The 143,589-nt window shown below is 39.9% G+C and overlaps 4 protein-coding genes across 15 annotated transcripts; 2 read left to right on the plus strand and 2 right to left on the minus strand.

Annotated features, from left to right (window-relative positions):
- Window positions 1–1,038: 1,038 nt before the first annotated feature.
- Window positions 1,039–20,896, minus strand: SLC30A6 (solute carrier family 30 member 6). Of its 5 annotated transcripts, XM_038130992.1 has the most exons (15): window positions 20,514–20,896; window positions 17,787–18,070; window positions 15,334–15,420; window positions 14,640–14,724; window positions 13,541–13,583; window positions 11,459–11,524; window positions 10,978–11,058; window positions 9,693–9,728; window positions 8,821–8,915; window positions 8,021–8,069; window positions 6,105–6,224; window positions 5,702–5,804; window positions 5,355–5,402; window positions 4,717–4,785; window positions 2,493–3,702 (listed from the first exon to the last, which is right to left on the minus strand). In XM_038130992.1, exons 2-15 carry the CDS (start codon window positions 18,057–18,059, stop codon window positions 3,205–3,207), a joined length of 1,653 nt encoding a protein of 550 aa, XP_037986920.1. In that variant the 5' UTR covers window positions 18,060–18,070; window positions 20,514–20,896; the 3' UTR covers window positions 2,493–3,204. The 5 variants fall into 5 exon arrangements, with proteins under 5 accessions (XP_037986919.1, XP_037986920.1, XP_037986923.1 ...); XM_038130991.1 differs by lacking the exon at window positions 20,514–20,896 and having other exon boundaries at window positions 1,039–3,702; window positions 17,787–20,032; XM_038130995.1 differs by lacking the exons at window positions 17,787–18,070; window positions 20,514–20,896 and adding an exon at window positions 17,414–17,780 and having other exon boundaries at window positions 3,205–3,702.
- Window positions 20,897–21,438: 542 nt separating this feature from the next.
- SPAST (spastin) lies at window positions 21,439–60,519 on the minus strand. Of its 7 annotated transcripts, none has more exons than XM_038130985.1 (17): window positions 60,023–60,519; window positions 55,953–56,036; window positions 54,615–54,698; window positions 49,070–49,165; window positions 42,964–43,148; window positions 41,834–41,967; window positions 41,442–41,535; window positions 38,080–38,154; window positions 36,764–36,835; window positions 36,168–36,243; window positions 35,532–35,623; window positions 33,600–33,679; window positions 32,745–32,787; window positions 32,067–32,146; window positions 30,355–30,425; window positions 28,465–28,505; window positions 21,439–27,211 (listed from the first exon to the last, which is right to left on the minus strand). In XM_038130985.1, the coding sequence occupies exons 1-17, from the start codon at window positions 60,426–60,428 to the stop codon at window positions 27,089–27,091; spliced, it is 1,836 nt and encodes a 611-aa protein (XP_037986913.1). In that variant the 5' UTR covers window positions 60,429–60,519; the 3' UTR covers window positions 21,439–27,088. The 7 variants fall into 7 exon arrangements, with proteins under 7 accessions (XP_037986913.1, XP_037986914.1, XP_037986916.1 ...); XM_038130984.1 differs by having other exon boundaries at window positions 21,687–27,211; window positions 55,953–56,039; XM_038130986.1 differs by lacking the exon at window positions 55,953–56,036.
- Window positions 60,520–62,824: 2,305 nt separating this feature from the next.
- Window positions 62,825–68,475, plus strand: DPY30 (dpy-30 histone methyltransferase complex regulatory subunit). Its single transcript, XM_038132064.1, has 5 exons — window positions 62,825–62,950; window positions 63,406–63,479; window positions 63,564–63,611; window positions 64,804–64,946; window positions 68,183–68,475. Exons 2-5 carry the CDS (start codon window positions 63,444–63,446, stop codon window positions 68,253–68,255), a joined length of 300 nt encoding a protein of 99 aa, XP_037987992.1. The 5' UTR covers window positions 62,825–62,950; window positions 63,406–63,443; the 3' UTR covers window positions 68,256–68,475.
- A 6,217-nt stretch (window positions 68,476–74,692) lies between these two features.
- MEMO1 (mediator of cell motility 1) lies at window positions 74,693–102,073 on the plus strand. Of its 2 annotated transcripts, XM_038132062.1 has the most exons (9): window positions 74,693–75,047; window positions 87,026–87,107; window positions 89,172–89,240; window positions 91,103–91,215; window positions 92,537–92,648; window positions 93,568–93,710; window positions 94,843–94,919; window positions 100,341–100,445; window positions 101,371–102,067. In XM_038132062.1, exons 1-9 carry the CDS (start codon window positions 74,987–74,989, stop codon window positions 101,500–101,502), a joined length of 894 nt encoding a protein of 297 aa, XP_037987990.1. In that variant the 5' UTR covers window positions 74,693–74,986; the 3' UTR covers window positions 101,503–102,067. The 2 variants fall into 2 exon arrangements, with proteins under 2 accessions (XP_037987990.1, XP_037987991.1); XM_038132063.1 differs by lacking the exons at window positions 74,693–75,047; window positions 87,026–87,107; window positions 93,568–93,710 and having other exon boundaries at window positions 89,174–89,240; window positions 101,371–102,073.
- The last annotated feature ends 41,516 nt before the right edge of the window (window positions 102,074–143,589 follow it).

Consider the following 143,589-nt stretch of genomic DNA (forward strand, 5'->3'; position numbering starts at 1 on the left):
TAATCAGTGGAATTGCTGCACAGCCTTGAAAAGGATTTGTCCCATCTCAGTCAAGGAGAAGGGAATAAAAATCAGTTTACCAGCCACAAAAGGCTGTCACTGGCTTTGTGTGCCAAAGGTGTCTGTGGTTACCACCTGGGTTAAGGGAATGCAGAACAGAATGAACTCAAGAGCCATCACTCAACATGTAAAGCTGAAAAAAAACCCCATATTATGGTAGTTATTTGTCTTGTGATAGGAGCTCAGGCTCCTTCTGTATCAGGACAAGGCAGTTTCTCACAAGAATCTGAAGCCAAATAATGGCAGATGCCCCTCAAACTCTCTAAAGCTGGATGCATTTACCTACAAGTGATGTGATCCTGTGCGATCACAGCTGGAACAACTTCAGGGACTAACAATGCCAAATCCTCTGGCAGACAGAAATGACAGCAAGTACCAGTCTTCTTTTCTCGCTAGCTGAGACAGCATTCCTAGCATTAAGAATGAAGATGATATAAATTATCAATTCTTATTCACTATGTATCAAATAAACATTTAGATTGTGATCACCTAACAGCAAAACACACTTAGAAAAGGCAAAATGTACAAAAAACCACTTTCTGTAGAATTATTCCAAGGACCCATTCTACACTGGTAGTAGACGCAGCAAAACAGTTCTGAAGTTTGACATACCTGCTCATTGAGACTGAAGTATCACCCGAGAGCACCACTTAAACAATATGGAGAGAAAGATAACTATAAAATCTTGTACACAAATTACCACTTTTTCCTTGTCATTTACGAATTACACTGATTTTATTTTCCTCATATAAAAGGAGACATTTTACTCTGTGCTGATTTAACAAAGGTTCTAATATATTCATAACAATAAAGCAGCTAAAAAGCTGTTCTAATATCTAAAAGAATCTTTATCATCTGCACATATGATATATATTGTAAACAATCACTCAAAAAATATTTTTCTAAAAGTGATTATATTGCACTCAAATTCTGGGATTCTCACCCTCCCTTCTCATTTTAAATCAGAGATCAGCTTCATTTTTTATTAAAATGGAGATTTAATTTTCTACTGAAAACAAGTAAGCATGCATTCAATATAATACAATGTATTGAAAATATCAGAAAAAGGGCATGTGGTTATGAAACTGGAGTAAGGAACAATTCTTAACCAGGCCACACAAGAGTAGTGTACTGTAAACATTCTGCTGGCTCTAAGGTGTTGCAGATGCTGTAGAAACTGCAGTCTAGTTCAGCACCCAAGAGGTACAGAGAATCTGTTCAAGTGTTCTGTACTTCAGTGAATTTCCATGCAGCAATGGCACATGTAATAGACTCACAGAAAGACAGGATAATGGACCTCAGGTGATTACTGAGTTAATACTGACCTCACTGAAACAGAGCCAATTGTTGTAACTTCATTGCAATCTTTAAGTGGAAATTTGCCAGGTCATTACATTTTCTAACAGAGCAATGAAATTTTCACTCTCGCTGCAAATGAAGTACAGAACTCGATTCCCCACTTGTAGCTTACATGGACAGCGTCCCCGTGGCTGTCTGGGCACTACCCTCAGCCTGAAACATCCCCAAAAGATACATTTCTATCATGCAGAATGCCACCTTGCATGAATGACTCCCTCCTCCAAGCACTGGCTCAAGAAACACAGGTCATGGAGGGGGAGGCAAACAGAAAAAAGAGGAACGCAGTATTCTTATACAGAAAAAGAAAAATAAATCCTCAGCCAGTGAAGAGGCCACAGATCTTTAAAATCCAAATGAAGGCTGTTTTCTCCACTCAGATCTACATAAGGAAGATTTCTTCATCAAAGCAATTATCTTCAGGTAACATAGTATCTTTGGAATCCCTGAGATACTACAGCTCCATGTAACCATCTCACTGGAGTGACTGACTTAGCACACAGATGAACAAGGTGGAAGCCAATATAGAGCACCCTGAGTTGCAAGTGAAACTACAGGAATGGGCAACCCATTCCTAGGCGGCCAAGAGATGCAGAAGAATGTGCAGAGGAGCAATTGTAATGTAGAGACTGCACAGGGGAACAGAAGAAAATTGAAGCATTTCTAAAAGGCCTTTCCCTGTTGTCAGAGCAGAGCAGGAAAAGACAGCAATGAGAGAGAAGAGCTCTCTGTGAAAGGCCCTGGAGAAATGCAGACAGCTCTGCAAATACAGTAGGACAGTAATGCAAAAGCACAAGTGTTGTTCCAAGTGTGCCCCAAAGGTTAAGCAGTCCAGCAGTGACTACGAACTCTCAGCGATCACTGACCTGTACTCTGGATTTAAACAAGGAATACAAATAAATTACTTTTCCCCCTGGAACTATTAAAAAAATACAAAGAGGAAAATACAAAGTCACAATCAAATCATAGAATACTCCCCATAGTCAAAAATTAAATACTGGCTTCAGAAACAACAGTCATCTGTTCTGTATCCTTAATAGGGTTAATTGTAAAAAAGAGGTGCTTGTAAAATCTTAAGTTTTAAGTATTTTATTTCCCAATATATTGCTAAATAATTTTGCATTTAAACCAAAAAGTAAGAAATATCCGAGATGAGTATGGAATACTTACAACTAGAAAATGGTTGCTGAACCATTTGAATTTCTATAAAAGCATCAATAAAAATGTAAAAACACGGTCTTGCAAAATCAATTACAATCTGAAATGCCAGATTGCCTTCACAATGGCCACAACATGAATATCGATGGATTTTTGCAACCAAAAACTAATTGTGATTTGGCCCAAACATGGCTTAATACAGCAATCAAACATGTCTGAAAATTGGGACTTGTATTTCTGCCATCTCCTATTCTCTCAGCTATTCAGCATCCAGTAATTTTCATTAGGAAAAAAAAAAAAGCTACCTGGTCACAATGAATTCTCTTATGGAGTTGTGCTGCATCTCAATACATTCTTGGATAAATGAAGAAAAGTGGATAAAAAAGATGAGTAGAAATAGACACCCTATAAAAACTACTTGTAAAGTATTGTAACTCTGCAAAATATCTGTGGCATTACACAGGCTACTGCCGATGCGAAGGAAAAAACTGCTATTTAACCACTTCATGAATATGAACAAAGCACTTGTTCCCAGCCATTCAGAATGATGTGACATTCCAAATGTTTATAAAAATTGGGTAATAAAAGAATTAAGTCAATACCCTTAAGTATAATAAATAATGGTGTTTATTACGGTCGGGGCTGACCACGAGCATTTGTTCCATATCTGCCTGGGACATTTGCAAAACCAGTTCTGAATCCTTGAGCTGCTCCAATTCCTGGTATTCCAAGTCCTTGATTGAGTACACTGCTGTAGGGTGCAGATCCATGATTAAAGCCCAATCCATAGGGCTTTGTCTGAGTGTTTAGAAGGATGACTGGACTCACATTTTTGCCTGGCGTGTTAAAAGAAAATTCTGGTGGTGGGCTGCTGGGCTTAGCTGGAGTGGAGGTAACAGGATTCAAATTGTCAGCAGCTTTCAAAGATGGCATTGGAATAATGTGATGATCCGAAAGGTTCAGAATATTGTTTGTGATAGGCACAGATGATAAGGTAGGTCTGATCCAGTCATCTTTGAAAATCTGAACAGTCAAGGTAGAGACCAATGTGTATAATCTGTTAGTGACATGGGCAAGGACCATTTGCTCATTTGCATCTCTCCGAATTCGGACATGGACTGATCCAGCCTAGAAAGTGATAAAAACAAGTTGGCTGTTAATTATTACTCCAATAAAGATTCCCCACATGCATTTGAGAAGAGGCAAATTATCCTGCAGAGAATTACACAAAGGCCTTTTGCAGTGGAAACTACTGACTAAATTAAGAACCTTATTACAGGATACATTCTGATCTTTCCTAATGTGTTGCTCTCTTATGAACATACCAAGATCATCACTCAGGAAAAGTGAGTCTTAGAACCAAATTATACAGTACAACATGTGATGGCAGCAAAGGCAACAACTGGGGGAGAAAAATGGCTCAAAAGAACAAAGTGCAAATTTAGGCGTAAGTGGCAGAACAGTAAACTGAAAGCTATTTTTACATCAGAAAGAGAGAACAGATGCCTTTTTTGTTGTTTTAAGAATGGCAGCATACTGGAAGAAACCAGTGAAGAAATATTCTAAGAGTCTTAATTTTCCAGCTGTCACAAAATACCTGCATCAACTCAGGAATAACCAAGTTCTGTGTGATCATTCTGTATCACAAAAAATACACTTTCATTTCTTTAAGCTTACAGAATTATTGGTATACAACTGTAATTATTTTCTCTACCTTCTCCCCTAGAAATGCTGAAAACATATGATTCTACTGTCTATTGTAGACCTTTGGTGCTTGAAGGGTTACAGTTATTCCTTTCTTCCTACACAACTTACACTAACACACCATTTTGAAAAATGTTTTTTCCATTGTTTGTCATTTTCTTCACTCCAAAATACGAAAGAAATTCTACAGTTGCAGAAGTGCATACTCTAAGCGAGAACTGCAGTATACATTAATAACATCAACCAACAACAAAGCTTTAAAAAAATGTGAAGGACAGAGGAAGAGTAATTTTGCAATAAAGCACATGGACTGAGTACTGACTCCATCAATTTTTTTATAGTTAGTATTTCAGAAGAAATATCTTACTTTATGTAAATTAAAAAATAAAAGTAGTATCTGACAACAAAGGCTAGAAAGATAATAAAGGCTTAACTTACCAAAGTGCCAAACCCTAATGTCCAGAAATGCTCATTTCGGACTTCCAACACACCATCCAAAGTTGAAACCTAATTTTACACAAACATCCACAAATATGAAAATAAATTAGAAGTTTCAAATCCCTTTAGAAATGTATTTTTATACATAACTGAATAACAAATAATTTTCAGTAGTGAAATAAAAGCTCCATACGGAGAACAGATGATGTCTGTTAACGTCACTAATACTTATCTATTGCACTTTTGCTACCCTTAAACATCCAAATCCATCAAAAAAGTTTTAAGGAACATATTTCAAGTAGCTCTTGCTGCCAAACTGAAGTATGTTCTCAACTTGATATGCTGTAATTCAACAGCTGCCTGTACTCCTTTTCCTTCTTCAACTCACATTTGTAAACCACTTCGATAGTAGGTCAAATTTAAATAAAACCAGCCTGCACTACTTAAATTGATTTGTTCCAGATACCTAAAAGACACTATTCATCTTGGAAAGCAAGATTCGTATTTTCAACATGCAGCTAAAAAAAATATTTAAAAAGTAATTTTAGCAAACTTCTTGGACTGGTTAGAAAAATTCTTCACATTCCTGAATGCTTATTAGCTGTACACAGTGTGCTATGTATTATACACTGACTTACCTCCCTAAGAAGTTTATCTAACTGGCCAATCACATGAGGTGGGGTTGTCTTCAAAAAGAAAAAGTAAAGAAAATACAAGTTATAATAAAGATTAACTGGCCCTGTTGAAGTAAGAGAGCCTTTAAGTCTGTTCTATCCACACAAGAGACCAATGGCATTTTCATTAAATTCTTATGACTTCGTGATGCATATTTGCACAACTTTTAACATTCTTGTAGCACATCACAAATTCCCATAGGAACACTTCCTATTTGCAAGCTTAAAACAGATTTCAAGCGGTTTTTTTAAATGAGGCCATTTAACAAAACCAAAACCACAAAATCTGTTGATTTGTGAGGCTGCCTTACCTGAAGTAGTACTTTCCCACTGTAGACACTCATGGGATACATGGTACCAAAAGTCATCAAAGCAATTGCTATAGCAGAGGCTGTGTCCACAGCAAAGTAATTGCTAGGGAGAAAAAGCAATTTTAAAGAAACACTGGTATTTACGTTTTTGAAAGGCAGAACAATTTACTTATGATTCTTTTTTCATTCTTTTAAATTATATAAATTTACAGAATTTTACACATACTAATCTCATTTCAACTCTCATTCATCTTGGACAACAGACAGTTGCATGCCCAGAGTTGCAATGCCATTCATACAAAATGCAGCTCTATATCAGAGTATTCCTTTCATGCAAAAAATTTATTTTCCAAAAGACTGGATAAAAAAAGAGCTACTGTTTTAAAACAACAACTGCACATACTTGATTTCAATGAGCATATATGTAATGCAAAGAGCCAGAGCTCCAGCAATATCAATCAAGACAAAAGGGTTCATCCGTGGCAGAAAGATGCTACTCAATCCCGGGATGATTCCACAAATACTGCAACAAAACAGAAAAAGCAGCTGTCAGCCAGCTCTTCATCACTACTTAGAAATTCCAAAATTACCCCCATTATTTAGCATTTGATTTCTAACACACCTTGCTGCCATAGCATATGATGAGCACTGTAAAGGCCCCACTAATTCTGCTCAAAGGCTGCTCAGCAAAAATTACTCAAGTGTTTTTTTTCTGGGAACACAGCTCTATGATATTCCTGTAGCAGCTGTCTGCAACACAAGTGCTTCATGGGTTCAATACTGCTATTACAGAGATGCAATGTATGTACATAGTGAGAGATTTGTGTATCACCTGTCTTCAATACATCTGCCACCTTGGTGTGCAAAAGTGTCCTAAAGTCAAAGCTAACTAATTCATGGAGTCTGAAAAGAGGAAGAAGACCAGCTAGTTGCATAAGAGGAGACCAAAAAAAATGCATGAGGGAATGCTGGGAAAATTACTTATTTATAGCTATTTCCTGTCAATGGGAGTATGATGAGAGAAAGCAGTTTCTGTACTTCCCAGTGAATGGAAGTGCATGTCATGTCCTGGAAAATTTCAAGGCAAAGACAACACGAAATACCTTGTTGCTATGGTTAAAGAAAACTTATGTTTAGACATCATGTGCTGGCCTGCTTCTGTAAGAATTTTAATTAACATAATTATACACAGGTGCAGATATTTTTTAATCAGCACAGCTTCACATAACACATCTGAAATAGCTGTATACATACTAATTCAATGGGGTTTTACTCATATTGGCTTAACTTCATACAGGTTATCTCAAAACCCAGTAGAAATTATATTACTCATGATATGGGACTCCTTAAGTTATCCATCAGTGTCCTTCCCCTTAAAACTGTGTTTCTACACTGATAAGAGGGAAGTTGTGCTACTGTCTGTAAATGGTATCCACCTTTTTTTTTTTACAGTAAAACTTGGGAGACCTAATTATTAGTCTTCCAAAAATATTTCACAGATTTTGGTTCTGATGATGTAACATCTTATACCCATATAAAATAAATCCTTCTGTTATCAAGTTAGCATTCTCTGCTCTCCTTAACTGTAAAACAATCACAAGATGCAGAAACAGATGGGTTTTGAAGCACACTTAACATCTTTTACAACTTGGTCTAACATTTTTCTTTTGATACTGACAGATAGTTGGAAAAACATGTATGGATTAAAATAAACTTCCCTGATATCTGTCAAAACTATTTGCAAACAAGGTTATCTTGCATTCAGATATCCAGTACAAGCAAGACAGTTAACAGTCAAGATGAATGAGCAACACTTATATCCCTGGAAGACACAGACTTTGCCCAGTTTCCTCCTGGACAGGTGAGGAGTTTCTATAGCTATGGTTCAGTGAGTAACCGGTTTCATTTATCATATTTAAACTCAACCATCTGTCCAGCCCACAAAGTAAATAAACATAAATTATTACAAAATTTATCACCTGATAATTCGTGTTGTGAAATGCAGTTCAAATATGTACAGGAAAAATGCTAGTTTTCCTATTCTCACCCAAAGAGAATTACATACAATGTACTGAACATATATATTCAAAAGAAAAGATATCCAGAAATACGTATTTCTGTTAGATTGATGTATCTGGGAAATATGGGAGACAATGTTTGCTCCAGAGTTCATACATGAGACCTGCAGTAGGTAAAGATATTTTAAAAGCTCTAATACAAGTTTATGCCTCAATGGCCCTCCAAAATTTTATTATACACACAAAACCAACACTGCCAACACAGAAGTTAATGATTTTGAAAATCAATATGAAGCTTCACCTTCTACTAAGATCTGCAACATGTTCCTGAAGCCAACTTGTGCTGGCAGCTGCAAAAGAAAGAAAGCAATAAAGTTACCACAATTTTAAGTACCATTTTAAAGTTACTACATTTTAAAGTACACACAAGTTTTATTTTAAGGGAAGAATTCAATAAATACACTGTGAATGAGTAAATATATCCCAACAGACACCCTGGCACCTGAAAAAAGACCCAGGTCTGTCTTTTCCAGGCAGCAAGTACAACACCCATCTCTCATAATAATCTGAACTGATTAAATACAAATATAATTGCAGGTTATAACCATTATCTTTTATATAATAGAGTGTAAAATAGATATTTATAACTATGGAGAATTTACATGACAATTGCAGCAGGACAATTTACACTTGCAGGAATGACTGCAAACCTACTTCACGATGAAAAAGGTAAAAGAGCTTTTCATTTACTGATGAAAAGGAAAAAACAACTATTGCATTAATTTATTTTTTAATTCATTAATACATCCATAAAATGTGTTGAAAGTTCTGTTGCATTCAAAAAATTGAAAACAAAGGATACTGCAGCATTAAAATAATACTTGGTTTATCATATTAATGACCTCAGACTACTCAGAGCCTTATAAGCAAACTGGAGTTGAAAATCAGATGGCAATTCTATTGCACCAAGTTACATTAACAGAGGTAATAGTAATATACAACCACTGGTTAAGGAAGTTACCAGACAAGTTATACCTTGATAAAAATAGGAACATTAACATTTTTTTCTCAATTCTTGTTACAGTCTAATTTATCACATACCTTCAGAGACATAAGCAAAAGGCTTATTCTTAATGGAAAGCATTGTAAATAAGTTGAAAAAGAGAGCCACGAAAGTACCAACCAGCAGTCGTCCCCTAGGGAGGGGAAAAAAGGTGTCTTAATTTCCCATCATCACAGAACATATCATCAAGCTGTAACTACCAATAACAGTATCCAAATATTTTGCCTGATGTTCACTGAGGCTGAAAACCAGTGTAATACTTAATAACCAGCAGTGTATTATCACTGTAAGGGTTAAACGAGATCACTGAACTTCGTACATCATTGTTATCATACAACCCTCATAATGTTGAGTAACAGCTCTTAACCAATTGCATAAATGCACACATATATATATTTGCCCTTTGAAGATACGCATTGTCCCCTCAGCAGCATAGCTGAGAAGCTTAGCTTTCTATGGAATCATGTCATATACCCCCAGCCTTCTTCTAGAAGTACTTCAACATACATCCCAAGTCCCACTCCTTTGCCCTATAACACTTTCTTTTCTTCTCCCCATGGTCTTTATAGTCTGAACCCTCTTTGCAAAACCTTCAGTTCCCTGTTGACCACAGCATCCTTCCCCCCCACATACCAGGCCTTCCAAGAGACCACAAGAAAAAAAAAGGAACTGAACAAGGAAAAGCAGCAATGTGTAGTTAGATCACTATTTGAGATAACAGGTGCATTAAATTTCACTTGTACCTTGAACAGAACCATTTGCAGTATAGCTTGCACATGGTTTGAAACAAATGCCAAGGCACCAAAAGCAATTTGGTACTGAAAGTACTTGCATAAAAAATATATGCTAGATATGAATTAGAAACATAAAAGGACAATAACACATTTTACATGTCAAAATAATTTCTTACGTGTGTATCTCAGGCTGTTCCAGAAACCGCTCCGCACTACAAGAATAATTGAAAATTTGAGTTATATTCATGCAGTAAAGCCTTGATACCCGAAGCATGTTTTTACAGTTCCTTAGCATTAGCATTAGCATTACAGTTCCTTAGCCATTCATAAACAAAAACAAGTACTGCAAAGAAATGGATTGCTTAAACAAACACAGCAACTTTTATAAGCAATGAAAGCATTTAGCACTGAATCAAAGCAGATGTGATTTAGACTTCCCAAATATTTCCAAACAGTGCCAGCTACCATGAATGCTGCCTACATGATAAAAATATGCTTGTAAATGAACATGCAAAAAAATATTGCTACTAGCACCACCACCAGTGTTGGTGACCACAACAAACTAAGTCTGAAATTCCTGACTTACAGCCTCACACTAAGCAAGGTCAAATAAAGTAGACATTGGATACTGGGGTGGAGATACAGATCTTTTTTCACCCACCAATGAGTTAACAAATGAGCTCCAGCTGTAACAGAAAAACCTGCTAAGTTTGTGGAATTTCCCATTCCAAAATTGATGTTGGAAAACTTGGAGGTTTTGACAGAGGGTGATTCATTCCAGAGGACTGTCATTTCAATACATTGACCTTACAGTATAAAGTTGCTAAGTTGTTAATACAGCCCTTTACACAGAAAACAGAGCACTTGAATAAAATAAGGGAAGGTATACTGTAGCAGTTTTAAATTCCAGATGTTAACAAAAACCTCTTCATCTTTAAAAACTAAAATAATGTTTTAGGCTAACCTCCTGAAATAGAAATGCTCCCAAGCATACATGGTATGGCAAGTTTATACTTGAGCAAACTTTGAGGGAGTGAAGAAGTTCATGCTTCAAACATTCAGCTCCTTGATACATTATGAAGCTGCTTTGACTTCAAAAAGCAACAGAAGTAAAACCAAAAACCTTTTATTTGTTACAGAGCTTACAAAAGTCAAGATGCATAAGGAAATGCATTAAATTAATTACACAACCTTTTGGAAAAAGTATTCTTAAAACCATTAAATATTTCCCTAGAGAGATTTTTAAGAACATTCATCAATTGCCATTTTTACATCTAAAGCCTACATGTAGTGTAGTAAATGTAAGCAAGCAGTAAGGTTTAGCAATATTTTTTTCATATCTTTTACATTTTTCTAGAGTATTTCTTTACATACAGCACTTGTAGAATACACATGCTTTTGGTTGATCTGGACTATATCTTCATATGTTTAAAAATTAAAGAAAACAGTACATAACCCTACCTTTCTTTCAGTATAAAAAGAGCACCAAGCTGTGCCAGAACTGTAGATGCAAATACAGCTAGAACTTCAAACCTTTCAAACCTGAAATTTGAGAATTAAGTTTAGAAACACTGAACATTGAAAAATGCATCCAATAGAATCTTTTCTGTGCAAGAACCAGCAGGATACACCTACTTTTTTCAATTCATTCAACAGCAGACAGACGGGAAGAAACTGAAGGTTTTATGGAATAGTCATTATTTTCAGTTTCTTTTAACGCTCCACTCATCAGAGACACCTAAAGTTAGGCATTTCTTAATTCTTCTTCCTGTCCATTCCCTACTCTGTAATTGTTCTTTACAGTAAGTCTTGGCCCTCCTCATTTCTAGGCTCCTTCACACACAGAGTATTACTGATGGCTGTTCAGGGATCCAGGCAATGACAGTGTGCAATGTATGAAATGCTGTATTATCAAACACTACATCTTGTAATTAGTACTTACCCAAATGAATAGACTGGGCTGGGTTTCTTCATCATTACCCAGTAGCTTATTAGACATGTTATCAAACTGAAAAAAGGGGGAGAGTTAGACTGTGATAAGTAACAGCAGCCTTTACAAACTGCAAAGTCTACAAATACACACTTGAGCCACCAGAACTCAACAAACGAATACAGCCACATCTTGCCCTGAACTGAACCTCCATCACTGTCACAGTGATGTTCTAAACACACTTCATGTGCTTTCTGAACTTGCCTAGAAATGCTGTAACCTGAGAAATGCTACTTAAATGAGAAGGAAGCTGATAAGCAAGACAGAAGAGTGAAAGAAAAAGCAAAGAAATCCCTCCATTGAAGTCTTCTTTTAGAGACATACCATGAATTAGATTTGGTACTCTAGAGTAAGTCCCAGGCCACACCAAGTATTGCCTTTCTTCTTCACAGTGTAATTTCTCTATGGATATGGCCAAAACAGATTAACTTTCTTTGGCTGCATTCACCTACACAAGCTCTAATCTAACTGGCCATTCACTGACAGCCACAGGTCTCTCCTGCTATCTTCTGTCCAAATTTTTCTCTCATACTGAACATCTAGAATTCCAATTATTTTGGAATCTCCATGGTAGTAGTCAGAATGTTTCAAGGATGAATATAGTTTCCTCTGCCTATTTTTCCTCTATTGAACAGTTTTTTCTCTACTGAACAATTTTTTCAACTGGAATCCACATAGATTCAGTGCTATCTGTGCTTTCATGCAGTCCTTTTGTGACTAATAACAATGTTAAATCAGACTGGATCAAGAACTCATCCCTACAACTGATGAACTATCACATCCTCACAACTTGATTCTCCGCTGTGTAGAATAAAAGTAAAAGCACAGGAAGAAATACTGTTCATATACAAAGCCATAAACTCATATTCTCAGTGAGACTATTACATGCAACCAGGCAGAGACAAAAAGAAAAGAAGCAGAAATTGATTTTTGCAGCAGAATTACTGAGCATTGTTCTCCCGTACAGCAAATCAAAATTCTTGAAAGAGATTGCTGTGAGTTAGAATAATCTTCTAGTTCAGCCCCTAATTAACCTAAACCAGGAGTGCCTGGGGTTGTTCTACCTTCTAAAACTAAAAGGAAAAAAATTCCATACAAATGGGAAGTACATCAACACTTTCCCCAGTTTCCCCAAGGTGAAAAAGGTATTTTGAGTCAAGATAACAAAAATTCAGTAGATACAAAATTCTAAGAGAAACACAAAATTCATTATAGTTAAATCTTAATACTAAGGCAGTCACAGATCAATTTTTTTTGTGCCGATCCCAACAAGTCGTTTTTGTTTCTGCATGTTTGCTGATGTCATTTCTGAATGTTTTACTGTAAGTCAGATAAGTTATAGTAGGTAATGGATATATGAATGACTCACAAAGCTGATCTATACCTTTTACAAGATAGCGAGACAACAAGGAAGGTAATGTAGGCTAATATTTTTTAAATATCTACATTTTTATTTCCCAACCACTGCTACCTTTCTGTATCTCAGATAAGAACTGAATATATTTCATGTCTGTATTATCAGTATTAGCAAAAGTGTTCAGAATTGTAATACTGAAAGTTGTTTTAATATGCTTTTGTTAAAATACAAGACAAATACTGATACCTACTGACCTTATGTGCAGAATACTTGATATCTAGCTTGCAAAATATTTTTGAAATAGAACTACATGCTTCTTGTTTCCTGATGTTAAAACTGAGAGTTACTTCACAATCAGTGATTATGGCATTAGAAAAATGTTCTGAGAGAAAAACCAGACAACAGTTTTGTGTCGTATTGTTTTATGTTGTCACACATCTGCACAGAGAAATCCATGACTGAACTGATCAGTTACTAGTCATTCTCAATATAGCTATGGTGGGGTTTACAATCTATTTATTGTGTGCAATTTTATACTCATTTAATCTATATTTAAACCAGTTACTGTTTCTATACTGATGACTAAGTTGCACGTCTTTGAATCTGTAAGTAAATTTTAAATGTATAGAAATACACAGACAAAATGAACAGTAAGACAAAATGGGAAAAAAACTCACCTGAAAAGGTCAAAGATTGTCAAATATGTGTAAGCAGTTAAAGCTGTAAAGAAAAGTAAATATTGAAATTTAATACCTAATTTTTCAGTGCAAAAATCACTTGTATTTTATGTCCCTTTTGTGCAGCTTTTTCCAATCTTCTACCTACATAAACTGCCTCTGCTGATAGAACAAGTCTCTGTTATTCTAAAGACACCAATATATTTAATGTCATAAGCAGGCTGATCATGGCAATCCTAATTCAACTAAAGCACGTAATAAAGCCCAGATACAACAGTTATCACATTTGTGACTAAGTTGTGACTTGGAATTTAAGTACTGGAAAGTCATGAGATCTTCCAGAAACACATCACTTACCAAAGTAAGAGATCTCTTATGTGTGTTATTGCAGTGAAAAGTAGGTTGAGCTGAATATTTTACTTGTTTTGCATCTCTAACCTATCTTGAAACTGCAAGAAAACCCGCACCAAAAATTAAAAACTAAAACAGCATTCTATTCTCAGTGCAGGTGATGGGAAGCACATCAAAGCCCCTATCCAAAAGCGGAAGGCACACAAAACTGCACTGGGTCTGGTTGATCTGGAGCTCATTTCCCCACAGCAGCCCTCACAGTGCTGTGCTTTGCAGTGGCAGCCACACACATGTTGGAAACATTCCAGTGTTGTGGCTACTGCTGAGCATTCCTTGGAAGCAAAGAAGTCTTAAGCCTTTTCCATGCTACAAACATCCTCATTCAACAGCAAGCGAGGGTCTCTGCATGCCACTGGTGCTACTTATACAAGGAACAGGTCTGAGGACTAGTAACTCAAAAGTCTACTGGATCTCAGTCTTAAAGATGAAGAAGCTACAGCAGGAAGCAAATGACCGGCAGGACTGAAAACTGTGCAAACTTTGAAGGACTTCCACCCATCCAAACTTATCTGTGAAAAACGCTTCTAAGCTGACTGTGGCAAATCAAAAGGAAGCACTTTCTGAACCTGGCTGTGCAAATCCATAGTTCCATTAAGTACTGGATTTGGCTTTTTCAGTCAGCTGGAACTCCACAAGCTAAGAAACACATAATAGTTTGTTGTAGTTTCAGTACACGAGAGCCACCTACCTATGCTGTTTGTAGAGCTGCACCACATGAGCAGGAAGCCAATACATATTAAATTTATAGCACCGAACAGTAAAATCTTCCAGGACTGTTGATGAGAATAAATATGTATTTACACCTTCCAAAATTTACAAGACAGAAATATATCCATCTGGTCTTAAAAAACAATATTGCAGTACTTGGTCATGCAAACAGAACTGGCTTCTCCACCCTCACAAAAATTCACTACTCATTTCAGAACAGCAAGCCCTTACTCTATTTTAAACTTTACAGATTATTTTAAAACTCATTTATGAATGCCACCATACTTAAAATACCTTTTTGGTCTAAAAAAACCCCACCCATCTATAATATTTGCATTTCATTACAGCACACAGCACCTGACTTTTGAATACCAACTCATGCAACTTTATAGTACTGGGTTCCTATATTTGTGCTGAAACTTTGGTCCCAAAAACATCTGAACACATTCAGTTTACAGTTCCACTGAACCCATCAGATATAAATATAATTCTGGAGAACACTAATTCACAAGGACAATGCACAGAAGCAATACAACTTCAAAGATTATTTTTTTAAGCACAGCTGGAAAATTCAAAGAAAAATTTTCATAATATGTTAAGTTAATAGTGTATTTTAACTTACTTCAGCTAGCGTATTTTTAATTATAATTATGATTTTTTTAAGCAATACTTACCCTTCTGTCTGCTGCAACCAACCTAAATTCATGTGTTAACTTTCCAACCAATGATCTCTGTGATTTGCGGAACAGGTGTATTGTCCCCTTTAAAAAGAAATCGACAGTTTAATAAAAAACTTTACTTACACCATAATTTAAATTAGCAAAAAGGAAATCTTCATTTATGAACTACTTTCGCAATTATATCAAAGACTCAGGTGAACTTTTTGCTAACCAGATATATCACAAACTTTAAACTCAACAACATTTTGGTAACCATTTTGCATGGTTTATTATATTAGAAAATGACAAATTACTTAGAATCAAGCTTCATTTAGACATAATCCAGAACTCAGTTTTACTGGAAAAGACACTAAAGTATCACTTAAAGAGTAGGTTTCAACTTTTATTTAGATGAAACTACTACAAGACAGTTTGAAAACACAAATATTTTTCTTCATCAAAGCACACTTGTCACCCAAAGGCAGTGCATTTATTAAACAGGAAAATATTGTTTATAGATCTATAAAGGAGAACCCACCACAGAAGTAAAAACAATGCTGGTGATGTGGTGGACGCAAGGCCATTAACAAAACGAAACACACCAACAATCCTGGCTGTGACTTTACCTAAAGGGCTGCTACATGGCTCTCCTGCAAGTGTGACAGGGAGAAGACTACCAGAGAAATTCATCTGCCATGACATTTGTCTCCCTCTCCTCGCAGAGTCCAAGTTTCTGATTATCCTCTGTTCTGCTCTCTCCACAAAGAAGTAAGCTTTCCACGTGAAAAAGCCTTCTGATTTGCAATAGAAATTCGTGGACTTGTAATGGCAGACCATCAGCTGCCAGCAGAAGGCAAAAAGACATACTAATGGGCTCTTCACCAAAATAAATTCAATTAACTTTCAGACACTTTATCATCTCAGCTGCATTTCATATTATCTAAGAAATACAAGTGTGTCATGAATTAAACTTTAAGCATTACTACATATCCCAAGTTTAGCTCATCTGGGACAAAACACTCTTTTCTTTATTAGCAAATCATTACATGATAATTTGAATTCTTAATAGACACATACAGGATGTTAGAACACCTCGGAAAAAAGCTGCTGTGTTACAGAATCACAAAGAATCACAGAATATTCTGAGCTGGAAGGGACCCACAATGATCACAGAAGTTCAACTCCTGGCCCTGCGCAGGGCACCCCAAGAGTCACACCATGTACCCGAGAGCATTGTGCAAACACTTCTTGAGCTCTGTCAGGCTGGTGCTGTGACCACTTCGCTGAGGAGCCTGTTCCAGTGCCCAGCCACCCTCTGGGTGAAGAAACTTTTCTTAAGATCCAACCTAAACCCTCCCTGATACAACTCCTGGTCATTCTCTCAGGTCCTGTCACTGGGCACCACAGAGCAGAGATCACGGCCTGCCCCTCCTCTTCCCCAATGAGGAAGGTGTAAGTGCAGTGAGGTCTCCCCTCAGTCTCCTGAGGCTGAACAGACCAAGTGACCTCAGCCACTCCTCACATGGCTTTCCCTCCAGACCCTTCACATCTTCATAGCCCTCCTTGTTGCCTTTGCACCCGCTGCTTTCCCACACTGCTGGCAGGGCGTGCATTGCGCAGCCACACGGTGCCACACCTCCCCGTGTTTACAAAGGATGCCGCGCATCAGAGCTGTGTGCTCTGTGCCACAGGGGACCTGTGCAAGCTCAGGCAGCCCCAGCCCACCCTGAGCTGGACAAGCTCCAGCTCAGCACGTGCTGTACCTTGGCATTAAGGCATCCCTAGATCCTGCAGTTCTGCTCAGAGCCCAGTGCTGGGCAGGGCGGCTGCCCCGCACCTCAGCCAGCCCCTGAGGTGCTAAAAGAGCTCCAGAAGGCGTGTTTCTGCAGCCAGCGGCGCTGCCTGCTCCAACAGGTGACAGCACCTGTTATGGATACCGATGTCATTCCAGCGGTGCTCAGCACGACAAGGGAACATCTCGCCGCCCAGACGAACACGCACACACGGCGGTCGTGCCCCAGAGATCGGGTTTTCGTCTTTGAGAAGCGAGCCACAGAGTGACAGCCCCGATACCGCGGAGCAAGCGCACTATAACCTGTTTGTCCTGCGGCGAGTCCCAGCTCCCTGACCGATGTGCCGCTGGAGGAGAACTCCGAGGCTCAGACCGCAGCCCGGCGACCCCGTTCGAGAGGCAGCTCCGGCACAGGAGCCCCCCACGGCCCCGGCGCCCTGCCGGGCCCTGCCCGCGGTGGCGGCGCTCGAGGGGCGGGCGGAGAGCCCCGAGCAGGAAACACCGCCCGGGCAGCGCCGCCCCGCGCTGCCCCCGGGCCCGCCACGGGCCGCGCCAGCCCGGGTGCCCCGCGGCGCCGCCGCCCCGGCGAGGGCGCTTCCAGCAGCCTCCGCACCCCGTGTTCCACGCACGACTTCCCTTGCCCCTTCCCTCCGTGCCCCCAGCAGGGGCCACTCACCATATTACTCCCCGCAGCGGAAGAGACGGCGCCATGCGAGGCCGGAAGGGGCGGGAGAGGTTCCCGTCGCCGCGGCAACCAGCGGGCCCGGCGGGACACGTGGCGGAAGCGGCGCCCGCCGGGAGGAGGCTGCGGCTCCGGCCCGATCCCGCGGGATGTGCGACCCAAGCCGCCCTTCCCTCGCTCCTCGCCGGCTGGCGGCAGGCTGAGCTGGAGGCACGCCTTGGGATGTGAAGGTCTTGTCGGCCGCCTCCCCGCACCTCTGATGGTCATCTGCCCGCTGCCTGCGAGAGCCAAGGAAAGGGCTCCCACGGGTGGTACCATCACAGACCGGTGATCATCACAGTCCAGCCTGTGACCATACACTAGATGTCAACTAGACCATAGCACTGGCCTCCACGTCCAGTCTTTCCTTTAAACACCTCCAGGGATGGTGACTCCACCACTTCCCGGGCAGCCATTCCAATGTCTAACCACCCTTTCTGTGAAGAAATTCTTCCTAGTAGTCAACCTAAACCTCCCATGGCACAAAGCTTAAGAATGTCGTAGTCCTAGGCATGTCAAAGTCTGTCACGCTACTCCACTACAGCAATTCCACAAGGATGGGTTTGCTTCCAAGTACGAGCATTCCTCCGTCCCCACCGCCAGCCGCGGCACTCGGCGTTAAGGGCACCCAGGACACAGCCTGGAAAAGGCATTTATTTTCCCCAGCAAAACCCCCAAAGGACAGCAGCTCTCCATACTACAGGAATTATGTTTAAAATTTAGTCACTTTGTTGTGTGCTGAGATGCCCAGAAGTGCTCCCGTTGCTCTGGATACCATGAACATTAGAAGCACCGCAGTGCAAAGGAGGGATCCGCACGCAGTCCAGCCCCATCCCAGAGCCAGCTGCTATCCAAAGCGGACTTTGAGAGTTCTGCCACTGACTACCGCTACCCAGGCTCTGGAACGCCGGGACACAAGGTGACAGCAATCCCCCGGGCTGGGTGGCCAGCAGATGGCTTCCCTGTGCCCAGAAGTTCCTGTCGGAAGGAATGCGTACGGCAAGAGCGCTTTGCATGGAAAGTACAATGAAATCCAGAACAGAAGGCATCTCGGAAGCTCGGATAGCTCTTAAGAAAAATTGTGTTGCAGAGAACCTGCGTGGGATTGAATGTACTGAAAGATCTATTCACAAACCAGCTTATTAAGTATTTATTCTTATTTGCAAAGTAAGTGAGAAAGAGAGGAATAAAAACTGAAGTGAAATATTTTATTAAGGCATTATTGTGCCTAGGGAGAAACTTGAAACAACCTTCTGTAATACTGCATTAATCTTTGTTCTTTTAAAGAGTCTATTCAGTTCTCCAGTACCCATAGTTAAAAATGTTATTTGCATCTCACCTGTTCTGTAAAACATACCAAAATACTTACCTGACTGTGGGTGAGAGATAGGCCTGTACATCAAATTAAACCAGGAACAAGCCAGTCTTTAATCTGCTTCACAGTTAAATGTGCTTCACAATTAAGTTGTTTCTATTGTCTCCTGTTCCTGTGCATTTGCAGAGTGTGATTTTATTATTGATTAAAAAAATATAAAATAATTTTTACTTTCTAGATTTTGAGTGTATCTGGTCCTTAGAGGTATCATTAATTAAGAACAACTATCAGACTTATCAGGTAATTGTACTCCTTAAGGTATATTTAATGTCTCAGACCCCATTCTAAGCTCTTGGCTGTAATCACTAAGCTTTTTTCCGGTGTATGGAAGAAGTTTTAGAAACTATTTGCAGAAAATAGATTTGTGCTTTATAGAATCTGGATGATAAGCAAGAAATTCAAACTGCAGCTGCTGCCTCCATTCAAATTTAATAAGGAAATCAGAACTCTGATGAGCCGCTGTATAATTTGCTCCACAAAGTTGTTTGGTTACTTCATTATTGACATAGTATTGGGATTTTTGATTTATTTGATGTCACAGGGTATTTCTTCCCAGAAGAGGCCAATAGTTAGCTATTAGAAACTGCACTTGAGGAAGTGTCTTCACAAAAGGAAATTTCTACAATAGCACAGCTGATACTAGCATTCTGCATATAACAAAACTAAGAGTCTTCAAGGATGTCTTAATGAGGCAAGTTTGAGGCCTTTTAGAAATTACTAAAATGAGATTTGAAAATACCAGAAGTAACAGACTTAGAAAGAACATATTGTTCTTACAGTACACACTTGCCAAAAAAGTGGACTTTTCAAAACTATGAGGTAAAAACATCACAATTTGCTCAATAGGTTGTTTGTAGGCTGATATGCTGAAAAAAAATTGTGGGTTTTTAAAATATAGCTGCAACACGACACCTGGAATAATCCCACCAGTGTTGAGAGATGGATTTCAGTTAAATTCTATTTTTCTGCCTTCACCAGTACATGTATTTTCTGTTTTATCATGATACATAGAATTAAAAATAACTTAGGGAAAGTTGCATAACTGTCTTCTCCAGAGCCATATGAACCCTTGTAGGAAACAAGCTGGATTTCACAAGTTCACAACATATTTGGAAATTTGCAGAAAGATGGCATGATTGGGAAAACAACAACAACAACAACAACAACAACAACAAACCCCAAAACAAAACAAACCCCACCCACCCAAACAACAAAAAAGAAAACATCAACAAAAACAAACAACCCAAACCCAAAACAAAGAAAAAAAAAACTACCAAAAACTCCCCACCCAACAAGTTTTAACTTACTTTTTTCTCACTTTCCTCTAGCAAACTTAGAGCACTGAAATACAGATGTCCATCTGAGATACACCAGCATCTAACACTAGGCATGCAGCCTTGTCTCCCCACCTTTGCTGGAATGGAACAATTTAATGAGTCCAAGATAAACTTCAGTCCATGGTATGCTGCCAAAAACAAAATCTCTGTAGATTTCGAAATAGCAAATGGAGGAATATGTTTTTTTCATGCTCTTCTTTCATCACTGATTTTAGTTTATCTGATTATCTCCTCTAAAAGAATAAAATATTTGAATGTCTCTAACCTATACACAAAATTACCAATAGAAATCATTTTAGTGGTTCAAAATCTACCCCCAAGCAGTAGTGTTTCAGCCAAAGAGAGATGCATTAGATAGACACCAGGGATGTCTTTCTGTACTAAGGAATTATTCCTTGACAGAATCAGGAATAGCTCACATGCTTCAGTCCAAAACATTGGGGTTTTTTTCCTCCTTGCTGTATTGATTTTTATTTGGTCGGTTTGTTTTAGCAGTGATTGACATGATGATGTGTGGAAGGCAGTGGTCATGGATGTTTTTTGGGAGACCCCTAATGCTGCCAGCTATGTAATATTGAGTCTTTAAAAATAAACTTAGATTAATTTTATCTTCAAGATGTAACTGCAATAACAGAACACCCCCATAGCTGTAAACAGTCCAGATGCAGCCTCAAGACAGAGAATTACAAATGGTAAGGCAACGGGGATAAGTAAAGAAATTATATTGTTAGCTCAGAATTAACAGCAGCACTCTCCCCCAAGCAAAAGAAAAGCCATTTTGAGGCCAAGCAAATTTGCTCCAAATTTCTCAGGACCTCCCCATGACCACCAGAATTAGTTATGTGAAAAGTCCTGGTTTTCACCATGATCTAGCAAGACCAGGATAAGCACACACTTTCAGTTTAAGCACATTTATTTAGGATGTAGCACTTCTGTTTACATTAGTTTTAAGAACTTGAGTTATGTTCTTTAGAAACTGACTTATTTACATATTTATTGTTCCATCATCTGGTATACAACACCTGATGTTTTTAAATGTTTTTTTTTTTTTTTAAACCAGCAGCAATTTAATAGGCTTCAAGTTTAATGAAAAGGCTTTTAGTTTTGGACATTTTATCTGATAAACAGACAAGAAAACAGTAATAACAGGACAAACAAAACATTTTATTGTAAGCTAAAGCTATGTGACTGCATGTCATGCTTTTTTACATTGCTTATTAGTAAAATGGTGCTTAACATTTCAGAAAACATTCTTAAAAGAACAATGAAACAAAAGTGCTTCTAAACAACAAAATACAAAAGTTAATCCCATCCCAGACTGGAGCTGTCCAATATATTTTATGGGGGTGGGGTATGGTGTTTTGTCTCCACCTTTGGTTTTCATCGCTTTAACACAGATTTCTGAAAAATACTATACTGACTAGCCCTTCACACGACTAAAAATGGGAATCATGTGGCAAAAACAGCTTCTGTATTTGCAGTCCCTTTGACAGCTGTGCGACTTTTAGACAAAATACTTTCTTCCCCACTTCTAATGGGAGAGAAGCCTGCATAACTGAGAGGCCACACCCCGGCATCTGTGACCACTACACCTGTATTAACCAGCCACAAAGAAAGCCGGCCTTTAATCCTCAAAGCCGCTTCTCTGAAGAAAGGATTTTTTTAAGAACTGTGTCTCATGAAGGCAAGGCAAGTGTTACAGCAAAACAAGGTTCATCACCATAGTTTCCAGAAGTAATGTCAAGCATTTTCAAATTAAAACATCAGACTCTGAAGAATCTGCAGTGTTGAGCCAGTACGTGGAATCCACTGGAGGAGTGTGTACCTTGCCAATTATTGCTGAACTCAGGAGGTAGTTATTGACAAGGTAAGAAGTTTCCACTCTAAGACAGTTAATGATTTACACAAAAAGCAGGAAAAACAGAAAAAACACATTTCCCCATATTTTACAAGATGATTTTGTATTTGCAGGAAGTGACAGCTTAACTTCCTCATCCTGTGGAATTATATTACCACAATTAAAGGAAAAGATATTGAAAACTATAATGAAATAAGAAATTCTAAAAGAAAACAGCTGATCAATTGGTCATCTCTTAGGATGTCTGGAGATCATCCTAAGCATGAAAATTCACATAGGTCAGTAAAACAACATTCTTCAACACTAAACAGCAGCTCAAGAGAAAACTAATAATAAAACTGCCTCTAATTAGCACAATGACTGAGATAACTAGTTGCATTGACTACCTGCTTGCTACTCTTCATTCAGTTTTTGATATCTGGTAGAAACCCCAACAACTTAAAGCATTACAAAAGCTTGAGGGCACAACAGAAAATGAAAACCTGGTCAGGTACAGTAGCACTGGCCCCCTCCCAAAGCTGCCACATGCAGAAGCATCACTAAAGCACTGGAGAAGCTAGAGAAGCACGTCCTAGGCACAACTATGCACCATCCATGTCTTGGGTAGGAAAGCACTATAGAAATCTAGGGCACCAAGTCTCACCATAGGTGATGAAGGAAACCCTAAGGAGAACGCTGCATTCCAGTTCAGAACAGATGTCTCAGTTCCATTTGCCAGCATATCTGACTTCAGTATTCCCAGTACAAAGTACTTAGATTTCACAAGAGGGACCTGACAGCAGTGCAAAGCCCCACTTGTCTAGAATAGAAAAAATACTATTTATTCTACACCAGAAGGTAAGGTTAATTGAGTTATATGTATAAAAACTGTCACTTAAAAAAAACTTGAGAGAATGGAACAGAAAAACCAGCAATAGTCTCTAATTAGTGCAGTGACAACATACCTTCTCAGTTCAGAGATCCCATTCTTACTCATTTTAAAGTGTTATTATCACATTTGTTGCCTATATAAAGTTGCAGGGCCATATTCAAAAGAACTGTACTAGCAACTGGCTTTGAGTTAGCAAGACATCTCAGGGGCACAATGCCTCTTTCTGATATTCTAAAAGCTGTAAAGTCTAAGAAACTAACAGGACAGAGAAACTTATTTGTGCATAAATATCCTAGTTTAAGGCTTATCTTTAGTATTGTGTGTTGATTTTGTCTTTGCATACGCAGAGAACCTGTACAGGTTTGCTGTAGTCCACAGAAAAGTCAACATTAGTAAAGGGAGCATCATAACACAGAAGAAATTCTCATTTTAAATTCTCATTTCTCTTAAGAAAGAGCAATCTACATAATATTCTTCCAGTATGTTGAAAGACAAGAAATGTGGCTTGTGTTTAATAAAAGCAGAAAGATACATGAAGAAGGTTGGTAGAAAAACACAAGGGGTTTGGGTTGGTTTTATTTTCTCCCTCCAGTAACTGGTACACTTGAAAGTCAGTAAAACACACTGGCAGAGAGCCAGACAAGCTGCTTACTAATCATGTCAAAAAAGTGGGTCAAGTTGCTCATTCACTAGCAGTGGGCAGATTCACAGAAAATAAAAGGGATGGGGGGGGTGAAGAAAAGAAAAATAAAGGAAAAAAATCAGTTCAGAGAGCTAATGGAATAGTAGTCTTCACAAAAGTTGAAAGCACCCAAGCTGCTGACTCTTTATCCTGATTTGAGACATTGTATTGCAATGTAACCTGATTTTATGGAGAATACAGCTGGTAAAGTTCTATGTAAGTAGTACAGCCCTGGGAAATACAGGTAATTTGAGGTTATTTGGGGTGGGTTGGTTTTTTTTTTTTTGGGGGGGGGGGGGAGGGGTGGGGAGGAAGGTTTGGTGGTTTTTTTTTCCCATTGTTGTGGTTGTTTTTCCCCAGATCTGCTCTTATACACAGTTAATCCAACATAGAGATGGAATCACTGAGCTGGGACTTAACACATGTAAAATGAGGAGTAAGATGCAAGATAATGCCTTAAGCAGAACAGAATTACTCTTAAAAGACACTATTCAGAACACAGCATAAGACAAGGCATTTAAAGGAGATTTATGAACCAAACAGCACCTGGCCATGGACCAAGAATCCAGCAGCTGTGGGGCAAACTGATGTTACAGAACAAAATTTTCTTTTTTTTTTTTTTTTACTGTGTTCCAGCATTAATTTATAGGGCTGTAGTTCATCCACTAAGCAGAAAACAATCAGGCATAACAGAAGACCAAAAAAGTCACACAGATCAAACAAAAAAGTCACACCAGTCACACAGATCACAAATTCTCTTGACCTGAACTCTGAACTGGTTGCACAAACTAGTGAAAGGGCTGGTCCCTTTTCTTTTTATGTAGCAGCTGGTGATTCTGACTCCTTGTGCTGCATACTGGTGCTACTTTAGGGGATGGGGATTGGCTTCTAGCTCAACATTTCAGGTACCTATCCCATGCCAATGAGTATGCATTTGAAATAAATAACCAGTATGTCCCTCAAAATTAAGTGGACAAAACCAACAGTTTTGTAGCAATCATTTAGGAACGCTCAAAACCAGAAGCGTTATCTTCAAAGTTCTCATTTGTAAGGGATCTCAAGGAATGTCTACCAGAGCTTTATGAATAAAACCAAGGCCCTTTCTTAGCTGTAGCTATTTGGCAGATGCTAATACAACAGTAAAATTCATGCTTAGCACTATGAAGAATATTACAAATATGGATCAAGTCAGCCAGGAATCTCCAACAGAGATGGTCTACTGAAGGCAGAGCTAAGGCAAAGCAAGACATGAGACTTAAGAATCTGAAATCTTTTAGCATTTCTCCAGAAAAATGAATCAGAGGAACCAAAGTCACGTTTCATTTACATAAGACATACAAATTTGAGAGAGTCCTATCCTTAGAAGGCTAGAAGTGGTTTGGTTAGACTATTTCAAAAGGCATAGTAGTGGAGCACAATCTTCTCTTATTTGATTGCTTTTAATCTTAAGATCAATTAAAAGCATCTCTGGTTGGAAAAAAGGAAAGAAAAAGAATCCCAAACATATTGCATATGTGCATCTCAAAGGTATGACAGAGTTTCTGCTACTTAGTACTCAATACCACACAGTGAGCACAGTCCTCTCAGAGTATTACTATACCTACAACTGTATCTTTCAGCTAGGGTTGGGTTTTTTTCATATATACATATAATATATTATTTATAGTCAACTTTCAGGTAAGTAGTTCAAAAAAATAAGTTAAATGAAAAATTAAAACCAAATTTTCTGTTAAGACCAAAAGCAAACAACACAACTCATTTTCATTAAAACAACAGTAAACAATGTGCATTTTCGCAGTATCACTAAGTTGGGAGAGGTATAAAAAAAAAACAACAAACCAACCAAAAAAACAAAGAATCCAACAACCCACAAACCTGCTTTAACAAGGAACTAGTGTTCTGCCTTGCAAACATCTGTGTTTAATCTGTGTAGAATTTGTAAACAAGATGTTGGGCCTTTAGAAGTAAAGGCAAAAATGCTTTCCTTTATTATGGTATTTAAAGGCTATCTTTTAAGAGTCTGTTTTTTATAATAGCTTGTCATTTATATAATAAAAAAAAGTATTTGTACAAAGATGCAGTTTCTTTTTAAAAAAGCAGATCAGTTGAGTGTTTCATACTTTAATATATAAACTGAAACATATGAAAGCTATAAAAACATTAATGTGTGCCATGTATTAAACATGTAGCCTCATATATTAATGCTTACATGTGGAGATTAAAAAAATTATCACACTGGAAATTTTACTTTCAATTATCATAAACAGACCAAAATACAGAGTAGAAACACGTCATTTCTGAAACTCAACAATTAGCATCACCTACTCTCTCAAACATCAGCTGGGCTCAAGTTGTACACTGTAAGCATAAGCTAACATTCTACCAATGAAAGCGTTACAAAATGCATTAAGAGAAAATACTGCCATTAAATGAGTATCTCAGTCTATTCTTTTATTTAGTAATTTTTCTTTTAAAAGGCAGTTTGAATTGGTTTTATAAGGTTGGGATTTTTTGCTGTTCTGCTATCAAAGGTCTTCTTTAAACCTGTCCTGTGAACAACTCAGTCACATTACAACAAAACAAAAAGACAAATAAATAACAGACCAGCTACTTTTAGCATTTTAATAATTGTAATTCCCCAATGCTGTTCTTCCACTCTGCACAGGGAAATTGTTTTATTTGGCACATTAAGGATAAAAAACTCAAAAAAATGAACTGCAGTTTACAAACCTCAAATTGAACATAATTGTTCCAAGTTCATTGTTCATCAATGTCATGGCAAAATTAAAAACAAAAAAACACACACACAACATAGGGAAAGGTCCTCCAATGATCAATATCATCAGAGCCTTGTGGCAGAAACAATATACATATATTAATGTTCAAACCAGAATTGGATTGCTAGGAATCTTACTTATTTCAAGTCCTGTTGTGCTCTTTCTTACAGTGTGTAAATCCTCACTAAACGGCAAGGAGGCTTTGATGAACACATTTCACATTGTATAATTTTCTCTTAATCTCAAGTTTTAATGCAGATACTTAAAATATCTGTAAAGTCCTGTAAACTCTGGCTGCTTCTCAGTTGTCTGCACCAACTGCTCCCCAGGCAGGAGCGTTTCACTTCAAGTAGTGTCTCACACTGTGGTATCTCCAAAGTCCTTGTTCCAGCGAATGTACGCTTCCAGGGTCTGAGGGCTCAAACTGCGCTTGATCTTCTTCAGAGATTCTGTGAAATCTGACAGTTTGATATTTCTCATCTAAACAGAAAATGAAAGACATCAGGGTCACTAGTGGTTTATGTCCTTGGGTTTATTCTGCAAGTACCTGAATATTCCCTTTTAACAAAACACATTCTACGTGTGCTGCATCTTGATATAAGAACAAATATTTTTTTGCAGAGAGAATAGACATTCACTGCAATAACCCCCCAAGAATGTGGCAGAGTCTCCATTGTTGGAGATTTTGAAGATATGACTGGGCAGGGTGCTAAATAATCTCATCTATGTTCCCTTTCCCACAGAAGGATGGACCAGGTGATCTTTCAAGGTCCCTTCCAAAGCAGGGTGCTCTATTATTCTATAACCTGATGCAAGAGTCTTGTAATTTAAGACTACCAGTATGTACCATTTTTAATAAACTAACACTTGCCAATAGTAAGATCTGCCTTGTTTCTTAATAGCTCATTAGACTGTGTCATTTCTTCCTGTTTCAGTAGGTGGTGTGAGCTGGTGCATATGAGGACATCACAACAAATTATCACAGATGCTGTTATCCTCCTGCAACAAATCCTTCCAGCTCACAGCTTTAGCCACAGCCTCAGGCTAAACACAAAAAGCAACTAAGAAATTAAGTTTTGCTTTATTTTCCCCTGTGTAACCGTGGTTTGCACACACACCTGAACAGAAACTACTTCTGTACACAGGATAAATCGCTTCCTTTTTTTTTTTTTTTTTTTTTAGTGTTTACAGCTGCAGGAGCTTCATCTTTTTCTTCATGATGGTTCATGTCAATTAATGCAAGTATAACACATATACATGCCCAAATCTGTTTTAAGTTCTCCCTAAGTTAACCTGCTTTATGTAAAGATGGGGTGGAGGGGGTAAAAGTAGTATCACATAATACTTCTGGGAATGTTCTTGGGAAGTAGCACTGTGAGTAAATAAAAGCCAGGCCTCTGACATCATCAGCTAGGTAACAAATACTGCAGTTCAGTGTGAAGGAAAAGACAGGACAGTCAGCTGAAATGAAGAACAGACTTACAAACAGAAAAAGAAGTGCTCTGAAGCCTGAAAGCCAACAAACTCCCCATGAACCTCAGACATCTGAGGACAGATCTTCTCAATCTCTATTTCTAAAAAAAATTCTTTAATGAAGAAGATAATATCTTCTTCTACCCTAAAAATATCCTATTTTGTATGATACTACACACTACACATAAAAAGGGACCTTAAAAGTTTCTAGTGAGAAAATGCTATTCAAAGGGGAATATACAGCTGCTAAAACAGCTTACCTCACTGGCAGACATGTTCTTCACCTGTTCTGGTTTTAATTCTGTAAAAAAAAAAGATAGGTGAGTTTCATAAGAAAACTTTCATCCCTTCTGACAACGAAAACATGTTAAAAGCACTTCTATTCTGGAAAAAAAACCCTGCAGCTAAAAATTACACCTTTCTGCCTCAATAGAGTCTCCTGTACAGAAAAGTATATGGTGGTTTTTGCCTCCTCCTTCCCCATTTATCAGCTCCTCAACCAGGCTGCTCCCACACTCAGTTACTGCAGGTGCAGCACAGAGTGATAGCAGAATTATTCCTTCTTCCTAAAGTATGGAAAACAGCACACAAGCCAATAGAGCTACGTCCCCCATAATTATCATGGTATCCAAAACCTCCCTACTGAATTTTAGGAAACAGAAGATACAGTCAGCCAAGAACACTGAAATAAAACCAGGCAGGGTACATCACAGTGCTTCTTGCCCTAGACTGCACTCATGGGATCTGAATATTCTCGCAACATTCACCAATTTTTTTTTTTTGGTAACTTGCAATAACCTCATGGTATCAACATGTAACAGCAAACATTTTGCTAGGAGAGTACAAGCAAAAGAATACAGACAGGATTGGCAAGGATAATATCACAAAACATTTTCAAAAATGTATTGTTTTGTATGGAAAACAGGAGCAAGTGAAAGAAATATGTTGCACAATGTTACACGGTCTCTTCCTGAAATGGACTTGCGTGTGAAGTGAGCTGTCAGCAAAGTAAAGCCTGCATACCTAAATGCATGCATTATTAATTCCACCACTCTAAATAAATACATTCAAATTTTTAGGAGACATGATGTCTCTTATGAGAGCCATTTAATGTGTTTCCCAGTTATTATGCAGGGTTGTGAAAGATGTGCTTTACAAATTCAGCAGCTGAAAGAAAATGTGTAAAAAACATTACATTCCAACAGCTGCTTTCAAAAGAGATAGTGCACTGGCAAAAATGCATGCTACAGGATTTAAAAAAATAATAACACAAACACACCCACAAAACATGAACAGACCTCTCCTCCCCATAAATAAGGGGAGAGTTGCAACAATTTAGGAGAGTTGCAACAATTTTTATTTACACATAATAGGCTGATAATACAGAACACTTCTACTCTGCCTGCCTTTAGTACCTTTCTGTAAAGTAGGACAATACATCTACAAACAGAAAACTAACACCAAATCTTCACAATCTTTTCTACACAAAAATCCTGCTACTGATCTCCACTAAACAAGATCAGTTCCCTCAGATGTGGCTACTGGACACACAACTAGCTAGTTACAGAGAACAAAGAGAGAAGGTGCTGGGAAAAAGTATTCACATGAAAATTGGGGGGTTTTCTTAGTTTGACAGGTCAGAGAAAGAACAAATATAAGTAAAACTCTAGTTCATTCACAGTTGTCATCTGGATCACAATTCACCATTAAGAGTTAAAAATATAAAAAGCTATGCCATTCAAACTGTATCTAGAAAAATCCCATAAAATAGCTTGTTTCAGTTTTCCTTCCCTTAGACTTCAAAGACGCTTGACTCTTTTATAAAGGCAAGTAATGCAATCAGCAATTGCTATTCAAGTAGTAATTTAGCTACAACAGAACTGACACCAGCCTCAGAAAGACACTAGTTAAAAACCCTACAATCAGCAAGAAACACTTCACACTGCTTTTCTCCTATGACAAAAAAACTTTCTGTTTCGCAGGGTGAGATGCTGAAGGGTTTTGTGTAAGTAAATCTTATAAAGATGCTATTATGAGGAACAGATTAAAATCCAATGTAAAAAGTTAATTTTCAGAGGTTTAAGAATTATAAGGATGCAAGAAAATATAACTCTAATGTCAAAACCTCAATGAAAAACTCTGCAGCTTACCTCGAATGGGGCCAAGTGCTGCATCCTTCGCTAATGCAGTTAGGTCACTTCCAGAGTATCCATCTGTCATTCTTTGGCAAAGGAAAAAGTGGGGTCAAGGAGGAGGAAAAAAACCAAAAACTTGCTTCAAATCACATCAATTTAATTGCAGATAATCAAAGTGTTACTTAATCAGAAGCAGTATTACTCTGTTATTTTCAAGTTTAATAAATCAGAAGTGCGTTCACTATAAGTGATTTATATTTCACTGTTAAGTGATCTTTCACAGATTAAATTTAAAGTATGGATATTCAAGTCCCAAATAACATTCCGGAAAAAAAAAAAGGCACCAACCAGGATTTGTAGATGAAAACTGATCCCAAGCACATTTACTATTTCTGTTAGGAGAATTCTGCACCAGTAGTTTATCAACATTTGTCAATTACCATAAAACCAAAACCTCAATTGTCCTGTACACTCTGCGGGAGCTGTTCCAGAATTAGACTTAATATCCAAGTTAACCAGTGAAATACTCTGGAGAATAAAAGCCTCCACTGAACCAGGAAGCCACCGATACAAAATGCCAACATAAGTGAAAATGAGTAGTTCAGGTTACCTAAAGGAAAATTTAAAAACAAAACCAGGACCCTTATAAGAACAGTGGCTAGCTGCAGCAACAAGAGTTTAGTCTTTTGGAGATCATGAAGACGGTTCTAGTTTATAGAAAAAGTTCATGAGGGGCAAAGGAACACAAAATCATAATGGAGGTTAAATACTTCTCTCTTTCAAAACAAAGAAAGATGGAAAAAGAAGCAGGCAGGATGCCCAACTTTTACATTTTCTCTCAACCCTTTAAAATAAGTGTACTCAAGCTGCCTTTGTAATTTGGTTCTTATATTTGCAGTCAGAATACTGATACTGTGTTTTTCCTCCAGTTAGCTATTATTGCAGCCTAAATGTGGCCTGAGCTAACAACTTTCAAGCACAGAGGGAATATATTCAGTTGGATTACATATCAACTTCTGCAACATTACTAAGAGGCTGACAAATGCTATATCCAAGACTGTATTAACCTCTGTTGTCCTACCACAAAGAGAAACTAAATGAAACATCCACCAGCCTATCTTTGCTATCCCATGCTGTTTTCACTCTTTCCTGCCCTACCTGCTTTTTAGTTTGACACAGTACTGCTGTTAGTCACCTAAATCTAGTAAGTTGTCTGAAGGAGATCAATCTCAATGATGAAAACCATAAAACAACTCCGTTTCATAAGATGAGGGAAAAATTAACTCACATTTTACCAATAAAATTTAAAAGTGAAAAGAACCTAAAATTATCCAGTGCTTGCTCTGCTGTCTTGGTAATACATTCAACAAGCCTAGCAAGGCACCGGCAAAGTGAACTTGCCTTTTATGTGAAATGAATGCCAAGTGCAAAACTGGTGCTATCTTTTTGCATCAGGGAGGAGAGCTGGACTCCTTGAGGGACGGGTGGAAAGAAGCATCCTCCTCCCTCCTCCTCAAAGCAAAGAGCTGATGAGCATGTTTCAACAGAAACATGGGTGTATCCTATATATGCATATATAAAAACACTTCCATACAGCCTGACAGGGAACCATCTTCATGGTTGTCGCTGTCAGATGATTTACATTAGTTACATTTTGAATGAATTAAACAGTCTGAATGAATGCAGTAGAAGAATGTATTTATTTAGTATGGTTACAGAATACTTACCTAGCTAGTTGAGCCAACTCTTTTTGGGTTAATGGACTTCCTTGCTTGCTTAGAAGATTTTTTAGCAAAATCAATCTTGTCTGAAAAGAAGATAAAATTATCAGATGTAAAACTCATTTTCACGGAACACTTAAAATTGGGTTGCAAGAACAGAACTACGCTTTTGTCAGTTTTGCTTTTGTGCTTCACCAGTTTAAACTTGCCCATAGTGCTTGTGCAATTAGACTGTGCAATATCATTTCTTCAGGAGCAGAGATAAGGACTGGATAAAAACTAGACCAAGGGCCTAACTACTAGTATCAAGAAGAATTAAAATCTTCATCAAAATTCCTGATCTCCTGTTGAACTGAAAAACATTAGGAAAATTACTTCTGTCTTTTGCAATAAAACACTCTCCTTCAGCCAAACAAACCTGCTCCTGTAAGTCCTACTTCAGACTTGCCCACGTTTGCCAGAAGCAACACCTCACTAGTCAAGAAGTACTGAGTTGCTACCACCAGATTTGCTACTACTATGAGTGAAAAAAAAAAGACAAAAACTTAAAACAGTTCCCAGAATTAATGCACAGTGTATGTGGTCAAGGTGAACCAGAAGTTAGTGCACAGAACTGTAATCATCCACACGGGCAAGTTAAGAATTGCCTGTGTCTTAAAAATGCGAGTGGAAAACAATACTTACCTCCTCATTTGGTAAGGACACATATACCCGTTTGGTGAACCGTCTGAAAAAAACCCAAACATGCATAAGTTATTCACACTATTCTGTAACTATTTAACCAATATAAATCTAACATTTGTTTTGGTTAAATGACAAAATTTCACCTTCATCATCAAATTCTAGGAAGCACAACTGGAGATTTTGAAAAAAACACCACCTACCAACCAAAAAATATGTACAAGCCACTGGTGCCACTGTACTCTTATCTGAAGTTGTAAGACTCCTCCCAGAGGGGAAACACTCTAAAGGTAGAAATACCACTGACTACCAGCAATGAAATTAAGCCTCTCTTAATTTTTAAACAAAAAAGTCTTTGGAATAATTTCTTCAGGCAGTGCTGACCTATCTATTTTCCTCAATCAACAATTAAAAGAGAATAAAGTATGAGTACTTTTTCACAAAAAAGTCCTAAGGCAAATCTACAGCAAGATCTGTAATTGCACGGGATGTCAGAAGACAATATTCACAGAGAAGAAATACTGCATTTCTGGTCAATCTGGAACACTGATCAAATTTTCTCCTTTATTTTGCCACTAAGATCCAAATAACAAAAAAGCAAAATACTAAATCCAAGAAATTTAAAAAGCACTGCCTTGATCTCAACAGGTACTACTGTTTCAGACAATTCCAAGACAATCATGATTGTGCAGATGCTTCTCAAAAGAAAAGAGTAAAGCCCCTCTTTGAGAGCTTAAACAATTTAGCCCTGTTGAATAGCTTTTACTTATTACAAAACTTCATCAAGATACTAGGCAAAACCTGTTCTTCATAATGAATATCATCTTAGTGTATATTCAGAAACAGATGTTTTGATACCTGAGAACAGCATCATCAAGCTCCTGAGGCCTGTTTGTGGCTCCCATCACAAGTATTCTGTCCTCTCCAGAAGACTGCACCTATATAATGTGGGAAGGCAAGCCAGCTCTCAGTTTACACAGTCTACATTAAGCAGAAATACAACAAAACCAGTTAGAGACTTGCCAGGATGGCATCTTAATATATATATGTTTTGGTTTGGTTTTTTTTTCCATTAAGGTAGGTTTAAAATACTCCTCAGATAAATATAAAGTCAAACCAGGAAAAGGTAAAAAAAAAAAAAAACAAAAAAAACAAACCAAAACAAAAAACAAACAAACAAACAATCAAACAAACAAAAAAACCCAAAACCCCCAAAAAACCCAAAAAGGCTTTCTGGAAATATCTGAGACTATAAAACTATAAAAGGCATTCATAAGTTGAGTCACCAGGAGATAATTATGCTGGAAAAAACAGACACTTTCTGCTGTTCTGGGTTTTTTACACCAAACATTGTTTTGAAGCCTATAGGGTAATAATCAAAACTTTAAAATGAAGTATAGTCAGAACCACAAAATCAGAACAAAGACCCATCTAACACAGGTCTTGCACAAATTCAGTACTTAAAACAGGCTATAAAATAACCATAATAACAGAAAGACACAGTAATTTCACTCATTTTACTCTCCCAATTCACTCATTTTATACCCCAGAATATGAAGACTTAGACTTTCCAAACTTTAGAGAAAACTCTGGGCTATCAGAGACATTATTCATTAGTGTTCAATTCTTCAGAGATTTAGGTTCACTGCTACCATACCATGTTCAAAAGATTCACCAAAAATACTCTATTACATAGTCACACTTTAAATATTAAGTCAGCAGACTTTACAAAATGCTTATTTTTTCCTTTTCACTTTAAGGGAAAACTCTGCAAGTGTGTGTAACTAATCTCTGCATATCACTGTCACATAGCATTATTTGTCCTGATTCGTCCATTTTGGAGTTTTTCCCAACCTTGCTGCCTCTCCGTGTTGTTATCTGCTCCTCCTGTACCTCATTACTATTGCTTCACAACTGCAGCAATATTCCATTGTGCTAATGGAACACAAACTAAAATTATTCACTACAAGAACAGTGCTGTGACAGAAAAATACTCTGATCTCATTTGTGTGTGTGTCCCACTATGAAATCCAGTTCCTCTTCCTGGGTATTGCATTCATGCCATTAAATACTTCTTACTGAAGTCTGTCTTCTCTAGCTTATGATACCAAGAAAAACGTTATAGTTCAATAAAAGGTGTACTAACAGAGAAATGAATCTTTCTGATGTGTCAGAGCTGTGTATACATGAGATACCTATATATATATATATATAATATATATTATATATATATATATATATATATATATATATATATATGATCTGAACTAGTCTGTCGGAAATCCTTGTCACTCAAGTCTCACCCCTTGACAGTGCATGCTTGTGACACATATTCCTTTGAAACCAAAAACTATTTAAAAGCCATTTAATCTTGTTTTGCTTTGCCAGAATAAAGAGAAGTGATTCATGAAGCCACGCAATTGCAAACATGGATTCAACTCTCCATGACCCTCAAATGTCCCTCTTGCCCTGCAGAACAGTTGTCCTCACAGCTCCTTTACTACTGCCATCTGTTATCCTTTCTTCTCTGTCTGTAATCTTCCAGGACATTATTACAGCTCATCTCCAGATCACCTTTCAGTCCACACTGCATCTTCCAGAATACCACAGCAAGCAGGTAGAAAATAAGGAACAACCAAAAAAAGCTATTCGCCAATTATGGTGAGGTGGGAGAGAGGCTGAGCTATGCCCCAGCAGCCAAACCCTTTGTAATTCATCTATAGGTTGTACTAACACCCACTATATTAGCCAATTTAGCTAAATCAAACAATACCAAGACTAAATACTTACACCATCAAATTCTATTAAAAATTCTGTTTTTAGACGCCTGCTAGCATCATGTTCACCTTCTCGTCTTTCACACAAAAGGCTATCAACTTCATCTAAAAAGAAAGAAATACATCTTAATTAAGCACACAACATCAAAGTTTTTGTATTTGCCTAAGTTCCTTTGCTAATATAAGACTCCATTAAGAAAGACCAGATCTTTTTTCTTTAAGAGACAGACAGATCTTAGGAAAGTTGAAAAACTTGCACGATGTGTTGGCCTTTGAACAGGTAATGCCAAGCACAAATGAGATGTGGGGGAAAAAAATATCTCTGATGATAAACTGCTACTCGGGACAAGCAAAATATATTTTCATGTTTGAAGTTGAATGGACTTACTCTGTAAAGGTAATCCAGTAGTCTTCTTTTAGAGAGCACCTCTTCCCACTATTACCACCAACTAAATAATCTAACAGTAATCTAACATGCTTTATATGAACTGCTGATTGCCCAGCAGGTCATATCTGAGACAGTTGCCCTGAGATACAGAATTATCCAAAAGAAGTTTACCCAATTATTCCAATAGTTAACTAACTTACTAATCTTTAGTAAGTAAGATTATTTAAGCAAGTAACTCAAAGTTAACATTTAAGGTCTTACCAATAAAAATTATAGAAGGTTGAAGTTCTCTGGCTACTGCAAATAGAGCACGCACCAGTTTCTCCCCTTCACCCACCTAAAATAACAAGAAACTGATTTTGTAGGGGGTTAAAATTTTTACTACACAACAGCTAACAGAAGGACCTACAGAAAATCTTGCTGGTGACCAACCACACTCAGCCATTTATACATATTCAGATTATCACTGGTTCAGTATATACAACAGTATTGTTTACATCTTAAAAGAAACACTACAACTTCTCTTATGATCACAACTGAGTTAACTGTCAAGAGACTTTGGTGCCTAAATTATGAGAGTGAAAGAGAGCTGGGACCCAACTAATCCACTTTTTAAGGATGAAAAACCCCACAACCACTCATCTGCAACACTGCCATTGCCAAGCTGAAAAAACCTTTGACATGGCTTTATCACAAGCACAAACCAAAATTTTTTTACTTCACGAGTCGCTTTTTAAAAACTATGTTCATTATAGGCTAACAGTTCACCAAGGACTCATCAGAAGTCTCTGGCTTTCTTAAGCCCCAATTAAAGCATGGGTGTTTTCAAATCCATGTATTTTACAGCCACTACTTACGTATTTTGAAGTCAGACTCGCTGCACTGATGTTAAAGAAAGTAGCATTTGATTCTGCAGCAACTGCTTTGGCCTAGGAAAGGAGGGAAAAACAAAAGTACTTTAAAAAGCTATCATACTGAAGATAGTTCTCTGCATCTGCAGCGACCACTCATGTCCTGATGGACAGTTTTGAAAACCCCTATTTCTTCAAAGAGAGCACCTTGTAAATGGTACAGAAAACTTCTGTCCAGGTCACTTACAAATGAGAATGGCTATGCAGCCAAACCAAAAGAGAAATTTCCAGACTCCCATAGACTTTTCTAATCCCCTTAGCTCTGTAGCCAACTACAACCTGCTATGGAATAATTAAAGTCTCCATTTCCTTTCAATTTATCCTTAATAGACATCTAAGCCAGTTTTAACTAATTCAGGGTGGTAATTTAAGGCATCGGTTGGATCAAATCACATTAAAAAGTATGGTGTTTTTTCCCCTTCTTTATCTATGCAAAAGCTGTTTTCAGAGGAAAGCTAGGGAAAATAATCAGTTGGAATGCTCATTCAGACTACACTCGTCTTTAACAGTTTCCCCATATTCAAGAAATTATGATTCCCTGCTTATAGAATCTAATTTTAGTGATTGGCAATTATATTCCAGTATGTCAAACATAACAGATGAGCCTACATGAGCTGCTCCACTTTCACACTCCTGCACTTGAGAGCTGATCCAGCTCCAGTGTCAGCAGAGAGTGCAGCTGCAGCCACACCACGTGATCAGGACGATGTGCCCGGCTCAGCTGCATCAGGACATTCGAGGCTCCCCGGCTGATGCTGATCCATGGAGCTCCAGTTCCCTGGATCTAGCACACCAGGCTGAGGAAAAAAGCTCTGGCTAGGCAGTTCCCCAGCTCTTACACTCTTTGCACAGCAGTGTGCAAGTGAGACAATCCCTTTTTTCGCTACTGTGCTCCCTCCTCATTTCCAAAATGCATTTCTAGTATGTTTCAGTAGAGAGCAGATAACTTCTGATTAATCACTGCTGTACAAAGAAATTAACCCACTTCCCTTTTGCTCTCTCTGAAAATGAAACCTGGACTTGCTGGTTTAAATTTTAAAATATTACTTGTCATAATGAAAATAATTAAAGAGAGAACTGTTTAGCAATTCCCTCCATAAAATCCAGGGTTACGAACAATTTTGCCCTTTTATATATAAAATGACACCGTAATACATATTCTGCAAGAATGTAGAGTTTACTAGTCCAAACCCCAAACTGAAAGCCACCCCTTGTGGTTACATTTTAAGCCCACCAACTCATGCATGAAGTGATTTTCTCACCAACATTGTCTTCCCATTTCCCGGTGGGCCAAACAGCAATAAACCACGTGCAGGAGCTCTCAGACCTGTAAATAACTGAAAAGGACATCATCATAAGTTATCATCAAAGACTTGAATGAAGTGTTGCTTTACCTTTGCAAGAGAATGGTTTAAGACGGAGGACACTGGCTAGCACTGATATAACAGTAGCAGTGAGTGCCACAACAGTACAGGCTTTGAGAGAACTACACTCTGTTACTAACTTGACCTAATGCACACCCACTATTGTTTCCCCCGCAACAGCTAAATTATGTTGTAATTGTTCTGTGCCTGGATTCACTGTGCAAGCAGTATAAAACACTTTCCACAAGACAGACTAGCCCATCAAGTTTAAAGCATTAATTCCAGTTAAAAAGGCAGTAATGAAGGTGTACAATAGGACAGTTAAAGTAGTGTTCTTACTAATTCCATATGGAAGAACTCTATCTTTCCTTATTAAATGAAACTTGAGAAGACAAGCTTTCAACAAAATTACTTAAAATATTACTTAACAACCACCTACTCTCTCTATGCTACTGACAGTCATCTCCTCTCTCTCACTTGGCACTAGATTAATCTTTCCTACTCTATAAAATTGCTCCCACCACACCCAGTGCAAGCAAGTCTACAAATTCTCACAAAATACATAACTTTTAGTTATTATTCTTGTCTATTTTCTCTAGCACTTTGTCTTTACTCCTTCCCTCAAAAGTTTCAGAGTTTCTGTTTTGGTCTCATACTCACCCCTCCTTTTCAGCTTCCAATAATTCCAATAAACAAGCAAGAGCAATAGTAGGGTATCTCATATACACCCCATGTGTAAACAGCACTGTCTGCCAGGCATTTCTTTCCACAATATCCATGACAACAAATAGCTCCATTTCCAGTGTTGTATTTCTGTCATGGCTGACCAACACGTCTTTTCTCTTATTATTTCATCATCCACAGCATTTTGTTTATGCTTGACTCTGATCCCTAGAAGTAGTTACTCAGCTATTCACTAAGTCAACACTCCAGTGCTTCTGCTTTCCATGCTGCTTACCACTATGTGCATTTTTTGTCTGACTTCTTCTGTTTGAAATAATTCTTGGGGAGTTCCACCATCTTCACAAAACCCAGATCAAATCTATAACTCTTCCTCACCTTGATCATCACCTACAGTTGAGCTGCACTGACATTTATTACTGAGATAACAAAAACTTGAAAAGCTTTGTGTAACAGAGTAATTATACTGAACATGGTCTGAACTAACTGCTAGCATTTCATTAGCATCTTACCACTGAAATGGTTTCAACCAATGTTTCCTGCTTATGTAGTCCAACATTTGCTCGCCTACAAAAATACCACTGGCTTGTTAAATAGGAATTTGAGTTCAAAACTCACTAAGATCAAAACTGAACTAGTGTTAATTTACTAAGTATCTCCCTATAGTTGCCACATCTACTGTGCTCTTTTTACAAGGAATAAAACCAACCCTCCCTACTTCCAAGCAAAGTTTAAAAATTCATGGGATTCTCTGTCCTTATTACATCTCAACCTACATCAAGGTCAGGCCCATTGCTAGCTACCGTAACATGAGACAACCTTATTGAAGATACCACGTTACTGGAAAAGCTACTCCAAGCCTCCCACCTCCATGTCCTTCCCACCCAGCTCACAGTGTTGGTAGAAGAACATACGTGACATACTATTGCACTGTAGTAACAGAGATGCTGTAATGACACCTTCCTTCTGCATAACAACCTCTGAGCACACACATTTGTTGCCAAAGCTTTTTCCTCCTTATAGCTCGCATTTCTGTGATGCTATGCCAGGTTTAAGGTTTCTTCCCTGTGCTGCTTCAAAACCAGTGGCTGCATTAAGGGGAAAACCACAGGGGAACTCCAGCCACCTGTCTACGTAACATATGAGACTCACAAGCAAACAAAAAGTACAAACAGCAATTTTTCTTCAACAATCACAGAATCAAAGTGGAGCTGGGCTGGAAGGGACTTTGAAGATCATCTGCTTCCTACTTCCCTGTCATGGGCAGGGACATTTTCCACTAGATCACACTGCTCAAAGCCCCTTCCAATCTGGCTTTGGACAACTCCAGGATGGGGCATCCACAACTTCTCTGGGCAACCTGTTCTAGTGGCTCATCATCCTCACAGTAAGTAATTTATTCATAATACCCAAATCTAAACCTACTCTCAGTTTGAAGCCATTTTCCCTCGTTCTGTCACTACCTGCCCTTGTGAAGAGTTCCTCACCACTTTTCTTTTAGGTCTCCTTCAGGTACTGAAATAATGAAATAAGGTCAGACTGGAGGCCTCTCTTCTCCAAGCTTAACAACCCAAATTCTCAGCCTTTCCTTACAGGTGCTCCTGCCCTGTGATCACCTAGCTGTTCCTCTTCTGGACTTGCTCCAACAGGTCCATGCCCTTCCTGTGCTGGGGACCCCAGAACTGGTCACAGCACTCCAGGCAGGGTCTCACTGCAGGAAATCATTGCACACAATTTCCTCAAAAGTACTGCAACTTTTACTAAGTTCAGCTTTAGAAAATGACCAATTTGTTTTTCCTTAAAAGTAGCTCAGAATATTCCAGTAGTAGGCAGACTAGGCCTGAATTTAGGCCGTCACAGTAGTTGAGGTACCATCTATGATAAATAAAAGCCTAAATGATTAACTTCCATACAGCCAAGTAAAGAGGAAATCTGCCCTCAAATGTTATACATCTCAGTGTATTTGGTTGTTCACTACACTTCTTTGCATCCTTTCCATCTGAGTTTAACCAACACCCTCACAGAGAGGATGACCACAACAACAGTAACATTTTTCCAAACAGAGAGTGTCACAACCTAATTAACCTATACAAATGTCTCCCATTTCACCCTTCCAGCTGGGGGCTTTGTCCCTTTCATGGCCATAGAGGGTTGGAGACACAGCTATAGCTATCTGGAACAGTCAGCCTGACAAATGGTGAGAAATTCTGTTTGTTCGCTTTTGCTGTTTGTTTAGTTTTATGGGGTTGTAGGGGTGTTGTGGTTTTGTTTTTGTTTCATTTTTTCAGGGGTTTCTGGTTTGCTGATTTGATTTGGGCTTGGGTTTTTTGGGATTTCTTCTTTTTTTCTTGCTCCAGTCACTTTCTGCAACATTGATTAACCAGAAGACAAGGAACTTCACGGTAGTATTTTAACACATAAATCCTACATTCTTCTTTTCCAAGATGGCTAGGACCCCACAACTACTTGCAGCAATCATAATCAGTAAAAACAGGATTCAAGAATCATCATTTCATGTGTGAAGCACAGCACATTTCTTTAATCCTGTCATAGATTGATAACAATACCCGGTTGCTTACCTCAGGTCTAAGAGAAGGAAGGATAACAATTTCTTGCAAAGCTTGTTTAGCCAGTTCCTGCCCTGCGATATCATCAAATTTGACAGCTGGCCCACTAACAAAGAAATGGAATACTAATTAGTCTAACAATGAGATACTCTTTTTCAGCTGCAGCTGACTAATTTAATGCATTTGACTATTTATACAGAACCCTTTTGAGAAAATGTACAACTTATTTGTTAAGTATTTTAAAACATTCTTTTGCCAAAGTAACAATAATAAAAACCCAACCAAAAAATCCCCAAGAAAACCCAAAGTAGTAGTAGTACTAATTTCATTCCAATTGGACCAAGATTGTACTGAATGCAAAACTGATTTACTGGATTAAGAAGCCTACTTTTCTTCATACTTACCTATCAACAACTTCATTTAGGATAAGATTAGCAAGATTGCTGTCCACATTTCTAAAGATCTTTGTGTCTTTCTTTTTTCGAGGAGCAGTGGTAGGAGTAGAAGGCTTATTTGCTCTGCTATTTTTAGGAGCGGCCTGGAGAGGGAGGAAGGAAAAAACCACCAAAAACCTCAGATTAATACTTTGAAAGTGTAGTGTTAAACAAAATAAGATCTACATTTCATTTGCTCCAGTAAAACAACATGTTAACAAATACCCAATATTCTACTGCTGTTATTTTGCTACAAATCATACTATCATATTAGTCAGCCACAAGTAGGATATCTTAGGTTCCAGTGGTGAAGTGTCTTTGGTCTGAGGTTTTTTTGTTTGATAATTCCTTTATTTAACTACAGTATTTTCCCCCAGCATACTCTGGAAATAAGCATCACAAACTGTTCCAGGTTCTCACTACCTCTAAGCAAGAATTCTTTCTACTGTCGTACTTTCTAACAGGCCACTTAAAACTCTTCATATTCTATTATAGCAGTAAGAATTCTTTAACAGAACAGATACGTTCAGTCCATTCTGCTTTTTTTTCTACTTTACTGGGTAATATGGATGGAAGGGAAAAACACGGGTCAACAGAAATGCTGTAATTTTCTGCATTCTTACTATAGGACTTATTTCTGTGTTTTAGTCCCAGCCTAACCATAATTTGCTTTTCAATGTGGTTGCAAAATAACCTGTGCATGCAGGCATGCTTTGGAAGAGAACAACATCTAGAGTGAAAAATCTTGTAGTTCTGGAATAAGAGGGTTTTCCCTCTATCTTTTACATACTAGAAGTATAATTTATTTTTCTTTTAGGTAACTTTCACTCAGCTTCCCATGCAAATTTAGAAAGAAGTAGTATTTATTACTGTGATAATACTTAAAATCCTTTTGCCCATGCACCCACCTGATGCCCTCCAATTTCTAAAATCCACTCTGCAGCATACTTCAAGAGGCCTGGCTAAAAATTTGGAGTTTCAGTTTTTTCAAAAACTTTCAGCTGCTACAATACCGCAATTAAGGTATTAAATCCAAAGCTTCTTCTGGAATTTACACTTGATTTTTCAAGTGTATACTTCCATATTTATCCTCACTATACCTTGTGAGCTGAAGGTGTAGGATTAGGTGCTGGTCTAGACACAGATGATGATACCCCACTGTAGCTGGGCGTTCTGTGGTGACCTGAAAGGCCTGTGGATCCGGTTTTTGCCACAGTCTTTGAACGAGGAAGGGAATTACTCGTGTGTGTTAGAGGGTCCTTCTTTTTTGGAACTGCTCCACTTTCTATAAAGAAAACCAGTGTTGTAAGAACATTTGCAGCAGTTGTACTTTTACCATCAACTGCAAGTAGAAGATAGAATTGTTGAAACATATAATACTGCATTATAGAAGAACAATGCACATTTCTAAAGAGATTTGGTGTTTTTAAAGGTATATTGACCGCTGCTTTCACCTACAGATAAAATTCTGATTTTTAGTTCTCAAAATGGACTCTAGTTAGCCATCTTAGAAAAGCCAGAGATAACTTAGTCCCGTTACCAAGGGAAGAACACCATCTACTCCTTATGATGCAAAGTCTTCTGCTGTATTCTTTTCCAAGAACTCTTAAAAATAATCATCACAATAACCTCCAAATTTCAAGCCTTTAGATTCTGAGTATTAATTCTTTAAGTGATGTTAGCAGGCTAGTTAAACGGATGCCAGTTAACATTATCTAGCACCTTCCACACAGAAGCTTCACCAATGCATTTTTACCTGGAAAAATTATGGCAGTAGTTATACTTGCAAGTGACTGTTAGGTGTTTAAAGAACAAACTTGCTTTCACTTTAGGAATCTCAAGGTGTGAGTAAATTCTGAATGGACCACTCTACAGCAGCTAACTATCCTACATTAAAAATTAAGTCTTAAACTACATTTAAACATCACCAGACATTCCACTCACACTACTTATTCACCTCCATGATGAAGCAGAAATGTCTCAGATGTGACAGATAAACTTGAAATATTGGCCACTGGTCATCAAACTACAAAAAACCATTTTGGTCTGGAGTAAACAAAATCGCACTTGATGTCTGCGTTCTCCGTATGGGACACATGATATAATAATGTTCCTTGGCACAGAAATGACAAGTGTAAAACATCAAATCAGAGATTAAGAGGTAAGAAGGTGATACAGCAAGCAGGCAGGTTGGTCAGGCTGGTTAACGATTAGAGCATAGCCTGAGATTAGGGTTTTTTTTGTGGTGGGAATACACTACTGGAAACTGTCTAGTGCAGTACTGTTGTCTGCAATGGAAACTATAAATACTGTCTTATTTTATATCCTTTTAACAGGATCAAGGAGTCTTTTGATTAGGTAAGAGAAATAGGGCATCAGAGGTAAGGAAGCTCAAAATAGATTTCAGCTACAAGTGTCTTCACTAGGATTGTAGAAATTTGCAACTCAATTTGACCTGCTAGTCTTAAGGAACAGGCCAAAGAACTCTGATTTTTAAGGAAACTAGTGACTCTATGAAGAATTTTTAACTTATAACATTGCAGTTCAATGAAAAATACTTTAAGTAAAAAGCCTCATAATTTTAAATGTTGTGTTTAAAAAACTCAAAGAATACTTCAGTCAAACAGTATCATGGAAGGATCAACTAATTACTGCTATGTTCTCAGCCTCTTTAAACACACCACCAGGACCTAATCTCTACACAGCCTGCAGGTAGCCTTAACAATTCAGTGAAAAAGTTTCTCAAGCCCTTCTCCAGTCACAAATCTACCCTTTTTAGAGTTGCAGAAACTCTGCTGGGGTCACAATAAACAGTGCAGATGCATCAATATGCAAGAAACAAGGCAACTTGACTAATCTAATTAGGTATATTTACCTGTAATATGTTTCTTATAAAAACAAATGAAACAACAAAAAACAAGAAAAACCACCAAAACTGGCTACTGACTAAACCACACACAGCTCCAGAGCTGGATACATTTACTTAGTCATTCCTGCACAGCAATTTCCAAGTCAAAAACTCTTTAAAATTAGGTATACTTAGTAACTTTCAAGTTCAAAAAGCAGTATATGAATCTGCTAATACATCTAGCTACTCAGCACTTTGACTGGTCCAATTTAATCAAAAGATTGGTTGGGTTTTTTTAGTCCGCCTCAACCTCATTTGCACAGCTGGCTTGAAATCAACATGGGAAGGCTTCAAAAACCTAAATTAGTTTTTCTCCACGTCCTTCACCCTAACATGCTGCTCAATTACCCTACTCTCCCAGAACCACTCCCACACATTGAGAACAATATACAGATACTGCAATTTTGAGGGTCATAAAATTGCACAGGTAAGGAATATTTCAGGAAGCTGGAAAAAGAAGAGAGGAAAGAAGGGAAAAGAGACAAGGTTTAATACAAATTATTATTTACTCTAACTGTACCTCCAGGACCCAAGACCCCTAAGTTTACATGTTTTGCTGTCAGACCTGATGGATAGCACATAAAGAAGCACTGATGAACAGCTCCTGAACGTAGTTGTTTGGTGAATATCAATTCCTGAGGGAAGTTAGGGAAGCTTCACAAATTTTTTTTATACACAAATTTTCATTGAAGTAACAGAAAAAAAATATTATCAAATTGTTCAGAATTACAATTTATCTAACGCTTATCTATTTCTAAAGCATGAGGTGTTTAAGTGACATCACACAACAGACAGCTCCTACTGTTCCACTATGCAAGACACATATTTTGCCGTAACAAATTGAAAACCCCCCAAACACATTTCTTACCCATTTTTACTTGTTATCTACTGAAATTCTGGAAATACACAGCAAGTGACTTTAATGCCTTCAAAATATCTCCAGCAGCCTTTTGCCAAATGTTTCACTGTTCTGTATAAAACAATAAGGAAGTGCCTAAAACATGTTCTAATCATAAAGAGACACTTGAAAAAATTCCATGGTGTATTTGAAACACTGAACAGTTCAACTGTCTACTTCATACATATAGAATAGTCAGAGATGCTTAATCAGTTTGATTTTGCTCTCTAATTCTGGACAGAATAATTTACTTCATAGCTCCAGGCTAACGCCACTGGATTACACAGACATAAAAGCTGTCTGGTCCTGAAAGCATCCCTGCAATTTTAATCTGCTATCCAAATACACACACAACACAAATTACAAATAAGCAAGTAGCAAAATTTTGTGAGGCTTTCTATTGGTTAAATTGTGATAAGATGCAGACCCAGGTGCCCAATTTCAGACTCCCTTACAGAGAGAAATGTTAAAAGTTATTATATAATATTAAACTGGTTTTAAAGATAAAGTACAAATACGTTTGAACAAATCTAAGAGAAGCTTTATTATATAAAATTCCTGGAAATGCAAAAAAATCTTAAAATTATGCAACTGTAGCTCACTTATTTAATGTAACAGTATCTTTTATATTTTCAAAAAGCAAACCCATTATATTTTTTTTCTGCACTTAAGCCAAATTAAAGCACATGTCAATAACAAGCTTCTACTAGTCTCTAACGTCTTAAGCATCCAAAAGAAAGTTTGAATTCAAATTAACAGCAGCACTTCTAGTACAGCAGAACAATTTCCAGCCTTCAGTTGCGAGATCTTAAAAATCATCAGGGAATACTCCTCAGAAATTCCCTATATATGCCTATAGAGAAGTAAGATAAAGGGACTAAAACAAGTTATTGTACATGGTCTGTGGACACCAAGTTGGAAGAAAAATCCACCAGTCTAAAATTATCTGTAACTTTATGTATCTAATTTCATTTAAAAAAAAAAAACCAAAACCAAAAAATTTTAAATTGCTGCTTTAAACTTGCAGCAATTGCAAGACTGATCACTATTCAGGATCAGCATGCACAACAGCCCCCAAAATCACAATTCTTCAAAAATTCAATTCAGATTTTTCAAACAGGTAGATGCAAGTAATAAAAGCTACTTAACAGAAAACTCCAGCAACTAAGAAGGACATGCTGCATGTTTTCAATGGTAGCACAGCTACACAAGCCAGGAATTACAGCTGTTCTCCTTTCTGAACTGATAGATCCACATCAGTCAAAGATCTGCTTTTGTCAAATTATGCTGTTAAAATCAATCTTATCGCTACTTGTTCTTCCACTCAGGGAACTCCTTTGAAAACTTCAGTATTAAAAACAGAACTTCTGCACCATGACAAACATTGCCAGTGTATGCCTACTATTAAAGACATGCTAGCAACTCCTTCCATGTGAAAAATGAGATAAAATACCAGCTTGCTGCAAAGTATTCATGTTGAGGTAACAGAAATGTAATGCTCTCTCTGGCCATCCATCATGCTGGGACTTACACATGAAATGGTATACACTGGAATTACTGTAATACTCTTAAGTATTGTATGACCAGCAGATGAGTTGACAAAACTCAAACTCTGCCTTTGGCAAGACTGGCATAACCTCCTTCCCTAGCTTGTTTTAAAAAAAAAAAAGAGAAAACTACAATCCACAATGCAAAGGAAAACAACCACATCTGAGGGGGGAAAATATAGGTAAATTGTTTTACATCTTATTTAAGACTGCTGTGAGAAGAAGAATGATGAATATTTAATTATTTCCAAGTAAAGACTGGGATCAAGGCTACTTGTTATTACTTTTAAGACAAGTTACCGCATAGCCCTCTGCAACTGAAGGGCAGGTGATATTACTGCTATGAGGTCTTGAAAAACCTCAGTATAAATTTGGAAGATAAACTTTCAAGAAAAATCTCTACCTATTCATTTAAGTTTGGAAACCACTAATGCTGAAGACAGGGATAGACAGTCATTTGTGCTAGAATCAAGTAAATTGGGCAGGAAGGCCCACACAAATAGTATCTTGAGAGAAGGAAGAATCTCAAATCAGTAACACTTTGGAAATAGAAAAAATGTGCAACATAGCTGTGAGAATAGAACCTTACACAAAGTTACAAAGCAAAAACATCTGTATAAGATTTTGGCCTTTAAAGGCAAATAAAAGAAAGCAATGTAATTTTAGACCAAATGATACTTTGTTTATGTTAAAAATTAAGAATGACCATGTTTCATACTTTTTTATGATTTTCATAAAATCCTGAACTTTTTAAAAGCCCAACCTGATTAGGCAACAGGGCAGGTAACACTTCCCACAGATAGAAAACTAAGCTTATGCCAGAGCCCTGTGGCTCAAACCTCTGACGTACCTCTACCTTCTCAGGCAGAGACAACAGTCCTCTTATGTGAAGTAGCCTGCCAATTGATTTTGTAGTTTTCTAAGAAACTCTGTCATCTACTTTATGTTTTTAAATTATTAGAGCTGTCCATATGAAAATACTGCTTTATGTGTATAAAGAAAGAACAACAGCAAGATGATTGGCAGATTGAAGCATAACCACCTATTTACATTGCTTTTAAGAAAAAAAGTGTATTACTAAGTATGTTCTTACAAAAAACATTCCCTCGCCCCACACCCCAAAAAGACAGAAAAAGCAAGCACAAGAGCATAAGCACCAACCATTTAAGAAATCCAGATGCCTACCAATAGCCTGACTTTCATGGTACTGTATCAGGGATCCCACAGCTGCAAACATTCTGTACTTTGCGTAACCCTTGGACTTCCACAACTTTACAACTTGTTTATGGACAAAAAAAAAGTTGGTTTCTGCTATATTAATAAGTTTGGTTTAGTCTTCTGGGAAAGGATTAAAACAATGTTCTTTGACAAAATGCAAGAGCTGCTGTCGTTCTCCCCTCATTTCAATTGTACATCACTTTCTTGATGTAAAAACCCCCAGAATTTTAAAGTTGCTTAATGCATATTCACAATATCATAAAGGAAGAGCTAATTAATGTAGGCACAACATATAACCTATATATGCGACACTGACACTTTCTAAAACTGGTTTAATGTAATTCCTTGAAGAATATTACATGAGAAATATTTTCTAAAATGTTGCCTTAGTAAATAGATTTGAATTCTAGGACAGTCATTTTAAGAGAAAACTGAATACTACAAAATAAAACAAGCATTGTCAAAGCCATGGAAAGGATGGAATGTATTTTACACAAAGCCTTTAAAAACAGAAATGTAAATAATTTTATTTTAAAGCTGCTGGGGCTAGAATGTACCATTGCATTATTTTGCCTTGTAACACACCAGGAACTGAGAGACATCCCCTCAATAGGTGCTGGTAAAACCAAACCCACCTGACTGGAGATGTCCATTGCGGCATGCCAGGTTAGTACTGTCATTATAGACCTCCATTTGCGGCTTGGAAATTTGCAAAACTGCCTGCAGCTTCTCTACATAGTAGAACAGAGGGGGAGGGAGGAAAAAGGACAAAATAAACAAACAAAAAACCAAAAATGAACCAAGAAAATTTATGTATGTTGAACACAGAAATGTCAAGTTTGGCTTTGTTATAGTTAAAGATAAAAGGAATATTTCTATCTATTCTACACATTCAGCAAATGTGTAAGAAAACTCTGTTAGTATGAGCACGACTGAAAACAGCTTTAAAACTCACCCTCTGTGGCTGAGTTAATTACAATAATCTTTCCAGTCTAGTGACTGCAGTTACTTTTAAACACAATGTATAGGATTAACTCAATTTAATTTAATAAATATTCATGTTGATAACACATTTCTGAATGTCCTTCTCAAGGTGTTACTTTGACCAGGTGCAGGGAGTCCTCACTTCTCTGCATAATAAATGCTCCACTTAAGTAGTAACAGCCAGTCACCATTTTACAGAAATCTTCAAACTTCAAGCAGAACACCATATACACATTACAACGTTGTCATTTGACACCTCTATTTAGATATTTAATTGCCTTGAAAGTAAGTCAATAAAGTTGTCATGCAAATTGTGTTCTTTAGGAAGATTAACAGAAACACCTGAATACAGTATTTATAAAGCTAAAGATTAAGAAGAAAGAAATTAACTCTGAGAAGTAATGAGAAACAGCCAAACCGTAAGTCAAAGAGGCGTAAGGCTGCAAACACAAAGGAAAGTTAAGGACCACTTGTTCCCTGCAGCCCCACTACCACTCCTGCTTTTCCCACTGCAGTTAAAAACCTCTAGGCCATACTTCTGGGGCCCTTTACTACCTCTCCCATCTTTATTCCACACACATCCCTCTTGCTTTAAAAACCAACCAGGGTCTGCAAGGATGTAAGGCATACGCTGTCAAGCTCTCTCATTCCCTCCTGCATTTTTTTTCCCTTCTGCTCCCCCCCCGCCAAGAGATAACGCTACCAAGAAACTGCAAGAAAAGAGATGCCAAGTAGAAAAGCAATGTTCTCTGGCACTATGAAAGCATACATTGCAAAAGCAGACAAATTCTACCGAAAACATACACAATTAAGGTCCTAAATAACCTGGCTGGAGGAGGAAGTGCCATTCAGAGCCTGCAGATGCTACAACCAACAAGCATGAGCACTTCCTTCCTAAGGCTTCTTTACCTGTTACAGATCTTTCTCTAATTTTTAGGCTTTGTTCCTTTCTTCTTCCTGCTCCTCATCACTCAACTGCTTAGCTTTCCTGAATAGTATCCTTATACCTCATAGTTAAAGTGATGGCTTAATAACATTTAGGTTGAACAAGATGCAGTTTGGAATGAAAACTTAGTAGTTACAGGCATTTACGCAAAGCTAAAGCTCAAGATTAGTATGTGTACACAAAGTTTACTTCATTTTAAATTGAAAGCTTTGAAGAGTCAGAGTAAAACAAAACAAAACAAAAAAGTCAGTCACACAAGAACAGCCTACAAACAACCACAAGCTCTGCAACTTCCAAGAAGTCACCCTCATAAGCTTTCCTCTCCAGACAAGTAGGGCAAATCCTTTTAGAAGGACTGACTGCAGACACTGCACTACTCTAGGGGACACAGCACTACCAAAGGAGGCAGCAGAATGGTCTACTCCCTGCCCAGTGCATGCAACCCAAATGGAAAGAACATGCAGGAAGCTTAGAAAACAAAATTAGAATGAATAGACTTTTAAGATATTAGATAATCAGCTGAGTTTTGGAGAACATTTCTGAGCTTAACAAAAAAAACTTTCTAGTGAGCGACCGTAATAACATCAATTGGCTTGTGCAGGAGTTCAGGAAATGCCACTTGCTTCAATGCTACAATTTGACACTAGGGTTCTACTACAATTATCAATGCTTAGCTAGTTCCACCTGTTCAGGAACTCCAGAACTCCAACCAAGAAAAATTGTAAGCCAACTGTTGTCCAGCTTCAATTCAGAGTCTTCTCATCATATTACCTATTAACATTTCATTTTAGTATTGCACATAAAATTTCAAAAAGCAAATATATCACCTTTCTTCAGGGACAGTATAGCTGTAGGTTCCTCTGGAATATCAAAAATAAATTAAGCTTTTAAATATTATTCCAGGGAATTATAGGATACACTCATCTTCCATTAAAATCCTTTCTCCCTATTTTTCCAGGCACTGACAGAAAGTTCACAGATTCTCATTCATTATTTCACCTTCCTAATACAACACTGACATAAATCTACCAAACAAACAGCACTGCAGCCACTGCTTTATTTAGGCAATACTAGAGCTTGAGTTCAAGGAAACTAATTTCTACTAAAAAAATGCTACCCTGTAACATAAGCCTGAAGCAGAAAGCACTATCTCCTCCAAGTGAAACATTCCCAAAGGTGTCCATTGAAGACTGTATCTACACAGGCAGAATAGAGGAGTATTAATATCCTCCAAAGAGGATACTGATGACAGATATTTGATTTACGTGAGGCATACACTCTTCAACCAAAATACTGAAGCTACACTAAATACACAGGAAGACACTTGGAACACAAATCTGCGCCCCTACAGAAAATCTCTCTGAAATGAGAGAACACAGACTGGTAAAACACATCAATAGCATTAGAATTGAATAGTGTTGCACTGGCCATTACAGCCATCTGTCTTTAGGAACAACAAAATGCCAAGTTCTGTGTATCGACTGTAGAAAACAAATACCCTCCTGTCATTCTAAATACATCAAATTTAATGACTCTAACATGGCTGATCAGTTGTCCAGGAGAGACCAGGTGTGTGAAGACCATCAAAGCAAGATTTAACCACACAACTAACACACCCTAAACCATGTCAAAAATGGGGGGCCACCACCACATCAAATGGAAGAACTTTCAAGTGCCCTGACAGCCACCACAAGCCAATATGGTCAATGGACAGTGAAAGCCATCAAGTTCCCTTGAGGTGACCTGAAACACACCAGCGGTCACTTCAGCTTTCACACTGTGTCACAGGACAGCATAAATCAGAGTAAGATACATAATTTAGACTCAGGATGAAAACAGGGCTCAAAGTAGAAAACCCATCATCCATGGTGGGTACCTCCATCCTCTTCCAAAACTGAAAGGCATCAGAGGTGTGATGACACAGTGGTAACACATGGGCGTAATCAGACATTACACTCTCACCAGTGGTGTCCAACACCCCCATTAGTGAGGTCATGCAATTTAAAGTTACATTGATGTACCAACACTTCAAAAAAGAAAAACCAACACCCAACCAAAAAGCCAACAACACTGAGCGCTTTCAAGGGACAGTTGTCATCAGCATGACTTAATTTTCGCTATGTACTACCAATATAACCTGCCTAACTGAATGGCATTTGAGTTAGGCAGTCTGCAATCACATCTCCCTCTAGCAAGCTGGATGAAATATTTGGCATTATTGTCTAGTTTGCTTTATCCTTTCAGCTAATGTAGCAAAGGACTTGCCTTTTCTGACTTAAGAAAGGGAGAAATTCCACCAAGCTAGCAGACAACACTCTTATGAGTTCAATTCATAGGAAAAATCACTTCATTAATCTGCAATAGCTTCAAGAGCCTCATGCTTAGTTCAACTACAAAAGGATCTTTACATGACTCAAAAACTTCCAAATATCTGTTACTATAAGTAACAGGCTAAAAGTGTGTTTAGAATGGCACATGGAATTCAACTCTGGATTACCTTAAATTTCTACAAAACCCATGAAAAATGACAGATAAAAATAATAAAAAATATGCTGTCAATACTTCAAAGTTGGTTAGATGGCATATAATATTATTCAAATAGAACCCTAATGATCAAACTTGTAGGGATTTAAAATCATTGAAATATCCCTCCAAACCACATCTTTTGCCTTCCTAAAGGGCACATGACTTCACTTGCTCTTTTTTATCCAAACTTAGCTTTTAGGTACATTGTATGAAGCACATCCTCAGTAAAAATTAACAAGAATCTAGGCAAACCAAAATGTTAAACTGATAGTTTAAAAATAAAAATAAAACATTATTTTACATTAACTAATGTAATAAACACTGTTCTATCTGTTTACCTTTCAATCTGCACTCTGAATGAAGCAAACAAATAGCATATGATCACACATTCTGGTAGTAAAGATGAATGTACTTCAACTTCAGGGGTTTTTGTGAATTTTACCCTTTGTTTCTTTTCAATCAGATCACAGCAAGTAAGCAACTTATCAACATTGCAAGTGCTACTAAAGTAATACAAGCAAGGATGAAGCACTACCCACAAAACACAAACACTGTTACTTCAAGCCACACCTTACCAAAGACTGTTACATGTAATCACTTTCACTCTATTGTTCCCTAGTTCATATTATCTCTAGAAGTCAGCCTTTAGCTCTGGTAAGTGGAACATATACTAAAACTGTACCAAGAAACACACATATTAAGGCATAGAAGACAGATGCCCCTTTCACCTCCTGTCCCCTTCATTTTATTTTTTTTTTTTAATACTAAAGACATTAGGAACTCAAGGGAAACAAAAGGGGCTCACTTCCTTGGGGTTGTCACAACTTCCCTGTCAATCACCAGTTAGGACCACAGAACCACGAAGTGTAAGAGGAGAAAAGAGCCAAAATTTTCCCATCTGCTCTATATGCTCCTAGAAGAATGAGTTAGTAGAACTGCACACAGGAGAGTGTAAGATTAAAGCTGAGATATGCAAGCTACAATCAAGTACATTTGTTAGTGAACCCTTCAAGAGCAATTAAAAAATATCCCATATTTTACTTTTACTGACTGAACTGACAGCATTTTCAAAGTTTTACATTTAGAAGATGCACTACACAGAGCAATGGGTCTGCTGTTTGATAGGAGGATTTTTACTGTTAAGAACTTATATACAACATTTAATTTTAATAAAGCTAAAGCTATACAATACTATACTTCTGAAAAACATGACCTTACGTTCTAATTTTAAAATAGAACACTTCTAGAAAAGAATCAAGAAAATCAGAATTTCACAACCTTATGGTCTACATGATGTTAAAGAATTATTATTATTATCATCATCATTATTGTAATTTACCAATAATAAGGAAAATTGTTAATATAAGTGACAGCAAAATCAACAGAATATGAAGTAGTTACACTTACAAGAAGCACACTTGGCACTCATGATCAGCAATATATCAGAAGTTTCACTACAGTACTAATAGAAAAATCCTGAACAAACTCCATAAGGAATTAATCAAGATTTCTCAGTTACTTTTATACCTGAAAGTGGGTCATGAAATTCCATTTTCAAAATCCATCAACAGCACTTACTCCCAACTGAAAATTAAACTAAAGAGACCCTACAAAGATAATGACTCCTTCACTTTAAAAATCAAAGTAATATTTTAGAAGAATACATTAAATGGAGTTGTGCAAATAATTACAAACTTTCCAAAGTCATGAATTGTAACTGGTACCTAAAAGCTGCAACCGATCCTTGGCCATTGCCAAATTTGTCATCATTTTAGATTGGAGACGTCGAGCCCGTTCACACTGATCACCTTACAAAGAAAAATCCATGTTAAAACACAATTTGGTAAATTAAGTGCTAAAACACTGATACCCAGCCTTCCCTCCTCCTCCTCCCACCCATATCTATCCCCTCCACTGTGGAGCTTCATTACAAACTAATGAAAAAAACTCTAAAGCTTCATATTTAATCAAGAATTTAAAGTTAGTTGACACTCTCTGCTTTACAACAGCGCTTATATAGAGTGATAGGAACCCAAACACTGCTTTGCATATTGTCTAACATTTCATACTGACCTAATATGTCCCTTGTCTCTGCATTTCTCTGAACAGAAATCAAATTTTAAAAAAAATTTAAAAAGCTTGAAAAGTGACTGAGAGGCAAGTACAATTTGAAAGAATTAATTTTGACAAAATTAACAGATTTTAATTCAGTTGACTGTGTCCCTTTACATTTCAAAAATGAATTAACAGAATTAACATCACCACTTTCTAAGAAATATTGTCTGTTCAAGTCAAACTTTTTTTTTTTAAACTGTGCAATTTATACAGGTTATATCAAATGCCACTGGTATTGCCTCCTAAGTAAGATCACCATGTACTTCTAAACACAGGTGAGGGGAAAAAATATAAGTCTACAAAAACACTCACAGGTTTAGATTTGGGGCAGGTGATTTGGGTTGTTATTATTACAATGTTATTTTGAGGACAGAAATTTTCAGCAAGTCCTTCACTACACCTGTATTTCTATGGTACATACCTGCTTCTACACTAAAGGTTAAAATGTTTCCAGACAGAGAGATGGCTTTCTTCCTTTGTTGGAAATGTTCAGTTATTTTGGCCTAAGTTATTCAGAAACACAGTGTCAGGCCATTCCAAATTGGGGGTTTCTTTTAAGATTATACTGAAGGGAATATAAGATTCTGCATAAGTGAGAACATGAACTGTCAACTTCAGCAATTCAAATCAAAACTCAGTATTTTGGCACTCCCATTATATAAGAAATCACATGTTTCACTTAACAGTGTTCATGAACTCCTTATGATTTTGCAGAGTCTGAAAATATTTGGAGCAAGATTTGCATGTGATATAGACCAGACTATTAAGGTGGAACAGAGAAAAGGACCAGTGATCACGTACAGCTAAAACGGGAATAAGGAAGATCCTTATGAAATAATTCATATAGCAGGCTGCTCCTAGCCCCTACCATATTTAGTAATATTGATTTTTCACTTCAAAAAAGCCATAAACCAAAATCAGTTCCACAAAACTCAAAACTGGCTTACCTTGACCAATTACTAAGACAGCTATTCCTTTTTCCAGCTCTTCAATTCCTTTCTTATACCATTCAACAGCTTGTTCCTTTTGTCCTGCTTAAAAAGGAAGTGAGCCCATTATTTTCTTGAACAAATTAAAGCTTAGGAATGGTTCTACATAATGCTGCATAAAACAAGTAAGAGAGAGGAAGAGATATTTGAACAAAATCCTGTGATTTAAAGGAAGTCTTAAAGGGACACTGTCAACTTTATATCTATTTAAATGTCAAATAAGCTTTTCTATTAAAAACAGGTACTGCACCAGCCTCAAATCACTTTTGCCTGTTTTAAGAACAATTCTTCATCTGCCTTATATAAATAAATCCACCCTCTCTCCCCTCCCCCCGCCCCAAAAAAAAAAAAAGGCATAAAAGCTCACCTACACATATTCACTCCCAACAGAAACTGTGAAATTAACAGTTTTTACTTCTGGAACACCAACTAGAGAGAGACATGCCTCTCAATCTTCCAGTGACAGCCAATAATAACACTAATAATACCCAAAATAACACTAGAAGCACAGAAACTCAAGAAAAAAAGCAACAAGTCCAAGACACTACATGAGAGAGATGAGAGACATTTCTCCTCTGATTACCTTTTGTACAGTGCAGCTCATTTGTCATGAGGGCATTTCTTTGTTTATGCTCTTATGAAATTGCTGTATTACAGGTGCACGTCAACTTTCACATGAGGCAGAACACAAACAGAGCTAGAGCTCACCTCTGTACCAAGCATGTCCTGAGCGGGTATTACAGCAAACACAGCCATGAACATGCCTGTGCCTGACCTAAGCCATGTGACACCACGACTGCAAGTCAACCACTGAAGACCTATTAATATGTACTTCATATTGCTCCCTTTCCATAAATACTCTGCGTTAAAAATGAATATGCCTGCATATTGAAAAATACTTCTGCAACATAATTATATCACACTAAGCATGCATTTCCACAGAGGAATATAACAGATCAGGTATTAGAACATAAAACCTGATCAGCATCAACAAGCTACTAGTGGGAGAAAAAACTAAAAATGCCTACAATCAAACTTCAGATATCATTACCCTAGTTTCAGATGACAATGTTTCACAAAACTATTCCTGAGTGCCAGTTACCAGTAGTTGCGTGCTTCTACACTCAAATCTTTTGATAACTTCAGTCCCAAACCTATTTTCTGGCAAATTTCAGTGTTATAGTAAAACTATCTCAATACATTTCTAGAATCCTCTTCAGGGTTTTCTCTTGCTCCTCTTCAGATAAAAAAAAATAAAAAATCTCTTATTAATAACATTTGGCAAGTTCCCCTGTGCAGATAATTTCATGCTTTGTTCTTCTTAGCACCACAAACCACAGAGCACCCGCCTACAGTCATGAACACCACACACCTTGGGAGCTCTATCATTACTGCCCTTTCTTCACCAGTCTCACATATCCTGACTGTTAAGGACAAAACTAAATAAATTAAATCACCCAAGGTGAGTGACTTCAATCCTCTCTTTAGACTTTTTCCTTAAGCTTCTTCTCTCCACCATCCACAGAAACAGTTTAGACTGCAGTGTAAATCGCAAATCTAATATTGATTATAGCTAAGTAAAAATCTGATTTGAGATGCTTCCAGCCACCTCTGCTAACAAAGCCTGAATGGCTTTGTTATTCTTAGGGGCAGCTGCAAACATGCCAAGGTCATCATTAAAATTTAACTTCCAGCTTTTAACTGGAGAAAGTTTCCAAAGCACAATACCACACCAAGCTGTTTGCAAAGGTTGTGCTCCAACTCCACGCAGAATGGATGACTAGTTTTCAAGTGACTACGACATTAAAAATAAAATAAATGTCACAGTCCTTGGAAGTTGCTGACTTGCTATATTGGCTCTGGCAGAATGCAGCTCATTTTCTTCAAACAGCTCCAATGGCACTGTGTTTTGGATTTGTGACGAAAACAGTTGATAACACAGAAATGTTTTGGGTATTGCTGAACAGCAAAACCTCGAGGTTTTCTTTTTCCCATATAGATCCCCAGTGAGTAGGCTGAGGGTGCACAGGAAGTTGGGAGAGGACAGTAGCAGGATGAGTGACCCAAACTGGCCAATGGAATATTCTCTATCATACCATGTAATGCTCATCAATAAAAACCTGGGTAGATGAATAACTGAATGAGGGCTGCCTTCCAAGGCAATAATTGCTTGGAAAAATTTCTCACCTTTTTTTTATTTTTTTTCCCCTCACTTTTGCTCCTCCTATGCTCTCCCCTGTCCCACTGAGAGGAGTAAACAAGCAGTTGTGTGGATGCTTAAGGGGTCAACACGCCACATGTGCCTTCTTAGGAAAAGATATTAAGCTTAATTGTGAAAATACCAAAACAAGAACAACTGTCCCACTAATTCAGAAGCACAAAAAATTACCAGAAGGGCTATCAAAATTACTGAAGTATGCACAGCTCCCACAACAGCAAAAACACCACATGACTAACAGGCTATTAGACAATTCACGAATTCCAACCATTTCACGTACTGTGTCTAACATATGGTTTTCTCTTTGAAGATATAAAAAGCTTGTTTACAGATCAAAACATTTTCAAAGACAGACAAGTATTCTGGTAAAATCAGATAAGCAAATAACAAATCTTTGTATTAAAGGGAGCTCTTTCTCAGTGGAATGTATATTGCAGTTGCAGGGTTGTAACAGTTGTGCAACTGCTCATATTAGCAGCAAAGATCATCTTACTAAATGTACGGCCTGTGCAGCTAATTCATGTATGATCACCATTAAGATATCTACAGAGCAAGTCCATTATTGAAATTCATATTTAAGGGCTTACCCTCCAAACCACCAACAGTTAGAGGTCACAGCAGTGGAACAGGTGCCTGATAAGGTAAGACTTTGCTACTCACAGAGCAATTGTCAACAACACCGAAGCTTTCAGCTACCTCACCTTCTTTCATGCTTTGTTCCTATGACCCTCAGTGCTCCCTCGCTGTACATCTGTGCTGAACTAACCCTGCTGCACATGGTGCAGGGTTTTTTTTTCTCTCCCAGAGCACACCACTGCCACTCCCAAACTGTCAACGCAAAGGAGGACACATCCCATGCTTTTATGGTGCTGTCAGCATGCAGCTTCTGTTGAAGGCTACTCCTGTATTTTTAATCTCCTCCTCGAGGATAGCAGTTTCATTAAAGCTCAACTGAAAGTTTAGAATAAAGCATTCTGACTTTTCCAGAGAATTTTAAACACCAGCACAGCATGCCCCCAAGGCCTACCTTTTGCAAACTAACAGAATCATGCTGCTGCATTTAGAATAAATGATTACATTTAATTCAGAATCAAGTGTTTTGTTTGGTTGGGATTTTTGTAATGCTCTACCAAAAAAAAAAAAAAAATCCTCATATTTCATTGAACCCTAAACGCTCTCCTTAAGGTCTTCTCATCACACAGTGGTAGGTTTTTAGGTTTTTTAAGAGTATGCATGTCACTTTAAGAAAAACATGCTTTAAGAAACTGCCAAAATACTTAAAGTAAGTATTTATTTCCTTAGAAGTCACACCACTCCAAATGGGCATTCAGAGGGCCAAGTAACCTGCAGCCTTGCTGGTGCACTCACATCATTTGTCAGGCAGTGCATTGTAGGATGCATCCTTATTATTGTCCTCGGTGCTTTTGTTGTCCAGCTGGCTTGGTGAAAGCTAGTTACAGTCACACATCCGCCCGCAATTTTTAACCGCTTCACCCAGACCCCCACGGCAAAAATTAAGTTTTTGGGGAGAAATACAAGCACTTGTCTTGCGAGCGGAACGAGCCCGGGCCGCAGCTTTGTGATCCAACCCGCACCTGGGGGCTGCGGCAGGGACGGACCCGGCCGGGGAGCAAAGCAGCGGCACCGCAAGCGGGCACAGCGCGGCTCAACCCCGCACACAGCGCCCGCAGCCCCCGCATCTCTCCCGCGAGCGGGTTTTGTTCGCTCTTCGCTGAAAGCGATTCCACGGCACAGGGCCTTGCCGGCCTCCCCCCGCACCCCGGGGCGGCCGCGGGCGCTCCCTCCCTACCTGTCTCGTCCTCGTCGATGCGCAGAGCCATGGAGATGCACTCGAAGGCCCGCTTGTGGCACGCCCGCACCGTCTCGGGCGCCCCGCCGGGCTCGGGCGCCTCGCCGGCCCCGGCCCTGCTGCCCTTGGCGGCCATGAGGGCGCCGCGGGAGAGGCGCTCGCAGAGCCAGGCGAAGAGCAGCCCGAGCTGGAAGGCGACGAAGCGGAGCAGGGCGAAGGCGGCGAAGAGCGGGTACGAGAAGTAGTACAGGTTCCGCTTGTGCGGGGACGCCGCCGCCGCCGCCCCCGCCGGCGGCACGGGGGGCGCCGGCCCGGGCGGCGAGGAGGGAGAGGCGCCGGCGGTCGGAGGCGCGGAACTGGAGCCGGCTGAGCCCTTCTTCTTCCCTCGGCCGCCCGGAGAATTCATTCACCGCCGTCGCCATAACCCGCTGCCAGGGACTGACAACAACCGGCCATGGCGATGGCGGCGGCGGCGACGCCCCTTTCGGCCGGCCCAGGGGGAGGGACGGAGGGCGGGATGCAGGCGGCCCCGGCCGGGGGCGGGGAGAGGTGGCACCGCCCCTGGCACCACGAGGGGCGAGGGTTCGGCACCTACAGCGCCCGGCCCGCCCCGCTCCCGCGGCCCCAGGGGCGGGCTCTCGGAGGCGCTCAGCGCTGGGCCTGGAAAGCGCAGAATCACAGAATCGGTGTGGTGGGAAAAGACTCGTGAGATCATCGAGTCTAGCCTTTGACCGATGTAAAACTGGACCTTAGCACCAATTACCACGTCTGGACGGGTCGAACATGATCAGGGACGGTGACTGTACCACCTCCTCGGGCAGTCCATTCCCTTGTTAAACAACCCTTTCTGTCAAGAAATTCCTCCTAGCGCCCAACGTGGACCATCGCTGGCACAGCCTGAGGAAATGTCCCCTTGCCCTTTCGCCGGTTGCCCGGGAGAAGAGGCTGCCTCCCACCTGGCTGCAGCCTCCTTTCGGGGACTCGCAGGGAGCGCAGCCCGACAGCGGCAGCACCAGCCCGCCCCAGCCCTGGCCGAGGCCGCTCACTGCCGGCCCGTGAGACGCACCGAGCGCAGGGGCGATGAATAATTTAACAGGATTAGTTATTCTGACCGGGGTTGCGAGCCGCCCCGCAGGCACAATGCAGCGCAGGTTCCTGGCGCCGCTCCCGCCAGGAGTCATCGCTGGTGGCACACAGGCAGAGCCCGGGGAATTCCCTTGCTCGGAGAGGCGTGGAGCTGCCAGTCCCCGACGGTGTCCCTGCTCCCGCCGCCGTGGAGCTGCCCCCGGGACTGTGCTGCGGTGCTTTGTCTGCTCCGCAGCTCAGTAATGGGAATGACAGGCTGTCTACTCACATGCAGGGAGCTAATGGAATTCACTATACATTATAGATACAGCGCTCTGGAAGAAAGAAGAAATCTTAACTCTACTCCGCTCTCCTTACCAAAAGTGAACATGCAGTTGTCCAAGCCCTTCTCAATTATTTGCGCAGCCATAATATTTATTTGTGTTTCACCAAAGAGATAGATCCTCCAGCTCCCTACTCCTTTGGTTATTTCAAACCTTAAAAATGCTTCGGTACCTTTGGTCTAGCAACCTAGGGAAGGCATCCATACGCCAGCACTTCTGTGCCTGCCACTATATTCACCACTTCAGCGAAAGCCTCCCTCTCTGCTGCACCGTCGTGGGTGCGTTGTCCCTTGTCTGATGTTTTTCGCCGTTGTTTTGCTTTGTCACACACTCTCTGTTCTACAAATAAAATCCTGAGTGATACTAGATTATGACAGATCATCTCTCTGCTGCACCCCTGAACTGCACACAGGAGCTGAGACAGTCCCAAAACTGCAGACAGATAATTCAGTGCACAAGCAAGTTTCCCCCAGCTTATAGCAAGAAAGGGCAGTTGGTGGGACATGTTAATTAAAAGGATATGCCAAACTAAAATCACTACTGTCTGCAGTAGTGATTTTATTCAGTCTTCCAAAATTACTATAAAACTACTGGGGTTTTTTTTGTTGTTGTTGTTTTTTTTTTCTTGTTTGTTTATGCCTCATGGAGTTACTTCCAGTTGCCCCTGGTAATGTGTATTTATTTTTTTAAATGACAGAGTGGAGTGCTTTTCTTTTGATGACAGAACAGTACACAATATACAGCTTTCTTACTGCATAAAATACAGAACGTTATCACATATAAAATAACATACAAACATACAGCAACTATTCATGACCTAGACCATTATTAGACAGACAGTGAACCTATTAGTGCTGAAAAAAAATGCAGCAATGTCCATCAAATATTTTTCTTCTTTGTTTTGTAAGAATGATTTTGTTCTGTAAGAATTTGTAAGAATGTTTTTGTTTTGTTAGAATTGACTCCTATTATGAAAACACTATCAAGTATGTTCCAGCCCACTCATGAAAGAATTATTTTTAGTATATGTAACTGCCCTTTAAAAATTTTCTTATCTACTGAAATAAAGTTTTAACAGATTTTATAATACCAAAGAAATTCCAGAAGCTTCACGCAGTGTTAACACTAAGTTTCTTCACTAACAAAACCCCACTTTGAGACCCAAATTAGCTTCAGCAATGTCATTTTTCGTGAACACCACAGTGACCTCCTCAGACACCAAGCCGCACTGATTTACGAGCATATCTCTGTACCCAAAACCCCAGGCTGATGTGGAAGGGCGCACATCCCGCGAGTTTCATTCCCGGCAGGACGCCCGGAGCCCGGCACACACCGAACGCGCTCCGGCCCCGCCCCGCCGGGGCTGGGTGGGGCTCGCGCAGGCGCAGTGCGCCGGGGGCCGGCCGCGCGACCGCTTCACTGACGTCAGAACAACTCGCGACAGCGGCCGCTCTTGCTGCGGAGCGGCTCCCGGTGTCCCGCCGATCCCGGTGTCCCGCCCGTCCCGGACCGACTGGCGGTGAGAGCCCTGCGACGGGGCCGCCTCTCCCCGCGGGGCGCCCGGGGCACGGCCGGGGGCGGCGCCCGCACGTGGCCCGCGGTTGCGGCGCGGCCCCAGCCCGGCCCTGCCCGCGGCGGCTCTCGGGGCGCTGTGGCGGGCACGGGGGAGACGGACGGACGGAAGGAAGGAGGGAAAGGGATGTCTCCGGCATCCCGGGGGAATGAGTGCTGTGTTTTCTAATCCCAGTACTGCTCTCTTCAGCGGACGTAACGCGAAACTTAAAAGCACTTCTCGGTTCTGCGTGCGGGAGAAACCAGTTCAAGTTTGGCGCGGGGGGAGCACGGAGCAACTCCCTCTGCTTTCTAGTAATTGTGGCTTGGTAACCATTAGTAACCAAGTGATGCAATATCACTTAGCTCACATGGGCTTCTTCTCAGCCTACTGACCATTTTTTTTTTTTATTGCTTTCCTAGATCTTCTTGTACGTCCATCAAATTTCACTTTTTGAATCATGGAGGGAGAACAGATTATGGAGGGACAGCCACAGGTATTACAAGAAATGTTTTATGTGCGTTATGTTTCATGCGTAAAAGGAGACTTTTAGCTCTGCTAACCATGTGTTATTTTACAGGTTCCGGAAAATCCTCATTCCGAATACGGCCTCACTGAAAATGTAGAGGTAACAAAGATTTAGTTGCAGTGGAAGTCACATTTATGGTTAGGGGAAAGAAGTTGACTCCTGATTCTAACTTCAGAAAATGTAATATTCTCAATGGAGCTAATACCTGGAGGAATAATACCTGTCCCTGGCAGAAATGGTTGTAAATATATTTTCTGTTGTGCTACTTCCACTGTTCTAAATGGTACTGCAGTAGATAATGAGCTTTTTAATGAGATGGGGGTTTTTTTTGAAGTATCTTATAATTATTATCTGTTCTGTTGCTATCTGTGAGAAATATAGATATATATTATGGCACAAAAAAAAAGCCATCTACATTAGGCTCAACCTATGCTGAGTAGACTGGGAGAATCACTTCCTAACTCTATGGCATTTATTTACTCTTCTTATTAAAGAAAAGCCTTTAGTCTCCCTTTATTATAAGTTCTTGCTCTGTGCTAAGCTTTTTCAGAAATTATTTTAAAACATCTTCTGGGACTCATCTCTCTGATAACTGCTTGTGTCTATGCCTCAGCTTCAATGGTTCCTGCAGAACCATAACACATGGTTCCTGTGGCAGTAGATTCATGTACGTTGCACTGAATACATTTGGTTTACTGGCAGTGGGAGGGTATCACTTTTCAACTACAGTTAATGGTATAAGATGATTCAGCACTTGTTGATCAAAAAGTACCTGGAAGCATTTTGCCTATGTTTTCTTTAAAGTATCCATCTATACTTGAGTAGAGCACAGTCACAAAGCACTTGACTTTAGCAGAGACCCCTTTGTCAGGCTTCACCTGAATTCCTTGTGCTTTTACCATGTTGTGTTAGAAGCACATGTGAACAGGAACCATCTAACTGAGACACTCGTTGGTATTCCTGTCTTCGTGGTGCAGAGTTCAAATCAGTGAATTTGAACTGAAATTTAAAAAAAAAAAAAAAGCAGAAATAAAAATTATTGGGATTGGATGTCTTCTCATGTAGAAAACTTACAACTTTTAAACATCGTTTCCCCAAAACATAGGAATTTAACAGAAGGTTCCTCTGGATTAGGTTTTTGTGCAAGGAAAAATACGCACTTAAATATTCTTAAAAGATGTAAAGAAATTATTGCCATCAAATTGCAAAGATGGGTACTTTGCACACACACTTCAAAGTAGATGTGGCTGCTATTACCAATGTTCATTCACTTTTTTTTTTTTTACCTCAGAGGATAGTAGAAAATGAGAAACTAAATGCCGAGAAAACATCAAAGCAGAAGGTGGATCTTCAGTCATTACCCACACGTGCCTACTTGGATCAGACAGTTGTACCTATCTTGCTACAGGGACTTGCTGTTCTTGCAAAAGAGAGGTAAGATGTGTTCCTTCTGTTCTCAAGAAAATGCAGGTCTCAAACTCGGGCAGTGCAGCACCTTTCAGGCCTCACACACCGAATATGGTTTTCCTCTTTGCAAAATCTTCATTATAACAGGTTTATGAACCCATGAATTGCTGTGATTGACCATGCAGGGTGGGTTCCTCACTTAGGCACACATGGCGTGACAGGAATTATTTACTGAATTCATGATCTCCCAATAAGGTACGCTACTGTGAAAGTTTTACAGGGAAAAATGGGAGAAGTTTTGTTATTCATTTTATCATGTAATTCACCTTAGAGAAGCAAGGCAAGACAATGTTCTAGTTCTGAAGATTTTTGTTGTGTGGAATTATAAACAGTTCTGCTTGACATTTAAGAGAAGGAAAGACAAATCAGGCATGACATGCATCTTTGTCAGAGATTAAGATACTTTCTAAAGGGTGTGGCTGAGCCTGCACTGTAAACACAGTCTGCTTCTGTAAGAAGCAGACTGATGGTTTATCCTCTGAATAAAGATTATGCTGCTGCGGTGCCCCAGCTCTCTTTACCAGTCAGTCAGTGTAGAAAGGTATCCTTCAATAACAGCAAACAGGTGTTCATCTTAACAAAACTAATTTCTAGCCTTTTGGTATATCCTCACTAGTGGCAAATCGTACTGCGTGAACCATCTCACAAATTGAAATAATACAATCAATAGCTGATATAGATGACCATAATTGCATCATGGCACCTACAGTCAGAAAAACCATCAACAATGTATGAACTTCAAAAGGAGTTGGGAATTTAAACTGCAGCGTACAGACAGCTAATTAAGCAAAATGAGGCACCTAGGAAGGTCCACCCATGTGCACATCTGAGGGATGTGCAGATCTTCAGCTGACATCTGTGGGAGTTCTGCTGCAGACTCAATGTAAAACACAGCCCAAGGTTAATACTCCACCCTTACACTCTGAATACCTGTGTGACAGGCAAACTTTTCCCTTCCCCTTCCCTTTCTCTTTCCCTTCCCTTTGCCTTGCCCTTTTTCCATCTTCTTTATGGGGGCTCATCAAAGAAGTGAAATTGGATCATTAATAGGAGGCGTTGGGGAACATACAGGTAGTATGAACCTGCCAGGGCAAACTGTCTGTTCAGCTGAGCATAATAAATCCTCAGGAGTAAGAAAGCTGAACTGTCAGCTCTGCTGTATAATCTACTGCTTAAAATTGAACAGGAAAATAACTAGTGGATGCTAAGTTCTTTTTCAAAGGAATATAGAAATGTTCAGGGAACAGCCTAGTACATCTGATGATCATGCCTGGAATTCAGTAGAAATTACCATCCAGGATAGGGAGCAGCATATGGATAAATTATGTATTTGGGAGGAGGTCAACACAATTTTTGTTAGGCCTTTTAAGTGTCTTGGAGTTTATTGAAGGAGTCAGCAAGTATACATAAAGATGAATGCAGATGATGCAGTCTGTCTGTTTAAATTTCCAAAAAGTTTTTCACATAGTTTTTCACTAACAGCTTTTAAAGAGAGTTAGTTGCTGTTGGGATTAAAGGAAATACTTTTATATGGATGAGGAACTGATGGGAAGATAGGAGATAGAGGGTAGAAGAAAATGTTGAATTTTCACAGTGAAATGAGCCCAACACTAGAATCACAGAAAAGATCACTTATAACAATTTGAAGAAGTGGCTGACAAAAGTTGTTAATGAGACTGAGTTTTACAGAATAGATTAGGGAGTTTTGAGTTGCAGTTTCTCTTTAAGTTGATAAATTTTAAATAATTGCAGAGGAACTTCATAAAACTGAAGACTGCCATTTAAACTGACAGAAAAATTTAAACTGACAGAAAGTGACATTGAATCCAAATAAACATAAAATTGTGGGCCTCAGAGGTAGTGAAAAACACTACTGACAAAATGTTAGATTCTGAGCTGAAAATTACCCTTGTGGAAAAATGTTGTTAAACTGTTACATGTATATGTCAATGCACTGCTTTAATCAAAAATAAATTCTGAATGGTTGGACTTAGAAATTGAAGGGGTAAAACCAACTTAAAGGGGTGAAAAACAAGTGTAATGTCACCATTTAATAAATTTGTGATGTTCTTGTGTTTTTAATATTATATATAATTCCCCTGTATTTTGATAGAATGTGAAAAAGTGAGAGTGACAAGGTGGTCACAAGTATGGAATGCTATCTCTGTATGGAATGACTGAATAGTTGATATCTAGAAAAGAGGCTTCTGTGGACAAACATACTAAGAGCCTGTTAAATCACAACAGCACAGAGATGATGGATTGGGATGGACTGTTTATCATCTCTTCTGATACAGTAATCAAATTAAATGAAGCAGCTAGCAAATTCATAACGAACAAAAGGGCTGATCCTTCACAGTTGACATAATGAAGCTATTTTTTTGCTTTTAGTTGAGGACATTAACATTTTATTATTTGTGCTCAAGAGGCAGCTGGTCAAAGCTGTAGAGGAATCCACCCAGGACTATTAAGGGTGCTAGCTCAGGAATTGGTACATGCTTGAATGCCAAAAGGATGGTCCTGAGAAGTATCTCTGCATATTTTTGTTGTTGTTGTTTTTGTGCTCTTTATAGGCATATTTGCTCACTGCCAGACCTTTGGTTTGACCTGCTGTGGAATAAGTATGTCATTTATTCTGTGGACAGAATCCAGATTAGCAGGATTCACATGGTATAGCTGGAGGAGTTCTTTTTTAAAAAAAACTACAGACTAAGGCCAGTGATCAAAAGTGTTTATTTTTGACTACTTGCAAGTTACAGCACTTCTCAAACTTGAAGATTAGTTGTGTTTGTTTCAGTTGCCAGAAACCATGAAAACAACTCTTAATAAGCTACACAATAACCACTTGGAAAAAAAAAAAAAAGCAGAGATTCAGTTTTACTTTAAATAGCATGAGTTAAAGAAAGAGGCAAACGCAGGTCATATCCAATGATGGGCATACAGTATTTATGCTTACAGACTGTAGTTTTAGGTATGTAACTGTTCTAGCAATTTAGTAAACATTGAAGCCACAGTGACTAAGACCCCTTTTTAAAAACTGGAAATTTACAGAGTCACTCTAGGTAGTTGGTCATCCCTAAATCAATGCATAGAAATGTTTGGGAGGAGCTGTGTTGCTTTTAAGGGAAGGTGATCGGTCCTTCAGCTACCTAATTTCATATAGTAACAATTAATTGCTTTTGATGTACTTTTTTTCTTTGCAGACCGCCCAATCCCATTGAATTTCTAGCAGCATATCTTTTAAAAAACAAGTCACAATTTGAGGACCGAAATTAACTCCATAAAAATGAGGACAGTTTGGCTGCTAGACTGAAATGCTCATTTGCCGCAATTTGTTTTCTGCTGTAAAAATCCTTTAGCCATGTTGTTGTCTTCCTTAACTGCACAATTTGCTTTATCTTTTGAGTTTATTTAATAAAGAACACTTTACATTTAATTGTTCTCTTGTTTTAAACTACCTATAAAGAGACTTTCAAAATAAAGTACTGAAACTGCACTACTGGATGAAAGTCTGAATAATTCCATGGAGCTACATCCTCTGAATGGGTGACATAAAGGGGAACAATTCATTACAAGAATCACAGGGCTGCACCCTCCAGTGCAACATGCCTAAACAGAAAGCAAACAAATGCAGAACAATTAAAATTTATTTGTTAAGTAGAGAGGAAAGAACTTGCTTCAGAACACCAGGAAATAGGTTTAGTTAAAACAATGAGATCCAGCAGCTGAACAGATCACCTGCAGACAGCATCCAGTGTCTCACACAGGTACATTAATGAGGTGTGCTGTTCAGCATTTGTCATTGATCTAGGGCTGCATTCAGTGTACTGGATTCAGCTGAAACAGATTGAATTTGGAAGTGACGTATAAGAGTTCTGTAATTCAGGTCTCTGTGCTGCTATTCTTAGTTGAATTGTCTAAGACCTTACAGGGACTGAAGTCTTGCTGTTAGTCTTAGTAGGAAGGTTCTCACTATTTTACATACATCTTAGTATCTTAAAACAGAAACATTGAATTAGTACAGTCTAAGAGCAGTTAGAGTGGGGAACAAAAATTGAAAGAAGCCTGCAAACCCCAAATCAAGTGTAAAAGCTGTCTTTTGGAAAATGTACCAAAATTTGGAAGAAGATTACTAATTCTACTGCATTGTGGTGAACACAGTCTCCATCAAACAGTGACACTAAAAAGATACTGAAAGGATTTTAACAACAGTGTTTTGACTTTCTGGAATGACTAATAACATTTAAGTGAAGAAAAGGAAACACCATAGGGACTTGGTACTGCTATTTTTATTCTAAAATGGCAGTCCAACATTTAATAAGAAACAACTTTGCAAGACTGTAAGAACTGTTAAATGCAAAGGGAATCTATGCTGCTCCCCAGATACTGTGTTGAGAATTTGTGCAAGACCAAATGAAGTAGTTTCATTTTTAATCCTCCCGAGACAGAGCAATTTTCTTAGATTTTTGTACCTGAATTCAGAATAAATCAGATTTCTTACCTGACAGTAATACCTGTCAAGCAGCTGCACAAACTTGAAACACTCTGGCGTTCTGCACAGCTCTTGCATCAACCTGGCATCTCAAAGCATCAGTCCCAGTACTAAGGGAAGCTGTCCCTGCCAGCAGTGTGCCATCCACTCAGCTGCTGGTATCACTGGTATGTGGTGTCATCTACTATTAGTTTTCCATCTAGGCTAGAGATTTAATTCAAGAGAATGAAAAGCTATGTTCACACAGTGATGGTGTTAGAAGATTTACTATGGCAGCTTTTCTGGGCAGCCTCTTCTAAGAAATAAATTGCAATGTTACTAACAGCAGTGAACTTAGCACTCTAAGAATTAAATCTTAGTGATTCCTGTGAAGGTATGATAAGTCAACAAGATAAACACAACTGTTTTCCTTGTTAAATTGGCTTCACCCATTGAGATCTTCTGCATAGAAAATACTCTGTAACAGGAACAAGTAGCAAGTTAATACCTGTATTATCTAGTTCTCAGTTACAAAAGTAATGATAAAGTCTAAATTTTGAAAGCATTTACTTGTTTTAAACTCTTCATTACAAAACAATGAAAATTCTGTGAAGAGACTTGACAGATGCTTGCTATCCCAATTTAATCTAGAAAGTGGTACTGTTTTTCCACAGGAAATAACAGTTCTGAAAGCTTCAAGATAAATTGTATTTAATTTTGAAATACTAATACATTTAGAGTAAAAGCTTGAAGAAGTACTTAAAAATGGCAACTTTAGATGTATGACAGGCCACTGCTAATTAGTGAATGCCATTACCTTTTTTTTTTTTTTTTAAATTTTTTTAGCGTTTACTACTCCAGGTAACTGAGTGTATGCTCCAAATGGCAGTACAATTGAGTAGAAAATAAAATTGAATACCTAGTTTACTTGACAACATGCCTTTCAAGAATACTATTTTAGGTCTCCAATATCCAGAAGTTACTATTCAGTAACTGTGAAAGAATTATATATATGTCATATGTAGTATTTTGAAGTGTGCCTTTTTAACTGCTTCTACTGAGAACATTGTCGTTTACCTGGAAGGGAACAATGACAGAAGAGAGGATTTCCCACGAAAAGCAATTCTGATCAAAGGATTCTACATCCTTCTATTCTGAATCCTGTTACCACCTAAAAGTGCAGTTTGACTTGCCAAAGCCTTTTTTTTTTCCTCCTCTGATTTATCAAGGACTTTCTCCAAAATCAGTACATGTCTTTGAGCAATCCATTTTATTTTCTGAGGCACTGTTCACCATTGTAAAAGCAGTCTGATCAAAGGAACTTTTCTCTCCCCATCAGACTTGCTAGAAATAAAAGACCTGCTTTCAAACAAGTGAAAAATCTGAAAAATTTGGAAAGATACAAGCAGTTGAAGCCTGTAGGTTGGAAAGGAAACATAAGAAAAATTCCTAAGCCTACCACGCTTTATAGAGTGGAGGTTTTGATATAATCTTATCATTGTACTAATTACATAACAAATTATTCTTAGCCAAGCCTCAGCTTGTGTTCCCTATGCCATTTCATAGTCAGGATTCATTTTAAGAGTGACTACATAGCCTAGATCACAGAAATACAGAATGCCAGCTGTTAGAGAAAGAGGCATTTTACCATGATGAAAGGTCTATCAGCACCATTTCTGCCAATGTTCCCATTCAAATGTTCCCATTCAAATACAGTTTTAAGCAAGGATTTCAAATGTAAATGTACCATGAATAATTATGGGGCAGTTTACATCAGTGCTAGTGCAACACTGACTAGGAATGTGTCATATTCCTATTCCAAATGTGCGTTTAGCTCTCTTCTAGACGTTTGTTTTGCAATTGTGTGTAACACGCCTGTTTTCCAAGAGAAACCTAAATTGATAAAAGACTGCTGGGTGGTTGAGAAGTATTTACAAGATGGATAATTACCCACTGATATTATCTCAGATGCTCTTATGTTGCACAGGAAGTGGAGATATTTCCCATGTAAGGACTGTGAAGCTGGGGGTGAGGCGGGGGTGTCTGCTTTTAACAGTAGAAGGAAGGACTGGTAGGAACAGCAGGTTCCTCAGATGCAGAACAACAGTTTGTAAATAGAAAAACCTAAAGTAACAGTGAACAGCTTCCTGAGAAGGGAGGGGACAGGAAGCGGGCATTGTGAAAAACACCATAGGAAAGAACCGCGTGCAAGAGGACAATGACAGCAAAAACCAAGAAAGCAACAGACCATGAAAGCTGGGCCAGCTGGAAACCTCCCACCCCAGCTGGTCACAGGGTGTTACTGAAAGAAAACCCTGCATGCTAAGGACATTTGCCAGTGCCTTCACCCTTTTCTTCCAGGTAAGGAGGAAAGTGCCAACAGACACACGTGTGCAGCAGAGGTCTGTGCTTTAAAGGTGTGCAAACCTGGGGGATTGTCCATGCATTGTATCAGAGAAAAATGACTGGAATAACAGCTCGGAACTGCTAAGCGCTCCTGCTCCCCATACAAGCAGTGCTTGGAAAAATTGTAGATGAAGCAGGAGCATCTCCCAAACTAACCCATGCTTCACATCATTCCACTGAAAGCTCAGCCTAGTTTCTCAGTTTGTGGCTAGAACATCTCTATACTTTGTGTCCTGAGCACCAGGAAGCCCAGCACTGCCATCAGTGGGAGGGACAGTTCCCTATGGAAGGGGACCCACAAGGATCAAGTCCAACTCCCAGCCTTGCACAGACCCCAGGACTCACACCATGTGCCCGACAGCATTTTCCAAACACTTCTGGAAGAGCTGACTGCTTTTGTGTTTCTGCCTCTTCCATTTACAGGTGGTGCTGAGGGAGCACATCACCGACCCTTACACAAACAGCTGACGATCAGGAGAGGACAGTTACCAACAGGAACCCACAAATCTCTAAACACTGCTCAATGGCATTAGACCACTTATGACAGGGTACAAATTAATATCCTACTGTCACCCTTAGCAGTGGAACTGGCAGAAGTTCCTTTTCTAGTGTTATGGCTGACAAGCTTTGTCAGGAGCAAGCAAAAACTGGAGGACATTCTTCAGCTTCCATGGGCTCTGGACTGACAGTGCTAATTGATAACAGAGGAGGGCAGAGAATCACCTGGCTGTCACAGTGTTTTAAGGATTAGCAAAAAGAAAGCCTGTGGTTTCTGTGACCTGCTAACACTGAGCTGTAGTGCTCCTCTGCATCTACATGGATGCTGTGTTCATGCTACACCCAGTAAAAGCTTCATCCTAATCTAGGAGAGGTAAAACCAGACACAAAGAAAGAAAGGGTAATGAGGAAAGCAAGGGAGACAGAAGCTTAAAAAAAAACCATAAGTAGAAAAGGAATCCAGCCTGTTATATAGCAACAAGAAGAAGAAATACATTTAGGGAATTTTAAAGGACAACCTGAAGAGGAAAAGACCACTACTAAAGAAAGGTAGTACACCCGGAAGAAAATACTTACAAATGTTTTAACTTACTAAACCATCTGGATTACTACTCAGAAGTTCTTATATTTTAATTCAATTGAAAGGGAAATGCTTAGAGAAAATGAAAGCTTGTCCTCTAAGTGATAGAAAATACTACCAGATAATTAAAAATTATGTTTTATAATAAAATGTTCCTCCTAGCGGCCTCTTTTAACTGCTGGTGATGGACTGTGGGACAATGGTTTATCAATAACTTGAATATACCCTGATGTGACCCATTTTTAAAGTGTGTAATCACAACATGTATTTTTCTCCATGCAGTAAAATTTATCCTCTGCTGAATTTGTTAACTTTATTGAAGGATTAGTTTATTGAAGGGTCACTCCAGAAACTAGTCTTCCTACTCAAGTTTATGTAAACGATTGGAGAGGTACAAATGGGTATCACAACTACCAATATGAGTTTATGTTAAAACACTCAGGTAGGGTACTTCTTCCAGTCTAGGTAGCAGTTATAATCTGCATTAACCTTTTTGAAGCCACTGTTTGTAAAATAACAATAGAATACTGTAAGGATATGTAGAGCAGTGAAGGCTTCATAAAACATTAGACATTTGCTGGGATAATTTGGGCCTATTTCCTCATGGCTACCTATTAGAAATATTACTAATTGGAGACCCCAGTCCTTACTGCCCCTCAGCTGCACTGGCAAGGCAGTGTCATGGGCGCAGAGGAGGATCCTCGCTGATATAATGCCTTTGTCCCCCCACTTCCTTTGTTTTACTGTAAAAGAAATCAAAACCAAAGCAAAGCCAAGCAAACAAAACCAAAACAATCCCCCAGACCTCGGTGTTTTGCACGCATTTATAACTGCCTGGAGGACTTTTCGAGGAATGAGATGACAAAGGGGGAGGAGGAGAACGTGTTTCCTGACCTGGCCCACACGTGCTCCGCCTCACAAAGGCCCGGTCTGCCTCTAAGGCCTTAATGGCTGCAGCCCCTCATCTCTCCCGTTGTGGTTTCCTCTCTGCTGGTTGCATCTCTCACGTCAGCGGCTCAAATTGCTTTTTCCCTTCCCCCTTTTGTAGCGGCCATACTCCCCTTTTCAGTTCTGCCTCGTTAGCTATTTTCAGCCACGCTTGATGTCTCCATGGCAGCAGTCCATTCACCAGATAATAAAAAAATAAAAATTAAAGGGGTGGGGAAGTATTAAGCTGAGGAGAACCGGAGACTTCCACACAGCTGTACTCCCACGGCCCTCGCTCCGTGCCACGCTGCCACGGGCGTCACGGCACGGGCAGGGAGGCGTAGGGAAGGATCCTAGCTCGGAAACACGGAGGCCCAGCGCAGCAAAATCCACGTTCCCAAAGATGCCTTTGGGAAACGGTGCTCCGTCCCTCGAGCCCTCAGCATCGCAGCCGCTGCCAGGGGCGGTGCCGGGCGCGGGCAGCGGCGGGGGCAGCGCGGCACGGGGCGCTCCGCGGCTCCCCCCGGGGGTCTCCCGGCCCCCCCGCCCCGCTCCCCTCACCTGACCCGCGCCCGGAATCTGCCCCGCCACCACGGAGACACGGCCCGGCCAATCAGCGCGCACGGCACCAATCACCATGGCAACGCTCCGGCCAATCCGCGGCGGGCTCCCCCGCCTGGCCCCGCCCTCTACCCCCTTCCCCGCGGGGCGGTGCTACACTTGTCAAAGCAGTGGGTAGGGCCGGCGAAGGGCGAGCGGCCAATCACGGTGAGGCTTTTGCTTTGGTGCCCAATGGGGGCGCGGCGCCCGCGCGGTCCTTAGTCCACGGGAGCCGAGCGGGGCCAAACCCAGCTGCGGCCGCGGCCTCCTTCTCTCCGCGCCCCCCCACCCGCCGGCGCGGAGTTGGCGGCGGCGGCTTCGGGCTCTGTCCCCGCGTCCCCCCCCCGCGACCCCGCCCGGCCCCGCGCCCCCGGCCCGCGCCGCCCCGGCAGCGCCGCCTCCGCCCGCGGGGCCCGGGCCGTGCCGGGGGAGGAGGGGGAGCAGCGCCGCCGCCGCCGCCGCCGCCGCGGGCGGGCCCGTCCCCCAGCGCCCCCCCCGAACACCATAGGCGGCTCCGGCTCCAAGATGTCCAACCGGGTGCTCTGCCGGGAGGCCAGCCACGCCGGCAGCTGGTACACGGCCTCAGGTACCACCGCCGGGAGCGGGGAGCGGGCGGTGGGGGCTGAATCAGCACTTTGGGGCCGCCGGGGCCGGTACCGGGTGCGGGGAGGGGCCGCCGGCTCCGCCCCCGCCGGCACATGGCGGGCGGGGGGCTGGGGGCTGCCGGGCCCGGCGGGCAGCGGGCAGGGCTGGGGACGGGGGTGCCGCCGAGCGCCCCGAACGCACCTGGCGGCCGCCGCTGTCCCTCTCCTCCGGCCCGGGTGCCCGCAGCGGCGCCGCTCGGCGGAAACCGGCGTTTGGTCGTCGCCGGGGATGGATCGGGCCCCCCCCGGCTGCGCCTCGTGTGCGTGCCCTGCCCGGCAGCCGCGCCTCGCCGCTGCTCCGTGTGTCACGGCAGCGGGGCTGGAGCCAGCCCGGGGCTGTGCTTCGCTCCGAGGGTGCTCTCCGTCGGAGCACACGGACGGATTTCAATATTTTCAACTGCTCCTGGGTGTTTTTTTGTTTTGTTTTGTTAATTCCATGAGGAAAATACCGCCCGTCTGGGATTAGAAGGCAGGGGGAAAGGTGTGAAAATAGGGAGGTTTATTTTACTTCTTGTCGAGGTGTGAATATAGGGAGATCTATTTCTCTTTTTGTCGTCCAAGAAAACCTTCTATTTTTCCTTCCCTAGCGCTTTCTTTAGTAGGAGTGAAAAGTTACTAAGCAATAGCGCAGAGTGGCTCTGTCCATTTAAACATGTGGTACTTGCAGAAGAAGAGAAGAAAAACGTGGTGCATTGGAGGGCGAGCTATCGCTCCCCTCGCCCACGCCAAAAAAAAAAGGCAGAAACACGTAATAATGGCTTGATAGCACGTGTGTTTGGAGATAAGTTTTGTTCGGTTTTGGGGCAAAACGGCTTTTGTGAAAAGCATGCACATTTGTCTTTTCAGAGCTGTTAATAAGATTTGTAAGGGATGTTCTTTTACTGGCCCCGGGAGTAAAGATGATTACAAAACTGCAGGTGAACGAGCTTAGATGAACAAGAGGCTGTCATAATGAGCAGTTCAGAGGAATAGGGGGTACAACTGAAAATCAAACCAAACCAAACAATGAAGTGTTGCATTCAGGATCCTAAATTAATATCTAAGAAGAATTGGATGTGGAATGTCATACACTTCTCTTGGCTAAAATAGATGTGGTTTCCCCTCTCCTCCATAAATTGATGAACGAGGTATGAGGCAAAAAATGGAAGGGAAGAAAAGAAATGCAGGGAAGAGGGTAACATAGGAAGAGGTGGATTGTGTGATAAGTAGCTGGGCTTCAAATGGTTGGGTAGGCATTTTCGAGACAACAATAGAGGATGATTGTTTTCCTTCTGAGCTTTATTTTCTAAACATAATTCTTGTGTGCATTAGAAAAGTGGCCTCAAATCTTTGTGCAGCTTGCAACTACGTTTATTTCCAATGATCTAGAAAGGCAGGTGGTACTCCATTTACAGAAAATATACAAAATCATGTCAAAGGTATAGATTTAACCATGTACAAAGACATCAAAACAGCTTTGTGGTAATCACCTTGGTCCTGCAATTTCTATTTTCATTTATGAGTAAGGCAGAAAACTCATCTGTGATACGGAATGGCTACATGACCTTACACACAAATTTTGTAGTTTGTTTAGTAATGGACTTCTTATACTTTGAAATAAGAATTTTAATTGTTTAAAAATAATTTAAGAGTCATGTGTGTGTTTGACTGTTTTCTGCTCTGTGTTTGACTGTTTTCTGCTCTGTGAAAATTCAGTGCATAATTTAGTTAGACTACACTGTGGTAAGTGTGTGTGACTAGTTTGGCCAGTACTAGTTGTTTGGAGTAGGACATCCAAAAGCATGTTATTCCCATTGCTTTTGGGCAGCCCTCTGGCAGTTGCTTATTGAGGAGATGTGGGATGGTTGCCCAGACACACTGCATGGAAAAAGAACCCCAAACTGAATCATGTTGTAATAATGAATTATGACAGCTGTGCTTGTGACAAGTTAAATTGTTACAGTATGTATGGTGGGGGTAAGTGGTTGGTGTTGCATAATCTGGGGATTTTGGAAATGTTTTTCCTTAAATGAACGAGGAGTATCATGTGTCTTGCTATAGAACTCTTCTGCTGTTTGCACTGGGTATGTGAGAGCAGGAATTGTGCCTGTTCAGCAAGACAAGGACTACCTATTATCTATTGCTTGAAAGCAATAAATAATAAATAAATAATTCTGTGTGCCATTTAGGAAGGTCCATCAGAACTCGAGCGAAAACACATGGGGCCCAAGAGGCTTTGTGTTCATTGTAGATTTAACTCGAAATCTTCCTGTATTTCAGGCAAGATTCCCATGTCAGCTGCTACCTCAAACTTGTAACATAGTCTCCTCAATTGTACTACTTGAAGAAAGTGGATTTTACCATGTGTTTTCAGCCTGCATAACTTCAAGGCTGGAGCTGAGGCAGGGATTAGTTTGAATTGTGATAGTTCTTCAGTGTGTTCCCATGGTTCTCTGGGGATTGTCTTTTCAAGTCCTCCTACCTCCTCCGTTCTTGGCGCTCCTGTCTCGGCCCAGAAGCGATTTGCTGTGTTATATATAAACTGGTTAGCGTTTAAGCTTCCCGTTTCCTCCAAACTGCTATCTTTCTACAGAGCTCGGTTTGACTACACAGGGTGAGCGGACCCTCATCCATGTAGTTAAGATGACCCATCTGAAAGTAATATGAAATGTGATTTTTTTTTTTTTTTTTTTTTTTTACAGATATGTTCAAAATCTTTACATCTGAAAGCATTTTTTAAAGGGTTGAGTGAGGATAAAGTTTTTAAGTGGTAGTTTATCCTGAGGTGCCTGGTACCTAGGGCTAAAATGTCAACACACCATCCAGGATGATACATGGCATCCTGTGCTTGGGAGGGGGTTTACTGCAAAAGTGAAGCACCCATTGCTCTTTAAAAAAAAATCTCTAAAATCTGGCTGTAGAAGTGAGCTCTGGGAAAGAAGGGCCAAAGCCAGCTGACGGGGAACACATAGAATGGATCCAGAATACAGTCTTGGGTTTGTTTTTTTTTTTTTTTTTTTTTTTTTGGGGGGGGGGGGTGGTTGTTTTGTTTTGTTTTTGGGTTTTTTTTGTTTTTTTTTTTTGGTTTGGTTTGGTTTTTTGTGGTCAGAGGGTATTCTTAAACTGGCTTAGCTGTCTCCTGCACTCCAGGTGTGGAAGCAATATCACAAGTGAAGCCACAACCAAGAGGGAGCTGCTATTTTTCATGGATGGTCAATGCAACATAACATGTGTAAGAGGTTTTGGAAGAAATACCACTTCTTGTCTTTAAAGGCTGCTTATTTCCATGGGGCAGCAATGGCTACAGCTGAAAATAGACCATTGCTCCATCATTTTCTCCAGCCATGGGATGTACACTGCTTAGGTTCTGCCTTGGAAAATATAAACATGCACTCCATTCTAGTATGAACACACCACCTACTTGTATGATGCTAATGAATGCTGTAGAGCAGGCAAGACTGGCTGGGCAATTATGCACATCCAGATGTATTCACATGTTAGAATGTTTCATCTAAGTAAACAACTTTGTATTAGAGGGAAAGTTAGGTCCCAGGGAGAAAGCTCACTGCTTCCTACTCAATAAAGCTGAGAAGGGGGCAAGAAGCGGAAGGTGAACTTCACCATGATGTTGTAGCATTTCACTTCCCATGTGTTCTTCATTGTGTGCTGTTGTAACAACAACAACAAATCTGAAAATTAAGGTCTTTACGGAGTTTCAGTAGGTGAGTTCAGTATGACAGTTCAAACCAAAATGGTTTGGTCTCATTCCCCACACCCAAGAATTCTAGAGGAAAGGTAATGTTCATTCCACATCAGTTAATGCAGGATCTTAATCAACTTGAGGTATATACCTCTGGAGCATTTGATTGGCAGCAAACAGAACAGTGAAGTCTGGTCAGTTGTTCCTTCTCCTACTTAGCAGCACCACTGAGCATGGAAAGCTTTACAAGTGAGCTTCCAGACTGAAACTGTGCTGTGCCCATTGCTCATAGGAGCTGACTGGTCTAAACAACCTTGTTCTATACTTGCAGAGCTTGATCTGCATGTCTGCTTTTAAAAAACGTTAATGGTATATGACATGCCATCGCTTTTGTGGACTAGCAGCTTGGTGTATGCTGAAGACATTTGCAAAATTTTGATAAAAACATACAATGTAAATAAAAATATCACACAGCACTGCTGTCATGTAGATTGTTTTAAAAAAAGAAAATATCACTCTTGTGTGCTGAAAAATAGTACACTCACATTCATTTTTGGAAGGAAGTCCCAGTCCTGCTGTGTTAATTCAACCACCTAGTATCCAGATGTCTTGAGAAATTGATTTTTAACCAGCAGGTGGAAGAGGAAGATTAAAGACAACTTGAAACAAAAATGGCATAATTTTTAGTGGTTTTGAATGCAGGCAAACACATTCCTAGATACAGAAGAGCAGATGAAATGCAGTGGAAATGACCTGCTATCCTGCGCATGGACTGTATGCAGGATAGCAGTGTTTATTCTTCAATGTGGGTAGATTCAGTACGTGCTGGGCATTTACTGCTGTGGGGAATCAATCCATATGCTTCTGAAATGGAAATAAACATTAGCTATGTGCGTCTCTTTTTTCCTCTGTTGCGTGTCATGACATATCACATTATGGTGCTGAACATGGCTTACGGGCTCTCAGCCTCCCTTGTCTGGCCCCTGGAAGCACTGACTGAACACTGTGCTGCTCCTTATTAATGTGTGTGATAAGAGTTCTTGTTTCAACTTTTCCCCAGTCAGTGGCATGATGATACAGGTAAAACATGAAGGGTTTTAGTAGGCTCTTCCAGGTCACAGGAGTAAAAATCACATTGAGAGTGTGTGTGAATAACAATTCTCCATGATGTGAAACTTGCCCTGCAAAACAAGCTTGTGTTGTATTAGTTAGGGCTTATTTCTCTGCTTTCCCTGATCAAGCCATAGTGGCCAGAGGTGTGCTGTTAGCCTGTGCCAACTTGTTTGAACTAGGAGAACCTTAATTTCCATAAGCTTATTAATGCAAATGTGAGTTGGTAGAGTAATTGCTGTGCCGACTTTAAACACCATCGCACTCATTGTCTTGAATGCTCTTTTTTTATGATGAGCCAAGTGAATGGCCACTAAATATTTGAGGAGACTTTAGGCTTAATGGCACACTTGTGTTTAGAGTTTTCTGCTGCCCTAGCTTGTCAGCAAAAGAACCCCAAAGGAGGTAGGCACCGACATCTTGTTGCTACCATTTGTAATGATTAAGCTTCTAACTTGTTTGGACAAGAAATGCCAGAGCTCTCTAATAACTGGCTGTCGTACTGCCAGCGATGTTTCAACCTTGTCTTTTGGGCATCTGCATGATGGTGTGTAGATCAGCAGCAAAGTATAATGCTTTGAAGAACTTCAGCAGATCAGAAAATAAATGAAAAGGCAATTGTGTGCCATGAATGATCAGTTTAGACGTTGCATTTCCCTCAAAGTTGGCCACTATTTTCGCACATTTGCAGCCTCTTTTATTCCTTTGTAATCCCCAGTAAGATCAGCATTAATGCTTTTTTTCTGCCTTTGTGCCAAATACTGTTTTTTTCTGATGTCAAAACCCACGTACTCTGTTAGTAGCTCTGTGAGGTAGGCTGCTTCAAGGTGCAATAAGCAGTGTGATTCTGAGATAGTAAAACTGTTCTCATTTGTGCCTTCTGGGGCTTGGGGGCTCTGAGGAGTGATGTGAGAATGACCCTTCATTTTAACGAATAGTTCTGTAATCCCAGCATTTGTATGCTTGTTGGCACGAGCTGGAACTTCTCATCAGCATTAGAGAAAATGTGTACATCAGTTACAGCTGTTTCTGCTTTGCTGTGGTGTTGCTGAATATGTGTAATCCATTCCCCAGGCCTGCTGCCCACAGTTTCTGAGAGCAGATGCTGCTGCTGGGTTCATTGACCCTGAGTGGCTGCATCCCACCTTAACTTAGGGCAGAATCTCTTCTCTGTAGTGTATTGGATATGGGTCTCTGCAGCACCTGAAGTAGTCAGAAGGGAATCACATGTGACTCTGCGTGGTTCGGAGTGGGAATGGCTTGAGGAAGATGTTCTCTATGCCGTAGAAGAGTCTATAAAAGTGGTTTACTGTGGCATGCCAAGAACCCTGGCATACTCCCCAAAATTGGAATAAGTCATCATAGTTCGTTCATGAATGTAATGTAGAAGTAATGAATCATCATGTTGTTTGTAGATGCTCATAGACAAATGGATCTAGGAAAACATGGAAAAAGCATGTGGGGGTCACTGAAATGCCATGTGATTTAGTGGTGGACTTGACAGTGTTAGGCTTATGGTTGGACTCTATGATCTTAAAGGTCTTTTCCAGCTTGAATAATTCTATGATCTCTTGTAGTGAAGGGAGCTTTGTGCAGTAGCAGGATAATTAATGGACTGATCATGAAATCTTAATGTTGTGACATTAGCTGAAGCATTACAAATACAGCTGTTAACTTAAGTTCTTACCTTGCAATCTGTGAACAACTAATCATAGTGTCTTACGAATTCATTAAGTATTTGCTTTGCAATGTTAAATACCAAATGTAATATCTCCCTCCCTTTGGTCGTTTATCTTTTTTTAGGCTTTTTAGGGGGAAACTGGATGTGTCATTACTGACTCTTTTATGAATTAAACATGGAACACAGCATTAATATGCAGACTGCATTATTTAGCATTGTATACTGAAAAAGCGTACTGGAATAATTTGAAATACAATTTCTAGGCTATTATTTCTAGCTGAATCACTTAAATACTGTCAAAGTCAACATACTTCAAGAAAAGAATGTAGATTCAACTTTCACTGTTCAGTTGGAATTGAGAAAAGAGTTTTTTATTTGGTGTAGTTCTGGTATCATTAAAATAGGCCTGCAAGTATCACTTAGTGAGCACTTACACAAATCTCATTTATGTTTGGTGTGTGTTAGAGCCAAAATAATTCTCAGAGGTATGGGACAGAATGTAATTTGTTTGGATCTCTGAATGACCTGGGTACTAAGGTTTTTTGTGAAGCTGGGTAGATACATATTGGTTGATATTCTTAATGAGTGACATTATAGTTTGATTTTTTTTTTCATTCCTGCCAACTTTCAGTAAAGGAAAATCAATAACTAGTTGAGTACTGGAGAACTGGGGCATGCAAATAAGAACTGCCACCAAAGCAGATTTTGATATCTGTTCCAGTGTTTCTGTTGTGACTTCAGTTTTATTTTCCCCCGTTCAAGGAATACTTGCAGTTTTAGTTCCATCTCACAATGTGTATAAATAGGAGTTAATGTGGCATTGATGTAGTCTCTATTTTTGTCTTAATTTTCCCCCAGGTTCTTGTTTGCATTGGTAAATTTCTGCATTGTCCATAGTCTGATTTCTCCATTTTTATCAATATTGGAGGAGAGTATATGCTAGCAGTTGAGAATATGCCCATTAACATGAGTTGTTGGAAGTCACCTTCTATTCCTGACAAATCCTAGTCTTTGCATAGCTAAAAGTTGTTCTTTATTCAAGGATTTGGCTTTTGTTGCATTGAGAACCAGGTGTTTTTGTTGTTTTTTTTAAAGTGTGGTCTGTGTTTTTTGAAAAATTTTTACACTTTATGCAATTTTAACTGTTAGTCCTCTGTCACGTTTCAGATTTCAGTTTGCCTAACAATTTAATTAGTGTTTCAGATTCACCTTCAGAATTTTGAAGAAAGGAGTTCCCTTAGTTCCAATTATTAAACTAATTGTATGCCAGCCCCCAGGATTTCACTATTACTTTGATTTTTCCAACACTCCATAGGAGTAAAGGCTTACTCACTTCTTACCACACATGTTGTAATATTTGTCAGAAGCATTTTTAAGGTGTAGACTTTTCTCATCAATGGGAAAAGGTAGTTAAAAAGTAGACTCCAGCATGTGCAGTGAGAGCTGTGCACATGCAGCCAAGGGGGACCTGAGCAGTTTTCCCTGGCGCTGCTCTAAATTTTGATTGAGGTTTATGCTCTTCCAGTAAAAATAGTATTCACTGAGACTGAGGATTCAGAGCAAGCACTGAGTCTTCCCTACCAGTCTGAAGAAGTATGTTTTGTATGTGTAGTGTTGGCTACAGGAAAAGGAACAAAATACCATTACATTGTGTTGACACTTGGCATATAAACACTTCAGCCTCACCGACAAGGTGAGGTTGGATGTGGAAAGAATGTACTGGTTTGGCTTAACCTGTAAGGTCTGGACCATGACAGCTGTAAATTGGGGTGATGAACTTATCTGAGTCACTACCAGATGTATTTGTGTTAATATTCCCTGGGTGACAATGGCATGCAAGTAATGTGGAAGGATTCTTTCTTACTTACTCTAGAGCTTTGTGATGGGATAATGTTTATTGTTAAAATAAGCTGTCCTTTTAGGCAAGATAATTGAATAAATGTTGCCTGTAGTTGTTTCCATAAATTTGCCTAGTGGAGACTTGGTCTGTGCTTGCAATTATTTTAACTTGGCATAACTTCTACTGGTTTTCAAAATAAAACAGGATGTGAAATATCCACAGATAATGTCAGAAATCTTTAGTTACACACCTATGTTTATACCTGACTTCATAGGATTGAAATGCAAATCCTAATGTTACATACTTCAGTGAAGCTCATATTTTGCTGCTTAACCTTCTTTTGATCAATGAAAGGTCTGGTCCTACAGTATTAATGCTAAAGTATATTGATTGTTGCATCGAGAAATTGCATTCATAAAGTTTTCTGCCCTTCTGTCTAGGTTAGCCTTAAAATCCCTGTTGCTCTCATCCTGCCAGCTTTCTCAAGATGAGCTTTCCACCTGAGGTTCAAGGAGCCAGGACCTATTTTACTTCACACCACAGCAGCAAGGGGATACATGGGTGGCAGTGCTGTTCACTGTCCATGCTGGTCAGCTAAGGAGATGCATGTTCACTGGCTTGTCTTGATGACTATTTTTCCAGTTAAGCTTCATTTAAATATGAACAAAACTTACTTCTCATGTACTATAATACAATTCCATATGGCAGAGCACAGCTACTGTGATAGTGTGGGTTTATTTATATTTTGTATAACCAATTCAAGTATTTTGACTTTAGCCTTAAGCATCCTCATGCTTGAGAAATTGGGAGAAAAACTTCTCTGAACAGTTCAAGAAAAAGTTGGTGCTAATTTGGTAATGAAAATTACAGTTCTAGAGTATCCCCCCTAAAGTATTTGTAAGCATAGGAAGCTGTAGGTAGGCTATAGTTTTGTGAATTCATGTGCGTGCACTTTGATTTTTTTTTTTCTTTTTCTTCTTTTCTATAGCTAAAAGGTCATGGGTATGTTCTACTCTCCATTCTCTCTGTTAGTCCTCCAGAGAGAGAAATTTGATTGCATATTTTATTAAAATAGTGCAGATAAGTATAAGTTGAAATGGAAGTTTACATTAGGTCAAAATTAATTATTTAAACAGGCACCTTATACTTGGCATTAAAGGGAAAAAATCTGAAAGCAGATGTGTTACTTGGTCCTTAAGCAAACTGACAAAGTTTCATCCCTTGGGTCATACAGATCTGTTATTTTACTCCCTCTAGGAGGAAGATGTTACTTTGTTAGAGTGTGTGTCTGCAGTAGCAGACTAAGAAAACCTGGGCATCTTACTCCGCTACCGCACTGTAAGATTGGTCAAATCTGACTAAAATTTCCAATCATGAAATTTTAGGATATTACCAGATGTTCTGACCTTTGACTTTAAACTGTTCAGCAGGTTACCTGATTTATCTCAACCAAGGGCAAATTGCCTTAACCACATCCTTAGTGAAAAACCCTTGCTAAAGAAGGGATGGAGGAGGGCTAAGCACAGGGCCTCGCAGGGGAAGAGTTCCCCTTGGCTTAACAAATTCTGTCACTTTTGCAGTTGTGTTGCCTATGGATCCTATTCTTTGAGGAGAACAGGTCAGGTGGGGCAAAGTAATGTTTAAGTCTGGGTAGTTAGTGTTGAGGAAAAATAAGTGTCCTAAAGAGCTTCATTCAAAAAGTGTTTTATCTTTCTACATATTTTCAGAGAATTAGGAAGTAAAAACATTTTTAGGTGATTTGTTTCTTCACTGCAGTATATAACAAATAAAAGTGGTAATACTGTAGAAGTGTACTGTTTTGTTAGTCTCCTATTATTTTAGAAGGAGGGTGAAAATGGAGACCTGTTTATTTTTACTTAGCTTCCCCAATAGCCTCCATTTTCTAAGATGTCATTATGCTTAGCTCTGTTGCATGTCAGCTGCTTGTAATTTCCCCAAGCAACACAAGCAGCAGAACAAAATTGGTATGTGGTGGAGTTTTTGTCACAATTTCATCATTTCACAAAGTCACTGTATTACGTGTGTGACAGCAGCTACTCTGTCACTCTTTCACCTTGTTAGAGTTGTAGACGGTAACTAAGGCTTTCAAGGTGTAATAGAAAGCTTAGGAAAATGGTGCTGCACTTGTTCACTTCCTTCATGTAAGAAGGTAGAGCTCTTCACAACTACAGAAGTTGTGCTTTTTCAAGAAATACATGGATTTAAATTTTGTATAAAAACTGGTGGCTTCAACACCTCTACCCTTCAGGTCTGCTTTTTCTAGGGAAAGTTTTTTGACTATCCCTGGTCAGGGACTGATTGGATTCTGCAAAAGTTGACACCTTTTCTCTCGTTCTCAGTGGTTCTTGTCAGCCTTTTGGAGACCTGTCAGCCCTTGTCAGGGCTGTTTGGAATGTATCTGTGAAATGGCTCCAGGTAGTTTAATTTGGTTTTGACTTGGGCTCACAGTTGGTAGTTCAGCACCTGCATGGGGAAGATACAAAGATCTACAACGTGCATGGAAGAAGAAAAGCAGCCTGCTGCACCATAGTTTACAGATAAACTCTGCTGGCATAGAGTTCTGTCAAAAGCATAGTATCAGCTGAAAAAAGTGCATCTATTTTCTTTGTTAATGCTATGTGGCTTGTAACAATAGCAGCTGAATGAGTTTTTCTTGAAAGTTTTAGCGTTCTTTAATAAGAAAGAATGTTGTACTGTATTTACCAGGCTTGCTTTCTGAAGGATAGCTTAACATCAGAAAGTTTTTCTGTGATGGGAAATAATCAAAATGTGGTTTGTTTGGTTTGGTTTTTTTAATGTTGTATTTCTAGAAGGCTTTTTTATCATTGTCAGGTGATTGAATTAAGACTATTTGCTATTTGTTGAGGTACAGAACTTAGTTTTTAAAAATTTATATTCTGAATTGGCCAATTATCAAAGTTAATGTAGACTAAGTGATCATGTACTTGTAGTACATGTTGAATGACCAGAAGTTGTTAAGGTTTTAGGATAAGCATAATGTCTTCTAATTTTTAGCTTTTTCCTGTGCATTTAACACATTTTCCAGGATACAGTGTTTTGTATTATGCTCTTGCTTAGTAAAGGATTTATTACCATAGTCATTGGCTATCATGAATGTGTTAGGCCTTTGTATTAAGTCATCTTCTTATGTTGGGCTCTCTTGATAAAGATCATAACTTTTTACTTCTGAATTCTGCAAATTCGGTTATGAGAAGAAACAATCCTCTGTCAGCGATTCTTTTGAAATCAGCAGCCATTCTTTCAAATGGTGAAGTGGTGTGTTCATTAGTCCTTGCAGAGCAGGCAACAATAAGTGTGTGTTTGGACGTGCAGTAAATGAACTTCCCAGACCAGGAGGTTGAAACTTTCCTATGGTAACCTTCAACATTACAGGGTTGGGGTTTCTTTTTGTTGTTGCATTGGGTATTTTGGGGGAATGTTTTTTTCTGTTTATTTGTTTTTAGATTTAAACCCAGCTTTGAATGTTTAAGATGACTTTTAAATCTGCTGGACTTTCAAGCTTTATTTCTAAATTTTTGAGATCTGTTAGGTTCTTTTATGGCTTCAGTATTTCCATGTCTCTTCACAGGACCCCAGCTGAATGCACAGCTAGAAGGTTGGCTTTCTCAAGTACAGTCCACAAAAAGACCTGCAAGAGCCATTATTGCACCGTAAGTTTGAAACAGAAGTTCAGTACATCTAATACTTGTTTAAATGCTCTTTTTCTGGGGATTTTGAAAACTGCTTAAAGCTAGTATTTAGCTGAAAGAAGGGTTGTATGGTTTCTAAATAAGTATTTTGGATATAGCATAGAATGGCAGAAATCTGTGCACATTTGGGTGTATGATTAGCTTGCTTTTTATGATGGACTGCACACATAATATTTGTTTGTGATCCAGCAAGATGGGTAAGAGTTATATTAATGAGAAAAACAAAACCCCCTCCAATAACAGAAAAAAAACCAACCCCAAAACAAAATAAGCAGAACTGTTGCATCCCTCACACCCCCTAAATAAAATTTAGCAGAGCTTAAAAGCAAAAAGCAATTAAACACTATTCAACTATCCAAAATGGTTTATTTTTGTTATTTTAGTTTGGTTTTGTTTGAGCTATTTGTCCACAGGTAAAATAGGGATCATCTGAACTATTTAGGGAGAATTCAATTTCTTGAAGATAGCTGAGACATTTAATGACAAAAGTATGTTGGTCATTCCAAGTAATTATGAGTTGGATGGAAACACTGGAAAAAGCACCTTAAATATGATGTTTGTTCTGTGCTAACATAGCATTGTCTTAATGTTTGAAGTATTGCATAATAGTATTGAGTGTGCAGAAGAAATTGTCCCACACCTCTCTTAGTCTCTCTTGCAGGAATGTCAGGAAAGAGACCTTTCAGCTGCAGATTATGTAGTTTAGTTCTTTTTACACAATTGCTGGGGGTCTTCCTTTGATCTCACCACATTTTTTTGTTAACTGTGCCCTTTTTTTTTAACCACCTGTGAAGTGGGGTATGCTTAATATTTTTGTGGAAGATGGAAGAAGCCTGTAGCAGAGGGAACATTTCAGCAGAGTCTTTTGACATTGTCTGATAACATACCTTGCCCATTTGTGAGCTCTCAGTCTCCTACTTCCCTCCCTTAGCATGTATGTTAATACCTTTCTGAGCTCTTCAGAATGAGTGGGGTAAGTGATGAAGAAAAATCCCAGGGTCATTTTGAAGGTAACTTGCTCCAGGATGAATACAAATGTATCTGAGCATACATTCATATAAATACATATAAAATCCTTCAGTGCTGTCAATAGGAACTTGTATCTTCAAGCATCCTGTATACCTCAGGGCTTGCAGCATGCATCATTCTCAGTGTCATTGTGTAAAGCTGTGGTGTGGGCATACTGCTGAGTGACCAGGAGCCATTTACTGCCACTTCACCTGGGACTCTAGGAATTAATGTTCTCTGAAATTAATGCTTTTAGCAGTGTAGTGTGACTTTTCACTCATTTTAATGGGCTTGAAGAGAATGGTTCTTCAGATTTGAAGGCAATATTTGAAGCAACTAGTCAAAATAATTATAAATTGTTTTGGACCACACACAGAAACAGAGGTTGAGAAAGGACTATGCCAGATGGATAGAAAGTGGTGAAGCATGTAGCTTCTTCCCTGCAGTAAAAGATAGCATGCTGCCTTCCATTCCTTTCCATGTGCTTGTTTATTCTGTTATTCTTCAATGACAGAGCATTTTTTATTTTCTCTTTATCTGCTGTGACATGTAGTTCTCTCTTTGCCAAGACCCCTCCACCGTCGTTATATTCAGTTACTGGAGTGTGGTTAGGAGAGCTTTCTCCAGTAGTTTGCCGGTTTGCCACTCCCTTGTTCACTGGCTGCACTGTTAGCATTATCATGAGCTTCTGATAACAGGCAGCTGTGCAGTCTGCATACCTCCTTTACAGGTAAGGGAAGGTCCTTTGATCTGGGGGTTTCCTGACTGTTCAATGGTCACTGATAGTTTTTTAACTGGTCAGTAAATGGTCACTGCAGTTCTCCAACAAATACAGGTCTTGTGTGATCAATACTGCAGCAGCACTTTCCTGCTCTTTCAGAAATTCTGGATCACTCTTACTATTTCTAGTTCACTGGAGACAAAAAATAAATCCTGAGAGATTAACACTGACTATCAACATATTTAAGATGTTAAGTAATATTTAAATCTTATTGTTTTGTGCACTTTGGTTTGCAGCCATGCGGGATATACCTATTGTGGATCTTGTGCAGCCCATGCTTACAAACAAGTGGATCCCAATATCACGTGAGTATTACAGCTTTCTTTACAAAGCCTAAGACCCTGAGGTTGCAATTCTCTGATAAGTGGAATGTTCTTGTTACATTCTTACATCTTGAAGTACTCACATTTTAATTTTGTATTCTTTTTAGCCTACTACAAAGCACTTCTGTTTTGACATCATAAATGTTCAAACTGGATTTTACGAAACGGGGAAAAAAGGAATATTGTTAAAATAATTGGTAACTAACTATTTACAAGGGAAGAATTAGAGACTTTTCAGTTTATTACTGATGTTCCAATGCTTTTATAAAAGCCTAAGCTGGTTTTGTTGGGTTTTTTTGGCTTTGTTGTTGTTGTTGATGTTGTTGTTTTTGTTGGGAGGTTCTCTTTGTTTTATTAAGACAGTTAAAATACTTCACCATAGTTCTGCATTGGTTTTTTAGTGCAGGATTATGGGCTGAATACTGCCAGGATTCTCTTCTACTGTGGTGGCAGAAGAGTGACCAGTGTGTTTATGAAAGTTGTGCCAATAATTTCAAATGGGCTTCTGTTTCTAAGAAGTTTAAAAAAAGAAAAAGAAAAAAGAACCAACATGTTGTTGTAGTCTGTGTCTGCCTCTGAAAATTTGAATCCAGTTGTTTTTGGGTAAAGGAATATAATTTTTATGTTCTGCTGATTACAACATTTTTTTAATGACAAAAATTTAAACTGTCTCCAGTATTTACTCCGAGTATGTATTTTGCAATGCTAAATAAAAACTGGCTAGGCTTACCAGTTGTTCATAAGATAACACGCTGTAATACTCTTCAAAGACAATGGTTTTAGTTCTTTCTAAGCTATTGCAAATGATATGAAAATAGCTCATGGTATGACAGATACCTAGTTCCTCTAGAATTTCTGGAACAAGCTGTTCCCTGATAAGGAGTTGGTTGAACTTGCTGGATCATTTGTTTTTTACTGCATGGGATAGTTAGAATTCATCTTTGAGCTAAACTGCTAAATTGCATATTTGAATATTTGTTTTTTATTAGCTTTGCAGGAAGTTTGTGTTTTAGTGTACCTTGTTATAGTACTCCCTGTGTAAGGGATTAAAAAAACCCAAACCCTCAAGAACGTTACATTTCTCCCATCCCTTTAATTCAGTGCCAGAAACAAGACTTTATAATCCTGAATATGAAAAGCTGAATTGCCTATATTATTTTTCCTTTTTCTTTTAAGTCCTGTGGCAGGAGACCCTTAATATCTAATCAAGAGCCAGGAACTGAGGACCTGCTGGAATAATGATGTCATGATGACATGTAAAAGGTTGCAGTATGAGCTAAAGCTATGAATGTGCTGGTCCAAGTCTCTGTTGTTGATGCAACAGCAAAAAAACCATAACATGTAACAACATAAACCCACCATTTGAGAAGGACTTTAAATTTAATTTAGTGAAACCTAAGTAAGGCTAATCAAGTAAATAAGTGAAAAACTCTGAATAGATGATAAACCCATAATTGTTGTTTGATCCTGTATTTATTGAAGGTGGTGAGTAGCTGAAGGTTGTGTTGATTCAAGGAGAGGATTCAAAAATCTAAGTGGCTGTAACACATCATTCATCCTCCAAATGAATGAAGTCCAACAAATTTCTAGCTGATGAGTGCTCTCTGACCTGCATAAGAGATTTAAGGGTAGAGCATAATTGAACTGATCTCATGGTAATTCCTGACCTACCAAGCAAGGTTGGGGCCATGGATTGATGTGGGATCTTACTGACAACAGAGTAAAACTATTGTAGCTATGAGAAAGTATTACTTTGTATGCTTTTATTAAACTTGTTACTCTAAGCTGAGTTGCTGTACAATCGCAGTTGTCTAAATTGTGGCCTTCTGTGTTAATTGTTGTAGCCGAAAAATTTTCATTCTTGGGCCTTCCCATCACGTGCCCCTCTCCCGATGTGCACTTTCCAGTGTGGACATTTACAGAACACCTCTGTATGATCTTCGAATTGACCAAAAGAGTAAGTGCATGAGAGAGCTTGGACTTCTCTGAGCCTTGGGTATGGACTGTGGTACTGCAGTGCTGAGGACTTTCTTCTTGTTGGGCACTTCCTTGCTCTAAGTGGCATACAAGTGCACGTCTGGTTTTAGTGCAACAAAAAACGAACTTCTGAATGATCCTGGTTGTTTCAGACATGGTCACATTATAACCATTGTGTCCCTCTTCCTCCTGGCAAGAATTCTAAATTTTTGCCTATCTTTTCAATTTTGATTTTTTCTAATTTCCTGTGCTTCAGGGTTTTAAAACTAAAAAAGTATTGCATCAAATAATAACTCACTGAACGTATTTTTCATTCTCTTGTTAAGTGTTCTGGCTGGAAATAAAGGTTCTTTAGTTGGTTTGAGTTCGATTTCTGGTAAAGGAATAACAGAGAAACAAAAAAATTGCTTTTATTTGGATTGCATGTGACTTTCTAACTTGCAAACTTAGAAACTGTTTGACCATGAAATGCCAATCTTTTCAACTAAGTGCAAGGGAGATTAATTTGATACTTTGGTTTTTATGTATTTTGAGGTTAGTGATACAGTGTCTTTTTCAAAAGGGCTAATTAGCACAGATGTGCTGGGTTTCATTGTAACTATGATTAAGCAATCTAATTCAGGCTTTCTACATAGTGCCTGCAGAATTTCCTTCAGTAAGAAATGTTTTGCTTTCTGTAGGGCTCTTTTATGGAGTTGAGAAGGAGGCAGAGCCCTACATCAAATTCGTCATCATCCAGTGGTGAATTTTCATCCAGTGGCGATGACTCCGTATACTCTCAAGTATGCTTGAGAGTAGAAAAGATAACTTACAAATGTGGATTACTTAATCAGTTGTGGCTGTCTCTACATGTCATGACTCAGTCAATAATAAATTGAATTAAGTAGTAACTAATTGAGCAATAGCTCATCTGATTAATTTTTTTTAACATATAATTGGCAGTTGATGAAAATAAAAGTTCATTGACTGGGCAAATGCGTGTATATTTTCAAATGTTTTATTTGTGAATTAAATTTTGTATTATAACAAAATATTTTTTAATATACTAGTAAGGTCACTGATTGAACACATTTTGTCAACTGAATCAATTATGTTTATATTTTAATGACTTGAACGTAATTTTATTTCTGAATTTATTTAGAAACAAGTGGTTTATGATGATAGCCCTTGGAGGCAAGTAATTTTTTGTAGTGGGTGTGATCTGATAAAGGTACACTATAGCTTGCTTTTTGCACTTGAAGCAGTTTTCAAAAATAAGCAAAAAAAAAAAGTAGTAAAACCTGATCTTTAATTCATTTCAGTTTATGGAGAATTGTGGAAGACTGGAATGTTTGAGCGCATGTCCCTACAGACAGACGAAGATGAACACAGTATTGAAATGCATTTGCCTTATACTGCTAAAGCCATGGAAAGGTACTAGGGCTAATTACTTCTGCAAGAATGAACATTATGTGCATTAAATGTTTGAGCTGCTGTGAAGTGCAGTAGGAAAAAATAATACATTTTTTGGCATAGAAGACCTTATGGTGTATATAATGCTCATACTCCCCCATCCCCCGATGAAAATTTTGGTAAGGAGATGGTCAGAGACTAGGATAAGTTGCTGTAATTGAAACTGTGAGCAAAGCAAACACCTAAATAATGAAGTTATAACACCTCTTATATGCAGGTCTACTTAATAGAATTAGTATTAGATATGCTTTCATGAACTTTCTTCAATAGCTGATTTTCCCCCCACTTTTCAAGGCATCTCTGAAAGAAGTTCAAATAGTTTTCTGTGGGATTTTAAGTTTCTTCGGAGCCTTAATACTAATTTTGAAATCAGGGGCGTGTTTATAGCTGCTGTTTCAGATGTTTACTTTAAATAAAAAATGTCAGTCTGTGTTGGGGTTTCTTCCCTAAGATGTGCCCCATCCCTTTTCTTTTTTAAATTTCCATTGTGTTTTGAATTTTACCTAGAGTATCAGTAAATACCTGGGTACTGTGTTGAGCATTTTCATATACGTTTCATTTACTTTGGAGAATTACCCAACATGCAGCATCTATACAGGGAAAATTTCATTCTTACTTCATTGCTGATTTCACTGTGTCTTTTCTTTTTGTTTGTCTGGTATTTTTACTTTGCAGCAGAGAGAAATACTGGTTTTGGGGGTGTATGTTTTCTGAAATTGAAGTACTTTGAGGTTCTAAAACAACATCCTAGTATGATCTTACCAAATTGCTATCTTCAAATAATAGCAAAGGTTCAAACCATTCTGCAGTTTCAGTTAACAAGCCCTGAAAAATCTTCAGATGTTACTTGAATTACAACCTTTTTTCTTTTGCTTATAAGCCATAAGGATGAGTTTACTATTATTCCTGTGTTGGTCGGAGCACTGAGTGAGTCAAAAGAGCAGGAATTTGGAAAACTCTTCAGTAAATACCTAGCTGATCCTAGTAATCTCTTTGTGGTTTCTTCTGACTTTTGCCATTGGGGTAAGTTCCATATCTCATTATAAGAGTATATTGATTCTTTTGTAGCTATTTTCAAATAATGTACTTTATTAAACGTTGAACATTTTAACTTCTGGTAAATTCATTTTTGCAACTTAAATGCCTTCATGAAGTTAAAAACGTCTTTAAATTCTGGATTAATAGGTAAAAATATTAATGTGATAATGTGTTTTCAGTGTAGTGGAGGAAATAAATGGTGATTTATATACATCTCTTTACTGTTGCAGTGAAATAGTCTAAAGTTGCTTTTTCTTTTTACTCTTCTTTTAAGCGCCTCAAAACAACTTTCAAAACTAATTAGCTAAAAATTCACTGGGCATGGCCACATTCCTCTGACAGACATAAGTTTTGTATGTTTTACTGCTGAGTAAGATAGCAGATGGATTGTTTATGCCAATTCACCAGTGCTACCCCAGTTCATCTTGGTGACAGAGCTACAAAGACTCCAGAAGCCTTGACTTCTGCCCTGCTTTATAATTTTATTTTTCTTTTAAGTGTAATAGTAGCTGGAAAAGGGAGTGCTTCAGAAAGATATGTGGCACAACAGACCTTCTTCCTTTTTTTCCATTGTCATCTTTGCTCAACTTAATTAAGTGCGTGTTTCACTCATCTTTGAAGTGGAGTGGATGGAAGGTGTATATAAGAATGACCTGGTCCTGTTGTGGCTAATGACCCATCTAGAGCTGCTTATTGAATTGTCATGAATTTTTCCTTTTAACCTTCATTTACTGTGTGTATTGTTGTGCAAGCACAAGTAGCCTGACTCCATGGCTGACTTTTTCAAGAGGGACAGCAAAATGAAAATGTTGCTTTACTTCTTAATTTACAGGATTAGATTCTAAGGCAGTAAGAGGCAATTAGTGAGTGATACTTCAGTGACAGTTCTGCATAGTAGATTTCTCTTTAGGAATATAGCCACCCATCATGTATTTTTTTTTTACTTCTGGGCTGCTACTTTATGATTGCCCTAGAATTTTCTCAATGGAGCTAAAAAGTATAAAATAAATGAAGATTACTACTTTGTAAGTATTATACTTTCAAATATTTAGTAATTAGGGAGTGGTTTAGCTACAATTTTTCCCTTTTTTATTTTATACATGATTTTTGTTTCAAGGTCAGAGGTTCCGTTACAGTTACTATGATGAATCCCAAGGAGAAATTTATAGATCCATTGAGCACCTAGATAAAATGGTAAGTTTTCAGATTTGGTGGAACTAACTAACAAATTTCTCCTGTACATTCCATTTCTTTGAACACTTGAGAAATTTTTCTAACAAGGTATTATAGATTAGCTATTTTATTGAATGTATAATTATAATTTTCCTTTGTTTACCACAATAAGAATTTAGCTGCTGGTTTTAGCTAGTAATCCTCCCTTTTGCTGACTGCACACAATTATATTGTGGGTATAAATTAGTAAGCATAATTAATGAAAACAACATGCATGTTCACTTACCTAATATGCCCTGATGTAACATAATTTCTGTCTACATAGCCTCTTTTGTTTTTGAAAAGCAATAAAAATTATGCATGGGAAATTGGGGTAGTTCCAGCTTGATAGCTGTGATACCTGCATATAGAAACAGCCTTGTGATTATGCAAAGGTTTCAGCAACATCCATTTGGAGGAGGAAAGGCTGTAGGGCATTGCAATGGTCAGGAAAATGAAAGCCACTGTTTTCTTGGGAGTAGCTTTCCCCCTACACCTTACTCTGTAGTAGGTGGTGAGGAAAAAGGAGTACACCATGCTTCATTTGAGGTTTGGCCAAAGGCTGAAAGGAATGTTAAATGCATAAAGGTCCAATGCCAATTATGTTGCATTTTCTTTGCAGTCACAGGAGCTAAGGATTTCTTTTTAACATAAGAAAACCCCAACAACTTAATGTTCAAGACTATACTTAAGACACATATTAGAAGTAATTCTTTTGGAAATATGTAACCTTAAAATTTGTTTTACAATTGTTTGCATCATTTATGTAACTTCTGTAGAATCTGTTAGAACAGAGAGCTGTTCTTATTCATAGCTTGTTCATTTTTTCCTTGTCTTGAAGGAATAAATCCTATCTGCTGGGGACATCTCTAGACTTTCTTGCCTTGTGTATACAAATTAACCTTTTTTTGTTTTTCTACTATTCATCAATGGAATAGAAATAATAACAGTAAATAATTTGCCTTCATGCTCTTTATCCCATTCTTAATAATTCTTGTAGTCAGTTGAGAGGCTTCTCTGTCAAGAAAAGTGTTTTTCTACAGAATCCCAGCATCAGTAGCTTTGAGTGTTTTTGCAGGAGAGCAGATTATGGTGCATTAGCAAACATTAGTTTCCCCTTGTTAATTTCTGTGGTTGAAGCTTGAAGAAAGACTGGACTTTGGCATTTAATTACTCTTAGGGAATACATTGCTGCATCAACTCTTCCTTTTCGTTGTTATTCACCTAAATGGAAATGACATATTTTGTAACATGGAAAATCATGTCTACTGTTTAATAACTGTGAAAATACTTTTTTAGTCTGAAGTTTAACTGGAAAACTAAACATGCTGTATAGCAGCATATTGTGGTTATTTTTGCTTGTTTGTATCATGCCATATCTGACCACATGACTCCATATTCAGACGCTATATGGAGGAGGTTTTGTTTTGTGTGATTTTCAGAGATATTTTATTAGCAATATCACAAAGATCTCCCTGTCACATTTTTCCAATTTTTGGAAGTTTATTCAATTTTATGTCTCTCTTGGCAACTTCTTGTTTCCTTGGATAAGTAGTGGATTTTTTCATGTGATTTAACGTACTAAACAAACTTGTACTGTTGTAAGAAGTAGGCCTCTACACAGATAAAATAGTGTTAAGATAGAGACAAAACTGTACTAAAACTGGCTTCATTTTATTGGCCCTAACTAGGAAAGCGGTCATCTGAGCACATTGTAAGCAGCAAGATATTCTGGGACAAGATGAAACAATTTTCCTTAGAAATGCCTTTGTGGGAGGATGATGGCCTCTTCCTTAATTGGATTGGACCTTACATATAGATGCATTTTCTCAACTAGTGCTTAAAAACTGCCGAATACTTTGGGCATTGACGTTTAGAGCCATTAGGCTCCAGCATAAAACAAATACAGAGTAATAAATATTGCTGGGCAGACATCAGTTTCTCCATGGTAATTGGTGATCTGACCACTGTCACCACAGCCTACTTTGTGATGTAATGGCAAAAGGAGGAAATAGCCTCGTGGTTAGAAGGGCTGCCTTAGGGGAGAATCCTCAAATTAGGAGTTATAACGGAGCAGCTGATGTGCAATAGTTCATATATCATAACCTGAAACACACTATCTTTTTACATGTAAGTAGGGGAAGTATTTTGTAAGACATTGTTGAAGAGTAATTGTTTTTTATTGACTAGACAGAAAATGCAGACTGCTCACTTCAATCTTCACTGCTACATTGCTCATTTTATAGGAGCATAAATTTGGTTTGGGATACTTTATGCCTCACTTGAGTCAGTGGGGGGATTGTGTTGCCCTGAATGCCGGTGGGGGAAAATGCAGACACTGACAAGTGCTGTGCAGGAATAGCCAGTACTTGGTCCAGGAAAAATGCTCAGCACCCATGACTTCACAGATACCTCTAATGACCTGCTGAATTCTGGTGGCTTCTGCACACTGCTGCAGTGTGTCTGGACCTTCCACAGTGCTCCAGCCTGGGAAGGCTTCTTAGGCTGGGCGTAATGTAAGATTGAGTCTCTGCCTGGATGCCCAAGTCCCTGCTCTCGTGCCTAGACAGTAATTTTCCTGGTGGTTATTTGTCATGTAGTCTGAGTGACTCACGCATGCAAAGATAGTTGGGCTGGACAGTACTAAGACCAAGTTTGTTTCAACTTCCATTGGAGTGTTATTAGTTTGGATCTTGAAGTGTGAAGAAAACAGCTGAAATAAGTGATAACAGACTTTAACATGACTAGCCAAAGCATTATTGGCATATAGTATAAAATGAGCCTATAGGTTGTTGGAGGGGCTTTTTGTTTGTTTGTTTTGGGATATGTGTGTGGGATTATTATTTTTTTAAGTTTTTTTTAGGCTTGTAGAGACTTGATCCTATTAAGGGATGTTATTTGAAAATGTAACTTTGTAATCATGTTAAGTGCACTGTGCTAGGATATTGTAGATGCCATTAACAGTATCTGGGTAACTGAGGTATGCAATTTCTACATGATGCCATAATGACCATGTGATAAACTGGGAAACTGTGCTTACACTTTTATCATGTGGGTTTTGTTATGTGTTTTAACACTGTTCTAAGCCATGCCTAGCTGAGTTGTTTCAAATACTGAAAATTATTAGTTTCATATACCTCTGATTTTTATGAAACACAACCTGGCAAAAATGTTTCCTTTGTTCCTCAACACCATTTTATACTGAGAAACAAGGTTGATAGTCTTTGTTCCTCTGCCACAATGATTTTTAAATCCGAAAGATTGAAAAGTTCAGTACAACCTAATGCTTATAGGACATCTGTTCGTACCAATTCCCTATAGATTTTCTCCAGTCTCTGATGTATGGAACTCTGCTAGCATTTTCTGGGATGAGCTGCATAGCTGTAAATGTTTTGCAGTGCTGAACTGTGCATTGAAATAAGCTTACTAGGCATTCTCATAAATCCATGTCCATTCATTTGAGACAAATGCTCAAATGCCTCTGCCCAGTATGTTCCAGTGACTTACAACTGTAAAATGAGTCTCTCAATTGAGCAGCCATTTTCATGTTTTTGAAAGGTCATGAAAGGGTTTTACAAACAGATAAAGTATGTTCTCATGAACTGTTCAGTATCTGAGTAAGTGTCTTATGCATCTCGAGTTTCACTTGAGTATGTAGTCAAGTTTAGTTCTGCTTTCCTTAGCTGTGTATTGACATGTACAATCTACAAGTAAATGGATGGTTGAAAGATATGCTTTGGAAACTTTGGAAATGCAGTGGTATCTATGTAATCACTGCTAGTTAGAGAATAGCTACCATTTTTTATTTTTGGCACTTATTTAGGCTCTGTAGATCTGGAGTGATTAACAGCTGAAATTACTGGTCAGGGGTCCAAGCACTGTCCATGACTCCAGAAGACCTGAGCTCTTACCACCAACTGGCCAGCTTAGCTTGGTTTTGTTGTCCCACAAAACTTGTTTCTTTACGAATTCATCATACGCCTGTTTCTGTTTAAAAGTACACAAGGGTAGTGGTTATTGTTGCTGTTTGTAATTCTCCCAGCTCTCCTGGGAATCTTCTGCTCCTCCATTGTAAGCTGTGATCCAGCCTGACTAATTAGCTGATATCTGCCAGATCAGCCAACGCCCTTGCACAGTGTTGTGGAAAATTCACTCTTGAGGTGGAGACTTCAGACTGACTGCTTCCTGAATTGTGGCTTCTCTTTTTATCACCCAAAAGTAGGGGAAAGAGCTGGGACAAATGCAGAAATCTTAGAAGAAATTGTCTACTTTTCTGGTATCAACCTCCAGTTATTCCCGTGCAAAGTATATGTTTTTTTTCTAGTCTCTAAGGAAGAACTTACTGTTTCACTAACAGAAACAGCATAACTATGTGTTTTATTGAGTTAGTGGGTGTCTGGAGCTCATTTCCCTGGTGAAGGGAATAATTTTCAGAGAAAGGAAAAAAAGAAGAGGATGGAGTCTCATACAGGCAAAAGAGCAGACCCATGATAAAACTGAGACAATAATTGATTTAGACTTGTTTCTAAACTACTTTCATGGTGTTGGATCTGCTTTATGGGAGGGGGTAAGAGTAGACTGTATCTGGAGTTGAAGGATTCTTTTTGCTTTTAAGAATGCAAATGTTTGTATACGTGTAAGATTTTCTTTTCCACACGTGTGCTGGTACTCTTAGCATGACTCCATGGGATCATGGGTCTCGCTCTCCTTGGAGGAAAGGATGTATACATGTGACTGTCTCATGTAAAGTGGAAGCACCATCTCCTGCTTCTTACCTTTTTTTTGTGCACCAACTTGATAGTGCTTTAGAGATTTTATGGATCTGGTTCTTATGCTCTGAGCAAATGGCCAGGCCATGCCCAGATCAGCTGCCTTGCATGCCTGGTGTGTCCAGGATACATCACACTTGTTATGTGTGTAAATTGCACGTGTGTAGTGTTTGTTTTATCTAGGGTTTTTGGATGTCTGGAAGTCCGAGGCAAGTGCTTGGCACTGACCTTTGTTACCAGAGAGAGCAGTTGGAGGCACAACTTCTTCCTGCTTTGCTCTTTTAGTAAATTTGTCTGGTTATAGCTGTACCAGATCTTAGGGAACTAGGACAGTTTTGGATGGTGGGGATCAACTAGTCTTCAGAGCTTTTTTAATGTGAGCTTCACTGGTATTTGCAAAGATAACTTCACAGATCTGTGGATTAATGACAGCTCTGGAAGAGCTCCTGCACTTTTAGTTTGGCAAAGAATGGAAGCAAGATGACTACAAGCTAGAGCTCATATGCCGAGATTCCTTTGATATCCTTGGTACAAAGTAGAGGGTTTTTCCTCCTGCTCTGTTGAACAAATAGATGATGTATAAACACCTGCTTGTGAATGTGTAATGTAATTATTGCTATCAATTCTTTTTCAGGGTATGAGCATTATAGAGCAGCTAGATCCTGTATCTTTTAGCAATTACTTGAAGAAATACCATAATACAATATGTGGAAGACATCCTATTGGAGTGCTATTAAATGTAAGTAACTGTTGATTTATTGAAGATGCAACTTCTGGGAAAATGCTTGCATTTGTAAAACACAATATTGCTGCAGTATTCCTTAGTTCTAAAATGTCAAGGCTTGAATTAATTTATTTTTTTAAGTGTTCTCAGTTTGATCTCTGATTTTCGTGTCTTGCATATAGACAAATGTAAGCTCTTGAAAGGGCTGAGGGTTTTCAGTTCCCTAAGGGAGATGAGATACCGCATTCCTTTTGAATTTCAATGAAATGCAATCATTCACTTTCTCTTGGCCCTGTATTTTTACTGTGATTCAAATGTGAAACAAGAACCATGTTAATTTTTTAAAAAGGGAAAACTTAATTCACTGGGATTGTAGTCTGAATGGAGGACATAGAAAGGAACCTTTTAAAGTGGAGTCCATAAAAGTTTGTATGAGCATTATCAATGTTGGTGATGCAAGTAGCAAAGTTCAGTACTATGACAACTGTGCAAATATACCCAACTCTTAACCTCAGATAATTATTAGTTTTGCAGTGAATCACAGCTAAATTCTGTTCATTCACTTTTGCCAATTGTCATGCTTTAATAAATTGTCTTTGTACCTTCTTTCTCTTTGATGGAAGAAATAGAATCTGAAAAGTGTTAATAGTGTTAAGTTTTTTCTGTTGCATCTGTGTTTCTGTATAAATTCCCCATGGAACTGAAAGCATTGTTTCTAAAAGAGGTATCATGAAAGGTTCGGTGTAGCTTTAGAGAACTGCTTGGTTGTGCAGCGGGGGAAGTGTCAGTGAATGAAACAACACAGAAATAGGCTACATCCACTAGTTACTGGGAGGTGCTTATATAATGAGCTTATGAGAGATGGTGCAAGGACCTTTGAGACCTAGGAAATGTAATTTCACTGATACCTTTTTTTAAACAGCTCTTTTTCTCTCCTCAGGCTATCAACGAGCTCCAGAAGAATGGAATGAATATGAGCTTTTCATTTTTGAATTACGCTCAGTCGAGCCAGTGTCGAAACTGGCAAGACAGCTCAGTGAGTTATGCAGCTGGAGCACTTATGGTCCACTGAACTGCTGAATGCTCAGGGATGGCACCTGCACACACTCTGTATTCGGGGTCCCAGCCTAGCCCTTACAAAGATACAGTCCCTGGTCTTTGGGTATACTGAAACCTCAAACTAATAGAACTCTGTTCTTTTCTAGTAGGTGTAGTCCTTCCTTAGTTTCAACTCATTTAAAAATGCTTTCTTGTTTAGGACAATGGAAGGAAGACTGGTATCAGAGCTTTTTGTGAGAGTTGTTTTTTTTTTCTTTGGAAAAGATGATGACTATGAAGGCACGGTGGTAGACTGTCCTTAGAAATACAACATGTAAAGCATTTACCATATCCTAAATTTGCACTCTTTGCAGACCTGTGCACATATACTCAGCTTTCAGAATAGTTTTGCCAGTTGTAAACGGAAAAAGGGGGGGAAAGGGGGTGGAAGCTTTTTAATAAAAGAAAAAAAAAAGGAAAACAACGCATTTATAAATGATTCTGTATTAGAATATAATAAAACTCCAGTATAGTCAGTTACTACCCGTGATGTACAACAGATATCTTCTATTTTAGTTGCTAATAAAGGGCTACACAAACCAAAATAGTCTGATTTAAACTTATTGCTTTGTGTTCTGTATGTGGCTGCTTGTCATTAACATTCTTTATCCTCAGTTCTTATGCTTGATAATTCAGCCATTCTGTAAAATATTTCAGAATGTATTTTGTATTCAACATCTTTTGAACTACATCATTTACAGATTTTTTTAGCTTAAACCTGCACTATGAGTTCAGCTGTGCAGAAGAATTTGGAAAACTTTTTGTATAGTCTAATCTTTTTTGTTTCACAATTAATCTATGAAGTAGTATCTTTTGGTATGTGATACAAATTTGTATCAGCAATACACTTTTAATGATTTTTATGTTCAGTTTGATTATTCAAGTGAAATAGACAAAATATTTTTGTTTGAAGTTACTAAAAATTGAAAACAAGCAGTAGCTTGAAAATGATAATTCTTAGAGTATCTATCCAGCATTTATAGGCCACAGAAGCCATACAGTGCTAATCTCAAGCAATTATTCCTCAGTGGTTATTTGGAAGGGGAAGGTAAGGCTCTCTTTTTTTCCCCCATTTTTATTTTTTATTCTTTGACAGTGGGTAGAATTGTTTCATGTTTTTTTAAACATCCCATGTTAAAAGTTCTTGAACTTTCTTGCAGCCACAATAATGATGTAATTATTTCAGTTGTCATTCCTAAAGACTTCCTTTTGTTCTAATAAGAAATGCAAAGTAGGATGCAGTATTGGCTCATTATCTAAATGGAGATTTCATTCCTTGATATTTCACCTGCTATCAAGAAATCTCCTGGTACATTCAGCTTTTCTAAGTGGCAGAGGGGAATTTCAGAATTAAATTTAGATTATCTCTGAAAGTTGTGGGAATTGCTACATGCGAAGTCTTAGCTGAAAGCATACCAGGCATCTTGTTAATTCCTATTAAAATACCCTCTGCTTGCATCACTTCTATTTATCTTATCACAGTTGGCCACCATTTTAATAATAGCAGGTGAATGCTCCATTTATAAAATGAACTACTTTGCAGATGTTCAAAATCCATCCCAAATGCTAAACTCCTGTGCATGCCTGTTCTTTAAGTTGCCTTACTGCTCTGCCTTGTTCTTGGAAAGTCTCAGCAGCAGACAGGGAAAAAACCTTTCAGATTACTGTTGACAGACCAGCAAGAGGGCTGTGCAGGTAAAACTGAACTGGTAGCCAGTCTTTGTAAATACTTGTCTGACTGTGCCTTATGAACAAAGTAGTTTGATCATGAAGTTTTTTTTAAAAACTCCTTGGTGATTACAAATTTAATTGGGGCTTGGGTTTCTTTCAGTCTTATGCCAAATGCTTAACATCATTATTGAAACATAGAGTTAATTGGAACATTTAAGTATATCCTTTCTCCCTAAGGTAAACATAGTAATTAGCTTCTGAATGCAAATGCCTAAGTTGCATTTTAGTTCTGTAAGATAGTCTTAATGAAAAAAGCCCATAAGTAGAAGAGCTTTGAGGAAATTGGTCAGCCATTTTGCTCAGCATAATGTTATTAAATATCTTATTTTGAAAACACTTCACATGTAAATTGTACAATGTATTTCAAAATAAAGTTTCTAATTAAAATGGGAATTTCTGTGCCTACTAGTAATAACCAGCAATGACAGTTCAGAAATCCACTCAGAGAGAAACTTAAAGCTTTGTGAAACCTGTTGTAACTTAAAAAGCCCTTGTAAAAGCCTTTTTTTTAAGCGGGAAATACCTGATTTTAAAATAATTCAATTTTTTTTCCCTTTTGGTGGGCTTGAAAGGAGTTGATTTCAGTGCTCTGTTTCCTGATGTGTTTAAGATGTGTCAGGAGGAAAAGCAGAATCTTCTGAAAAATCTTCACTTAAGAATGTTAATTCATTATTTTAGCTTTGTCACACATTTTATTCTAATTTAAATATAGCATTTGTATATAGCATGTTAGGACAAAAAGTGTCTGGTTTAGACAATACTGAATATTAAGTCCTGTTCACTTTTCTGGAGGCTTCTTGTATGCATAGGATGCCTGAGCTTTCACCACTCTTTTGGTGCAGGAAATCCAGCCAGGGACATGATTCCCATTTAAAAATTTTGGCACTTTAGAGAAATGTTCACTGTGTGAAAACGTTGATTAAAATACTCCTCTGTTTTTCTGTTTTCATGTTGTTCACAAAGAAGCTTTATGTATTTTGTTTCCCTTAAATACTGTCTAAAAAGTTTCTTCAATAGTATCTGAGTTCATAGTTCTTTCGTTGAATGTTTCTCACATTGAAGTGGCACGATAGGTCTTCCACTCTTTGTGTTTAGATCAGTAGAAGTAGGAGGAAGCAGGGGCAGAAAGAGCATCGTTCTGCAGGGCAGTGAATGCCTCTGTGGACATGGGGAGCCACCTCCTGCTTTGTAACCCTCGTGGCATGGAGTGAGTTGGGTGTAGCTGCTCCAACTCTGAGCCTTTGTCAAGTTATAATGACAGTTTGGATGTATTTGTTTGTTTTAAAGGTCACGACTTGAGTGGCTTTGATCCCGTGTTCTCATTTAAGGTGGAATTCTACTCCAGTGCAGTTCTCCTTTCTCGGTGCCCTCAGAAATGTTGAGTTTGCCATCACTTTTTTGGTCAGCTCTTGCTCTCACTGGTTTCCAGTCAGGGGCTTGTTGCTGTATCTGAGAAATCTTGCATATTCCTTTAGGCTTTACTTGGGAATTTTGGGTTAACATGTCGAGTAGTGAAATGGGGGAAGGGAGAGGAGTGTGTTTGACACCTGCACACAGTCTCACAGTACTTCAGCTTGTTGTTTCTGTACCTGTAGGGTTTTTCCATTTCCTATTTCTAATTTTCCCTTTATTCCCTCAGGAAAAACAAAAAGCTCTGCATCAAAGGAAGCTCGGCTCTGAAATGGTCACCATGATTTGCAGTTGCTATTTCCTCAGGCTGAGTTGTGCTAACATCTGATCCACTCTCAAAAAATTGCCAGAACTATTGTGTTTCTGGAGAAATGTTTAAAATCCCTTTGCATTCCTACATCACTGGCAAAACTTCCTGAAAGTTAGCCTGGACAAGATCATTAGTGTGACCAAGTACGAATTTAGGGGTCCAGTGCATGTCAAAGCTGTGAGATGTTTTGGGTTAGCATCCACAGTGTAGCCAGATGGCCTTTTCAATAGATGGTTGCAAAACATGACTTGGAATTAGTCTGTAGGGGTGAAATTACTTTATTCTCTCAGTAATGCACAATCTATTGTCTCTAAAGTTTGGGTTTTTTGGGTTTTTTTGTTATTTGATTTTGCCTAATTCTGAAAACAATTTGTCCCTACAGACAACTTCCAGATACCTGGAGTCATTTGGGGGTTATATTATGCCAGGATTAGCTGAAAACTCAGAGTTTGTTTCTTCATGTCTTTTCTGGTGATTATTTAGTATATGCATTCCCTACTGCCAGGGTCTGAGGCATCTCTCCCACTACTTTTGCCCCAGGAATGAAATGCTGCGGTACTGATATATCCAAATGAAGAAAGCAGTTATGTCAGTTTGTTTTCTTGTAGGCTGCAGGAGGCTGTGTTGGTTGGATCTCTTTGGAAGGGGCAGAGAAATGAGGAGAAGATGGGAAGAAAAGGGTTGCTTTTCAAGTTCGATGTCAGCAACTGTTGTGCTATCCAGTTTGGGAGCTGACATGCTGCCAAGCACTGTCCAGTGCAGCTGTCAGGCAGGTGCAGTGGTGGGCAGCCTGTTACTGCTACTTCAAAGAGAAGACATGCTGGAGGTGTCTTGTCAAGTGGAGCTCAGATTGTTGAAATTCAGGGGTGAGAATCCTATGCTGAAATCTTTAAGTGACAAAAGTAAATAGAGGCATCTCTGCCTTTTTGCAAAGGTGACAGATGGACCTCCATACTCTCCAGGTTTTTAAGGTGATGTGTTTGGTTCTTGGTGGATTTAAGAGAAGATAATTTAAATAATTTTCTCAATCCTGTCATCTTGATTGATATAAAAATGTATTCCCTATAAACATTTTGAGATCCCTTTTTCAGAGCTTGTGGAGCTCAAGTTGTTTCATTATTAATGTCAAAAATATATTCTAGTAATTGTTTAAATCTCATTAAAAGAATTAGCCAGTTCACTCAAATTCTGCAGTGAGTGAAGCAGTAATGAAACTTTAGACTTGAGTGATCTAATATCTGCTCTGTACATGACAAAGACCTAAATGACAGAAAGAATAAAACATTGTGTTAAACATCAAACTAAGAACCCTACAAACCTAAACTTCTCAGTTTTCTTTTTTCCTCTAGTGAGTTTCTAAAAAGTGAGAAATTACTTTCCTGAGCCCGTGACTGTAACTTCACAAGACTGAAAACTGCAGTGCTATGAAGTCCCTTTTTTGGTAAAAGGTGTTTATTTTTCTGCTGAACTCTTGCAGCAGAAAGTGGAGTGGTGGCATCTTACTGCCCGGGCCACAGGGGCTCGTCTGGGCTCCTGGTCTGTGTGGGCAGGTAGGGAAAACCATCCCCTGGGATTTGTTGGCTGAGACTTCAACTACTTTTCATTTGTCTCCAGAACCGTTATAAAGATTTTGAAGAGTCAGCCCTTAAGCTCAGCTATGATGAATAAGTATTGAACTCATGCATATTTTCTACGGGTGAAATTTATTTTTCTTTATGATCACAGTCCAAAGAGCTGGTGTTACAAAGAATCTGTCAGTAAGATATCTGCTGTAAATGGGTGGTCTGGAAATGCAGTCTGGCCTCACAACTGCTTTCAGGGAGAAATCACATTTCTGCATTTTAAGGAATGGTTTTCTGTTTGCAGAGCTGCAGTGTAACCAAATGCTGCTTTCAAGCTGTTCTGAAATGAACTGACTTGGTTGTTGTCTGTAAGCACATAGCTCTGGAATGGGCTCAGCGTTGCATCCATCAGCCAGGCAGCAGGGCAACGGGATGCATTATTTCCAAGTCAACTTCAGAGCTCTGGGCTGATGGGGGAAAATGATTCCATTGGAATTTCCATTGGAAATGGAAAACAGGTGTGTTGTGGCAGGTGTAAATCTACTTGATGGAGACTATGCGAGCAGTCTCATGCTCATTTAAAGAAAAAAAAAAACAAAACTAATCCAAACTGCAGGAATCCAAACGACTCCCTAAGACTTAAAACAAAGAAAAGGCCATGCCGTGTGTGTGTGTGAGTGCGAGGAGCAGGAGCCGCGGCGGGCCGGGCAGGGCAGGGCTGGCTGGCGCTAGGTGTCAGTGTGGGAGCGCGGCCGCCCGGCACCGACGGCAGCAGGAGCAGCTGCTGGGATGTGCGAAATAGCAGATACAGCCTCTGTGTTTTCAATGCACATCCTTAGTTACCTCTGTCACAAACTGCAGGAAAAAAATGGAAACGGCATCTGTTATGTACAAATGTTTCAGCTGACAAAGCTCATAACCGAACGCTCCAAGAGAAGCAATGGCATGGCTCCCACTGTGCCTCTGCTCTGTAACCAGGCCAGGTTTTGTGAGTCCTGCACAAATCCCTGCACTTGGTCTGTGGGGTGTTTCAGGAAGGGTGTTCTTCACTTCAAGGCAACGTGGCAGCCTGGGTTCCAAGCTGTGTGAGGGAAGGATTTCTCCCAAGCTCTGCTGTAAGTGGCGCTGCAGTTGGAAAGTGTTCAACACGTGTTCCTGCTGCTGTAAAAGCTGGTGGCCAAGGTCCAATGGGTTTTGACAACAATGGGCTCACAGGGGCAGCTGGAGCTGTTGCCCTGCCCGAGCTGGGGACAGCAGAGGGATGTGAGCATCCTCTGGCATGTCCCACCCTTGCACCCCAAGACTTAGTGTGTGTGTTTGGTGTAGCCTGGCAAGTGGAGTGTTCCCCCCATGGAGATGAGGGACGCCCACTGAGCCGTGTATCTTAGAGCATCCTACCTCAGCACAGATACTTATTTTTTCAAAGCTTACAAAAATACCTCTGCATCTGACCAAGCTCTCACTGAAGTCAATGGGAGATGAGCACATTCTTAGGGAGACTTGGAACTGCTCAAGAAAGTGGTGAGGGAGGCAGGTCTCAGCCATTGTGACCTGTGGAGAGTCTGTCAGAGGAGGGTGCTGGCAGCCCATGCAGTGGAACAAAAGCAGAGATGAAGAAGATGCACTCAAATTGTATCTGGAGATAAATGTCCATGCTGTCTAGCCCTAAGCAGAAGTTTTGTTTATCTGATCTTCAGTTAATTTTATAAGATTATTCTGTTTACTAAAAAAAGGAATAGGAGTCAAGGTGCTTGTGGTATTTTTAATTTTTTAAAACATATCTTGATTTTCTTGACATATGAGTTTTTCCATGATTAGAGTTTTTTAGCTAACCTCATCTTTATCTGAGAGAGAAATCTCAGGCCAGATACAGCTTAATTTATACTTAAGCGGCATTCCAGAATGAAGTCAGAAGGTGAGGGTCTAAAAAGTCACACTGGAAAAGACAAAAATAGAAAAGAAAAAAAAAAAAAGAACATCCATTTTTTCCCCCCCAGCTCTCTCTAACTGGAACAGTGAAGAAATTTTGAAATTTATATTTTTCCTCTTTCCATGCTGGGTTGGTTTTATCACTGGAGAGTATCTGGGCCCTGGCAGCTCCTGCTGTGCTAGAGTGTGCCATCACTAGTCCTTACCAAGGAATGCAGACCTAGCCCTGGTGTTGCTGTCTGTCCAGAAATGGGCACTGTAGCTACTGTGTCTATATTTTTTTTGCAACGGTGTAGCTGACAGGATGCTAAAGATGCCCTTTGGATGCTGGCTATTGCTAGTGCAGAGCTGTACCCTCATAGGAGGAGAGGTAAAACAGAGGTAAGGGACGGTGTGTCTTGGATTCTACAGCATCTCAGCTATACTGAGAGAAACAAAAACTCAAGCGGGGGGAAAGCCCAGTTTGACCAGGGCCAGAAAGTGTGGTTGGACCTGTGTGAGTGGGAAGCAGGGCCTTAGGTGATCTAGAGCATTGCCAAACAAAGCTCTGCATGTTCCATCTAGGGACACATCACCACACCTCCAGGCAGCCTGTCTCAGCCTTCAGCTGGTCTCACAGGGGAAGTTTGTTTTGTGCTTGAAGACAAAATTTGCCTTGAAATGACTTAACTGCCCATCACAGTGAATCCTGGTGAAGAGAGTGCCTTCATCATCTCTCAGTATCTAACACTGGAAGGCAGGAATGGAATCCCTGAGCCCTCACTTCACCAGGCTCAATGAACCCAACCCCTTCAGCCTTTCTTCATGTGTCAAGGTCTCCAATCCTACAACCATCTTGGGGCACTTAACCCCCACCTACCCCCCTCCCCCAAACCTCCTGGGCTGCCTCCAGTTTTTTAATGTCCTTCTTGACTGTGGGAGTAATATTGGGCACACACACTGTCCAGATATGATGTGGGATAGTTGTAACCCTTGACGTGCTGGGTTCAGTGTCACTGATTCAGCACTGTCAGGTACTGGTGCTGGTACAGTCACTGCCGTGGGGTATTTTTCATCACGAGCTTTCAAAATGCTTTGTAAGGATGTTTTAGGAGTAGCTCTCTGCTTTGGCCCTCCTGAGATTTTTCAGAGTGGGTCAAAGCTTCTTCAGCCCTCCCATCTGTAGACCAGAAGAATTAAGTCTTATTTTAGGTGCCCTCTTCCTTTTGGCATGGCAGACAAATACCTCACCTTCTGCAATGTGTAACTCTAGGATGAAATGTACCGGGGGGAAAAAAACCCTTAAAGAGTAAGAGGGCTACCTCAATCTTACATGTAAGAAAGACAATGAAATCTTCCAGGTTTCTTTTATGTCTACACCTCATGAAAGGACTTAAACATTTTCTAAACTGTTCTATAAACAAAACTCCATGTTTTTCTTGAATATTTCTCTGAGCAACATGACATTGACGCAAAAATAAGCCCTGATTCTAATATTGATCATTTTATCCAAAGCTGGCCAATTGCTCTGCCAGATCCCTGGTGATGGGGTTGTATGTTCTGTATGAGAGTGCACTGGCCTTCTTGCCCAGCTCTGTGCTTGACCAAATGTTGAACTTTCACCCAAGCAAGGAACTATGCCTGAGATTCCTCATTTTTATAGCAGAAACCATGCTACTTGACTTCCTTTTGATAGCAGAAAAACCTTAGTGGCCTCTATCTGTCTGGGTCTTTACACAGAATCGCAGAATTAATTAGATTGGAAAAACCTTTGAGATCATGAAGTCCAACCTATGACCTAACACCACGTTGTCAACTAAACCATGGCACTGAGTGCCACATGCAGTCTTTTTTTTAACATCTCTGGGGATGGGGCTCCACCACCTCCCTGGGCAGCCCATTCCAGTGCCCAATCACTCTTTCAGTGAAGACTTTTTTCTGATGCAACATCCCCTGGTGCTATTTAAGACCGTGTTCTCTCATTCTGTCTCTGGTTGCCTGGGAGAAGAGACTGACCCCCACCTGACTATAACCTCTTGTCAGGCATCTGGGGAGAGTGATAAGGTCCCCCCTGAGCCTCCTTTTTTCCAGGCTAAACAACCCCAGCTCCCTCAGCTGTTCTTCACGGGAGTTGTGTTCCAGACTCTTCACCAGCCTTGCTGCCCTTGCAGGCATTTGGAGAGATAGCAGTGTTACATCATGTGATATTTGGGAGGTCCACCACCCATCTCTCATTCAGGTTGCCCAAGCTCAAATTGCTTGTGGCAGATGATTCTCCACTGTGTTTGTAGAAAACCTTTGGTGTGGTGATCCCCAGCCTCCCAGTATGGTCGTGCCAGGGCTTTGCTGCCATTTCTGGGAGGCATTTGGGTTCAGCTCTCTTCTCTGCAATTTAATCCTATTTGCTTTCCTCTCCCAGCAGACTTACTAAACTCTTCCACCTCCTTTCCAGCTGCTGGTTTTAATTGTGAAAACCTTATTGTATCTCTTCTCATTTTTCTCTTCCCTGTCAGGAACAGCCCCAATTCTCTCCATCCTTTTCTACACCATGACTAGTTGCTCTTGCTGCTCTCCTCCAGGCTGCTGGTCAACCCTTCCTCAAACTGGAGCATCCAAAATGACTCATTTGTGCTGAGACCAGACTGGTGCCAAGTGTGGGGGAGTATAACTTCATATTTTCACATATGTCACCGCTGCACAGTGTGACCCAGGATGATGCTCCCCCTTCCTTAGCAACAAGTCACTGTGACACACACTGACACCTAAATTCAACAGAACAACTGTATAGCCTAAGTGTTGCCTTGTTAAATGTCTGCTCTTCTAGAAAACCATGTCAGGTTTGCACTTTTTCTTGTCCTTATCAAACTGCCTTCTGTTTTTCAGATACTTTCTCCAGTTTGGCTAGGTCATTTTGAATTCCTAGGCTGTCTCCTGTATACTGGAAGTCCTTCTACCCTATCCATCATCTTCAAATTTATCAATAATATTTCAGGAGCTCAGTATCCCTTAATGAAGATAGAGTGTAGTACCATAGACTGGCTTCAGTGAAATCCATACTTAATGCACCTTTCTCGTTTGACAAGAAATTTACCGGCAATGACTCCTAGAAGCAAGTTTTCTAACCAACTCTGAACTGTCCTTATAATGGTGTTAAGTAGACTCAGGTCACCTGCCCCTATAGCACCCCATGTAAGAAAATGCTAAAGCTTTCCTGTAGTCAAAGCACATCTATTGCTTAAGTAGAATGACAGTTTCCATATTTATCCTCTCACAGAAGGAACCTGCGAAGGTTTGGAATGTTAGTTCCTCTTTAATCTCTATTTGTCATCACTCATCTGATTGGCACCTTTCATGTATGTGCAAGTAGCCTAGTTTGTCCTTACGGTGTTTTTATGGGTACCAAAGTTCAGCCAACTGGTCTGCAGTTGTCTTGCCTCTCTGTCCCTCCTTTATTAAACTCATCTCTCCATTTGCCCTTGCTCAGTTTTGTGGGACCTTGGTCACCCACCCCAAATTCTCAGATAACCCCAGCCAGCTCTCAGGTAGTTTCTGCCAGTGGTGGAAATACCTATAGGGAATTTCATGAGATTCAACCAGTTTGAAAATGTTTCATTTATTGCAATGGTCTTATAAAATAAGCGTAGCTTTCTCTTTTTTTAGCACCCTGAAATCAGTTCTGTCAGCTGTCCATTCACAACTTGACCCCTCTAGTGGAAACAGAAAAAAAATGAGACAAATTTGACATTGATGGATTTAGGTGGTAGAAATGTGGGAAGTACAGCCTGGTTCAGCAAGTCCCATCTCCAGTACCCTGAAGTGTAACACCCTGCAGAGACTACACAAGTCCCTGCACCGAACAAGTCAAACCTGCTTTAGCATGTTAGTGCCAGGAAGACCTTGCCCTGGGCTGCTAACAGTGAAAAAGCAGCTGAGCTTTCGGAAAGCTGGGGGTTTTCCTTTTGCCTTTCCCCTTCATAGAGGATAACGTTGCCAGTGCTGGCTGCAGCACCAGCGCCCCTGTAGCTGCTGCCTTGCTGGCTGGGCAGCTTCTGCAGGGCTCCAGGCACCACTGCAGGGTGGCAAAATGGCAGGGGAGCCCTGGGGGGCAGTCCCCATGGCAGGTGGGGGCTGCAGTGGCCCAAGGAGTGTGACCCCAGAGTGGGCTGTGACAGCCAAAGGGCCTCTCCCTCAGGCCTTTGTGCCAAGGGGGATCGGTGCAAGGGTTGGACTTGTGATCCTTGGTGCAAAGCTTTGGCTGGTGGTGGAACAGCACAGAGAAAAATACAACCAAGAGCTCCAGGAGGGAGCCTGGGGTAATGGCAATGCCCATCATTTAAACAATGCTTTTGCTACCTTTTATCCAGGTTCTTCTCCTCAATTCAAAGGAAAAGACACTTTATTCAGGGCTTCACTCTTTCCTGCAGCAATCCACGACTTGCCTATGGCTTTATGATGGTTTCTTGTTCTTCAATTTTTTTATGCAGCATCACCCCAGATCAGATACCCTCAGAAATGTCCCCAAGCAGTAAAAATGGGTTAATCATCCAACAGTCTTTTGTTTCAAATTCAGTAAAGTATTATACAAGTATTCACAAATGATGATCTTTAAAAATAAGAGCAGCTTTACATGCTGCTGGTGGATTGTTCAACCAATGTACAAAGCAAAAATTTTTTTGAATGTTACATTATTGTTATTTTTTTAATTCTAGCTGTCCTTTAGTGAGTGTTAATCTCTGACAGATGGCTCTGTCCATCTGGCTCTACTGAGGAGTGTAAAAATCTAATTTATGTGGAAAATTTATTTAAAATTGTGTATTAATTGGAAACAACTAAAACAACTGATCTTTTCATCCTGGGAGAGCATAACGGTGCCAAAGCACCACTAATGGATTCCTCTGCCAAGAAGTGGGAGAGAGTTTGCAGACAGAGCTCATGGCATGAATACTTTTTCTCCTTTCTTAGTTGTGAAATATTTCTGAGGACACAACATCCTGTGAACGAAGTGCAGTGTCCCTCACAGACAAACTCACACAGCTCTGGCTCGTGCCGGAGGAAGGAGTGATATCAGCCTGTAGTATGAGGAAGGGCATCCCTCGTGGAAAGGCAGATTTGGAGATTCTGGATCTGAGTGTGACTGGCTCAGTGCAACGCCTGAAGGGATGTTGATGGATAGCATTTCTGCTTCTCCCACCAGACTAACAACTTTATCCTCACCCTGCTTGCTGCAAAGCCTGCAGCTCTTGCCAGCTGCCCCGGAGGTTTGGGGTGCTGAGGGCATTGCCAGGAGGAGGCAGTGAGGGATAGCTGAGCACAAAGTCTGCAGCATGGGAGAAGAGAAAGAGGAAATGGGGGCCCTCTAGAAAGGGCAGCATGACTCAAGTAGGGAGGTGGATCCACAGGTGGAACAGGCTTTATCAGTCCAGCTGATTGTGGAGCAGTGTTGCTTGGGCAAGCATCAGCTTCAGAAAAATTAAAAAAGCAGGAGAGGCCTTGCAATTAACATTTGCACAGAAATTTATAATAAAACATAGGTTTCACCATCTTCACAGCATGATCCTAGTCCTATGGTGACCTGTTTGGTGAATACACTTGAATTTTTTGGGACATTGACTGGCTTGCTGCATTGCTCAGGGAATCTGTAAAGTTATTTGGATGCAATGTCATAGTCAGAGAATAAAGTACACTTTGATTATGACATGATAACCATTCATCTGTTATATTTTCATTTTTTAACATCATCAAGTACTCAATCTAAAGAGAAACACAATTCTTACATTTTTCCTGAAACAAAACCCCCCATTCTTCTAATGTTGGTTTAGAAAAATTCTTTCTGTCTGCAATGGGCAAGGTGGTTGTCTTATCTTGGACCATGAAAGGGTTGAGTATTGTTTTGTGCTGAAGTAAAAATATTATTTCATCCTGAAGATCAGAACAGATTACTCAGTATTCCTCCAGAAAGCAGATTTATCTTTAGAATGACAATACATAAGGTTTTCTTAGCAATGGTACTTTTTTTTTCGACAAAACCGGTGTTTGGAAAGTAAATCTTTAGACAAGACTGCTTTGCATTAAAAACATGCTTTCTCTTTCATGACCACCAGGTGAGGTTAGCCTCGTCAATCTGTGTGGAAAATTCTTAGATGATTTATTAAAAAGGAAACTAATCAGAATTTTGCTATGCAATAGCACAATTAAAATGCAAAATTTCATTAAACGTGTATTTTTCTGGTGGTGTTATAATCATGAGGTATCTGACACCAGAAGCAAAATTTCTGTTAAATTTCAACTACATAATTTTGAAGGCTGTAAATCACTCTTTATTTCCTTTTAAATGCTCTATTATGATTCCCTAGCAGCAAGAGAAAATATTTCCAAAGTTCAAAGCCAAGCTTTAGTCTGCGTTGGATGCCGGGGGAAGCCATCAGGGTGCTGCTCTGTGAAGCTGAGAAGCTCCAGGTGGATCCTTGGCCCACCATACCCTGCCTGCACAACTGTCTGCGAAGTCCTGAGGCTGCTGTGGTTCTGCAAGGCTGCAGCAGCCAGTCAGGGCCACTGACATGGAAACCAGAACCTGAAGCTCATGCTTTTGATACAGGAGACAGATGAGGTTTGGCACCCTTTAAAGAGGATTGGAAACCAGGCATATTATGGGTTAGGGTGCCTCTACAATTTGCCTTCAAGAGACATATTGAGAAAGGTCAAGACCTAGTCCCTTCCTCCAGAATGTGGTCACCCAAACCTGGGTTCTCTTTTGAGGCTTAGTGCTAATGTGTTGCCTTTCAGAACCAAACAAGTTCTTTGCATCCTTTAAAAGCAGGAAAAAAAAAAAGGGCATTGGTGGTAATGCTTAAATTTTATATTAGTGGTTTGAACACGTGCTCAGGAAATGTGACACATGCCTTTTAAACTTTTCTCAGCTGGAGGATGTTCAAACCCACATCAGAGAATATCAGCAAGAAAGAGCCTGTAGCTGAGGGATGAGAGTGCTTTGGGGGCAGAGGGCAGGTCTGCTTACACATTGCACTCTAGTCTTTGGATGAAAAGCAAGAATAATTCTGGGAACACAGACTGGAGCTCAGCTGACCTTCTGAGTTATACTTCCTCTATCCTGATCTCTTCTTCTCTGCTCTGGAGAGCTGCATTTGTACTGCCTCTGCCCAAGGGTCCTGACCATGTGAAAGATACTTTAAATTATTATATTACCTTGGAATAAAACTGCCCTGATAGAAACCTCAGGCAGGGCACAGGTGCTTTGTAACTGAGTGTTGGTTTTTGGGGTTGGCCACATGCTCCCAGCCTACATTTTACCTTTATCAGCTTTATGGTGAAAATTACCAGCACTTTCACCTCTGCTGAAACCCATGCCCTGAGCTCAGTGTCTCCATGCAAAAACACACATGGTGGTCACAGCATTGGCAGGCTTTCATTCCCCACACACTGAATTAAAAGCTGACTTGCAGTTCTTGTCTCTGCAAATGCCAGCTCAAAAGTGTCCCAAAGCACCACTCTCTCTCTTTAAAAGAGATTGCCCCATCAGAAAAGGCCCCGTGTGAAAGCTGCACTGTCAGCTTTCTGCACCTTCCCAAGTGTAAAGACAACAGAAATCTTGTGTTGTACTGGGGCCAAACCCCTCTCAGGGTTTCCCATGGCCCTTGCTGGTCAGGCTGAAAGCCAGACTATCTGTGCTGGTGGGAGAGGCTTGAGCCCATCCCTGGAGAGGCACACATTGCCTGAATGTAAATAACTGAAGCAGAAGAGAATTAAATCCAACAGCTATTTAGAATGAAATTCACAACCAGATCTGCCCTTCCACTGCCAAGGGTGTGCTCCATGAAACCAAGGCATTTTATTGTAATTATCATGCTACCAGAGGGTCTCTTAGAGCCTGACTCCCACAGCCCAGCAAACACAGGACAATCCCAGAATTGATTAAAAGGAGTGATTCAGATTCTAGCTGTCATGAGCTGGAGAGTAGCTTGAAATTGTTACTTGTTTTTTACTAAAGGGTTTAAACGAGTGAAAAGCCATGGGTATTTTTAAAATGTAATTATTTTAAAACCAAGACCTTTATATAAAGAAAGAGCCCGATGTGTGATTTTTGTACAGGGTAGCTGGCAATTCTGTGAGTGGGACTACTCTGCATTTACTAGGTCACTTTTGCATGTGCTCCACCATATGCACGTATTAGAAATTAGGACCCTGATGTCCATTTGCCAGCAGATACAGATACCTGGCTATTTGGCTCTGTTCTGGAGATGATGCCCAACATTAGTTAGTATTTGCATTGCAGCATCTGGTGCTGTCTGTGGTGTCCCTGCAGGAAGAACACTTTTCCAGAGGTAGCATTCACAGTCGGGCTTGTCACCAGGGGCTTGACATCCACAGCACCACAGGGTAGTTTTGAGCTCTGTTCTTTCCTGTAGCTGAAGCCTTTTGAAATCTTTGGAAGATCTGCCCAGAATAAAGTACAGGTAAAGCAGGGCTGCCCAAGAAACTGCTGAACTTCTGCTTTAATTGTTCTGCTATGATAGGAGCTATTTCAGATAGGCTAAGTAGCACATAAGTAGCACCATATGGAAATAATGCTCTTCCCATGACAGTGGGATTGCAAGACTTGATGTACAGACATGGGAAAGCAGTGGGAAACTCACAGAGCAACCAGGGCCCTCCACCTATAACACTCTTGTTTCTCTTACCCCTAATCATGAAAGGAGTAGGCAAGACTTGTTTTCTCCTTCCTCCCCATTTCTTCCATTTTGCAGAGAAAGCAAGTTAACTGAGCCAGTCTGATCAGGGAGCAGTTCAAAAAAAAAAAAAAAAAAAAAAAAAAAAAAGAAAAAAGAAAAAGAAAACAAAAATGGGAAAGTTTATAAAAAATGAATGCATGCTTCTTCCCTGAAAGAAAAGAAATGGATTTTGAGAAGATGATAACCAGCTCTTGACATGGGAAGCTCATTCCCCAAAGCTGGTACTCAAGCCAAGAGGTCAGGTCTTGTATCTTGCTGTTTGCTATTATGTTTGCATGTTACTAGGCTGGAAGGTTTGTGGTTTATGCCGTGACTATGAGGGAGTGCAAGCTTTCAGCCGCACAAACAAATCCTGAGGCTCTAGCACAAGCTCCGTTTGTCAGTACAAAGTAACATTTAATTAACCTAGAAACTGTTACCCATGAGTTTGTCTGAGCAACAAATGATCAAAGAAGACGTCTCTCCCCCATTTCATTGGTCTGGTTTGACTCCCTACAAAGGGATGTTTTGCACTCTGTTCATGGAGGGGGGATGTTCTTCTTTGAAGTTGTTTTCAAGTGCTTTTGGCAAAGGTGGTAAGAAGCGTGATGTTTTTAATCTCCTTCTCTTTGCAAAAAAATTACCAGCTGCAGAGGCCAGAACCTTTCCCCTAGAACTGCAGAAGAGTGCAAAAGGCTGCTCCTCCAACAGGTGGTGAACTTCTTCCTGATAAACCTCCTCTACTTTTATACTGGCTTTTTCAGGAGCCAACTGAAGGCCCTCTTGCTCGGGCATGGCAAGTGACAAATCAAAGGACATGTTGCCCAATGGGGCTGCAGTAAGCTGGGACAAGAAACTGGATGAGAGCTGAGCCTAAGACAAATTGTTGAAGTTTTGCTCTTGGCAGCACTTTCAGCCCCAGCCAAACCTGAAATGAAGCTGAGCTGGAGCTTTACTCAGCTGAACTCCCTGCTTTACACGCTGTTCCCAAAGCGAAAGGCAGCAGGCTTCAAATGGAACTTTTAAGTGTCACAGAGTTTTATTGAATTCTGTTTCCTGATCCAGAGGGGAAGGAACAGCAGCAGGGAGAAGAGGGGAGACCATCCTCTTCAGTGGTGTCACAAACTAATGAAAGTGATTAAAGTCAGGCTGTACCCATGACCTTAGAGGACCTGCAGCAAAGACACAGCAGGGCATGTGGCTCAGTGGGTAACTATTTACATAGAACCCCACACGAGGGCTCATCATGTATTAAATCCAGCTTTCTGGCAGGAACAAAAAAGACAAACACATACACAAACCTCACAAAATTGACTTATTTTGTATTTTTAGAAGAGACTTTTGAAAAAATGAAGATGTTGTTTGATAAGGAATTAAAAAGGAACTGGGGATAATATGCTTATTGGAATCCAGAGGTTCTTTAGGGACACCATTTTAGAAATTAAGAGTAAATGCATCTCTTGAATGAATAAAAACTCTGAAAGACCCCTGATAAGGTAAATAAGTCAGTTTCTTTAACCAGCAGAAGCTAACAGAAGTTTACAAAAAAGGGGGAAAAGGTTATTTCAAGCAAGGGATAAAGATAATGTAAAGGTAAACATGAAAACATAGAAAGGTTGGATGGTTGGATCAGATAGCAGATCTTCAAGAGCAAGTCACCAGAGGCAAAAGCTAGTATTAAATGTTTTTAAACACATCAGAAGCAGGAAACGGTTAGGTTATGTCATGAAGACTCATTTGCACAGCCAGAGAGGAGCACAGAAGGTAGGGGATGTATAACACCCTGCCCAGGTCCTCCCAGACCCATCACAGGGACCATCAGACCACCAAAGGTCCATCTCCAGAAGCCTGAGGATCACAGAGGCCCAAGGGCAAGTGAGAAACCAAATCAAGGATCCCCAAGGAATGAGGGAGGAATTTCTCCAGGCTCCTCCTGGGGCTGTCCCCAGAGGACTACAGCCCCTGTGTCCAGACTTGAAACCCATCACAGAGTGTCATTGGGAGCAGCTCTCCAGACATCCTTTTGATCTGCAGGGGGTCCCTGTCTTGAGCTCTAAGACACATTATGGGAAAAGCAGTTTGGAATTATTCATGCCCTATGACAAGATGCCTAGAGGATGAACCAAAGGAGGGCAAAGGCAGGGATTTCAGTGACTTGGAGTGCTCTGTGTGCCTGTACCTACTGGGAATGCATCTCCAGTGTCACTACTGAATGGACCTGAGCTATGGAGCTGTGGCAGACGCACCTCTCTTGTGCTGTCAGACCCAGCATGATGTGTTTTACCCTAACAAACCAGCCAGCAGTCCGTGGGAGAAACATGATATTGAGGTGTAAGACAGTTTGCAGGCCCCAGCAATAAGGTTAGCAGGAAAGTTTTGGTGTTCCTTGTGTTGGACTTTCCTTCATGGAAAAAAAATCTTCCAAAAACTAAAGAATGAGTAAATGGGAATTCAGAAGTGCTGATATGAATATTATCTGGCTAGCAGGGCCAGAAGCTATTCAGACCAGGTTTCTGAATATAGCTGTAACTCAGATATTGAGTCATGAAGCTACTGCTTGGATATATAACCCACCTAGGAATAATACCTCAGCTGTGATGCCACAGGAATGCAAGATGATAGACGTGACTAATTTTTAATCCAGGAAACAGATCAGCAATCCTGACTTCCACTCAGGGTCATGGCACAGACTAAGACTAGTAGTCACAGAGAGGAACGTGGTATGTTGGGAAAGGTCTCATACTGTGTAGAGAAAAGTCACTATGTGTGTTGGATTCCTTTGAAGCTTTTCAAAAAGAATTAAATCGCCAAGGGGTTAGAAGGAAGATAATTTTTGTATCAATAATGGGTTGAATAATAGAAAACAAGATTTTCTCATTGGAGAAAGGATTTCAGTGGAATCCCTAGGGAATCAGTGGTGGAGTCTGTGCTCTTCAGCATGCACATAAACAATGTGTGTGAACAGTGGGACAACAAATTTTTTTGACTAAAAATATCTACTCTGATGTAGTATGCTCATTCAAGTTTAGTCAAGGTTTTCAAGTCATGTAAGGATTTACAAGCAGATCTGTAATGGTAATAAAAATGGACAAAGTTACAAAAAAGTCTAAGACATAACTGAACTTAACCCAGGTGCAAATAAAATAGCAGCTACAATCTGGATTTATAGTCTCATCTATGTAGTTTTCAAGTAAAATAGTACTACAAATCAGTATTACAAAAAACTGCTCATAGTAAATTATCCTGTCTCTTTAACTGGAGATACCTGGCCAAAAGGGCTGGCTGAAATCTGCTATCAGATATTATCTTAGCTTAAGCTGAACAGCTTTACAGGCTGCTAGAAATAAAGCCTGTAAAGAGACTTCTGAGACCAGTCAATCCATTGCTGTCCAGTCAATTGGATTGACCAGACAATCCATCATCTGTATGATGTGTATTTTATCCTTTCCTGACAGACTCATGTTTCAACAACATGCAGCCTTAGGGAAACCAAAGGCTCCACCTTGCAACCATTAATACGGTGATGTTTTCCTTAATGTTTATGTTCAGTGTCCTTTGCAGTAAATTAAGCCTACAATTTTTCATTGTGAATATGGGAAATATCTTATTTATTTACTTTGTAAAGCAACATCATACATATTTAAGAACATAAAAGAACTTCCTGACTTCTAAAATATTCTTTTCCTTCAGTCTGAGAACGCAGTTCCTTCAATCTTCTTTCACAAGTCATATTTTCTAGATCACTAGTCATTTGTACTGCTTTTTTCCTTGCCTTTCTCCATCTGCAGGGATGAAAGCCAGACCACCACAAGGAATATTCCAGATGAGCTGCTGCCAAGCACTGAGTAGAGCAGAATGGTCATTTCTTATGTCTTGGAGTCTGTAGTCTTGCTTTTATAAGAACGGTATTTACTTCATTGTCACCAGGCAAACACTGTTGATATGAGTTCAGCTTCTTCAATTAGTTTATTGATTCCCCTTGGATCATTGCCAGCTATGATTTATGACTGCAGGGGCCTCTGTGCTTTTGGCTCATTACCTAGAGACAGAGCAAACAGCCATGAGGTTCAGCAGAGACCCCTTCTGTATGTTTTGCATTAAGCAGTGGGTCACCAGGGGCTACTCTGGAGTCATTTGTGCCACCAGTTTTGTATTGGGCCCGTGGCAGTTTTGTGTGAACCAGTGACTGGGAAAGCATTGTCTTTAGGCTTTGGATGTGCTACCTCTAAGGGGTTTCTGAAATGCAGCAAAGAGAAGTAGGCACATTTTCAGTAGGCAGAATTTGCTATGGGGCACTGCAAGCCCCCTCATGGTTCTACATTAGAAAAAACAGAGAGCTAACTATCCAAACTGTGCTTCCCTAAACTGTAGTAGCAAATGACATAGTGCTGAGGAAGGCCTGGCTAGAAACATGGGATGTGGAAACTCTTGCTTTTGCCCTTTCCAGAAGATATGTTATTCCTGTTGCAGAAGGAAAGCAAACCAGTTCAACATTATTTATACTTGACAAACCTATCTTAGCTAATACTCACCTTCTTTGTCTTCCATATATAGTTTATTCATTTTTTCACCAATATGTTTTCAATGGAAATTTCCTTTAATCAGTTGATAACTTCCCATCTCCATTCTACACCTTTTAAAATTATCCCCTCTGGTTTTGATTTTGTCATCTTCAGGCCACCTTGTTTGTCCTTTGTGGGTTTGCTGAGATTGCATCATTCTGAGGCTACTTTCACCCAGCCTCCAGGATGTCAGGCTGAGGTTTTCGTGTTCTAGTCCCCTTGAAAACCTCTAAATTATCGGAATAATTTCTATGTCAGGCTTTGCATATTTTTGAGTGAAAACTTAAGTTTGCATCTGATTCCAATTTTCTCAGATACCTGCTTCAAATACTTTTGCTCACTCAGATGCAGCCAAAAACAAGCAAAATTGAAAGACCGTAAAGGCAATTTCACAATATTCTTTACTAAGCCTCAGTTAAAAAAGAGACTCAGTGAGGACCAAGCCCTGTCTCATTTTCTAGGTAATTTACAATAACTAAACACAGGAGAAAAATGCAGATATTACTCCAAACCACCTGGAATACAGACCAAAAACTCTTGATGCTCGTAATCAAAAGACATCCACCATCAACAGAAATCAAACTGATGGAAGAAACTCTTGTATTTTAGGCAAAATTTGAATGCTCCAGAGACAAAACCCTACTGAGAACAAAGGAGGAATGATGAGGGTTCACAGCCAAACCACACAGTTTGCAGTCTATTTGCCAGATTCTTGGCCTAAAGATGACAGCCAAAGAATAGACAAAACTCTGCACTGCCTTATTCACTGGAGGTTTGTCCATCCCTCCTCAAGCCTCAGGGTAAAGGCCTGGTGATAGATAACTAAGTGGCAAAACTTTTCCCCAAGTGTCTTTCACATGGCCTGAAAAAAGAGGCTAACTAACAGAGCCTGTGAATCTCAAGAGGCAAACCATTAGTGCTGGGTGCCACCCTGGGAACACAGTTGCCTGAGTCACGGGTCAGTGTGGAGAGAAGCAGCTCCACTCCAGCCCATGCAGGTCCAAAGCTGACATACTGCCAGGATCTTGATGAGATCTGATGAGTTACCACTGGACACATGTTCTGCAAAATGTAGTTTTTAGGAAGATAGGGTTAAAACGGGAAGATTTGGTGAGGACAGAATGGTTTTTGCTTGAAGTTGGGAATTGGAACCTTGCAGCTGGGAATGCTAAGAAAGTAGGTGTGGGAAAACTCCATTTATTATGCCTAGTGTCACTCATCCTCTGCCTGCTTCAAGAAGTAGAATTCCTGTGTAGAGATAACACTCTAACAGACATGCTCAGCCTCCTGCTGGGAGAGAGAGAGATCATAAAAACACAACCTTGTGATAAACTGTGTGTGCACAAAGCCTTTTAGGATGAACTGAGCCTAACCCAGCCTGTGTTCCCGTGTGCCTTTGGTCCCTAGGATGAACTGAGCCTAACACAGCCTGTGTTCCCATGTGTTTCAGCTGCCTGGTGTTGTTAGTGAGATAATGCAATAGTCCATTCTTCACAATTCAGCTGCATTTTGGTGGTTGCCATGGTTTCCTCTCTGTGTCAATTCACAGGGTGGGTCAAGGAAGGGCTGGTCCTCCCAGGCTCTTGACATTGCCACTTGCATTCTGTGTCTCACACTTTAGCCTAGGGCAAAGCAGAAGGAATATGGTGCAAAAATTTGGGAGCTCAAGCCCAGATCACTTACTTCAAACTTTGTCATACCACACCTCCCATAAGACCGATTTTACTACTTTTTACTCTTGCTAGTTCCTAGGGTTCATCAAAAGACTGATAGTGTTAGTTCTATGGGTCCCAGAACTTCCATGTGCTGCTTACAGAAAATTACTATTCACTTTCCTACTTCCCAATACTGCCCAAATGGAGAAGAAGCCATCCCTCAAAAGAAATCCATCTCTTTAGGAGAAAGTCCAACAGTACCATAATTACATGCTTTATATAGGGTGAGTCATAGAAAGTCATGGGAGGAAAACGTTTGAAATAAAACATGAGCTATGAAGCATCAGTTCAAATTCTTATCTACAGCTTTGTTACAGACAATAAAGATGGAAAATAAATTATCTACCATCGTAATAAAACCTGTCAAATGGGCCGCAAAGAGCGTGGCACCAAAACACCATAAGTTATACTGTCTTTCCTTGGAAAGGATATGTTACCAAACATCAGCCAAGGCTAAATTACTGATCAGACAGGATGCAGTTCCAAATGTTTTCCACGTAGTATCTAGCTAAGAGTGTTTCAAATCACTCCCCCAGAGTAAAAGGTCAGGCATTAAACAATTTGCCGAAAGAGCAGATAACGTCTATGGAAGAAACATAAAAATTAAAGAAGAGATTACATTGATCAAAAGAGGCACTCAAAACACCAATAAACAACCTGGAATTACTTCCTGAACAGAAATACAGTCAAGACAGAGATTCAAGTTCTTCAACACGACTCAGGAAAACTCCCCTTCCTTACTTAGTAAAGCAGTCAGTGTAACTGTGTCTACCCAAGAGCACCTCTGGCAAAACGTAAATCTGTCAGCTCTTGGAACATGCACTATATAAAGAAGAGACCCACACCTGGAATAATTCACAAAACACTTTTTATAGAAACTGAAAAGGAGCCAATTGCTGAGCCTCAGACAAACTACAGAATCTAAAATAGTTGATAGTCACTAATCCCCAGCACCATCCCGGTACAGCACACACAGCAGTTTTCATTCTTTAGCCTGTATCATTTCTGGTTGCCAGGCTTTAGGTATAGAGATGTGCACCTCAATACATTGATCAGGTATGCAAAACAAGGCAAAATCCAGAAAAAAATCACTCCTATACCATCTTCAGATCATCCATAAAACCAACTGAGCATATCCTTCTCAGGGTGTGGTGAGAGCAAAACCATCCCTGATTCCCTGCTGCCAAGCTCAGAGCTGTAACCCTCTGCCAAGATGGTTGTCACTCGGACCAAAAACTCACAGCTCATACACAAAGTAGACACATACGAAGAAAACTTCATTAACATAAATCACAAGAGAAGTTAAAGCAGCATCCTTAGGCCTTGCCATTAAAATTAGACTTCTCACAACTCGTTTCAAGAGAAGCCCCATGTAGGTGGCAAGAGTGCCAATTGCAGGTTTCTCTGATGCACCCAGAACCAACTGCTGTTGAGGGACTCTGGACATTCTTTTATGTAGCAATTCTTTCCCTCCTAAATAAAATGCTGGAAATTTGCCTTGGAGATTGAGATAAGACATGGCACCAGCTTTTGGCCAAAACTTGACACTGACACGTTGGTACAAAGATGTGCTTGAGGAAATTAATTTTAAACCTTGTCTTTTCAGCATCATAGCATCTAAACCCATGCTTAGTGCAACTGGTTTTCTGAAATAGGCTTGAGAATAGCCACATACATTGAGATAGGCACTCAGAAACTCTGAGGTGAGCTGGAAAGAGAGAAATGCAAGTTGTGTCACCAAATACCACGCTTTGTTCCAGCCACAACCTCTGTTTGGATGATGACCCTTGGCAGACAAACTGTGAAGCGGAATGTTTTGATCACACACAGGCAGGGAGAATATTGATGAGCACCTGATCTGGTGCACAAAGGAGACCATTGTCACCGATGCCGTGAAAGTGTGACAGGTGGCATGTGGCTGGAGTTTGGTGCAGATGAATTAAAGCCAAGGGCAACAGACAGGCACATTAGAAGAGGAGAGACATATAAATATGGTGTGTAAAATGGCAGTAGTGAGCTGTGTTTAGGGACCTGCCTCCTGCCCTTCCTGTACTTCCTGGGTTCCTCTAACTGCAATGGTATCCTGACCTGAAGAGAAGGCAAAGGGCTCTGAAATATTGACACTTGTGTTACTCTGCCTCTGGGCACGGGTGGCCCTCCCAGCAGCCCGGTGTCACTCTGGCTGCGCACTGTGGCAGCCCCTACTGCATTTTCATCAGTATTTATGGCAGCTGCCTTGTTTAAGGCTGCAGCTGTCAGGACAGCTAACAAGGTGCGTCTCACAGTCCTGCTTTCATGAGACTTTACGAGGTGTTGTTAAGACTTGTTTGCTCTCACACAGCACAGCATCCGAACAAGATACAAACTCTTCTGTGGAAAGCCAGCACAGACTGCTGAAGCCCTGGGATGCCAGTAAAGCAGATATCAGGACATGATCAGACCCTGAGGGTGCCAGTGGGCACCGCAGAACTGTGTTTGCTTTCCAGCGAGCGTGTGCGTGCCCACAGGGCACATCAGTGCAGCACGGTCTCTGTCACAGCTCTTGCTGTGTCTGCTGCCTCAGACTCACAGACAGGGATGAGACTGGCTGTGTGCACATCACAGAGCAGGGTACTTTTGTGTATAATTTCCCAGGAAATTAAAGTGGCCTTGCATTCTTTTTTTACTCTTTTTTCCCTGGAGGAAATAAGTGATGAGGTGAGATTTCCCAAGCATAGGTGGAGCTCCAAGAAGTGAGACTAGCCAAGAAGGGCACTGAGTGGCCTGTGCCACTAGTTTCAGTACCTGGAAGAGCTTGAATGTGGGGTTTTGGGTCCTAAGGAAAGGCTGGCAGAAGGCACCCTAGAGCTGAAATCAATGACCTGCACTTCATCTGGCTGGAGACAAGTGAGGTCTCAGTAAAATTCCTCAGAATGGGGCAGATGGGTACTACCCAGGTTCAGACAGTCTGGGATGGAGATAATGCATCTGTCTGTAGGTAAACTGTATTCAGTTCTCTGGAATCTGATGTGAGATGCAAGACCTGTTACTGGGATCAAATTCTGAGTGGTGAAAAAATAAATTAAATCCCATGGCAAAATTCTTACATTTTGAATCTTGTAGACATAGAAACAGCAACAAAGACATAGACAGGTGTAGACAGCAACATTTCTGACATTAAAAAATTGCAATGTAACAGTGAAAGGGAAATGGGAAGGATGAAAATAAACTGAGGGAGTTGGACTGCAATCTCTCATTTTCATTTTAAGTCATTCCAATATTATTTTGAATTTTTTTTTTAGAATCGATACAAATGAATGAAATTCAGGGAAATTGATTTTCCATCTGTTTTTCAAAACAGTGGAGGAAATCAACCTTTAGTTGGTAGTAAGTGATAACACAGAGTCCTTACTAATCTTCAAACTTTCATTTAAAAAAATGTTGCATGGATGAAACAAACTCTTTGGGAGGAACTGATTTTCATTGAGTAAATTCCTGTTCATGGCAGCTGAAGCCATAATTTGGGTCAGATGTTTTAGCAATTCACAGCTTGTAATAGATGAAGAATTGTAGCTATTCACTTTGAAACACACGATGGGGTAAATTTCAATTGTCAAAATTCTTGTAAAATTGAAGCAGGGTAGGTTCCTGCTGACCAGAGATACTAATGAAAAATAGCTAGCAGCAAAAGAATGGAAAAAATGAGTGGCAAAACACAAGCCAGGGAAAATAGCAAACCCTTGAACAGGAAGCCCAGTCCTTGGGAAACATTTTGACACCCAGAGTAGGAACCTATCTTCAGTGGGATCTGTTGTCCCCATATGTCAGGCCACGGGTGCTTTCAGAGCAGCAAGGGTTTTACATTGTAATGCACCAGGAACGTGTCGTGGCTCCTTGAAGCAGCGCTGTTCCCATGCCGAAAAGAGAGACAGTCTGGAGCCTGCAAATGAGAGACAGCCTCTGCTGGAACGTCTAAGGACAGCTGAGAGCTGCTTGATTTCATAAGTGTCTGGGATTTTCCAAGGCACCTCGGGTGCTTAGGTACCCATTTCTCACTGGCATCCATTGGAACTATGGCGTGTGGCCTTCCTGTGTTCCTTACAACGCCTTTAATAGTGACGGCTGGAAAAGAGGCCATTTATTTTTGGGAGTAACCTGTTTGCTTCTCACATGGAAAGGAATATCAGCTTAAAAATATTCTCATCAAGGAAGGACAAAGCTACATGGACCTAGCAGAGCTCAGCTGCTAGGGTGTCTCAAATCCATGAATACCCAGCGTCCATTGGTTAGCATAAGTGTCTGTGGCATTATCCCACATCTGCTCCTGCACCTCAGGTCTGAGCATCCCCTTGGCAGGACCATCCACGGAGTTGCTCATAGGAAGGGAGTCAGCAGGGTTTCCATGGGAGCCAGCATGTTGTAGGTACACGTACTTCATGAGTCACTGCTCCAGGCAACAGGAATACAAAGCTGAAGTACACCAAGGCCTCCTCCCACACAGGTATCCCTGCTGGATGCAGGTCCAACATTCTTAGACTTCCCTAAGAATCCAAAAGAAAATACTTTTAAAAGCACTGTAATTTCAGAAACTAAAGCTGCAAAATCATCTGATGCTTAACGTCTGCTAGAACTGGGAAATCTTCTCCAACCTTACCTCAGCATCCTACCATACACACCGATTAGAAAAATTAAACTTCTCTGTGGTGGCAAAGTTTGCTTAACATTTGACTTGTAACAGTGACTGCTAGATTCCAGTCTCTCAACAAATGACAATTTCTTTGATGCTTTTCAACTGAGCAAAGTGCATGGAAAAATATAAAAAGAAATCCTATTCAGTCCAAACTAACAGTGCTATGGTGAAGGAAAAGCCCTTACAAACCCAAAGAAAACTCAGGTTGATGTCCCCAAAGTAAATCTCACTATTGCTAGCCACTGTTGCAGAAAGCAAAGAAATGCTGCCCTGAAATTGCAGTTAAATTTAAAACACATTTTAAATTTAAAATAAAACCAAGTTAGATTACTTTTTGTGCTACAATGATAGTCTTGGTTTTCATCCAGCACTTATCTTGTGAACCTTTCTGCTGTAACATTCCTTCACTGCCAAATCTGTTTTACTTTCTTCCAACAAAAAAAAAAAAAAAAAAAAAAAAGCAAGCAAGAATGTGGTGATGTTTCAATCAATTGTACAACAGACAGGAGTGGAAGTTCAGTGACACCATGGCTGAATGTATGTATAACTTGTCCTTTAGGAAATGAAGACAAGTCTTTGAATGTAATTGTGCTAACAACAAATGTTAAACAAGTGCTTAGGTCGAATACAATTTGTTCTTACTAAGCTTTGCATAGAGAAAGATAAAAAGGTAATTGGCCAACTGATCCACATTTCTAAATTAATTGATCTGTGGTAATATATTTATCACTAATATGTTTAGTGTACTTTTGTCACCTTCCAAAGTAATATAAAATTAAAAGCCCCTACTGGCTGAAGTTATACACCACAATAACTTATTATAGAATAGGCTGCTGCACTTTTAAAACTTGGTTTTGGTAATGTAGAATTAATTTTCAATACCAACTTTTATGTTGTTTTTTACCAAATTCAGGGTTGGGAATTGTTGTTAAAGAACATAGCTGAGCATGTTATCTCTGCTGTCCAAGCAGACAAACTGGCACATTTACATAAAATATCTTCTTCTCATCACCTTTCACTACTAGATTCAGAGGAACTGAAAAAATGGCTTCTTTTAATCTAAAAGGAATGGTGTAGAGTGAGATAGAGATAATAAGAAAGAGTGTAAGTGCAAAAAAGGAATTAAAACTGAAAGAGAACAAGAAATGCCATACAGCAGGCAGCCTCAGGTAGAGATAAACAAATAATTGGTTAGTGGCTTTTTTTTTTTCAACAAAATAGAAACTATGTAAAATAGGCTATTTAAAAAATTTGAATGATATATTAATTTATGCTTTACAGATTTAAGCAGCTTCAGCATTTTTTCACATTTTAAATTAAAACACCCTTTTCAAACACATTATTGACTTATACTGACTAATTTTTTCTCTTTATTTGCTTCTCCTCTGTCGAAATATTGAACTGAACCTGAAGACACCTTTCCATATTTCTGACCCTGAATTGACTACATGGTTACATAGTCTACAAAGTACTGGAATAGCTTGTCATGCCAAGATGTTTCAAAGGTCATTCGGTTGCATATATATTGCATCTCCCCCACTTTCCACAGCCTCACATTGCAGACATTAAATGGTCTGTTAGTACTACTGTTATTTTGATTTTATCTGCTTTCAGGGTGACAGGCTTCTCAGTAAGTGGAAATCTGAGAAAGATCTCTTCTGAGCTACAGACCCATTTTTGAATAATATGAATTCTGGAAGAGGGAAAGAAAAATGGAAACATGTCAGGACATGGCTTGAAGCATTTGAGAAATTTCTCCCTTGTGTTACCAATGCATATTGTGTTTTAGAATCTTCTAAAGGCAAATGCCTACTCGGTGGGTGGTGGGACAGCAGAAAGCTCCTCTTAGCAGAGTGCAGGAGGAGAGAAAGAGAGAAGGAGAGGTGAGTGCTCAGTGCTTCTCTCAGCTGGACAAGTGTGTGCAGGCACTTCAAAACCAGGGTGCAGAGGCATCAGGTGTGGACCCAGTACTTCTTCATGCACTGATTCACAAAAAGCCCCCACCTCTTTTAATGAACTCATTATGGCACATTGTCGATGCTGAAGCTGCTGTACATGTGTTGTCAGCATGCTATGGTATTTGTAATTGAATACGACCTTCTGTGACATTGAAAATTTGCCTGTCCATCCCAAAAGACATCCACATGTTTTAGGAAGGACAAGTGTGCTTCAATAAACCTTTTAATCAAGAACATATGCTCAAGAAACAAGAAAGCTTTTATTGATTTCATAAATAGCAAGACAATGTCAACCCTGTGCCAAGCAAACTATTGCACAGCTTACTGAAGTCTGTGGTACGTGTGTAATGGAGAATGGTAGCTGTATGCCAGAGGAACCATTAGTGGTCTCCTTGTCTCAGGGCTGGGACCAGTGAGACGACTGTCTCTTCCTTCAGTTCTCTGCGGGGTTGCCATGGACTCCCTGCACTCAGGCAGCAGCTCTGGAGGACAGCAGGAGCAAAGGGTACTGTGATCATGTTCTGCATCTCTCCCCCATGCCCATTTCCTTACACCGTGGCTCTAGAGTTAATCTTTTGACTGCTCTATAAACACCCTCCAGTTCTTTTGGTTTTCACCCTGTAACATGTGTCTTGTATTCCAGTCTTTTAGTCATGTTTGCCATCTCCTGGGAATGACTCATGAGATCAACACAGATTTCTCTGCAGGCCATGCTCAGGCAGGGGTTACCAGAACAGAGAAACCACACAGCTACATGGCATAAAAATGCTAGCCAATTGCCAGCAGCACTGCCAGATTAAATGGGGTTTTTTCCCACAATCTCTTTTTCAGTTTTTGAATTTAATTTCTCTTCTTCAGTTTTTGAATTTAATTTCTTTTTGCTCTTGCCATTGTGGGGAGTGCCTGAAAATGGAAAGGCATTTTGCCAGTTAAGTCTCCTGGCAAATTTCTGGTACCATTGTTATGTGTCCTAACGTAACACTCCTTTGTCAGATGAGTTCCACTGGAGATGTTTTGATGATTATGAATAGATGATATTATCCTTACTTGTTTTGTACAGTTCTAATGCAGTTCACTGCTTTTGTCACAATACGGGGTGCATTTCAGGAGTGGCTGTTTTCCCACTACTCTTGATATATTTTAGCATTCTGTGATTGCTGGGAAGAAGCCAGTGGGAAGGCATGTCTCCATGGCAAGACCCCTCAAGGCTGTTAGGATAGAGTTTGATCTTCCATCAGGCCCTCCACAAGCTCTTTGGCATATGTTAATAACTTTCAGAGAAAAGTGGGGCATTCAGCCTAGGCTGTGACAGAACAATGTATGTACATCAGCAGGACATTTTTACATATTTTACTTTCAACTCCTAACAAAGGAGCAAAATTCTTTCCAATTATTTTGAGAGGAAAAAAAAGTGTTAAATTGGAAAAAAATACAATATCAGTAAAAGTCTTTTTTCTCTCATTTAAAAAAAATCCTCAGTTATGACTGTGTTCTTTTGTAGTTGCCTCTAACATTTCAGTAGCATAACATTTCTGTTCAAATGATCATGTTATATCATAGATGAAGAAAATTAAATTGCCTAAGTAAAATTAAAAAAATAATGAAAAAGGGCATAATAGACCCAGCTTGTTTTTAGTATTCCAGAAGATATTACAAGTACTAACAATAATCATGCCTCTGCTTAATGTTACTGGCACTTACTTGTAGAAACACATATTTACAATTTCATATATGCTGAATTGCCTAGGTATTTGTAAAGGTACATGCTACTTTGATATGCAATACATGAATTCAGAATGTTTCCTAAGAGGCCCTAAAACTTATTTTGAGTTGTTCCTAGGTATGCACTAATTTAAATGCTCATTCTAGTTTTACAAATTTAATTTAAGCTCATGTGAATTCATATTCCACTTGCTATCAGAATTAGACATTTTTAGAAATTCTATAAAGTTGAAAGTAGACATTTGCTAAGTTTTAAAAGTGTATGAGTTCTGTATGCTTGCCAATATGTACAACTTCTTAAGTTATGGGACTTGGCATATGGCTTAATGCAGGCAAAATTTTTCTCTCCTGCCATTGGTGCCAAGTCAAAATGTTCTCAGTTTGTTCTTTCTCTTTATGTAGGTCAGCACTTAGCTAGAGTTGTCCTCTAATTCTGCCAAAATCATGTTGATCTTACTCTAATTCTCTTAATAAAAGCCACAGTTTTTAATTTTAGCTCTAGATAATGATTACAATACTTCTAACTTGAACAAATGTACATGGGTCTTCAAGAGACTGGCAAATGCCACATTTCTGAAACAGAGCCTAGATTCCAGTACTCTCAACAACCATGGAGGAGGCAAAACCTAGAGAAAATGTCAGAATATCCCCACAAAGAGGTTATTCCCCTACTCTTCCCCCAGCCCATGCCAAGTCTCAGCATGTTTTGTTGAGCTGTGTTGGCTTTGGACCAGTCCTGTAAGCTCCCTGTGAGAGGAGAGCGCAGCTGATAGCGAGATGATCGAGGAAAGCCACATTCCTCCCTTCTGCCACTGGGACCCAAGAGGAGACTTGGCAGGAAGGGCCTCTCTGCTCTGCTCAAGTGCTCAAGCTGAGCCAAGCCTCTGGAGAGGGCTGCTGGCAGCCCTGCTTTACATGGAAGGACATCAGCTTACAGGGGACAACATGACTTTAAAGCTACTACTCCAGAGATGCAGTTTTTGGCTCACATGCTTACCCCCTCCCATTCCTTTCCACTCACTCCACCTTTGCTCCAGCTCCTCAGATGTTCCCAAATGGACGGCAGGATGGATAGTGTCACTGGACACCCTCAAGAGACACAAAAGGAGAACCATAAATAAAATAGCAATCTAAACCAGTCAGTGTAAGCTTGATACATCTCCTAGCACAGCCAATCCCTTAGGAAGGCGGGCTCAGCAGCTCCAGAGAGGAAGCACTCAGAAGCCTGAAGTACTGAACATGGAGATTTTGACTTCCTGTAGGATGGTCAGAGCAGCCTGGCAAAACAGAAATAAAGATTATTATGGCCTCTCCCTTATCACTAGCGGCATACCAGGCTTGCAAGTACACAAAAAAGGAAACAGAAGAACAACCAAAGATGCTTGTAACTTAAGCAAGAAGAATGACAAACTATTCCTAAAAGAATACTGCCATGAGTTACATAAAAGAAGTATGTTTCACCAGCAGAGCCACAAAGGCAGCGTGGCCCATGGCGTTTAAGGTCACGCCAGGAGTGTGCCAGCCTCCCAGGCTGCGCAGTCAGCAGTGCTCCATCACAGGCACAGCTCGCTTGGTCCCCAAGCAGGCATGAGGCGCTGCTGCCAGCGAAGGTCTCGCAGGGCTGGTGATGCACGCTCCCCTCCCTTGGGCTCCTTGGGGCTATTTTAAGCGAGCTGCTCACAGTACCGTAGTGCTGAGGGAAGTGACAGTCCCCAACACACCAGCCTGCTCACCAGCCAGGCAATCGTGACTGCATGCAGGGCTATAATTGCCGGTTGACAGAACGGGCGCACAGGGAGACACTGACTGATGAGCTTGCTCAAAACTACCTGGGGAGTTTCTGGCAGGTCTCAGAAGTGAACATAGATCTCCTGAGTGCTGGGTAAAATATTGAAACAGTCTCTTTCCTGCTAAACTTCTGTTCTCTCCTCAGGCACATACTTTAGAGCAGCAAAATCTGAAGAAACAATATGAGAAAATACACATCCCCAGGATCTCCTCTTGCATGATACTGACGAAATCTGACACAAAATGGTAGCTGATTAATATTCTCTTGAAATCTAAGAAAAGGTTACATTCAACTTTTCTGAAGTCAAGAGGAGTCTTGTCAACTAATGTCAATGCATCTATGATGAATTTAGAGGGTGGGGAGGAGGCACATAGCAAACAGAAAATCAGTGCATGTTAATCAGATGCTGTGCTGGTTAAACTATGAAAACCACCAATGTATACATAAAAAACCCACAAGCCATAGCATTTGGTGTTAGCTCACAGTTTAGAGAACAGTCCTTCTTGCTGCACCTTGTCACCTGATAACTGCGCTGAGCACATCATGCTTGAGGTACTTCAAACATTCTGCTTGAATGCACAAACATATTTAATCGTATGCTCAGTACACATGCTCTGCCCCACATCACACAGCTCTCCTTCCTCACATTTACCTCTTGCAGATCTAGCAGCCACCAGTCTCTGCTCAATTGATGACCAACCCTCCTTGTGTCTCCCCTCCAATTCTTGCTGGCACTTCAGGTGCTGGATTTCAGATCTTTAGCTGTAATGACAAATATAAATTCAGTATGCCTTTCATTATCCAGATGGCGTTATCTTGATCCTTACTGTAACTGCCAGACACAACTCATTCTCATTCTGCACAATACTTCATAAGGGTCCATCCACTGCTTATTATATTGTTAGAAGTGGAAGTTAGTAGACATTGGCAAATAGTGATTATGCAGCCAGGCTTTCAGCAGTTACAACACAGCAACTTGTGGTTCACTGTGGTTCACTGTTACTAGTTCAGTGCCAGAGAATAACCGAGCCAAAAATTAAAACAAACTGTGAAGATAAAAAAATACACTGAGGACTAGATGGAGTTATAACCAAGAATATGAAATTTTAGCAGACCAAGTCTAAGGAGACTGGTTTTCCAACTTTTACATTGTGCAATCTTTACTGTCACCATTTCCCTTTTTAAGATAAACACACTGAATGACTTACAAGAAGGTGTACAAACATAAGCAACAAATTGAACAATCCACCTCACTACCTAATCACATAAAATTTCTTCATAAATCTAGTATCATATTAATTTTACTTTTGCTGCAAATCTAATCAAACCATTCAATGCAGTCAGTATGTGAAAAGCTGAACTCTAAAGGCTGGGCTGGTAAGTCTGTGTGTTGGTCGTTGTGATGGTGGCTTTGTGCTTCTATCGTCTATTTTCTCTGGCTTCTGTTGGAGAAACTCACCCAGGCTCCATATGGAAGTGGCTGGGTTACCATGTCACACTGTTCTGGAGAGCTCTTTATTTCTAGGCTCTTTGCTGACTTCTTGAATGGTCAAAGAAGTGAAGAGTATTTCTGGTATGAGCAGAACAGCTTCATAACCTCATGCTTATAACCTGAATAGAAGTGGATTTAATCGATCCAGTAATGATTTCCTCTTGCTTCTCATAGACTCGCACTTCTCAGGGCCAGAAAGTACCTAATTCATTTTCTCAAAGTGCCTAACAGAGGCCACTTCATTTTATCCAGCTACTCGTGTATTGCATTCAGTAATTATACTCATCTGAGGTGCACCCCATGGAAATGCAGACAGTCTTACTTGGAAATCAGATTAAGCAATAGAGAATCAGCTACTTCTCTTTGAAAGTTTATTCTATGATAGTATTTTCCAGCCTTAAAAATAATGATTTTTGATTGGCATTGTCTGTTTTTTAATTCCAGATATTGGTTTTTGTTACACACTTTTATGATGAGCTAGAGAGTCAGCATCAAGTATTTTATCCCATGAAGGTATTTTCACATGTATAAAGTCACCTCTCAATTTTTATAAGCAAGTAATCTTAATTATTAATTCATTGGGTTTTCTTTTCAGTCCTGGATAATTTTATAGCTCATTTCAGAACTTTCAGAAACCTTCTTTATAATATTAATGGCAAATTTGGAAACAGAATTACTCTTGTAAGTGGCACTGTAACTTGTGAATCCACTTCTTGGATTCAGAAGAACCTGAAGTAACAGGGGGACGTGGAGACAATTGAGAAGGTGAAAACAAAACTCTGTCCAGTTTCATGTGAGGTTGGGAAATGAAGGTCCTCATCTTGCAAGGCATCCCATTAAGTCCCACATAAGTATGTTTATTTGACACAGATGTTTGTATGTGCTTTAGAGACATAAATGAAGGGCTGATCTCTTGTAGTTTGTGAAGACCAAACTTGCACAAGATGAGTCAAAAATAAGCAAGGAGCTGTCCTGTCAGGAGGGAGGATGTCCAGGTTCCAGGAGTCAGTTTAATAGATGTCACCTCTGTGGCTCTGCAGATATTGAGACTGGAATGACAGACACCCATAATTACTCCTCTTGCTCAGATGTACGGTCCAAGGAAAAAATTCTCTTTCCCTACTTGCACTCTGCCGATTGGCTTACAAAATTGCCAATTGTACCACCACTTTAAAAACATAACACAAAAAGTGTTGATTTGTGACTACAGAATTTATTTTAGAAGATGCTAATGGCTTCACAGATGTAGTAGAATAAAATAAAATTAAAAATAAATACGGTCTGACAAACTCTGGCTGCATCTACACTGCTGACTTGGATGATGTTGTGAATGGCACTAGAGGGCAACTGTTAAATTGCTGGAATGGTCCTTGGCACAGTTTTGGCCTAAACCAAATAACCTTCTGTTGGGATTATAATGCATGGTTTGGCAGTTACTGTTAGCAAGGGTCTGTTCCCTGTAAACATCTTACATGCAAAACGTGTCCATGAGTCTACAGACTGCCTGGAGTATCCTCACTGAAAACACAACCTGTTCTGTTCCTCTCTCCAGGACAGGTCGCAGTCCAAGGTACACTAGCAATTCACGTGCCAGTTATTCTCAGCTGTGTCACCAATGGTTGCTTTGGTCCTGGCTCAGATGAGGCTTATGCACTTGCCCAAGCTAAAGTTATATCCATGATATAGCATCATTATTTTAGTATTATTGCTACTTTCAGGTCTGTTGAGTTTTGTCATAAGCCCTAAATATGAGGATCAAGAGTTTACATGGAGACACTAGATCCATTCACTTCTTGTAATTCTGGAAGAGTAAACAACTGGAAATGAAAAACAGAGTACCACAAAGAACTGGCAATCTTAAATATAAATGTGATTATTAGATGTGACGATAACCACAAAATCTGTGATAAAATCAAAAGGCACTAAAAGCAGAAACAAATACATCCAGTTTACTAGCATTCAGATGGTTCACTTGGTAACTTCCCTACCCCAATTCAAAAGGAGCTGCCACAGAATTTAACAGAATCACAGAACAGCTGAGGTTGGAAGGAACTCATGGAGGTCATCTGGTTCTCCCTGCATGTTCAAGCAGGGTCACTTAGGGCAGGCTGCCCAGGATCATGTCCAGACATCTTTTGGACATCTATCTTCTAGGACAGATATCTCCACAACCTTTCTGGACAGCCTGTGCCAGTGCTCAGTCACTGTAACGGTGAAAAAGTCTTTATTGACGTTCTGAGGGAGCCTCCTGTGTTTCAGTGTGTACCCATCGCCTCCGTTCCTGTCACTGGGCACCACCGGAATGTTCCTGGCTCCATTTTCTTCACACCCTCCCTTCAGGTATTTTTGTGCATTGATGAGATGTGCCCTGAGCCTTCTCTTCTCGGGGCTGAGCAGTGCCAGCCTCTCGGCTGACAGGGGACAGGCGCTGGGAGCCAGAGCAGCTCTTTGCTGGACTCACTCCAGGAGCGCCATCTCCCTGTCCCTGCTGGGGCGCACAGCCTCCCTCCTGCAGCTGGCAGGGCTCCTCCTAACGCAGCTGGCACAGCTCTGACACTTGAAGGTGCTGTATAACACAGACAGGTGATCGTACAGAAATATTCATGACAATGGGTCGCACTGAATTATCCCAAACATCCATCTTTCTTTCTTTTTCTTTTTCTTTTTCTTTTTCTTTTTCTTTTTCTTTTTCTTTTTCTTTTTCTTTTTCTTTTTCTTTTTCTTTTTCTTTTTCTTTTTCTTTCTTTTCTTTCTTTCTTTCTTTCTTTCTTTCTTTCTTTCTTTCTTTCTTTCTTTCTTTCTTTCTTTCTTTCTTTCTTTCTTTCTTTCTTTCTTTCTTTCTTTCTTTCTTTCTTTTCTTTCTTTCTTTCTTTCTTTCTTTCTCTCTTTCTTTCTTTCTTTCTTTCTTTCTCTCTTTCTTTCTTTTTCTCTTTCTCTCTTTCTTTCTTTTTCTCTTTCTCTCTTTCTTTCTCTCCCTTTCTCTCTCTCTTTCTTTCTCTTTCTTTCTCTCTTTCTCTCTCTCTTTCTCTCTCTCTTTATTTCTTTTTCTCTCTTTCTTTCTCTCTCTTTCTCTCTCTTTCTTTCTCTCTCTCTCTCTCTCTCTCTCTTTCTCTCTTTTGTAAGGGTTTGGGCTACCCTGGTTTGCTGCAGGATACTTAGAGTTCTCTAGCATCTGGGGATTGCTGCAGGTCAGGCTCCACCTGTGGAATCTCCCTTTAGGAGATAATTTGGGAATTTGGGTTCTGGAGTGCTCAGAGGAGCCCAAGTCAGACCAGTGCCTCAGGGCAGAGCAAACAGGCAGAACAAGGCAGCACAGCCAGCCAGGAAGGTGCGTGCTTCTTGTTGAGAAAACTTTCCACACCTCCCCGTTACAGAAAACAATTGCTAGAAGATTAGCAAACCACAGACCTAAAGTATTTAACAAATTTCCTGTTTCTGAACTTGCTAACCACAACAAGAGCTCAGAAGCAATAGGCTCTTTGATTTACATGGTTGGAAACAGATCCTACACAGGCAAATGAGGTGTAAAAATGTGTCTGCAGAACCTTGATACTCAGAAGTTACTACCCAGTCAACTCTGTATAAGGATACCAGTCGTAATCTGTCCGTGTCCCGCCCTCTTCCTGGACTGTCCATTTCCAGGAGGAAAAACCCAGCAGCATCAGCTGGAAGTTGTGGCTCAGCTCCAGGCAGGTCTCTGATTTTAACTGGAAAGAGCTGAGGTTCTCCAGGGGAGGCTTCTGGTCTGCAATCTGGCATAGCCAGAGCTTCCCCAGGGTGCATGCGCTGCTGGCTCAGACCACACGTGCCACCAGCCACATGCTGGGCAGGCAGCAGCAGGGGTAAATCCTGCTGCTGGGGCTCAGGCAGGGAAACATGGCAGCAGAGGGGCTGCTCTACCTCATTTGTTACTTCCACACATGGCAGGTAAGGGAAAAAATACCAAAAAGCATTACGGATGCCTGGCACTTCCCATAGTTAGGCTCTGTCTTGTGTTGTTTTTAAATTTTCCAGCCCTAACCATACAGTCTGCCATTTTCCAAGCTTGGTGCCTGCTCAAAGTTTTTGGAAAAGGTCAGCCAACAATTCAAATTTTTGTGAAAAGAAAATAACTACCCGAGCTAAAAGAAATAGTGGCATTTTCTTTGAGCTGCTCTAGCACCCCCAAGCTTCGGAGCATTCACATGAAATCTGTCAGGACGTGGTCTCCCCATCTGGGACATGCCAAGAAAGAAGTCTTTGAAAATATGTGGTTTACAATGATCAGGAGAAACATATTACAGTTTATAACTAATTTCCCCAGAGAAACTGTCTGCAACGACAATGTCCCAGCTTCTGGTGAGCACAGAAACTGCAGTTCTGTGCTCTGTGGGCTCAGTGCTTTACACCAGACACCAGATGAGGAAAATTCTCTTGTGCTCCTCAAGCTCCCCCTGCTTTTCATTCTGTGATTCTCTGGCTCAGCTTCAGTGAGCTCACACAGCTAACCTGAGTGTGTTTCCTCATCTTCTTGTAATATTGAGTGGGTAGGATGTTTTAGTGCTAACAAACTAGAATAGGTGGGGCAGTGTGGGTGTGAAGGTACTGTCCTTCTCTGTTGAAAGAACTGTGCAGTGATCAGAATGCAAAAACCATAAATCATAGCAAGAGTGTCACCAGATAAAAGACAATTATTTAAAGGAGAGAACTGGGTGTCAGATTCTGATCTCATGGCTTTTCTATATAGATACTGTTCAAGAAAAGTTGAAGTAAAAGGAAAACCTTTAAAAGCTTTAAAATATTAAGCCTCCACCTATCCTTTGTGGGCTTTTGTTTGTCATAGGTTTACTATTTTTATATTCATTCCAGTAATGATGTGAACACACTATTAAAAATAACTTGCTGCAAAACTCTGTGTGCATTAGGTTAAAGTTAATTCTGTAAAAGATTTATTCCTCCTTCTTCACACACACTGAACTAATCTGCCTTGTCTTCCTCAAAACCTATTCTCCCACTTTCATCAGTGTTAGGAGTACAAGTAACAGTTGCCTATTAAATTTCACAAAGATAATGCCCACTTCTCCTGTTTTATTTGCTTCTTTTACAGTTGCTTGCACAACTCAAAGGAGAGGCCTTTAAAAGAGGCCACGTACTAACCACATGTTGTTTGGTTCCTGCTCTGCCTATGCACAAACACCTTTGACTGAAGGAAAATGAAAATAATTTTCTCTTTTCGTCTGCTGGATCTAGCATGCAACACAAAGTGAAGTCATGCAGCTTCTAATGCCAGTGGATGAAAATTACTGCTAAGTATTAAAAGACTACTTGTGACTGAGAGGGAAATGTCTATATTGGATTATTAACTCTGTGTTCTTGTGGAATTAAAAATCTTATGAGAATAGCACAATAGCAAATGGACCAAGAGGAAATGGAGAGTTCCTTATTCAGCGTGGGATATATATGATGCAACCCAAACAGTGCATGGCAGTTGATGATTCCCAGTGTTTCCAAAATTCAGTCTAGCTACGTTCATGTCAGCCCTGGAAAGACATTTGTTCAAAATTGCACCAGTGCACAGGGAGGCCTGAGGAACTACTTACATAACTGCTCTTCTTATTGAGCATTCTCACTCAAAACTTAATCCTGAGCCCTTCCTAAAGATTATACCTGTGCAACTGCATTGTGCTTTAACTCCAGCCAGCAACCAAGTACCATGCAGCCGCTCACTCATGGAGTGACACTCCTGGTGATACCCCCTACGCTGAAGCTCCAGGTCCTTTTGGTAAAAGGGACAGACCACTTCACTTCCCTGTGCTCCTGCTGTACAGGAGCTCTCCAAGATGAGTTTCCCGGGGCCCCAGGAGGGCGCTCAAACAGAGCCAGCCTGTTCTCACCCAGACGCACCATGGGCTCCTAAGAGGCATGACACCTTGTGTGTCACAAGGTGACAGGCTGAGCCTGGGGAGTGCTACACCCCAGCCAGTCTGGGCTTCTACAGTGGGCCACAAGGATTCGCGGCTACCTCCTGAATATAGGGAAAGAAACCCACAGCAGCACAAAATTACCTTGATTTTCATCTGCAATTTTCTTCTGGAAAACCTCTGTAAACCTCTAGGTGTCTGGTGTAAATGACCTACAGTTTTTCTCCAGGTGACTCATATGTATAAATATATACCTATGACATATGTAATTTTGTACCTCCCATGCATTTTGAACAATTCAGTTCTTCGGAAGAGTTGGATTTTTCTTTTTAAACATAAGACAAGCCAAGAGTTCTGAAGTCCTTTCAGATATGCAAACAGGGTATTGCTTGTACATTCTCCTCCTCTCCCTTCAAATTCAGCAGGCCTTTATTGTTGAAGTACGTTTTTTAACAAACACTCCCACTGAATTATTCACTGTTGAGACATAAAAAGCATTCAGAATATCTTTAATTTACTGGAGGGGAAAAGGTCTGAATTAAATGGTCTGTGTTTTGTAGCTTGATCATACTGACTTGAGATAATTTCAGGGCAGGATTTATTACTACCTTGTGTTCCTTTGGGCTGGTGAAACAAATATCCAAATATGCTTCCATGGAAAAAATAAAGCTTAGTTTAAAATAAAGTTTTTTGGTGATCCTATACAAACCACTTTTTTCAACACTGGACCTTGCCACTTTCTCTAAATCCCTGATGAATACAAAGAAAGTTTTACAGCACTGCTTTCACCTTTCTCAACACAATCCCTCACATTGTACTTAGGCAAGAAGAAGGAATTCTCAGGAGAAATTTGTGCAGTGGTTGAATATGATGAATAATCATGCAGTGTTTGTTTCCATCAATGAACATAAATTCCATGGTACTTAATTTAGGGAAGTATTTCTTCTGAACCTTAATTTACAGAGCAAGAGTGGAATTCAGTTCTCCTGACACAGTTCTCTAGACATCTTTTAGAGCCACTAGAGAGAAACAAGCTTTTCTACATTACAATTCATTGATCATACCTCCCATCCATTACCTCTTTGGACGAGATGAATCTCTCCTTAAAGAAGTGAGACTGGACTTTTCTCCATGGACTGGAAATGGTTTCTATGTCAATAGCTCACTGCTTCACCACTAGAAGCATTTCTGTTCATTAGTCTTCCCCTGCAAACAAGTACAACTATACTCCTCCAGCTTGAATCCAGCCACCCAGGATGATGAACAGGGGACTGCCTGAAGCTACCACCGCTGTTTGAGAACACACCCCTCTCGAGTTCTTATGCTGTGCCTCTTTTAGGGTTTTACTTTGAATACAAATCATTCTTCTGAAGTCATCCCCAGCTAACTACTGAGCTTTGATATGCTTTGTGAAAGTCTTAGTCCATCACTGGTTGTCTTTCAGAAGGCACTATGGCAGAAGATGCACTCCGTAAATGCCCCATATGTGATTCTATTGCTAATGTGTCCTCAATTCACAGGATCAGGCTAGAGGCAGTTCGAAGTAATTCCCCTTGAAACTTGCATATTATGGTTGACAAATTCTCCTATTCAACTGTTTTGCTGCAGAACCATTTGTTTTGGATTCCACTTCTTGGTAATTAAGATACAGATGGAGATGTCTAAAATCTGTCCTACAAGCACCTTCCTCCACTGATGGTTCACAGCCAGGAACCATAGCTTGGACACGGGTACCTCTGCTGCTAGCCTGTGACCATCTGACCTGCTTTATGGCCAGCGTGGCTGGCACAGTTCTGGTCCTGCCCTCTTTCACACGCAGCTGGGAGATGGCATGTACCAGAGACTGGGAGCAGCAGGCAGCTTGCAAGCACGCAGGCATCTTTTGTGGGGGAAGAGTACTCTGGCATGTGGCTGACAGCCCTAACATGTCACACATCTTGGAGGCCAAAAAAAACTTGACCTGTTTTACTCACTGCAACAAACATGACCTTAGCAACTACAGCACTCTACGAGGATAAGGGAGAAACTGTCTATGACTCAAAGAGTTCTGCTCCCCTAAGTAGCTGCCCCAAATAGGCAGCATAACACAAGTGCCTCCCCTGAACTACAGGGCAGACTATAGCTGGTGGTTTGGTCTCCCTCTGCAACAAGGGAATCCCCTTAAGCAGAATGCAATTGAACCCAGGTCTCCTACATCCTAAATCACTGCACTCACCACTCGGACCTTGAATAAAAATCAATTACCACCTCTGCTCCAGAAGAGCGGTTTTGTGTGGCGTCCAATCCTTTGCAGAGCTGTATCCAACTGCTTTCTCAGGAAAGCTGCAAAATGACATGGATGACACTGTAATTTATGGCCTGGAGGTGATATGCTGGAACGGCCAGAAAAATACAGAGTTTAATATTCTGCTAGCCCTCGTGCTGTAATTCAGCATCCTGTGATCCTTATCAAATGGAGATCCCAGAGGAAACAGGCAAAGAAAAGGACTGTAGTTTTAGGCAAACTTGTCAAAACTACCTCATGTGGTTCAGATTGAAGGGCTCTTGAGTACACCCCAAATATTAGGACCACCTTCATTAAAACTTGGGGCACTTGAAAAGTTTCAG

The sequence above is a fragment of the Motacilla alba genome, chromosome 3 (assembly GCF_015832195.1).
Source record: "Motacilla alba alba isolate MOTALB_02 chromosome 3, Motacilla_alba_V1.0_pri, whole genome shotgun sequence".
Classification (NCBI taxonomy): domain Eukaryota; kingdom Metazoa; phylum Chordata; class Aves; order Passeriformes; family Motacillidae; genus Motacilla; species Motacilla alba.

Excerpts from the sequence above, each read along its gene's own strand:
- SLC30A6 (XM_038130991.1), bottom strand. The coding sequence starts at position 18,110 with ATGGTACCACCCGTGGGAGCCCTTTCCTTGGCTCTCGCAGGCAGCGGG. Across the intron at positions 11,525-13,540 it reads ACAATCTTTGACCTTTTCAG|TTTGATAACATGTCTAATAA; the intron begins GTGAGTTTTTTT and ends CCCTTTTTTCAG. Across the intron at positions 11,059-11,458 it reads AGCCCAGTCTATTCATTTGG|GTTTGAAAGGTTTGAAGTTC; the intron begins GTAAGTACTAAT and ends CTCAAATTTCAG.
- SPAST (XM_038130984.1), bottom strand. The coding sequence starts at position 60,428 with ATGAATTCTCCGGGCGGCCGAGGGAAGAAGAAGGGCTCAGCCGGCTCC. Across the intron at positions 41,536-41,833 it reads CTAAATGAAGTTGTTGATAG|TGGGCCAGCTGTCAAATTTG; the intron begins GTAAGTATGAAG and ends TTTCTTTGTTAG. Across the intron at positions 32,147-32,744 it reads TGTCCTTACCAAATGAGGAG|ACAAGATTGATTTTGCTAAA; the intron begins GTAAGTATTGTT and ends TCTTCTTTTCAG.
- DPY30 (XM_038132064.1), top strand. The coding sequence starts at position 63,444 with ATGGAGGGAGAACAGATTATGGAGGGACAGCCACAG. Across the intron at positions 63,480-63,563 it reads TTATGGAGGGACAGCCACAG|GTTCCGGAAAATCCTCATTC; the intron begins GTATTACAAGAA and ends GTTATTTTACAG. Across the intron at positions 63,612-64,803 it reads GCCTCACTGAAAATGTAGAG|AGGATAGTAGAAAATGAGAA; the intron begins GTAACAAAGATT and ends TTTTTACCTCAG.
- MEMO1 (XM_038132062.1), top strand. The coding sequence starts at position 74,987 with ATGTCCAACCGGGTGCTCTGCCGGGAGGCCAGCCACGCCGGCAGCTGG. Across the intron at positions 89,241-91,102 it reads CAAGTGGATCCCAATATCAC|CCGAAAAATTTTCATTCTTG; the intron begins GTGAGTATTACA and ends TAATTGTTGTAG. Across the intron at positions 94,920-100,340 it reads TTGAGCACCTAGATAAAATG|GGTATGAGCATTATAGAGCA; the intron begins GTAAGTTTTCAG and ends ATTCTTTTTCAG.